The following is a 123,045-nucleotide window of genomic DNA, read 5'->3' on the forward strand; positions in this document are numbered from 1 at the left end:
CCCTCCCTGTAACTCCTGGAAACCACTGATGTTTTCTTACTGTCTCCATAGTTTTGGCTTTTCCACAACTATGGAATCACACAGTCTGTAGCCTTCTCAAATTGGCTTCTTTCACTTAGTCATATGCACTTAAGGTTCCTCCAGGTCTTTTCATGGCTGACAGCTCATTCCTTTTTAGCACTGAATTATATTCCATTTTCTGGATGGACCATAGTTTATTCATTCACCCACTGAAGGACATGTTATTTGCTACCCAGTTTTGGCAATTATGAATAAAACTTTTATAAACATCCAGGTGCAGATTTTTGTGTGGACATACTTTTTGACTCACTGGGGTAAGTACTAAGGAGTGCAGTTGCTAGATTTTATGGTGGGAGTGTGTTTAGTTTTGTAAGAAACTGCCAAACTATCTTCCACAGTGGCTGTTCCATTCTGCACTCCCACCAGCGATGAATGAGAGTTCCTGTTGCTCCACATCCTTGCCAGCTTTTTGTGTTGTCAGGGTTTGGGATTTTGGCCATTCTAATAGGTGTGTAGTGTGGGTCGTTTTAATTTGCTTGCACTCCCCTGATGATACGTGATGCTGAATGTGTTTCTGTGTGCTTTCTTGCTATCTGCACCCCTTCTTTGGTGAGGTTTCTGTTGCGATCTTTTGCCTATTTTTTGACCAGGTTGTTTGTTTTCTTACTGCTGAATTTTAAGAGTTCTTTGTATATTCTGAATAACAGTACTTTATCAGATGTGTCTTTTGCAAATATTTTCTCCCAGTTTGTGGTTTATCATCTCATTCTCTTGACAGTGTCTTTCACAGAGAAGTTTTTAATTTTAATGAAGCTCAGATAATCAGTTTTTCCTTTCATGGATTGTGCCTTTGGTGTTGTATCTAAAATGTCATCGTTGGTACTTCCCTGTCGGTCCACAGGTTAAGGCTGTGCTTCCAATGCAGGGGGCGCGGGTTTGATCCCTGGTTGGGGAACTAAGATCCCACATGCCGTGTGGCTCAGCCAAAAAAAAAAAAAAGGTCATTGTCATACCCGAGATCATCTAGGTTTTCTCCTGTGTTATACTCCAGGAGCTTTATAGTTTTCTGTTTTACATTGAGGACCATGATTTTTGGTGAAAATAATTTTTGTGAAGGGTGTAAGGTATGTGTGTCTAGATTCACTTTTTTGCATGAGGATGTCCAAGTGTTTAGGGACCATTTGTTGAAAAGACAATCTTTGCCTTTTCTCCTTTGTCAAAGATCAGTTGACTATATTTATGTTTGTTTATTTGAATGTTGATCCAGCCTTTCTTACCTGGGATAAATCACACTTGGTTGTGGTGTATAATTCTTTTTATACAGTATTGGATTTGATTTGCTAATATTTGTTGAGGATTTTGCATCTATGTTCATGAGAGATATTGGTCTGTGCTTTTCTTGTAACATCTTTGTCTGGTTTGGGTGTTAGGGTAATGCTGGCCTCACAGAATAAGTTATATTCCCTTGGCTTCTATCTTCTGGAAGAGATTATAGAGAATTGGTATGATTTCTTCTTTAGTGTTTGGTAGAATTCACCAGTGAACCCATGTGGGCCTGGTGCTTTCTGTTTTGGAAGGTTATTCATTATTGATTTAATTTCCTTAGTAGATACAGGCCTATTCAGATTATCTGTTACTTCTTTTTCTTCTTTTTGTTTGTTTTTTTTTTTTTTTAATCTGTTTCTTCTTGTGTGAGTTTTGGCAGCGATTGTGTTTCAAAGAACTGGTCCATTTTATCTAGGTCGTCAGATTTATCCTTTTAATGCTCATGTGCTGGTGATAATTCCCTCCTGCATTTCTGATATTAGCAATTTGTGTTTTCTCTCTTTTTTTGTTAATAAGTCTGGCTAGAAGCTTATTGATTTTATTGATCTTTTCAGTGAACTGGCTTTTGGTTTTATTAATTTTTCTCTTCTGATTTCCTATTTTCAATTTCAGTGGTTTCTGCTCTCTCAAGTCTTTATCATTTATTTTCTTCTGCTTCCTTTGTATTTAATTGCTCTTTTTCTAGTTTCCTAAGGTGAAAGTTTAGTTTATTGATGTTATATTCTTCTTCTTTTCTAATATACGCATTCAATGCTATAAATTTCCCTCTTGTCACTGCTTCTGCCACATTCCACAAATTTTGATAAGCTGTATTTTCGTTTTCTTTTAGTTTAAAATATTTTAAAATTTTCTTGAGATTTCTTCTTTGACCCATGTGTTATTTAGAAGCGTGCTGCTTAATCTCCCAGTATTCTGGCATTTTCCAGACATCTTTCTGTTATTGATTTCTGGTTTAATTCCATTGAGGTCTGAGAGCTATGATTTCTATTTTTTGAATGTATAAAAGTGTGTTTTGTGGCTCAGAATGCAGTCTATCTTGAATGTTCTTACTAAAATAAAGAGGATTGGTTGAAAGTCTGTTTTAGAAGTTACCCAGATCATCTCCACAACTCTAGCCGGACAAGTGGCTGCCCTTCCCCCAACTGGAAAAAGACGGGAAAGTTTTCTCTGAGGATGGTAAGCTGGAGGGTTGCTATGGTTACAAGGCACAGTTTGGGACAGAGCTATGAAGTGAATATGTGCATACTGAATCCTTCAGCCCTCTTCTCCCACTCAGCTCTCGGAATACTGGCAACAAGGTTGTCATCCTCTGGGCAGGAGATTGGTGGTCTCCTCTGGGGCCTCTGAACAGCCCAGGAGGAAAAGACTGGAAGATGCTGATATCAAGGTTCTCCAAGTAGAGGGCCCGGCCGGATTACCTTGCATGGCAGCTTCACGTGCACACGCAGAGCTTCCTATCAGCATTTCCACGGCCAGCCCTCGGATAGGAACCTCTGAAGAGTAATGTGAGCCTGACATGGACGACATGGACAAAAATGAGCCCAAACAAGATTGCACAAGAAGAGCTTCAACAGACTGTCACTGATATTTTCAAGATAAGAGAAGATGTTGCAACCTTGAAACAAGAAGAGAATATATTTAAAAGGAACATTCAGAGAGCAAGAGGGAGGTCTTTGAAAAATTAACAATGATAGCAAAAATTAAAGTCCTTGGAAAGTTTGGACAGTAAAGTCAAGGAACTCTCCCAGAAAAAAAGAGCCAAAAAATGAAGAAATGGAAAATAAAAGGGAAATGTAAGGAAATTAGAAGATATGTCCATGTCTATATCTGAACTGTGGCAGTTTAGAAAAAGAAAAATATGTTAATGGAGTTGAGGAAATCTTCAATTCAGTAGTAATTCAGGAAAGTGACCTAGAGCTAAAGGATATGTTTTTAGATTGAAAGGAGCTGAAATGCCCAGAACAATGGGTAAAAATTGACCCATACAAATGTACATCATCAGATATTCCAGAATGTCTGGAACAAAGAGAGAATGCTACAAGCTTCGGAGAGGTAAAACAGTTCATATACAAAGGATCAAGAATCAGAAGGGCTTTGAAGGTAACACCAGCTCTAGACATTAGAGGGTAATGGAACAAGGCCTTCAAATTTTGTGAAAATAATTGTTTTCAACCTTAAACTCTATCCCCAGACAAGCTATTAATCAAGTGTGAGGGTAGAATAAAGACGTTTCAGACATTCAAGAATTCAGAATGTTTTCTTCCCATATCCTCTTTCTCAGGAAGCTGGAAGCAGACATGGGGTCCAAGAAATGGGTCTGACAAAGGGGAGGAAGAAGGGGCTCAGTGGGAGCTGCTGAAGGGGTCCCAAGTGACAGCTGTGCCCCAGGTGCGGGGGGCAGGCTGCTCGCTCGGGACCAGCGGAGGGTCTAGGGTGGCTTTCGCTGGGAAGAGGTCCTTCGCCTGCCTTAGAGGAGATTCGGTACTTGGAGAACAGTTTGGGATTGGGTTTGGGTTGAGGATATAAAAAACTAAGCAAATGGAAAACACGAGCCAATTATTAATTCTAGGGAAAACTAAAGGTTGTATGGAAAAGTGAAAGTGATTATAGGAATAGTATGGTTCATTTGGGGATAGCGTTTACATAGTCGTAGTAATATGTTAATTATTGACTTCACCAAACGTCCAAAAGTCTGACAATGTGTATTAGGAAGACAAGGGAATGGGAAGGGCATGCCTGGGTATCAGAGGAAGAGGGTTTAAAAGGAGCTAAATTCTCATCTTCCATAACGGGAAGTAATTACATCCTGCCGAGACGAAAACTCAAGACACTGCTTTACAAGGATGCAATCTGGATACAAGTCCTTTGCCAGATATACGTATTGAGAATATTTTATCCCGTTTCCTTAATGGTGTCTTTTAAAGAGCAGGTTTTAATTTTGATGAAGCCAAATGTGTGATTTTTCTCTTATTGTTAGTGCTTTTGCTGTTCTATTTAAGAAATCGTTTCCTTCCTCAAGATCGTGAAGAAATTCCCCTGTGTTTTCTTCTAGAAGCTTTCCAGCTTTAGCGTTTCTATTCGATCTGTGATCCATGTCAAAGTATTTTTGTGTTTAGTGATTTTGGCCAAAGTGAACATGTCTTGCTCTTCCATTGACTTCCTGTGCCGTTTTGCAGGTAGCAGGCACTCGTATTTTTGTTGTATTTTATCTATATGTTTACCTATATGCTCCTTCTGAGCAGGACCTATGAGACAGTCATTTGTGTTCTCCCTGACGCGTCCCCATCACACACGGCTCCACACGGTAACAACCCTCCGAAAAAGGAGCCCAGAGGAGCCAGGGCGCCAGCCACGGCTGTTTGTCCCTGTGCCGCGGAGCCAGGCAACGCTGTGTTCCTCACATCCAGAGGGTGCATCTCGCAGGCACGGGTAGAGCCCGCCTGGGAAGGCCGCACACGCTGGGCACTGGGCATGGGCAGTGGCTGGCCCTGCGGTCCGTCTTCTGGAATGTTCTTCCTGGGATTTCACATACCCAGCTGCTGGTGTTCGGTTTCCGTGCTCTGAATTCTAAGCCAGCCTGCAAGCCAAGGCCACTTCTTTTCTCCCTGGGAACTCTTTGATCTTAAGCTTTATCTCCTAGTAGCATGGAGTCTCATTTCAAAATAAACCCCACCTGGGGGTGCACACAAAGTCAATGTTAGTAAATCGTTAGTGCTTAGACACAAACATTTTTTTACTTTCATCTACCCAAATACAAAGTAAAAAATCAACCACAATCATGGAATGCAGCCACCAGCTTCCTGCTGAGAAAAACCAAATCTGCAGGGACTTCCCTGGTGGCTCAGTGGTTAAGAATCCGCCTGCCAATGCAGGGGACATGGGTTTGAGCCCTGGTCCAGGAAGATCCCACATGCCGCGGAGCAACTAAGCCCGTGCGCCACAACTACTGAGCCTGCGCTCTAGAGCCCGTGAGAAGCCACCGCAATGAGAAGACCGCGCACTGCAACAAAGAGTAGCCCCCGCTCGCTGTAGCTAGAGAAAGACCACACACAGCAACGAAGACCCAAGGCAGCCAAAAATAAATTAAAAAACCCCAAAAAACAAAAAACAACCAAGTCTGCACTGGTTCCGTCACCATCGAACAAGGACAGGAGCAGGAGGGACACTGAGGGCAGAGCTGGGGCGAGGTCCTGCCCCATCTCCCAGGACACTCGCCAGCTCTGGGCTCGGGCACAGCTTCCAGCCCAGAGCATGTCCTTGTCCTCATTTTTCTGCGAGAAAGAATGACGTGAGGAGGCTGTGGAGGACCAGCCCTCCCCCACCCCCTTGGGGCCCTCGAGACCACTGCCCAGACGTCAGCTGCTGGTGCCCGCCTCCCGGAAACCGCCCCAGTCTGAGCGAATCATCTCCCTGATGAAGCACCTTCCATGATTTCCATTGCCCGAAGACAAGGTGGGCCAGCGCTGGAGAACCCGGCCAGCCCAGCCCAGGCCCCTCGCCTGCGGGGGATGCAATCGTGGGAAGCTTTGGCTTCGGATGGACTTGACTTTCAGTTCCTGGTGGGTCTGAAGCTGTGTGACCTTGGGTGTTTTTCCTAACCTGGAAGAGCTGCTAAACACCTCAGAGGCTCAGGGCCCTTAATTCCTGAACACAAAATGATAACGGTGCCAGTGGGAGAATTAAATGAAAAGCATCTGCAAAGTGATGCAGATACTCTAGATGCTCCTGCCGGGCCGGTTCCCCTCTCGGTTCCCCTCTTGCCTCCCGCCTGGCAGCCACCCGAAGCCACTCCCGCGTGAATCCCTGTGCACCCGGCCCTCCTTTGCCTCTTTCCTTTACCTGAAATGTGGTTGCCTTCAGGCCTTCACCCGAAATCTACCACGTGCCCTGAACACCAGGTCACCCGCCGGCATCACCGCGAAGGCCCGCCCGCCCAAGGCACCCGTGGTCTAGCCCAGCCAGCGCGCGGGCCTCTGGCCCAGGAGCCACACCTGTGTTGTCAGGGCTGAGGCTCCTCCGAGGCTCCCTGGAGGCATCGCTAGGACCCAGCACCGCGGGGCACACAAGGAAGCACTTGAAGTGTCTGCCGAGTAAATGAGTGAAAATTAGTACCTGTTGATCCCCGCCCATCCTGGCGTCTGAGGGAGGGCTCTCGCCCTTGTTAAATATGACCGTAATCTCTCTGAGCCTCAGTCTTGTTCTCTGTAAAATGGAGCTAATACTAGTGTCTATTTCAGAGATTTTATTGGTAAAGATTAAGGGATACACTGCAGGTAAGGGATGCACTGCTGATCTTTTAAAGCATTAGATCGCCGTCCTCAAACCGTGCTGCCCTGGGTCAGCCACACAACCGCCCCCTCCTCAGCCTGTGCGTCTGTGAAAGGACAGCGCAGAACCAAGTCATTTCTAAAGCTATTCGAGCCTTCAAGGACTTCCGTAAAGTCAGTGTTTAACAAGCTCATATGATTCTGAAAGGGCGTTTATAGAATAAGCTCTCTTTTGTAGTACGAAATTTGCAATTCAGGGGCGTGGGAGCACGGGATGGAGTCTAAAGCAGCTTTAGTGAATGAGTACAGCTGAGAAGTGATTCACTGAGAAGTGATTTTTATGGAATATTTTTTAAAAGTTTCTTAAATATCTACAGAAAATAGAAACACTAGTTTTCAGCTATTAACCTAACTGCTGGTCCCTTTTTGTGTCAGGAAACTTCTCCAAATCTGCCTTCGCCGTGAACTGTCCATCACAAGAGCGTACTTTTTGTTGGTCACTCACAAAAAGAACAGTTTACACTGGATGATGTTTTTCAGCTTACAAATATTTTCATGCCTATGATCTCATTTAAAATTTGTCACAGGGAGGGACTTCCCTGGTGGTCCAGTGGTTAAGACTTTGCCTTCCAATGCAGGGGGTGTGGGTTTGATCCCTGGTTGGGGAACTAAGATCCCGCAGGCCGCAGCCAAAAAGTAAAAAAAAATAAGTAAATAAAGAGAAGACAATTTAATAAATAAATAAATAAACAAAGAAATAAAATTTGTCACAAACCTGAAAGATGGCAAATACTGGCAATTCACTGTTCAGCTGAGGAAACCGAGGACGGGGAGACCTGCCTCGGAGAGCGAACACCTGTCACCTCTGTGCTCCCAGCCAAGGCTTCAGACTTCGTGTCCTTCTCAAAGATTCTGTTCAAAAGAGACATGCATTCTTCAAAATAAACAGCCCCGTGGTGGTTAGTTTTATGTGTCAGCTCGACCGGCCACGGCCTGCGCAGATGAAACATTATCTGGGTGTGTGCGTGTGAGGGTGTTTCTGGATGAGACGAGCATTGAATCGATGGACTCATATTTTCTGTATATTTCTAAATTTTCTACAATGAAAGCGTGATCCTTACACCCTAATTGTAAGAAGGTAGAAATGGGGGCTGGGCTCTAGGGCCTAAGTGCACTTTTCGCTCTAAAATTCCGTACAGTTCACAGTTCACAGTACACACAGCATGTAGTACAGGTTTGCTAATAGCAGTGCTGTCTGGCATTTCGCTTCTAAATCTCGGGCAAGACTGCATTGTGATCTATAGAACTTAAGTGCTGGATCGTGTTCGTCTGCGAAGTTTGTCCACGCTGCCTGAGGACCAGACTGAGCTACGACAGTAACGCATGGAGAAGATAATAACATTTTACTTGTAAAGGTGACGTCACAAGTGGCAGGGCAGTTGGCGCAGCACTTACTCATCCCAGGGGCGTGTTCCTTCCCCCAAGCTGTGGTAATGCTTCTGACAGTTTCTTTAAGGCAAGGCGATAAGGCCAGCCTGCTTAGAAAGGCAGACCCAGGGGTGAACTCGGCGTCTGTGCGTGCGGCCATGTGCCTTCAGTCCCGATTTCCTGTCTTTGTTCCCACCTGGGGAGGTGGTGTGCAGAGGGAGAGGCGGTCTTAACAGCCTGCCCCCGGGGCGGGGGTAGGAGGCCCCTGGCTGGCCAGGCCTGTCTTTGGGGCAGTCCGTTGCAAGGGAGGGCACTGCCTGCCTCGGGTCGCTGTGGGGGGCTGGCTGAGGCCCCGGTAGTCTCCTCTGGTGGCTCGTGCGAGGTCAAAGCGGGGCCTCCAGCCCGGATGGGCCCCGGCCTGAAGCCCCTCAGCTTCTTGACTCTGCCCCACGGTCAAGGCGGTGGTGCCCCTTCTGGACAAGTATCCTGGACCAGGTCCCAGGCCTTGGGTGATGACACACGGATTCCCGTTGGTCCCTCCCCTCCCCCATCTGTCCCACGTTGAGTCCCCTCCCTGCAAAAGCCCGTTTCTCTACTTTCACAGCAGACCTTTACACGCCCCCTTAAGGCCAGAACCCAAATCTTCAGCACTCCCCCACCCGCCCCCAAATGTGTTCCTCTCTCCTCCTGAGCCAGGACGGCTCCGTGTGGTGGGTGCATCTCTTCCATCAGCCCCCGGGTGGGTGCTTTGCGCTAGTGCCCCGGAGGCGCAGTCTGGCCTGGAGGGGCAGGTGCTTTGTGTGCCTGCTCACGGCGCCCCGCTGGGGACCGCACGCAGCTCCCCTGCTCAGGCCACCCCGCAGGAGGAGCAGCCACTGAGCGGTCTCAAGCTGTTCTTCCACGAAAATCGAAATAAGGTTGATAGAAAATAAACAGTTTCTTTTTAAAAAATGCATGTCTTTGTACACAAGTCTTTTCTGCGTCTCTCATCGTACCCTTTAGACATTTCCGAGTGGATTTTCTGGAAGGGGTGTGCCAACTTACACCCCACGGGAGCGTTAGCTCCTAATACCGTTTGTGAAGGTTCTCTTAGTCTTTAAGTTAAAAACATTTATTTATGTTATTTATTTGGCTGTTCCAGGTCTTAGTTGCGGCATGCAGTATCTTTGGTTGCGACGTGCGGGATCTAGTTCGCTGACCAGGGATCAAACCCAGGCCCCCTGCATTGGGAGCGCAGAGTCTTACCCACTGGACCACCAGGGAAGTCCCTCATTTCCGTATTTTGAATAAATATACGACGTGATGTTTCCTGTGGGCTTTTCCTTCATTCCAGGCTCAAAGGCTTGGCCGGAGGATGTTAAGATCTCCACGTTCCATTCAGGGAGCCTGGGGACACCCGGGCTTCCTGAGGCGTGCAGGGCGGGGGCCCACTTGCCACCAGCCAGCCCTCCAGACCCTCTCACTCCTGGCAGCAGAGACTTCTTCACTGGACGGACATGGGCTCAGCCAGAGCTGTTGCCCGTCGGGAACCCTGTGTCGCTCCAGTGGGAGGAGGAAAGCTGGGGAGAGGTGAAGGTTCAGGGTGGGCAGGGGAGCAGCTCCCAGCTGGCCTTGGGGCCAACCCCTCCCTTGGGTGGAGTGGAGGCCGTGGGTGACCCCCGGCAGCCAGCTCGAGAAGGTACGTGGGAGATCGGGTCCCAGGGCAAGCAGCAGCCTGGACACGGGGCCTCACTCCTCCGGCCCCTCCAGCGGCCGGCCCGGGACCCGTGCAGCCCCTGCGCGGGGAGGGCCACCCACAGGGCTCGGGTCCCTCAGCGTCAGCCCGAGGGAAGGGGGTTGCCGGCGGGAGCGGGGGACGTACCGTGAGGAGTCAAGTTCCAGCTCCAGGCCCCTCACCTGTGTGGGCCATTTCTGTGTTACTGCCTGAGGGTCCCCAACCTTTTGTACAGTTTTATGAGCTTCAGATCTCGATCTGCACCTGACGGGGGTCACAGAAGGAACCCTTGGTCTCCCACACACTTTTCTTTCTCCATCAGAGATGCCAGGAAGGAGGAAAAAGGGGGCTGATGCACACCGCGACTCCCACTTCAGGCACCAAAGCACTTATGCAGAATGCATCAAAAGTCAAAGCATCTGCCCAAAATGTCTCTAAGGGACTGGCTACCCAGTGGGAAACGGTAGTTTGATTTTGGAAAAAGTTCTTGGAGGTGAGGGTGGAGATAAATATGTGCTGTTCCAATGGATTGAGTCAAATAGGTTGGAAAGTTATAAAAGGATGTGTCGCCGTGGTTCTCAAACTGTGTGCCAAGGTGCCCGTGTGCCGCCCACCCACAGGGGCAACGAGAGGGGGTTCAGATTCTCGGGGAGACAGTGATGTTGGTTGGATAGACTCTACCTACAAGCCAAGGTGGCTCACAGTTTCCACAGCACCTACACTACATTCCTCGCAATGACATACATCTTTGCAAAGCTGGGGTTTTATGGGTGCCTTGATAAAAAGCAAGCTCCTGGTGAAAGTCACTGTGGAATGGGAGACAAAGGTGGCAGCAGCGTCGGATCTTGTGCCAGGATTTGAGGAGTTGTGCAGTGCCCGACAGGCACATACGTCCCACTCGCAGTTGTGGTTACTTAAGAATGAAATTAAAATAGCATTTTTCTTTCAGTTTACTGTATTTTTTCCCCCAGATGGCTACTAGGTTTTTAGGACACAGACACTTCTTAAATTGTTTGGAATGAACTACCTAATAAATGAACTACTAGGTAGTCCTTTTGTCGTAGAAGCCCTGAGAGAGATGCTAAGAACCCACGAAGTGAGAAAGTTTGGGAACCTGCCGTGTGCATCCCACCCACGGAGACAACCGCAGATGCTGGGTTTTGGTCCGTCCTAGAGATATTTAATGCACATGATAGCAGCTAACATTTATTTAACTTTTACTTTGTGTCAAGCGCTGTTGTAAGCTTTGTGTTTCTTAACGAACTTAATCCTAGAGATGAGGCCACAAAAGCGCCCGAATCCACATCCCCCCTACCCCGCCCCCAGTAAGGGCTTCAGGGCCTGAGCTGACACAGACCTGCTCTGCGTTACCTCTGTGCAAAGTCGGGGCATTACCTTTAAATACGTGTCAATTTGATAGGAAAAAATAGCAGTTGTTAGAATATTAGTTTTGTTAAACGCTTTTTTGCATCTTTTTTGGTCCTTTATATTTATTCTTTCCATGACTGTCCTTTGTGAACATCTTTAAACTTTTAAAATGTCACCACTTTCTAGGTGTCTCTACAACATTAATGTGTTAATTGTTTTGAAACATCCAATCAGGGGAAAGGTTGTCCTGCTAACCGGAACCTTCTCCTCCTCTAAGCTTCACTAGGTCAGATCCATTTTTTAAAATTAGAAGTTTACCTGCTAGACTCAGAAAACTAATCCTGAGGTTTTCCCTCATAGCTTCTAGGTTAAAATGGTTATTTGAGAAAAAATAAAAAGAGAAGACTCTCCCTACCTCATAAAAGAAACCTTAAAACGTTTGTCTCTGACAATCCGTGACTGTGAGCACTGCAGAAGTCACTTCTGCTGCTTGATTTCCTGGTAACAGGGGATTGTTTTTTTCCAAGTCTGAGGAGGAAATCGATGCTGTGTGACATTTTCTTATCCAGGTTTTCTGCTGTTCACAATTGACCTTTGCTGACTGTCCTTCACTTCTCCACGTGGGACCTTGTTCCGCATCCTGGTTGGTCTGGAAGGGCTTTGGTCTCGCACCGCTGAGGCCTCCATTTACTGGCTGGCAGCCCCTGAGTTCATGTGAGGAGTGGAGTTCTGAAGAGTCATGTAGATTTCCTTTTATTATATTACTAGTTAGTCCAGACAGCTAACCTGCAGCACAGGTGTTACCAAAACAAACTTGGGTCTGCTTGCCCCAGCGCGGTAAAGCCAATCTACTGCCCCCAGGTTGTGGTGAGGAAAGGGCAGTGTTTATTGTGTTTAATTGCAGGCACCAAGCAAGGAGAACAGGCAGCTCAACGCTCAAAAGACCCAAACTCCCCGATGGCTTTCAGGGAAGGCCTTTTAAAGACGGGGGAGGGAGGGGGCTTGTGGAGGGCGTGATCAGCTCGTGGACGTTCTTCTGATTGGTTGGTGGTGAGGTAATTGGGAGTCAACATCATCAACCTTCTGGTTCCAATTGGTCTGGGGTCTCCGTGCTTGTGGGCAGCATGCAGTTAACTTCTCCCACCCAGAGGGGGTTTCAGTATCTGTGAAAGAGCTCAAAGAACATGGCTCAGAATATGATCTACAGCCCTGGAGGAGGAACTAAAGGTCCTTGACTTTGTTTAATGGCTAAACTATTATCGTTTTGTCTTGCTTGACTGTTTTCCTTTCTTTCTGCATTTTCTCACTTCTCTGATTAATTTATTCTTTGGAACTCGGGGAAGACCTATGAAGCAAAGGTTTCTCTACAGACAAGAGGCAGGTGGAGGGCATAGCGGGGATGGGGGTGTGGGTGTGGGTGGGGTGTGTGTGTGGTGTGTGTGTGTGTGTGTGTGTGTGTGTGTATGTGTGTGTGTGTGTGTCTGTCCTGGGAAGGCCCCACAGGGTCCCAAACAGTCACACATCAGCTATGATCTGGACTTCTAGAAAAGGTTGTTCCCATAGAGCGTGCTTTTTCTTGGATCACTTCACTTTTTTTACCCAAAGAGTGATTGTTGTATAAAAATATAAAGGATTCCTTTTTCCAAATAAACCTGTCTTTTCCAATTAATCTGGGGTCCTTAGGAACTAGTAAAATAATGTAGGTGAAATACACTAGGTATATAGATATTAACAGAGGAACAATATAGAAACTAAGATAATGCACTTTATAAGTGGATCTATGAGTATTTTAAAAATTATTATTTACTTTAATTAAGGAGAAATAACTAGAATCCACCTTGGCGATTTCAAGAAGGCTTTAGTACTTGGAATGAAAAATAATTTAAAGCTAGGGAAAGAAAATAAAATTGTTGCCCTAAATACAGCTGCAGGCTTTCTTCCTAATTAAATTAGTTGTTTTTCCCCCAGAATTGTGACCTTAAGGAGCTGATGAACTGGAGATGAAGCCTTCAATTCAAGGCAGAGGTGGCCCCAGGGCATCATCTTGGCAGCTTGGGGATTTTCTATTGAAGTGGCTAGTTGTTTGGATAAGTGGGGATTCACACCTAGAGGCTTTAGAGCTCTGTAGGTGGGGTTTGGCTACTCTGCCCTGATCTTCCACAAATAACTTCCAGAGATCATCTGAATTTTGTTGAGCAGATTTTTTTTTTTCTTGTTTCTCTTCTGGCCCATGTAATGTGTACTAAATAGATATAAATAAATGTTGCAAGTCATTTCTTCGCAATAAGAGGTTATATGATCACAGCTGAAACAGAAACAGAGATACTATTGAATATAATAGTAAGAACATATATAGAAATGCTCTTGTGCAAATGTGTTTGGTGGTTTGATTTCCTTTACTCTGGAGTATACATACAGAATGGACTCGCCTGTGCCTACTCCAGTAATCATTTATCCTGAATTCTATACAGAGTTTTAGTCCGGAAGGTACCATAGATTCTCTGAGTTCCAAGTTCAACCAACAGACAGCAGAGGGAGCTGGATGCTTTTGCAGCTGAGATTTGCGCTCACTTTGAGGGCTCACAAGATGTCTTGGCGTGTCCTTTCCACGGAGAGGAAAGTAGGGATTCTTATTAAACCACCCGCAAATTGCAGTGTTTTCTTTTCACATTTAAAAAAAATTGAAGTATAGTTGATTACAGTGTTGTGCTAATTTCTGCTGTATAACAAAGTGACTCAGTTATACATATATATACATTTTTTTTTAATATTCTTTTCCAATATGGTTTATCTCAGGAGACTGGATATAGTTCCCTGTGCTATATAGTAGGACCTTGTGGTTTATCCATGCAATGTTTTCTTTATTTCTTTTTATATCTATACATGCTAGGAAGGTGCTGTTGAACCTACACAATCACTTAGAAGTGATAAATACTGTGCGGATTTCTATGCTAAGGCAAATCTGCATTATGTGTCCTTCCCCTTCCCTCCTCCCCACAATTTAAAAACTAGACAATTGTCAAGGGACCCTGGAATGGCATGGCTTCCTCTGTTCTTGGATCATTGTGGGCACCTACTATTCGTTCATTACTCATTGAGTCAACAGAAATATATCAGGCAGCACTGTGTTCAGTGTGTATGTTGAGTGCCACCTGGCACACGTCGAACCCTTCAAATGGAAGCTTGAATGTTTTAAAAGCCATGGGAGTCTCTACGTAAATTTGTCACAAGTTTTTTGTAGGACGAACAGTATGAAGCAGATGGGATTAGCTGATTCAATGAATAAGTTCTCTAGTCATCACTTCCCTCAGACTTGGAGAGAAGATTATTTTAAGGCTACGGAAAGAACAGAGTTTTACCTGAAACATGACTCTTCCTTTTACGTAAACAGTGTGGGGACACAGTCGGGCGAGCCGGCGGGGGCCGTCTTTGAGAAGGGGTGGGCTTGCGCTTTGTTGGAGGGTACACGGGACTGCAGTCATCACAGGAGGCAGGGGTGCGGTTCCAGCTGAGGGTGGCAGTCGTGGGGACCACGGGACCAGACTGGCCGAGGTTGTTAGAAAAGCAAGCAAGCCAGCACTTGCCAAATGCCGTGTTCCTTCCTACCAGACAAATCTGAGGACGCTCTTCCAGCTGGCTGCATTCACCAGTGCAGCGGTTCTCAAAGTTTTGTTTTGGATCCTTCACGGTCTTTTTTTCATATATAAATTTATTTATTTTATTTATTTATTTTTGGCTGTGTTGGGTCTTCATTGCTGGCTCAGTAGTTGTGGCTCATGGGCTTAGTTGCTCCGCGGCATGTGGGATCTTCCCAGACCAGGGCTCGAACCCGTGTCCCCTGCATTGGCAGGCAGATTCTCAACCACTGCGTCACCAGGGAAGCCCTCCTTCACACTCCTAACATGTACTGACGGCCCCACTGAGCAGGCTGCTGGCTGAGCTGTCAGGTCAGGAGAGGAGTTAACCGCTCTCCTTCTGGGCCTCTGTGAGGCAGGCCGCTCGCCCCCCGTGGCTGCTGGATTTACCTGTTTTGCTGGCATCAGGTCCACACTGATGACACAGGGCTTTGTCCAGCAGGTAGAGGGATGGATCCAGAAGACCCTGCAGGGAGAGCCCATACTCCCAGGAAGAACTGAGGAGGAGAAAAATGAGACCGGAGGCTTTAAAAGGACCAGAATATTTTGGAATGTTTGGCAAAATATTGAAAGTTGCCATCAATAATGACACATAATACTCAGGTCAGAGGGTCCAAGTGCCAGTGTTAATGGCACCTGTGTCTGGTTGGAGGATGCTCTCAGGGCTCAAAGTGAGAAGACAGCTGGGTGGAGATGGCAGGACACCTCTGCCCCCAGGCCCAGAGCTCCTACGGGTCGGAGGACAAGACCAAACACATCAAGAACATGAACAGAAGCTGCTTCAAGACATTTATAAATTAAATCCCCACTTTCTCAACTTACCCGTTGGCTTAAAATGTGAAGAACAAAACAGAGCTCTGCTGACAAACCCCCAGATCCTCTCTTGGGGGCATAGTGATTATTCCCAGGGACATACAGCAGGAATAGCCTCCACCAGCCCTTGTTCTGTCAAAACCCAGCCCAGGTGTCACTGTCAGTTCCTGGGTCGCAGGGCTCGAGCCCCTGTGGCAGGGGCAGGGACAGAGTCGCAGTTGCTGTTCAGACAAACCAACCCCGTCCCTGGAGGGCCTCCTCCTGGCCCAGTTCCTGGGGACTCACAGCAGAAGCCGGGCCGTGTTGTCCTTGGATGCCAGCCCTCTGAAGTCATTTAAGAGCCCCATCAGGCCTGCTTGAGGGGAACTTGGCCCCAGGCCGAGCCTCCCCTCCGATCCCCTTGCTGCCTCCACCCTCAGCTCTGCCGGGGCCCCGGGCTCTGACCCTGATGTCCAGCGGCACCCCAGCTGCCGCCTCTCCGTGACACCTTCTCAGTCTTGCCCCGAGGCGCCCGCAGTTTCCATCTTCCGGGCCCGGAAGCCCCTGCTCTTGGGTGGCCTTTCCATGCGATGACATCATGCACTCCTGAACGGTACAGCAGCCTTTCAGATGGTCACTCGTTAGACGGATCCTCTGGCCGGGGCGTCAGGAGGACTCCCAGCATCAGGAGGCCCGGTTAAAGCCTTTGGGAATCTGTGAACAGCTCATGCCTTTAGGTTGTTGGGTTGCAGGGACAATTCCAGAGGTTTGTCTGGAAAAACAGAGGTCTTTATCACCATCTCAAAACATTTTAATGGGATGGATGTCTTATAATGTTGAGCTTTATAAGGAAGGTGGCATATTGTACTTGGTTATTGATTAGAAGCATTTTACTTAATAGGAGAGTTGCTAAGTTTTTACATATCATATAAATTTAAAAAAGAAAGAAAAAGAGAAATAGACTCTATAATTATGGTGCCACCCTGCTGAATAGGCTTCAACAGCATGAGAAAGTCTTGATTTCATGTTGTAAAATTAAAGTGGTTCAGAAATAAATTTCAAGATGGTAGGTTGTGAGAGCAGGAGGAATAAAGCCACTGACTACTTTTTGCAATTACTTTGATATACACACATCAAAACTGTGCTATATTAATCAAGTATTTAGTATTTAAGAACTCCAAATAGTAACATTTCACAGACATCTCATATGTGCAGAAATACACTTTCTGTACAAGAGAACTATTTTAAAGACATATTTCCCTTTTGGTCTCATGTTTCTGTTTCTGGGGAAATATATTACGTTTCTATAAATTTGATACCATAATACTTTCGGTTCTATATTGCTACCTTGAAAGGTCTCAGAACTTTGGGTTATAACATCCCTTAACACTTTCTAGATCAGGTGTCTTCTATATCAAAGGGAATTATTAAGTGTTCCCATCTAATTTGGGCTTTAGAGATGCCTTCTAAAAGAGAGATTTTGTTCTCTTATGGAGTCTCTCAAGTAAAATAGAATAATCTCTCACTCTGTTGCATAATTCATCTATATTCGTGTAAGGGCCTCACTGTAGTTTTGATTTGCGTGAAATTATTTTCTTAATTTCCTTTTCTGATGGTTCGTTGTTGGTATATAAAAATGCAACTGATTTTTTAAAATTGATTTTGTATCTTGCAACTTTGCTGAATTCATTTATTAGTTCTAACAGATTTTTGTGGAATCTTTAGGATTTTCTATATATACGATCACATCATCTGTGCACAGAGATAATTTTACTTCTTCCTTTCCAATTTGGTTGCCTTTTATTTCTCTATCATGCCTAATTGCTCTGGCTAGCACATCCATTAGTATGTTGAATAGAAGTGGTAAGAGGGAGCATATAGTTCGATCCTGTTTTTTATCCATTTAGCCAATCTATGTCTATTTTTAAACTTTTTTAAAAAATAAATTTATTTATTTTATCTATTTATTTTTGGCTGCGTCGGGTCTTCGTTGCTGCGCGTGGGCTTTCTCTGGTTGTGGCAAGCGGGGGCTACTCTTCGTTGCGGTGCACGGGCTTCTCATTGCAGTGGCCTCTCCTGTTGTGGAGCACGGGCTCTAGCCGCGCAGGCCTCAGCAGTGTGGCACGCGGGCTCAGTAGCTGTGGCTCTAGAGCGCAGGCTCAGTAGTTGGGGTGCACGGGCTTAGTTGCTCTGCAGAATGTGGGATCTTCCTGGACCAGGGCTTGAACCCATGTCCCCTGCACTGGCAGGCAGATTCTTAACCACTGCGCCACCAGGGAAGCCCCCAGTCTATGTCTTTTGATTGGGGAGTTTAATCAATTTAAAGTAATTACTGATAGGATGATAGCCATATGAAAATTCTTTTGACCCAAGACCCTCTGATAGGATCTTAGGGACCTACTAGGTATTCTGGGACTTAACAAGTATCCCCAGGCCACACTTTGAGAACTGCTGCTCTAAGGTATTTCATCAGTATGTTTATGTTGACAAGATGTTTATGACTTGACAAAAACAAACAAACCCAAACCAAACCTATGTTTCCAAGGAAAAATATATAATATACTCAACTAATCACTTTTGGTTAAGAATAAGTAGGAATAATTTTGCAGCCCATGGCATCATAGGTGTTAAAGGCATACCCTAAAAGTACAGGGGATGTAATATTTGTGAAACGTTTTTGATTCCAGGAACATTTCGAGCAGATTCTATGGCCATAAATATTTCTCTTTTGTGTCTAGTGAGAAATTTTTGGAATTTGCACAACTTTCTTCCCTTCTATTTCAGGATACGAAGAGCCTGTGGCTAGGCTGGACTACTGCTCCTTACCCCGTCCCGCACCCCCAGGAGAGCGCTACTGTTGCATAGTAAACCAAGAAATAACAAGAGTCAGGCATTGGAGGGGAGGTTAAACTAGTGGGTAAATTCTAGAATCTTCCAACAGTGAAATTCTACAACCCTGCCCTAAAATTCATGGCTCCATTATGGGAGATGTAACTTCAAAATGCTAATTTGAAAGGATGCCTACTCATCCTCACATTTAATACTTTTCCTTCTTCCTCTTTCTTAAAGAGTGTCTAGATGTAAAGTTCTTATGTAATTGCACAAAACAAATGCTTTGGAACACAGGGCCCAATCTGAAGCATTATAAGCCTCAAACATTTAATGTCACAAAATATTCATTTGTCTACACTTCTGCAGATATATCATGGAACTGCTGTAATTACTATTCGTAGTGGGTAGAGACATTTTGTAATCTTTTTGTAGGTCGCTTTATAAAGATCTTCCTTGACTTAGGATGGGATTATGTCCCAATAAACCCATCGTAAGTTGAAAACATCCTAAGGTGAAAATGCTTTTAATACATCGAACCTACCAAACATCACAGCTTAGCCTCCCCTGCCTTAAATATGGTTAGAACACTTAATATTAGCCTACAGTTGGGCAAAATCATCTAACACAGAGCCTGTTTTAGAATAAAGTGTTGACTGTCTCATGTAGTTTGTTGGACACCGTACTGAAGTAAAACCAGAGTGGTTTTTTGGTAAGGGTACCAGTGGTTCACCCTCGTGATTGTGCGCCTGACTGAGCGCTGCGCACCACGAGGGTATCGGACACCGCATCGGGACCGCACATCGCAGCCCCGGAAGAGATCAAAAATCGAAGCACGGCTTCCAATGTATATGTAACGCTTTCACACCATCGAGAAGTCGAAAAATCGTTAAGTCCAGACGTCTGTACTTAGTGAAGTATTTATTGAACGCCTACTACATGTTAACCACCTAGTTTCACACAATTCTTAAAAGTAAAAAAGGCCATTCACTGCACTCTTCGCCCTTTTGTAACGAAATAAAAGGTACTTAATTTCTCAAGCAATAAAAGCCTTGTTAATTCACTTCCTCAACTTCAAGTTGTAGAGATGCCCAATATAAGAAACCCGTTTTCAATGGAGCTAATAATGCAATTCTGTTGCAGGGACATAAAAAAGGGAAAACCCCAAAGTATGGCTTATTTACCACTGGAAGAAGAGATAAAGGAAGACGTCAACAGAGAAAACTTAACGAACACTGAAATGAACGTGACTTTCTGTGCAGCCCCAAGAAGCAGAACAGCACCAAGAGCTAGAAACCTATGCGTAAGTAGGTGTAAGCTCAGAACAGAACAAGGTTTCCAGCAGTTGGAGCTGGTGTGAGCGCTGAAACAGTGGGGGGAGGAAGGGTGGGTTCCGAGGTCCCCTAACGGACCTTCCTTCCAGGCTCCACACCGAACATCGCTGCTGCGAGGTCCCCACACGGCACAGAGGGGGCGGCGCGCTCCACCGACTCCGGATGCTAGGCTGCCCGCCGAGGGGGCTCCGGCCTCGTCCCCGTCCGGTGCCCGCAGCTCGGGGCTGTGTGAGGCGGGGACGCGAGCGGGGAGGACGCGCGCTCCGCGGGGTCGCAGACACTTCTAGTCCCGCAGGCCGCCCTGCCCCGGAAGGGACGCGGCCGCAGAGGACACGTTCGGGCCGGAGGCGCCCCCGGGGCGGGCGGCGGGCGGGCGAGGGGGTCGGGGGACCGAGGGCGGGCGGGGACCGGCCCAGGGCAGGGGAGCGCCCCGCCGCCCGCCGCCCGCCCGCCGCCCTAGCGCCGCGACCCCGCGTCGACGTCGGCGGCGGCGACGGCTCCGGCGGGAGCGCGCGAGCCCGGGGCGCCGCGCGATTGGCCGGCCGGGCGCCCGCTCCCAGAATGCAGCGCATGGCGCGTCATTGAAGAGAGACCATGATGGCGGCGGCGCTGGGGCCCCCAGAAGTGATCGCTCAGCTGGAGAACGCGGCCAAAGTTCTGATGGTGAGTGGCCGCGCCCCCGCGCCCCGCGTCCGCTGCCTCCGGCGGCCTTGCTGCGCTCGGCCTTGGCGCCCGCCGGGCTGGCGGCCGGCCGCGGCCTCCCGGGAGCCCGGGGCTGGAGGGGGCGGCTGGCGTGGCGCAGGACTCTCCCTCCGGCTGTGCGCCTGCCTCCGTGCCCCTGGCCGGACTGTCACTTCCCTGGGTGTCCGGCGCCCCCGCCGCGCCGCGGAGTGGGGAGCCGAAGGAAAGGGGCTTCTTGCGCCCCGGCCCTCCAGCGCGGGGTCGGGGAGAGGCGGGCGCGCCGCTGGGGAGTGGGTGCTGGCCGAGGGCTGGTCCGGCCCGGGTGCTGTTAGCAGCGCTCGTTCCCCTCGTGCCTTCGGGTCCCCGACTGCTTTCTCCGGCCTGCAGCCACGGCTGGGCAGCCGCAGTCGGCCGCACGTGGAAGGACCGGCGGGCTGGCGGGAGGGAGGGGAATCTTAGGGACCAAGGTCATGGGGGCAAAACTTTGTCTAGTACTGAGCTCCGTGCGGGTCGCGCGTTGGGAAGAGTTGGGTCTACGGTCCTCGTTGACTTCTTTCTTCCCTTACAGTACAAAGAACAGAGCAATTTAGTGAGTAGGTTATTTACCTACTCAAGGAGGAGGTGAGGCCGAGTCAGAGGGTAAAGCCTTCCACGCAGGGAGTAGAAGTAAGGATAAACCATATTTAGTTACTCAGTAAACTGTATTTGCTGGCTCAGTTTTGTTTTTTGTAAATCATGACTTCTGTGCTTGTAGATCTCTTTGGAAGTTAGAGGCTTATTTGATTCCTTGAATTGACACAGCCTTTCTAAGAATTGAATGTAGCCAGCTTCGTTACATTTTTGCACCTTTTTTCCCCTTTTGGTTCGGTGTTTGGGTTATGTGTTCAAGCATCACATTTTAAAATATTTGAACTAATTCTAGCATAGTTTGTAGTTCCTTTTCTCAAGTTTTGTTTTCACACACAACACCAGGTAGCTCATGAAATTTAGCTCATGAAACTGAGAAGCCTAATTAAAAGCAGGATTTACTTGCTGCATTATGAGCGAAGTTAGGTGAACCGTTTTGTCACAAAAACTGACTTAAAGAATGTTTTCAGACTCTTGCAAGTTAAGTCCAGAAAAAACTAGCTAATATTCCCCCTTAATACAAAGTTCTTAAAATCTCTGACTTACAGCGTTTCCTGCAATATCTGAACAATTTCTAGGAGCTAGAGGCCCCATTTTCATTAGACTTTGGAAGGAGTATGTGACCCCCAAAACACTGCTTTAGTTCTTAGGTCGATAAGGTAAAAATGTGCCCTTCATCATTGGCCTGAGTATTAATTAGTATTTGTGCTTGCTAGGACCTTCTCTCTTCCCCGGCAAAGCTAGTTTTATCACCTATAAGGGAGTAGCTGAGAAGAATCGGAATAAATACTGTTAATTGAGTGCACATTACCTGCCAGATGCTGTGCTTGATGCTTTACATACTTTGTTAATCCTTGTAGCTGCTTTACAAGGTTGAGAGAGAGCTTAAGGTGGCCCAGGTTACGTAATTACTAAGTGGCTGAATTAGGTCTACAACTCGCATCTGTCTGGCTCTAATACTGGCTCTCTTTCTACTCTACCTTACCACCTCTCATATGTGTTGTATAGGTATCCATTTACGTACTTTTAAATCTTTCCAGAAGAGAAGAGTATTGAAAAAAATGTTATTAAAAATAGGAAATTCCTGGGAATTCCCTGGCGGTCCAGTGGGTAGGACTCCATGCTTCCACTGCAGGGGGCCCGAGTTTCATCCCTGGTCAGGGAACTAGGATCCCACAAGCCTCGAAGCACGGCTGGAAAAAAAAAAAAAGGAAATTCCTTTTTGGAAGTGTCCACTTACTATTTAAAAATACGGAAGAGTAGCGCTTACTGCATGATTTCTCAGTATGAAAGCTGCATTCCATTTTATTATAATTAATAATAATAGCTCACATTTTATTGAGTGCTTACCATGTGTGAGGCACTATGCAAGCACTTTGCATATATTATCGTATTTAATTATCAGTAACTATGGAAGTTATTACTTTCATTTCCATTTTATGGACTAAGGGACTGAAACATGTAGATGCTAAGTAATTTACCCAGATTTTCAAGGCAAGTAGTAGAGTGGGGACTCCAGCTCAGGTTTGTCTGTTATCAGCCTGGGGTTCTTGGCCTGTGGGTTAGTGGGACTAGAAAGCAGGTAGATGAATTAATTTGGGGATAGTCAAGATTGTCAAATCTCCTTCAATTACTTAGCATTAGAAGATTAAAAAAAAAAAAAAGAACGGGTGATCGTAGCATTTATCGGTCTGTGGGTTGGATGGATATCCATCTGAGGAAATTTTTTTTTTTTTGGCCACGCCACGCGGCTTGTGAGATCCTAGTTGCCCAGCCAGGGATCAAACCCGTGCCCCCTGCAGTGGAAGCGTGGAATCCTAACCACTGGACCGCCAGGGAAGTCCTTGAGGAAATCTTGTTTGTAGAAAACTGCTGTGTATTTTAGCTGTTAATATGTTTTGGGATTCAAAGCAGTGATATCTTTCACAATTATTTTTGCTTAATTTTTCCATTTGGTAGTCCATATATTTCTTTCATGAAAATCAGCTTGGAGTTTTAGTGTGTAAAACAGTCTCAGGAGATCTTTTAGTGCAGAGGTCTTAGGGAGTTCAGATGGGTATTAGAAGGAAATTGTAAGTAAATTTTTGGGTGCAGACATACATTTTTGGTAATAGGGTTTATAGCTTTTATCAGCCTCTCTCAGGAAATAGAGACCCTGAAAAAAAAATCTAGTTTAAGTGTTTTCCCTTCCATTCTACGGATGGGGAAACTGAGGTTCAAAGAGGTAGAAGTGACTTGCCAAAGGTAGGTCACAGAACAAATTTGTGGTAAGAGCAATCCAGAACCCAGATCACCAGACTTCCATTTCAGAACTCTTTTAAAATTTACTTACTCAACCATGTTACTTCTCAAAGTCAACATATTATAATGCTATAAATGTTAAATTTTATTGCTTGATGGGAAATTTCAAAATGTGTTTTTGGTTATTGCAGTTGCTTCACTGTGAACACCTATATTCTTTCCTCTTTAGGTTATTGGATAAGCTGCCAATAAAGTAGTATATTAGACCTTTAGAGTAAAAAAGATGTTTATGGGATTTATAGATGTAGGTCTCAACATAAAGCCTGATTCCCACCCCCTGCCCCGAAGTAGTAATAGGGAGTATTTTCTGTACATGTTTGTGAATACTGCTTAGTCTTCTGATTCAAGACAGTGAGGTTACTTGCTGGAAAATAAATTTGAAGGTGAACAAACTAGAATGAGGAAGGGCTTTTGTAAATTAGTAACAGTATGCACGTGACGCCATCTATTCTGAAAACAATGTGCAAATGGAGCGTTGTTTAAATAGGTCTTGAAATTTTCTTTTCCAAAGAGATTCCAGTTGTTGGCTTCTGCTTAAGATACCTAACCATGTGTTTTTGAGAGGATATTAAATACATACAGAGTAAGTAAAGTGGACCACACTTCCTGTGCTGACATTCTCAGCAGTGAGAGAGTATCTCTGACTGTAAGAACTTATAGCAGGTTACAGTTACAGACCTGAGAATTTGGTGTGGCTGATACATTTTATGTCATTTACAAATTATGACAGTAATATTGGAACATGTTATTTTAAAGTACACCAGCAACACACAATGTACAGAATAAAAAGTGTTCCCTCCTTTCCCCACTCTCAGTCCCCTTTCCTAAGCAATCTGTATTAAGTTTGAATATACTTTGACCTTATTTCCTATGCTTTTACAATGTACATTATGTAGTGCTTTTTGTATAAATGATACACTGTAAATATTATCCTTGATTTAAAAAAATCTTATCAATGCCTTTCTGAATAGTAAGAAATTCAAGCTGTGCAGAAAGGTGCATGGGGAAAGTAAAGGCTCCCTAAGCTCCCATCTCCTGTCTTCAGAGGTCACTGTTCCTTGGGTATCCATCTTGAAGATCTCTGAGCACATAAGAGCACACATACGTCGGTTTTTAAAAAAATTAATTAATTAATTTTTGGCTGCATTGGGTCCTCATTGCTGTGCGCGGGCTTTTCTCTAGTTGCGGCGAGCGGGGGCTACTCTTCCTTGCGGTGTGCGAGCTTTTCATTGCGGTGGCTTCCCTTGTTGCGGAGCACGGGCTGTAGGCGCGTGGGCTTCAGTAGTTGTGGCACATGGGCTCAATAGTTGTGGCTCGCGGGCTCTAGAGCGCAGGCTCAGTAGTTGTGGCGCACGGGCTTAGTTGCTCTGTGGCATGTGGGATCTTCCCGGACCAGGGCTCGAACCGGTGTCCCCTGCAGTGGCAGGCGGATTCTTAACCACTGCATCACCAAGGAAGTCCCTAATGTATTTTTTACATAAATGAGATGGTGTGATCCATATCCTCCTGCACTTTTCTTTGTTCACTTCATTGTGGATGAATTTTAAAGAAGTTTATTTCCATTTTCTCCTTTATGTGAGTAGATATAAAATAAAGGATGTGTTAGGATTTTAGAGACGCCATAATGGAGAAACCTAGTATTCTTTTGTTATTAATATTGCATTTGTTTGAACCATAAGTCCAAAGAGTGATTTATTTATTGTCTTAAATTTCCTTGGTTTTGCTCCCCTGGCTCCCTTGGATAAGGGATTGTCCATAACGAGTGTGTGCAGTGATAATATAAAATAATGGAGAGCACATATGTTAATTGATACTTTATAGGAAAGTAATTTCATATATATGTTAATTGATACTTTATAGGAAAGTAATTTCATATATTTGTTTTAAAGCTGGAGTTGATTTTAATAAATCTAAATGCAACTTTAATGAGAGGGATTCATGATTGGTTTTCATGGCTTTTATTTTGGAATTTGGTTAACATTTTAAAAGCATCTGCAAAAATGTAGTGCTGTAGAAAAATTCTTACCATCTTGTTTGATTCACTTATTCTGCAGCATTTCTTCAGTACATGTGTGCTGGGCACGATGCTTTGTATGCTGAGGAGACAGGAGAAGCAGGCCTTGTTTTCACAGAGAACAAAAGTCTAATGGGGAAGAAAGGCAAAACTATTAGTAAGTGGTAGGTGATGTTATAATAGGAGAATATGTTGCTGCTCTGTGAGAGTGCAGAGGAGGGACGTCTATCTGAGGCTGAGATGGGACCTAGAGAGGGCTTCTCAAAACCTAGGTGATCCTTAAGCTGAGACATGAAGGACAAATTGGAGTTCTCCAGTTGGATAGGGGTGTCCCAGGTAGAGGGATATATTTGTGTGAAGGCCTGAGAGAACCAAGTGCAGTGTGTTTGGGGAATAGTTGAGCATTTATTTAGTGTTTCCTGAGCCCCTTCTATGTGTAAGGTATAATGCTTTTTGTGTGTGTGTGTGCATGCGATCAATAGTGCACGTCATAAAATTAATAATTTTGCTTATAGCATTTACTTTTCGTATTGAAAAGATTCATTGTATCGTGTAAGCATTTTTATTTATTTCAACCTTGTCTTTTCATCTCTGCTGTGGCGCTAGATATTAGACTGGCACCAACAGTTCTTTTTCTCAAAAAACTAGGTAACGGGAAATTTTTATTTAAAATTCAGTTTAATTAAATTTGTATTTTGCAGTTGGATTTGTGTCAAACTCAGCTAACTGGAACATAGCCAGTGATCCAAAGAAGAAATGTGAAAGACATTTGAAATCATCCATAGATACCTAAAAGGCAGTTGATAAAATTTAACAGCATTTTATGATTAAAAATTCAATAAACTAGGAAATGATAAATATATGATAAAAAATAATTATTTGAAACCACCAGTAAATGGAGATAGTCTTAAGACTAAAATAGGGAGTTCTAATAAAACTATTATTCAACACTTTCTGAAGGGGAGGGCCTAGCTGGTACAGAAAGATAAGAAAAAGGAATAAGGAACTTCCCTGGTGGTCCAGTGGCTAAGACTCCGTGCTCCCAATGCAGGGGCCCGGGGTTCGATACCTCGTCAGGGAACTAGATCCCACATTCTGCAACTAAGAGTTCACACGCTGTAACTAAAGATCCTGCACGCTGCAACTACAAAAAAAAAAAAAAAAAGATTCCGCATGCCGCAACTAAAGATCCTGCATGCCGCGACGAAGACCCAGTGCATCCAAATAAGTAAATATTGGAAAGAAAAGTAAAAAGATCGTAATTTGCAGGTGATATTCAGAAAGAAGAAATCCAAGGAAATTAACTAAAAAACTATTACTAGAACCAATAGTTGTTTGGTAAGGTGGCCAGATATAAGGCAAATAAACCAATTGTAAGATTTCCTTTATACCAACAATGGTCAGCCTAAAAATGGAAAAAAATCTCATTCTGTTAAGAATAAAAACTGGAGGAATAAACTACAGGACATTATTTAATAAGAAATATACAACATTTTTGTGACAAAAACTAGACAGCTTATTTGAAGAATGTAAAAGAAGATCTGAATTAAATGAAGGTTGTGTTCCTCAATCCAAAGAGCTAATCTGGTTAAGGTGGCAGTTCCTTCCTCATTAGTCTATATACTGAATGTAATATCAGTCAAAATCCCTCTTCCCTCCTCACCCTTTTTTGAGGTGGGAGAAAAGCTTGACTGGTTAATTAGAAAATACATATTATCTGGAAGAATATTGCATGACAGTAACAAAAGACGTTAAGAAAAAGAAGAAAGGAGGGTTTGGGGGAGTTTGTACCAGTTATTGAAATGTATTCAGAAGCTGCAGTAATTGCAGGGTTATGGTGCTGGAGAGGAAAAAGAATGGGAAGTTGGAATAGAATAGTGCAGAAACAGACCTGTGATTGAGACGGTATTTCAGGCTGTGAATGTATGGAGATGGACAGCGTTCGTGGACGCGTAGCAGGCTGCAAGTTTGGGAGATGGTCTGGAGGTGTGTTACTGGAGCCTTGAAAGTCTGCATGCCCTTTGACCCAGCTGTTCCACTTCTGCCCATTCATTCAGCCTCCCGAAATACTTGCACGTATGGGAAAAGCACTTACTGTAGTGTCTATATACCTTGCTTTAGCAAAGAACTGAAACAGTGTGAATGTCTAGTTGGAAGAAATTGTAAATAAACCGTGGTATTCTGTATAGTGGAATATTATGGAACTTTCAAGAAATGTGGGTCTAATATGTGATAGTTTTTTTGTTTGTTTTTTAATTTTTTGGCTGTGCCGCATGGCGTGCGGGGTCTTAGTTCCCTGACCAGGGATCAGACCCGTGCCCCCTGCAGTGGAAGTGTGGAGTCTTAACCACTGGACCTCCAGGGAAGTCCCAAATTCAAGTTTTGCTTTTTGGAATTTTCTGGAATTTTTTCCCCAAATATTTTCCATCTGTAGTTGGTTGAATCTGCAGATGTGGAACCTGTGGATTCAGAGGGAAGATGATAATTATTTACAAGTGTAAATTGTAGTACATTTACAGCTCATGATTCTTGCAGAACATTTTTTCTAAAAAGATTTAACTCTTCATATAAATCAGTTTCATGTGAGTTTGAATTTAATTTTAGGTGTAAATTTATCAATATTTTAATGTTCCTGTGACACTCCTTGTTACTTGCAGAGGTTATGCAAGAAACCACAAGTAGCTTAATGATTTGTATGTAATTAAAAACGCCCATTTATGTATCCTGCGGTTGTATCTTCAATTGTAGGAAAAAAGTAAAATTGTCTTCCTCATTAATAAATGGTTCATCCAGAGTTTTATGTTAAAATAGCATTCTTTTCCATTGAATGTGACAATCTCTGAATTTAATTTCTATTTCTAAACCTGCAGATGTTTGCTTTGCTGTAGCAGTTTGAAAATCAGAGATTCTTTTTTAAAAATATTTGTTTATTATTTGGTTGCACTGGGTCTTAGTTGCGGCAGGCGGGCTCCTTAGTTGCATCTCGCCAGCTCCTTAGTTGTGGCATGTGAACTCTTAGTTGCGGCATGTGGGATCTAGTTCCCTGACTAGGGATCGAACCCGGGCCCCCTGCATTGGGAGCACAGAGTCTTAACCACTGCGCCACCAGGGAAGTCTCCAGAGAGAAGAATCAAACTTTTTGAAAAATTCTAATAACTCCCTGAAACGCTTTATTGTGGTGTCCACGTGTACATTTTTGTTTTGCAGTTTACTGAGAAGGTTTACCGAGTTCCTGTCACAGTGCTCAGGCTGGAGAGTTAATGTTTGTGCAGGTGCTTCAGGCACGGGCTCTGGGGATGGACAGGCAAGCTGGCCTCGCCATGGGTCCAGGTGCTGCTGCCTGTTTGGGCCCAGCTCCCACCCTAGCCACCTTGACCCGGTGCCCCAGGCTGCCTCGAGGCACGTGCACGTGTGCCTGGCCACCAGCCTGTCCTCACCACTCCCATGCACGCTCCATTGTCCCATTGGGCTTCGCTTACAAAACACAGGTTCAGAGATAAAATGATTAAGAATTTCAGGATGGTGAGCGCAGAGTATCGCATTAAGCATGGGGCCCTGCGGAGAGCTGGGCCCCATGCTACTGCCCCGGTCACACATTGAGGAAGCTGGCCTTGGGCTGCGCAGACTGGGCATCAGTCCACACGTTGGATCTGCTCCCTCCTTCCTGAACCTTACACGCATGGATTCCCTTGGCTTAGAACACCCTTCTCCCTCTTTTGCCTAGTTGACATTTAATTTTTCAGATCTTAGTGTAGGTGTTTACTTTGACAGAAAAAGCCTGACCACTCTGAACTAGATTAAATTCTCTTCCCATGGCACCATTTGCTTTAGTAACGTTGATGGCATCCACAGTTTTATGCTGCTTATTTGATTATATGATTGACTTCTCTGCTGGATTGTAAGCTCCTTGGGAACATGGATTCTGTTTGTTTTTGTTTATCAGTGACTCACTGTTGTGTCTGAAGCATCTAGCACATTGCCTGGCACATAGTGGACATTTGATTGTAATTTGTGGATGGAAATATGCTGTAAGGGAAGGGTTCCAGAGACAGATTACCCAGGTTTGAACTGAAGTTTTATTACTGCTTTCTCTTTGTGAGGCTTTGGATAAGTTTTTATCTTTCCAGCTTCTTCCTTTTTTTTTTTTTTTAATTTATTTTATTTATTTATTTTTGGCTGCATTGGGTCTTTGCTGCTGTGCGCGGGCTTTCTCTAGTTGCGGCGAGCGGGGGCTACTCTTCGTTGCGGTGCGCGGACTTCTCATTGCGGTGGCTTCTCTTGTTGCGGAGCACGGGCTCTAGGCGCGTGGGCTCAGTGGTTGTGGCTCGCGGGCTCTAGAGCACAGGCTCAGTAGTTGTGGTGCACGGGCTTAGTTGCTCTGCAGCATGTGGGATCTTCCCGGAGCAGGGATGGAACCTGTGACCCCTGCATTGGCAGGTGGATTCTCAACCACTGCGCCACCAGGAAAGCCCATATTTCCAGCTTCTGAGGACCCTTCTCCCATCTCTTTTTTTCTGCATCAGCCACACCAGTTCTTTCTCCACCCTTCCCTCTCCTGTCCTTGGTCCTGTCACAGAACCTTTCATACACTGTTCCCTCTGCCTAAAACGCTCTTCCTCACTCTCACCTGATCCTTCAGGTCTCCCCATAGTCGCTTTCTCAGGAAAGCCTGCCTTAGCTTCTCAGAAAGGTGAGACTCACCTGTCCTATACTTAGATAACACCTGCCCCACTGGAATTTTACATTTATTTGTGTGGTTAATTAATGAATGTTGGTCTCCCTAGCTAGATGCTAATGTGTTAGTTTAGGGACCTTGTTTGCACATAATAGTTGCTTGGTAATATTTGTTGAATGAAAGAAATGAATAAAGGGGGAAGGGAGATGAGCCTAGGGAAATAGGCAGGGTCTGGGCTACCTAAGGTCTTATTTGCACGATAATTAGCTTGGACTCACCCTGTAGTGTGTCAGTTCTGTGGTTTCACTCTGACAGCAGTGTGAAAATCTGATCTGAGGGAAGCAAGATGTGAGGTGGAAGACGAGTTAGGAGGCTGTTAAGTTGTTCTGCAAAGAGATGATGAGACTCTGAACAAAGCCAGGGTGGAAGGGAATGTATTAATATTCTTAAAATTTTTTTTACTGCTAAGGTGACTCTTATGGTAAAAGAGAGTGAATATATATTTAGGGGGACCTAGGGAGTACCCCAAAACAGCTTGTATAAGCTAAAATTTCTCAATTTTTGTCTTAAAAAGTTAATAGAGGGACTTCCCTGGTGGTCCAGCGGTTAAGACACCACGCTCCCAACGCAGGGGGCCTGAGTTCAATCCATAGTCAGAGAACTAGATCCCACGTGCTGCAACTAAAGATCCCGCGTGCTGCAACTAAGACCTGGCACAGCCAAATAAATAAATATTTAAAAAAAGGTTAATAGAAATTTTATTCTAGTCCATAATATATCCATGTTTTAATATAAAATTATTTGACCCCAATCTTGCTGGTCTATCTATATTTTGTGGATTTGTGGCAGGGATTAGAGAACTAATTAGAAAACAACAGTAGCATGATAGTGACCTAATCAGATAAGATGTTAGAAAAATCACCCTATTGCTAGACTAGGCAGCACACATGGAGCAGTGTTAGAACATAGAGGGTCTGGAGCCAGACTGTTTGGATTCCTCTTGACTCCACCCCGTGACTAGCTGTGTGACATTTGGCAAGTCACTTAACCTCTATGCGTCTGTTTCTTCATCTCTAAACTAGGAAAATAATTATTTCCAGAGAGTTAATGTGTAGATTAAATGATTCCCTTTACATTTAAAGGAAAGTGTTTAGAATAGTGCCTCATACATAGTAAGTGCTCTATAAGTGATAGCAGTTATTTTGTACATTAATCTATCACATAACATCGCATCAAATCACATGAATCTAGGTAACCTTGTAGTAAGCACTCTGTAAATATTTGTTGAATTAATTAAATTTCTTCAAGAGTAGTGTCTTCTATATCTGCACTCTCCAGTGTGGTGGCCAGTAGCCACATGTGGGTGTTGAGCTCTTGAAACGTGCCTTGTGCAGAGGAGGAACTGAATTTTTTACTTTAATTAATTTACATAGTCAGTGGGGGTAGGGGCTGCCATATTGGGCGGTGCGAGTCTGGAGTGTGACTGTATCTCTTTGCGTTCATCTTCAGCTCTGTAAATACTGAGTCCAGGTTTCAAATACTCCTCATGGGTCCTGTCTCTACTCCTGGTTGTTACATTCTCACCCTCAAAATGTAGTACTGATTCTAGACCTCAGATGAATCTTTAATACATTTTCGCTTATTATTCTGATTATTTTTCCTGCTTTAGAATCATCAAAACAATACTTTTGAAAACATTGATGGCATTTAATATTTTATTTATTTATGTATGTATGTACGTATGTATGTCTGCGTTGGGTCTTCGTTGCTGCGCGCGGGCTTTCTCTAGTTGCAGCGAGCGGGGGCTACTCTTTGTTGCGGTGCCCAGGCTTCTCATTGCAGTGCCTTCTCTTGTTGGGGAGCACGGGCTCTAGGTGCATGGGCTTCAGTAGTTGTGGCACGTGGGCTCAGTAGTTGTGGCTCGCGGGCTCTAGAGCGCAGGTTCAGTAGTTGTGTATGGGCTCAGTTGCTCCGCAGCATGTGGGATCTTCCCGGACGAGGGCTCGAACCCGTGTCCCCTGCATTGGTAGGCGGATTCTTAACCACTGCGCCACCAGGGAAGTCCCAATGGCATATAATATTGATGAACAGAAGATGACCATATTTTTTGCTTCTTAATTGTGAGTCATTTTTATTTTTAGATTTATAGACACCAGTTAGAATGAGCGAGACAATTACTTTTTTTATTATCTTTGTATACACACCTGCGTTTAGCATTTATCCTTTAATGAACTGTATCAAGCCAACTTTTTTTTTTTTTTTTTTTTTTTTAAGCCAACTTTTTACACAGATATCGTAAGAGAGTAAAAAATACTGTCATATCGTTTTAGCAAAACAAGTTGGTTCCAGTTCTTGTCACAGAATACTGGGTAATAAAGTAATTCTAGCGTAATGACTGACTGGATGAGAATACCATGTTTCCTTTTTTTCCTTGGAAGTATATTGTTCATTCACTGATTCTTGAGTTTGAGACAGTTCACCTAGGGCAGGGTTTCTCAACTTGGTCACCGTTGGTGTTTTGGGCTCGGTTGTGCGTTGTAGGATGTTTAGCAACATCCCTGCCCTTTATACACTAGTTGTCAATAGCACTCCCCAGTGTGGCAACCAAAAATGTCTCCAGATATTGCTAGATGTCCCTTGTGGGACAAAGTTGCCTCAGTTGAGAACTACTGATCTAGAATATCATCATCTCAAGACTCAAGTTCTGAGGTTACACTTACATGATTAGTTTTATCATCATTAATGGAGTTTGTCTGTTAAAACTTTCTGCAGTGATAGGAATGTTCTGAATCTGTGTTGTCCAGTGTGGTAGCCACCAGCCACGAGTGCTATTAAGCACTTGAAATGTGGCTAGTGCAGCCCAGGAACTGAATTTTTTTTTTGTTTAATTTAATTTTAACAAATGTGGCTAGTGGCTGCTGTTTTGGACAGTGCAGGTTTAGTGTGCTGCTGTATGTCTTTTTGCATTCAGCTTCTGACTTATCTCTTAATTGTGAAATGCCTTTCCTTATCAATTTTTTTCTCTTTGTCATTATGGGTAGAAAATGAAAAATTCTCAATTCTCAACACTCTTCAGTGAAACCTTAAAAAAAAAAAAAAAAAGACTACAAATATGGTGTTCCCAGATTTCATTTATACCTTGTTGAAAGATCATGTTATACTCTGAGCAATGTAGTAAAAAGAGTTGAGGATAATGTAATAGTGCTGATTTATTTTTATTTTGTTATTGTATTACTTTTCTAGGTGATTTTATCATTTCTTATTTATCTTTTTAATAAATTTATTTATTTTATTTATTTTTGGCTGCATTGGGTCTTCGTTGCTGCGCGCAGGCTTTCTCTAGTTGCGGCGAGCAGGGGCTACTCTTTGTTGTAGTGCCCGGGCTTCTCATTGCGGTGACTTCTCTTGTTGCGGAGCACGGGCTCTAGGCATGCGGGCTTCAGTAGTTGTGACACATGGGCTTAGTTGCTCCGCGGCATGTGGGATCTTTCCGGACCAGGGATCGAACCCGTGTCCCCTGCATTGGCAGGCGGACACTTAACCACTGCACCACCAGGGAAGCCCCCATACTCAGTATTTTTGTAGATTATATTCCATTATAGGTTATTACAAGATAATGGCCGTAATTCCCTGTGCTGTACAGTGTATCCTTGTTATCTATTTAATGTAGTTCTTTAACGGAAATATTTTCATTTTTATCTAGAGAGCTGTAGAGGGTGCTATATCATTAGGAATAGTAGTCTGAACTGGCTTTAGCTAATTATAAGAATTCCTTTAGGCAAGAGAGTCAAAGTTAATTTTTCTTGGATTTACTTCTTTTTTTTCTTTTTTACCATTTTAACTGAAAGTAGAGTAACTAATGTTGCGTAATTGATATAGTTTATAATGAATATTAATCTAATGTACCTGGTTATGTTTTTCATCTTCCAGAGTCTTTGAATACAGTTGAAATGATGATTTCCCCACTTTATATTGGTTACAATAACAAAGGTTTATTTTCCTGCCACCTACCCTCACCCTTCCCTCCCCTCCCAAATTGAGAAATCTGATATTTTGATCTGTATGCTGTATAAGCAATCTCTTCTCCTTCTCTTCAGATGGGTCTCAGTAAGGTCAAAGATAACCTTTGAATGTATATTTTAGGAATGTATATTTTAGGTAGAGCTGGTTCAGAAGAGTATTATCTTTGGAAGAAAGACTGTTAGAACAAAATGGAATTTAAAAACCTGAGCAGACTTTCAGAAGCTGTTTTTGTTGAGAGAGAAGTCTGGCTTTTCTGGCTGATTAATTTATTATTCAGAAAGGAGTTTTGTAAACTCCAAACTTTGCTGTTCCTAATTTTTCTGGTTTAATAGTGATTTTAGAAAACTTGAGGTAGAATTATCTGATAATATTTCTATCTTAAAGGATTGTTTTTAGAAATCAATTTTTAGTAACTTTGGATTCAATTTCACCAGGGCTGAAGAATAGAAATTATTTGAACTTGGTCAGTTTAGATGGAGTGGTATATTTCGGAATAAAAGGCAATGAGTAGGCTATGTTTTTTTTTAAAAAATTAAAAAAAAATGTTAAATAAATAAATATCTATCTTTCTTAAGTGTAGGCAACTTGAAAGGATTCTGATCCAAACCTTGCCAGGAATTTCTTTCTTTTCCCTGAAACTGTATTTTAAATATTTATTATGACGTTTAATACTGTAGTTCCTTAAGAAAAATTAAGCAAGAATTTGTACTCCCGTTGTCCCCTGAAAGTGAAAATGTTTCTCTTGTTGTGGGTAAAAGGATTGCTGTTGTTCAAGCTTCCTAATTAAACAAGTGTGCTCTGTGTTTGTGTTTGTTTTTAAATCTCAAGGCACCACCTTCCATGGTTAACACTGAACAGCGCCAGCATGCTGAGCATATATTCTTATCATTTAGGAAATCAAAATCACCATTTGCAGTTTGCAAGCATATTTTGGGTAAGTGTTTACTTTAAAAATACCTAGTTTTTCTATCTTGAACTTCAGATATTTTAAATTCCTTTAAAAACAAGCAGGTTTGTACAGTTATAATTTTCCATTAATAATCATTCCACTGAAGTGGCTTTAAAGATATTCCATAAAGCCAGAGAGAAAACTCTGATTTTGCTTTGGATTTTTCTTCCCTAAATAAAACATTCAGTAAGTTGTTTTATTATTGACTCTAATATCAAGGCTGTTAATGGTGGGAGGAAAATCTAATGTTTTTTTCTGTTGTTTTCAAGTATGGTATCACTTATAGGAAATGTACTATAACGTATCCCAGTGTTTTAAAATTAAGATTATTTTTTGGGGTTTCTACAGTTTCTTTTAGTTGTTTTTTCATCGTTTTTAAAAAACCATATAGTTTGTACTCAGCTCGCTTAGCGAATATTGGTCAGTTCTGTGTAGGATCTTCATTGTATGTCCTAAAATGAAGCATTGATTTTTACTCTTGTAAAAAATGTTTTGTGAGTACCTTATATCTGACATATGTATGGAAGTGATCTCTTTCCTTTAAAAATTATCACAGAAGTCATAACTTATTCAGAGATGGCATTTTCTCTGCCTCTTAGGTATTTTTCAATAATAGTTAAGAGAGATTTCATTGGTTATTGTTATTTTATAATCTGATAATTGTTGGCTGTTTTTCTTAATTGGAGCCACTTTTTTTGTAACCCACGTTGAAGGCTCTGAAAGGAAGGCTATTTGAGTTGTCCGTGACCACAGAATTGGTTAGTTGAGTGTTAGGAACTAAACTATCTGACCTTGTATTCTTGTGCTTTTAGGAAGACTAATCCGTAGCCACCAGCACTCTGGTTTCTGGATGGAAACAGCCTGCCATTCCAGCTCTGTGTGCAGAGTGCTCTCCAGCTCAGGGCTGGGGCGAGGGCTGTGGGGCTCAGTGGGCAGGGCCGGGCGCCAGGGTGCCTGCGGCCTGGAAGCAGCTTGAGGAAGTCACTTCACCTCTCAGGCCCTTTTTTCATCTGTGAAATGGGCATAATGATGTCGTTTGCCTTAAACGGACTTGACTGTCTTAAGTCGTAGTGAGGTGCAGATGTAGTAACATATGAAAGCACTGTGTGAACAGCCATGTAGATGTCATTGCCCCGTTACTTCATTTCAGATGGCCTTTGAAAAATGCTCTGTCCTCTGTCTGCACGGAGCTAGCATCAGAGGTCAAGGCGGCCTTATCTCCTTCAGGAGTTAGATCTTACATTAGAGAAGCAGTTTAATAACCACGTTTAATTCTAAATGAGGCGGGCTTTTTTGTTTTTTGAGTAGTCTGTTTTTATACTTGGTTGAATTTGCTTCTGGCACTAAGAAAATTTGTTATCTTGTGGAGAATAACTCAGTGTTAAATTAAAAGAAGCAAAACTAAACATCATTAAGAATTTAAGGGAGCCTTACTTCATCCTTACTGCCTTGAAATTGTTCAGCATTAATAGATGTAGAAAACCTCAGATGATCTGAGTCTGGCTTTTGTGGCTGTGCCTTCACTGCATAAACAGGGTCCCAGCGGTGTTTCATCTGACTTCCGACTGACTGTGACTCAGTTGTCCTTCTGTGCTAGCTGGAAATACCCGATCTAAGTGATAAGTATGTTATTAGAGTGTATTTGTTTATACCACTCTTTCCTTTTTAGAGTATGTATATTTTATGAAGAACTATTGCTTTGTTATTGATGTGAGCTTGTTTTAGAATACTTCTGTTTTCCTGATAAAAATTTCTAAAGAATAGTATTGCTAGTTCCAGCCGCACTATTGGAAGCAGTTTGGGTTTTGAGACATTAACTGTTTAAAAGGTTGGGTGCATGGGTTATAAGCATAATCATTAATGTACTGCAAAGCCTTGTGTTACATTAATGTTTACATCTAAACTTCACAGAAAATCTTAACTCCTTACTCAGTTGCCACCAGCCCAGAAAGGTTAATTCCTCTAAGAAGACTTCTCATGCACGTGGCAGTCGATCGCAATCCAGAATTTTCACATTCTTATTTCGGGATTATAAGTCATTTTTATAGAATGTCTGGGTGATAGATTCTAATGAAGGGGAGACTTTCTCTTGGATGCTTCCCTTTTTTGGCCTCTTAAAATTCTTCCTTCCCACTTCTAACTTAAGTTTTATTATGTTTCTCATTTTATCTCATTTCATTCTCGTCTTATTCTTTTGTTTTCACTGTAGTTTTAATTTCTTTGCTCTTTTCTGTGTGTGCACGTGTGTGTGTGTTTGTGCGCGTGCGTGCGTGTGCATGTTGCATGGTTGTGTGTTTTGTTAGAGCACTTTCAGACTTCTTGGCCTCAGAAGTCTTTGGCACTTAGGAATTTACTAGTTTTGTAGGGTCAGATGTTCCTTCAAAAAACCTGTGAGTCCTGCTCTTGTTAAAGAAATACCCCCAGACTTTGAGGGGTCGGTCCAGCACTTCTGGAGCTAACTTGGCAGCTTTCTTTTGCCCTTTTCTCAGGGAGAAAAGGATTTCCTTCGTTTCTTATCTCAGAGGTAGCCGAGACAAAACAGAACGAGCCTGAGACGTATTACTGTTGGTGTGCGTGTGTGTCGCTGTGCAGCTTACGTTGCCTCTGCTTTGGACAGGAACCCCGAGGCCAGAGAGGGGAGTGTAGTCGCTGGACGCCAGAACGCAGCGCTTTTCCTCTCGGCCCTTAACTTCACTCTCGCTTTAGTCTTCCTGGCTCTAGTTTCAGATGGCCGACAAGATACATGTGAATTTTATTTACGTAATTATTATTAAAGAGTTACTGTGGTAGGAAGTGAAAGCTTCCTGCTAAAGTGGCTTAAACTAATTTGTCATCTAAACAGTGTCCTAGTCAGTGGGAAATCATCCCTAAGGGTATTAGAAATTCTAGTTGAACTGTGAGTTCTGCACACGGACCTGGCAATTTTGAGCATCTTTCCAGCAGAGAGCAAGAAGAAGGCTCCTCTGTGTGTCACGTCCTCATCTTCTGCTGGCAGGCCTCCAGAGCTCCGGCGAGCATCTTCTGCACATTTCTGTTATGTTCAAGTGCAGTTTATGAAGGCCAGTGGCAGTTTCTATGAGAAAGTATAATTTATTAGGTTAGGAAAACTTTTAAATTTGGAATCTGGCTTTCTTTTTTTCAGATTCCTCCATTCTTAGAGACAGTTTCTTATAGGAATAGTAATTTAGAGATCTTCATTTGATAAAAAACAGAGAAATCTAAGGAAAAGAGTTATCTTGAAAACTTCTGAATGTGATTTACTTTCTGTAATTGTCCCCCTACTGACCCTTGCAGAAAAGGGGAGGGGGCAGAAAAAAGCTAGGCTGTAAGCGCACGGAGTTAGACAGGAGCATGTTTCATTGCTCACGAGAAGCAGGAGTGTGTGCCGGGCCTTGTCTTGTTGGCACCTGCATTTAGGGCAAGGCGCGTGTCACCAGAGGACATCAGCCAGCCACGCGGGCTGCAGTTTCCTCTCACAGTCTCTTGGTGCATCAGTTTCTTCAACAGTCAAATGCAGGGATCGGATTAGATGATCTTCGGAGTTCTATTTCTAAAATTCTGTGAGTCCCTACAATTTTGCTTCCTTGTTAAAATCCATGGTTAAGAATTTCAGGTCCTTAGAATGTTTACTATTTCAGTAGAAAGTGCAGATAGGCAAACAACCATCATTTTCTTTCAAGAAGAGGTTTATAATAAGAGATGATTTGAATTACCTTTATTAGGCAGTACCATATTTCTCCTTAGTGAGCAAAATAGATAGAACTGGTTTCTGTTTCAAGTCCTCTTTGAATAAAACACTTTTTTTTTTCTCCTGGAACTTTAAACACATCTTTTTATAATAGGTTTACATTTTTGGAAGCTGTTGCTTTATTTATTCATTATATTTTAAGGTTTCTAAATTTTTGTGAGTTCTGATTACCATCTCAATTAGAATTCATGTTAAGATGGCATGGACTAATCAAACTTAAAAAAAAATACAGGTCCAGATTGGTTCCTCTTACTAGTTTTAATATGTTCAAAACTCCTGTGCTGTAGTCCACTGTGATAGGAATTGATGTAGGCATACCTTTCCTTGCACATTTTTATAGAAAATTGTGTCAAGATCACTTGTAATATTTTTAAATGATCTGTGCTTGAAATGGAGAGAAAACGATGTGCCTGCCTGTATCTTCACGCTCTTCTGAGAAGTTCTTGAAGGTGCTATTCTGTGCCTAGAGGTATTTCTCGGGCTTCCAGGCACTCCTGTCTAGTGATCTTGGCAAATACCCAGGAGTTGAATCAGACTCTGCATGGGTTTCGCATGATGGTTATTTTGTAGAGCTTCAAAAAATTTCTGCTTTTTCTTGACTTCATTTTGACTGTTTCTCCCTTTTGATAATGCTATTTGGAAACTGATTGTAGTGGTATTGCTGAATAAAAGAAAAAATAGAAAATTAATGTAAAATATTTCTTCAGTATGTTAATTTTCTATTTTTTTCCCCTCCTGATTCAGTTCTTAGTTCGGATACTGTAACTTGCTAGTTAAAGCTGGATCTTTCTGAGTGTAGCTTTGGGATTTTACTCAGTTTGATCAGTATTGCAATCAGAAAATACACAAGAACTTCTCACCTTGTGTAAATGTGACCCCCGCCCCTTTTTTTTTTTTAACATTTTGAGAAAAAGAACATGAACATGATTGTGTTTATTTCTGAACTTGCTATTGGAGATGGGCCATCCTGCTGAAAGCTTAATTAATTACTGAATTAATTACTGAACAAACTGAGATATTTTGACAGCATGGCTCATCGCAGATAGTAATGTTCAAAGACTAGTTTATTAGATGCTTTTCTGATACAAAGTTCTGTTTTGCACAGGGTGAGAATCTCTTAGGAAATTTTCTGATTGCTTTATATTTTTATTTTATTTTTTTTAAAGCTGTGTTATTTTTTAGTTCTTCATGCTTTGGAAGTAACAGTTGAAGAGAGGTGAGGAAAGTTTGTGAAAATTGTGATCGGTGATTAGCTGCCACCTGCCTGAGGTGTCTTCTGAGAGGAACTAACCTCTTTGTGGTGCTAGAGCAAAGGTCACTGGATAAAAAAGGAACAGGTAACCATCTCATTCCTTGTCTGAAAGTTCTCTTTAAAATTAACAAATGCAGAATGTTCAGGGGAAGGTGAGCTGCTGTTTGAAGAAGGTGTCTGTTTCCTCCTTAGAAACGAGTAAGGTAGACTACGTCCTCTTTCAAGCTGCCACAGCCGTCATGGAGGCCGTTGTCCGCGAGTGGATCCTCCTGGAGAGAGGGAGCGTCGAGTCACTGCGCACATTCCTCTTAACCTACGTCTTACAGAGGCCTCAGTAAGTGCGCAGGGGAGGCGCCGCCAGACGCTTCCCTGAGCCATCCTTTGGGATGCTTTTTCCTTTGCTTTTTAATGATTGACATTTATGGTTAAGCTCTGTGTGGGCTTGTATTTTAAAAACCCACACACGATTGTAGGTTGTTTTGGGACTTAATGAAAGAATACTTTTTAATTTAAGCTTGTGACACTGGGTTTCGTTTCTTTGAAGAGATTGTGCTTCGATGTTAGGGTTTTTTTGTTGTTGTTTAGTTCCGGGATTTTGGTTATAAATAAAAGTTGATCTTTGACTCTGTCGAAAATCCTTTATACTTAACTTGATCTTCTTTTGGTTCTTGGTATGTATTATAAGACGTAAGGGAGTAGCCAGGAGGGTGAGGGGAAATCAGGCACCATTATCAAACCAAATGTTACACGTATATATATGTGTCAACACATAGAAACGTGCATTGAAAAGGTTGTAGAAGAAAAAGCACCAAATTCTTTAACGGTTTTTTTTGGATAGGGGATCAGATTTGAGGAATGGGATGAAAGTGAATTTTCTTTTTATATTATACATGTATTGTTTAAAAAATTTACAAGATTGTGTGTATTCATTGCTTGTATGATTTAAAAACAAATGAGGAAAACTATTAGCCGTACAACTTTGGGAGAAATTCATTTACTCTGTATCTTTTTTTTAAAGTCCCCTTAATTCCAAGTTGTCTTCTAAGACGAGGCAGCATACATTGTATATATGCAGTTTGTGCCGTTGAATACTTTTTTCGTAGATACTTATTTTCACACTCAGTGAAGAAAATGTTACATAATCAGAAATGCTGGTAATTCGGAATGTTGATTGATGGCGATAAAGATGCATAAAACTTTACAAGTAAGTCCAGCGTGCTGTCATACCTTTGTTCCTGCTGACTTCACTGGCAGCCTCTGAGTTCATAATATTTAATAATACTTACTGGCATGACTTTTGCACTCAGTAAAGTGCTATTAAGTGCTTCACATATCGAAAAATGTATGAGAGAAAAAAACCAAGTGTTACTTAGCCGATTAGCATGACAGGTTTAGTGGACAGCGTGTTCCAGGGAGGAGCAAGTGTACATATCGCTGAGTGAGGGTGTGGCTTATTTTTTCTGATTTTAACAGAATAAGGAAAACTTGCCCCTGTTTCAAAGCTTTCTCTTCTCCTTCATGCTGGTTTTCTTCCTTTATTTAAATTTTAATCGGTTGTTTAATGAGCCCTTTTGGGTGGATGCTAACTTGCCCTGGAGCTGCTGATTTATCACAGCCCCACCTCCACCCCCACTGAGCTCGCGGTTTCAGCTGTGTGTATGCATGTCATCTCTCGTGTTATCCAGAATCATCTCACCGTAATAATTTTGATTCAGGAGCTATTTTAGAGTTGACTGTAGGGTTCCACATTGAAATAGTTCACTTATGTATTGTCTCCCAAACTCTTTCTTTTTTTGCTGCGCAGCTTGTGGGAGGGGTCTCAGTTCCCCCACCAGGGATTGAACCTGGGCCATGGTACTGAAAGCCCAGAATCCTAACTACTAGGCCACAGGGAACTCCCCCAAACTCTTATTTTGGAAAAAAGAAAAAAAGAAGTTTTCAACCAAGTTGAAAGAGTAGTGCTGGGAACACTCACGTGCCGTCTCCCTAGTAGGGGCTCAGCCAGCATTTAGTGATACTACCTCCCTGAAGACTGCAGCATGTCTCTCCTAAGAGGTCATCTCAGTACTCTTGATATAATTACTATATTTATATTGTTTAATATAATTCTGACCTCATATTTTGACATTTCCAATTTTCTGAAAAATGCTATTTATATCCTTTCCCTCCTTTATAGGTTACTTTTTTGATCCAGGATTTAGCCTCAGATTACGTGTTGTATTTAGTTGTTGTGTCTCTTTTAATCTAGAATAATTCTGCCCTTTTTTGGTCTTTCATGGCACAGACATTTTAATCTTGTAGAGTGTCCGATGAATGGATTATAGTCAAGTTAAAACTTTTGGTGCTCTGCATAGGTAGAACGCTACAGGTTATATACTGTAGAATACTAAGTACGTAATGTTGTGTACTTCCCATTGCAGGCATGGAAGTTTTCCTTTTCTATTTTTTTCCTCCTAATTGTGATTAAAATTTGCACAGAGTGAAATGCAGGGTACACTTTTTAATTTTTGTTCATTTTTTAAATTTTTTGGCCACACCGCATGACATGTGGGATCTAGTTCCCTGACCAGGGATCGAGCCCGCACCCCCTGCATTGGAAGTGCGGAGTCTTAACCACTGGACCGCCAGGGTACACTTTTTTAAAGGCGGTATGGCATAGTGGTCGAGAAAGGGGCTGTGAGTCCCCCTTCTGCCGCGTAACTCCATGACCGTGGGCAAATTATTTAACCTCTCTGTGCATTAATTTTCTGATTATTAAATAGAGTGAATAACAGTACTGATAGTACTTTACTAAAAAGATTGTGAGGATTAAGTGTATTAATTTTTGTGAAGTTAGTTTATATCAAGACAGGTCATAGGCGCTCAATAAATGTTGGGTATTATTATTTATTTTCCTAGTTTATAATTTTTGCCAGTAACAATGTTTAAAGCTAGCTTTATGTACATTTCTAGTAGCAGTCAGTGTGTTTGAAACTATTGTGTCCCCTCAAAAGTACGAATATTCACTTTGGTTAATTCACATTCTTGCACACGGTAGGATCTTTGCTTTTATTCGCCTAATGAATGCTTCAAGTCTGTTTTGAAGGAATACTTTTCGTTCTTGAGAGAGCGAGACACGTTCGTTCGTTTGTATGAATGTCTGGTGAGTGCGTGTTATGCGGCAGGCGGCCTGCTTTTCTGTGGGACTGCAGCAGCATGCTCGGCGCGGCGCGCTTCGTGTTGTGTGAAGTGTGAGGGAGCCCTTCTGTGTACTGACCAGCCACGTGCAAAGAGTGGCATTTACAGGCCAGGAACTGAAAGAGGTTCGGTGTAGCTGTGGTCGTGAGAGTGCGTGGAGGGGCTGCGATGAGAGGGGAGCAGATCCCTGGCCATGAAGGGCCTTAGAAGTGGGTGGCCATATTGTTTATGTCCAAATGGGGACATCTTTCAGAGTAAAAGAAAGCACTATTCATCATTGTTCTGGAGAGCAGGTAAATTGGGAGTACCCCAGGAGGGCTGGGATGGGACCCACTGCTTATAAGCCGTGTTAGGGAATTTGGGTTTTATCCCAAGGGCATGTGGTGCTTGTATCTGTACGGCATTCTAGAGGCTGGATTATAAAGTTCAGGGTTATGTTTTCTGAGGCTTCTTTTTAAGAACCGTTGTGAAAAGGCAGTTACATCCGTGTGCCCTTGTGGCCCAGCGGCCCTTTTAGGAGGCTTCCACCTGAGATGGGTGCTTCTGCCACCACACTGAGGGACAGATATGAACATTAGGTATGAACACTTACAAAGGTTTGGAAGAACGTGTATGTTTCCATAATGTTGTATCTTGGGTAGCTAGCATGTTGCCTTTCCGTGTTAAAGGGAATGGATCTAAGATGATACTGCTGGTTGGAGATGGAGGTTAGGTCCGGATGTGTCTCTTAACTGGTAGAATGTTCACCTGGCTCTTAGTGAGCTGATAACACCACCGGAGCTGCTGACACTCACGTAGCGCTTAGTGTGCACGGGGTGCGGTGTTAGGAATATGTAATTCTTGTGACAACCCTGTTACTGTTATCCCCATTTCACACGTGAGAAAACTGAGGCTCTGAGTGTGAACGGTCTTGCCCAGGGTCACATAGCCAGTGATAACTGGAGTGTGGATTCGAACCCAGGTCTCTGGCTGTGGAGTCAGCGCGTAACCAGGAGCACGCTACCTTAGATGTGAGCCGTGCTGTTAGCAGCTGCAGGCACAGTGAGAAATTTGGGAGTATTTTTATATTGGATTTGTGTAAAAGTTTTCACAATGATTTTTATGTTTTACAGCCTCCAAAAGTATGTTCGGGAACAGATTCTATTAGCAGTAGCAGTAATTGTAAAACGAGGATCATTAGATAAATCAATTGACTGCAAAAGCATTTTTCATGAAGTCAGCCAGTTGATAAGTAGTGGCAACCCCACTGTGGTAAGTGTGCTAACTATTCGTAAATACTTAAAAGTTTTATTTTGTATTACGCAAATACCATTATAGCAACAGTAATGGATATCTACATAAAAGAAAAAAGACACAGTCTAAGAAATCAAGCAATTTCCATTTGTTCATGTTTTCCTCTAGTCCGTTTTTTACATGTGCACGTACTGTAGATACGGTATACTTTGCTTTTTCATTTGATTCTGTTTTTTATGTTGCCAGTGTTCATAATCATCATAAGTTCATAAACCTCGTATAGTTTTCATAATCCTGTTTAATGGTGTCAAATATTACAAGCTGATGTACCATAATATTCTTAAGCATTTCCCTTCTGTTGAACATTTCCCCCTATTTTTAATAAACCTTTGACAAGTACTAGTGATAATGGAAATGTAAATAAAATATAAAATGATACTGACATAAAAATTCCTAAATGTTGCAATACTAATAGGCCAAGGTATGCCATGACTACCAGGTGTGACTGTCAGCTTCCTGAGTTTTCTGGGGAGCCTGGTTGGTTTTTCCCCTCTCCACCTCCTGTCTGCCTGGGAGAACCGGTCATCCAGGAGCGTGACGGGTTGTGGCGGCCCTGTCAGAGGCCAGACGAGCTGGAGCTGGTGTTACTCATCAGCTGTGGTTGTTGGCTGGAACCGTTGACTTTTATCAGCTGGGTGAGATTTAACTCATGTTGAATTGGGGTTGGCAATACCTAGCTCTTCTTTTTTTTTTTCTTTTTTCATTGCATTACAGTTGATTTACAATGTTGTGCCAGTCTTGGCTCTTCTGATTCTCAGGTATTAAATCTTTAAATATTTTGGGTAGTCTTTTCACTTTCCCAGTTTCTTTTCTTTAATCATTTGAAAGATATCTGTGAGGCTGTACCCCTTACGATTCTGTATGGATGGTGTCTTCAGGGGGCCCTCAGCGCGTGGTGTGATTTTAGGTTGTTTGTGGTGTGAGTTAGGGTGCCGTGGTCATTTTAGGAGGACCGTGCGCACTGTCCCTTCCCTTTCACAGTGTCTGGGTCTCTCCTCGCCACACAGAGACGTGCGCTCACCTTTCCGCTCCTGCCGTCTGCCCTCCACTCTGCTGGGAGTGACCCAGCAGGGTCTCCACCGAAGGAGTAAATGAGCAAGTTGTCAGGATTTCCTGTATCTACCCTAGGTGTTTTTTGTTTTTCCTTTGGAATTTTCCTTATCAACTTTATTGAGGAATAATTTACATGCATTACTGCATCCATTGAAAATGCACACTTCAGTGAGTTGTGACAGTTCTGTGTACCAGTGAACAGTCACACAATCAAGATACAGAATGTTTCTATCTGTGTTTTGATTATTGATTGTGTAGATATTGTGTTCTATGTCATTTTTGTGACAGGTTTCTTCCAAGAGTAATGCTGTCCAGTAGAACCTTCTGTGTTGATGCAGTGTTCAGTATCTTTCCTCTCCAGTGTGTGGGCACCGCACTAGCCACATGCTGCTTTTGAGTGTTTAAAATGTGACTTGTGTGACCAAGGAACTGAATTTTTTAATACATTTTTTAAAAAATTAATTAATTATTTTTGGCTGTGCTGGGTCTTTGTTTCTGTGCGAGGGCTTTCTCTAGTTGCGGCAAGCGGGGGCCACTCTTCATCGTGGTGCACGGGCCTCTCACTATCGCGGCCTCTCTTGTTGCGGAGCACAGGCTCCAGACGCGCAGGCTCAGTAGTTGTGGTGCACGGGCTTAGTTGCTCCGCGGCATGTAGGATCTTCCCAGACCAGGGCTCGAACCCGTGTCCCCTGCATTGGCAGGCAGATTCTCAACCACCGCGCCACCAGGGAAGCCCCTGAATTTTTAATTTTATATAATTTTAATTAAATTTATTTGAATTCAAATAGCCACATGTCGCTAATGGCAACCATATTGGACCATGTAGTCTAGAGACTTTAATATCTAAAGGTCTAATTTTATGTTCCTAACACTTAATCTTAGTATTCTAAAATTTAATTGTTTATCTAAAACTAACAACTTCGAAGATGTGCATGTTTGAATCGTTACGTTTTATGAGTTATTTTGGCTTTGTTTTATGTAGTGAGGAGCTCTGTTGAAAATAGTCCCCAGATAAGATTCCATTTACAATTTTTTGAGGTGAAAATGATTGGGAAGCTACTTTTTACTGATAATAATCTATATGCTCTCAAAATTCTCTCTATTGGTAGACGTAGTCTCCCATTTCTGATGAAGAGCTTTGCTCTCGAAATACTGATGCTTCAGGGCTGCCCGCATTCATTGTATCAATATATCAGTAGTCTTACATTTCCCTGGATTTTTGTTAGCATTTCCTGCCTAACTAATGGCCGTGTGCGCAGTCCAACGGGGACATCACTGTTGGTCAGGGGAAAATCAAGTGGTGGGCTGACTAGTCAGAACTCGTAGGGAAAAGGCTTGGAACTAAGGCTGCTACTTGGAAATGTTATCCCAGCCCCTACTGCTCTAAATCAAGTTACTCTTCATAGTTTTGCTTCTCTTCGTAAGGTGTCAGGTGACACATTGTTTCACTTGACAGTCTGCAGTGAAGGAGTCCAGCTCATTGCGATTGACCAGGATTTAAACTTTAGGAACTTAAGCAGCAACTCTGGGATCTCTGCTTTTATGATTGTAGCTGGGTGATCATGTTGACTGGGGTTTCAGTATTAAGGTAGGATTTCTACAGTCTGTTCTCACCCCCACGAGTAGCTTCTTGGCAGCCGGATGCCGAAGGATCTGGAGCCCTTGCCCCTCAGGAATGAGCACACACTCGGGAATTGTGTTCTCCGCTTCCTCTCCCCTGGGTAATTTGACCCACCACAAAAAGTAGGCCCACTGCAACCTGGCAATTGGTTTTTTTGAGCCACTGAAATAACTGATGTTCTGAGAATGATTGGAACAGATGTAGCTGTCTAGTTAGAGAGGATTTTGCTCTGTTCACAGTACATACACTTTGAGGGGAGTGGATAAATTTAATATCCTCGTGAAATATTCCAAAGCAGGAGGAGTTTTTTAAAGTTGAATTTCTGCTAACAGGGTTGAGAACTTCTGTAGCAGTAAGAAGTCAGTAAGCGGGCGGTAGAATTTAATTTCAAGATTGCTGGATGAATTTATTTTGGTGACCACGCTGAAAACACTGAACTCAGAAAGCATTCCTGCATTTATATGGCAAGTTTAGAATTCCTGCCTGGAGCCATTCCTGCTCATTCAGCAGGTCTAAAAAATGAGGTTACAGACCAGTAACACATTTTACTCTATCTTCCTCTCTGTCTTCTTCTCAGACTGTTAAGAATTTGTGGGAGTGCTTCAAGAATTTACTTAAGATTTTCTTAGTCTCAGAGACATGAATAGCAGTGGGAGAGAGGTTTAAAACTTTGATAAGAAAGTAAAATGGTAAAATCAGAACATTGATATAATGTTGGCTAGAAACTTTCTTTATAAAGGTGATTTTAAGAGATATTTGAAAGGAAGAGATAACTGACTCTGGTTTTCTTTGGATGAAAGAAAGGGTTGACCTCATGAGTTATTAAGTTAGGTGACTAACTTTACCTTTGCACATCTTCTAGAATGATGCTTCCAATCAACCCTAATTGACTGGAAACTGTATGTAGTCTGGCTTTCCTGCTTGCTTTCTAAGAGTGTATTTTTCGGTCCAGCATCATGCTAGCCAAGTATGCATGTTTAAATGAGTTTAGGGGCAGGATAACATGATACAACACAGATTTTGATTTTGGATTCACACTTAGGTTCAAATCCTAGCTCTGCCATTTACTACCTACTTAACTTGAAAAATTGTTTAACTTCTCTAGGTGGTGATTTACTAATACGTGGAATAAATGTGGTAATATCCAGGCCCAGAAGAGGAAAGACAGTATTAAGTGCATTTAGTAAGCATTCAGCGAATGTTTGTTTTATGTCCCTAGTGGTTTCACAACTCTTTGTTTATAGAATCTTAGGACATGAACTATCATCTCTTTCTATCAAATAATATTTTAAGTGTTGAAAATCAGAAGAAAGTATTTATACTATTATCCATTAACGGAAACTAATTGAGTATTTAAAAAATATATAACCAACGAATTAGCTTTCCTTTAAACGCTCTGAGAAGTACCTTATGGTCTTTGTTCTCTGTAGATATTTATGAGTTAAACGACTTCCTATGGAGATTGTATTTTGTAGCCCCGTTCAGTTTTCTGTGCATCGTGATGTCCTCTCAGAGGGACGGTGCTCGTGCGGCTCTTACGTCCTGTGCCGTCTCCTCCAGTCTGTGCACAGGCTGCCCTCCCTCTGTGGCCGCGTCACCTTGCTTTGCAGTGGCGTCAGACCTGGGAGGGATACGTACAGAGGCCTCACTTCCCAAAGAAAGTGGTCAAATTTTTTATTTTAATTAACATTTAAGCTAAATTTTTAACCTATTTCATGTTTGTTTTATTTCCTTTGAAAGCAGTAGGCCTATTTAAATCACTTTTAAAGCTGTTGAACGTATCATTTAAGCCTCCTTTCTTCCTCTTTGCCGTGCTAGAGAGAAGAGGGTGAGAAATTCCCCGTCTGCTGCAGTGCTGCCCCGGACGTGATAGCAACTTAATCTCTCTTATCACAAGTCTCATTGATGTTTGCTTAGAGGAGCAGCTGGAAGTCTGCTTTATGTATGGCAACCTTTCATAAAGTTTATTCTTGGTAATAAAGCTCCTGGGGTAAGAGCCAGGCTATTATAAGAGACAATCCTCTCTCTGAACAAGAGTATTTTATTTTGTCAGCTGGAGTTAGTGTTTGAGTATCTTGTTCTTGTGACAGTAAGCTGGAGAGTAAGGCAAACTATCTCTGAAGGGTGTTTTTCCACTGTCATGAAATTAATGTCTTTTACTGGAAATGAGAATTCTGCTGAAAGATTTTTAATGCGAAGGCAGCAGTTACTTCAGTTGTTAGCCAGTGAATTAACTTGTGATTTTTTAGTACTTCAGTGAAAGAAAACATATTAGACTCTTTCATAACCTCGAGACCTCATTGAATTTCTTCTACTTGTTTTACATATTTAACTTTTCTCTTTGAAATTCATCAATAGGGAAAAAAAATAGGGAGCACATCATTTATTCATTTTCCACCTTCCCTTGTGTTAATGTCGTGTCAGACACAGAGGCAAACATTGGTTTATTAATCCAGGTGATGTTTAGTGAGTACGCGCTGTTGCTCTAGTGATGCTTTAGTTTTGGTTTTTTTTTTTTTTAATCGATAACTTATTTTGTGATTTTAATTTGGTGGATTGCAGATAACAGTCAAGAAGGACTAAGAGCCAAAATAGGTTATTTTTTATGATAAGGATGAGAATACTGTTGCCGCTTCACCTTATCTCATCAGAACCTGCTACATTTACATAGTACTTTTTGTTGCGTTATCTGATTTGAAAGTTAGGACAATCATGTGAATTCTGCAGTGCACAGGGTAGTAGCCCTTTTCATAGATGAGAAAACCGAGGCTCAGGTAGATGAAGTGGTTTGCTCTCAGTTACTTGAAGTGATAAATCTTGGACTCTCAGAGCCCGGATTTTCTGACTTCTTTTTCTGCACTATTGAAAGAGACCCGCAGAGTGTTGTTATTCAGAATTTATTTGGGAGGTAGTTGTGATAACGATTATTGTTTGGTTTCTGACGTACTGAAAATGAAAGTTGTCACTTTGGGACTGCTTGTTAGTGCTGGTCAAATGGCCAGCAGCAGCGAGTGACAGGCACAGATAGGGTGATTGGGCAGAGCTGTGGGCAGACGTGCATCGGGGCTTGGGGCTCTGCCCCCAGGTGGCGTAGGCTGGGAGCCCCGCCCCCGAGTGGCGTAGGCTGGGAGCCCCGCCCTGTGCGTTTCAGCAGAGAGTCCAGGTGCTCTCCTTGTCACCACGTCATGTAATCATTGCCTTAGAAATGATTCTCTTGGAAAATTTTACATGAAGTAAGTTTCATTAAAAGTGTTTGCTTGCTGCATTTGGAAAATTAACAGATACTACCTGAATTCTTTATGATCTTGGATAAATGAAGCATTGCCATGTGAACCTCTTAGTCTAAGATTTGTACTAATGGTACTTTATACTGGCTTCATCCCTGTGCGCTTCAGCGTTACAACCTCGTATATACTGCTTACCAGTCAGCCCGTCACCTCTCAGCTGGTTTCATTGAGACTCACCTCTCTGCAGTACCCACCACAGGTTTTGTCTCCGACCCTCTGAAGTATTGGAGTCACCATCTCTAGTACAGAAATAAGCTCCAGCCCTGCCTGAGGCAGAGGCAGCCCTGGAGGCACTGGTCCGTCGGGGGAGGGAGGGGAGTCAAGAGGTAACACACTCGGGGTGAGCCCTGACACCTAGAGTGTGAGGCAGGCAGATGGGAACCTCCACAAGGGTAAGGACGACAAGAACTTGTGGGTGCCTTTCCCCCGCTTCCTTCCTCCGTTTCTCTGTCCGGAGAAGGAGCGCCCTCTTTTCGTTAGTGAGATTTAATTGATAGATGGTTGTGGAATCAGGTAATGCGTCTTAGACACACGGTGTGTGCTGGATTCCTCTGTGAATAGGGAGAAGTGCTTTGCTCTTTTAATGTACAATCAGTGCTTCATATTCGTCATTCTCCAGGAATTTCTTAATTAGCACCTCTGAGCCACAGTAGTATAATCTGTTTTTTTTTTTTTTTTTTTTTGGCCACACCATGCGGCATGTGGGATCCTAGTTCCCCCACCGGGGATCGAACCTGGGCCCTGACAGTGAAAGTGCCAAGTCCTAACCACTGGACCACCAGGGATTTCCCTATAATTAATGTTTATGATGCTAATCTCAAATCCTTTCAGGGCTTCCAGGTTAAGGAGCAATTAAACTGTTTGGTTATCTTTTAATGATGAAAATATCTTACTGAATTTTAGTTCTTAAAAAGCTGGTAATTTTAGGTGGGTCAAGGCCAGGACATTTGACTTCTGGCATTACCACTAACCATGCTGCATAACTTATTTTTATGTATTTCTTAAGTCTTTGAGTGGTAAATTTGGTAAGGAGACACTTGTTTATGAAAATTTGTCCTTTTATTTCATAAGTGGAAAGTGGAAAAAGTAGAATACAAAACAGTACATTGGGTTAATAGTAATGGTATTGTAATAAATAATGTATAACTGCATTTCAAAATTGGAAAGCTGTAAACAAATGTTACAGTAGTAACCTATGGATGGTTATTTTTGTAGGAAGAAAAAGTTATTTAAAAACAAAATATTCTTATGTTCAACCAGCTAAGTCCACAATAAGAATGTGTTTTGTTCATACTTACGCACTAAGAACACACTTTCTTTTATGGGTGAATTTGTACTTCATTGTCGTGAAGTTTGTAGTTATGGGACGTCTTTATTGCTACATCTCAAAAGCAGTCCCGTCCCACCGAGGTCTCCTTGTTTGTCTGCTGAGGCTTCTACTTTTACAAACTCTTCCTTTTCCTAAGTAGTAGCCTCAGAAAGGTCGTCCCCTTTCACTGCTCCTACCCTTTCCTGACCACAGACATGTGCTTGTAATCCTAGGAAGTGTTTATTTCACAGAAAAATAAAGCTTTATTGTGAGTACATGTTGCTTCAATCATTAATTAGGGTCGTGTTACTAAAAATGTAAATACGGTCGTAGTCTAAAAATATGCCGTTTTGTGGTGAATATAGTTTGGCACTAAAAAACAATTTGTGGCAAGTTATAAATTACTTGTACAAAACTACTATAGATAATTTATTTGTAAGAACGATAAGTTTGCGTTTGATAGTGCTTCTGGGTTCTTTTCAGCTTGCATGTTTTTGTATAAGTTGTGTATGAATTCTGTTTTCAGTAGATTGATTATCTCACCTGAGATTCCAAAATTAGTTTCCTTTTTTTAGTAAGACACATTTTCTTAAACATTTAGGTATCTGTTCATGGTGTCCTGTTCACTGAAGTCTTATTTAGAAAGGGTAGGAGAAAAGCAAAAAATATGGGGAAAGATTGTTTTCAGAATCATATGGTCTTGTAATCCATCATGGTAGATCCTTGAATTTCATTAATTTGAATTTAATACTACCCACTTTCCCCACCAAAGCCTAGCTATATTTAAAAACTGTGTTCATGGTTGATCCCAATGGTATTTAAATGTATCTGAACTTTTGATTGCTGGCACTTTGATCATTAATCACCATTTTAAAAGAAAGCCATTTTTTAAAATACAGTTTTGTTAACTAAAAAAATGAACGATTGTACTTGATGCGTTTCTAAGGTCTCTTTCAACTGTAAGATGAAGTGAGTATGTGATAAACTGTTTCTCTGTAAGAGGCTCTTTAATGCTTGGTTTCTTCCTCCTTGTGCCTGGGTCCATGCAAAGGCAGTTGAACTTACCCACTTTTCTTGAAGATTGGGTAAAAGGGGACATTTTAATGTTAAAACAGATGTATCAATATATTTTGAAATACAATTACAGAGAGAGCGAGAGAGAGAGAGAGAGAGTGTGTGTGTGTGTGTGTGTTTAAGCTAATGGAGCTATAGTCAGAGGACTTACTGTTTGTTGAACACAGCCGTGTCTCTATACCCCCGGATTCCCAAGGGTATTTGCACGTATTCTGTGTTGTTAGGGCTTCTTGGTGTGGAAAAGTCTGAGAAACTGCTTGAGTCTCTGGGCTAGTGTGCCATCATAATTGTTAATTATACTTAGGGTATCATACTTACCCTAGTTAAGATTGAGGCAAATAGGAATTTAATTATTTTTTACATTTTTTACATTTTCTTAGAGAAAAATTTTAGACATATACAACAATATACAGATATACTACAAATAGTCTACTGGTCACCTATGTAACCATCATTCATCTTCAACAAATATCAACTCATGCTAATATTTAGGAATTTAATTTTATGTATATTTGCTAAGATTTGCCAAGATAAGCATCTGTAAGGTCAAGGTACTGACATCAGAAGCATTTCTGAGCAAAGATGTTGCAGTTGGTGGGCGGGTAGGACCGTGCTCAGCTGTTGTATAAGCTGCATAAATAGTATCATCTTGACTTTAATCTTTCGGTTGTTCAGAGGTAGTGTGCATATTTCTGTGTAACCCTTGGAAACTTGCCAGAATAATTTGTATCGTCCCCATCATGGCACCTTGCGTCTGAATAGTCTATGAATAAAAGCAGCAAGTTGAGAGTAGGCGCTTGTTGGATACAGCCATTGAGAAGGAAAATCGTCATTTTCAATTTTAAAAACTTGGGAGTACTCCGTGGTTAATGTTTTGGAGACTATAAAATCCGTTTCACTTTTCATCTGTTTGGAAATACATTTTACAGACATCAGAACGTAGAGTCAGATAGACCTGGGTTCAAATCTCAGCTGGCCTGAATTACTTGCCCTTTGAATCTCACTTCTTTCAAATGTAAAATGGGGATAGGGATTGTTGTGTGAATTCAACGAAATGATATGTTAAATATTGATCATCTTAAAATATCATTTACACTCTGTAGTTGAGTACGAGTAGGAATACTCAGGAGTGTGTCCTGAGTTCAGGTCTCAGATAGGTTTGTATAAGTGGAGTGAGGAGGAATGTTAAACAGTCTCAAGGCCACTGGGAAAGGAGAGCTAACCTTCATCTTGTCTTATCTGACCTTCAGGCAGGTAGGTATAAGATCTAAAGATACGATGGAAGATCTAAAGATAAAAATGTTTCATTATGTTTGAACCAATATTGTATTGAGACAAAGCATCGGCAAAATCATGCCTCACAATTATTTGTTATCAAATAATTACAGCAAACTCTGGCCTGTTCTATTCTAACTGCACTATTGAGTGAATTCTCAAGTTCAAGTAAAACTAGCAACATTGGACTGAGTATGGAGTTCCACGGCAACTGCAAAAGAGTTTTTCAGGTACCGGTATTTTTGTTCTTGTGTTTTAATTATTAGATCACTCACTTTTCACTCAATTTGTTGCTAATGGAGTGAGGACATTGCTTTTATCTAGTTGAACAAGAGCCTATACTTGAAGGTTTGCGTTGTGATTTCATAGGATATAGTAAAGCGATAGGTTTGGTGAACGTAGTTGACGGTTTAAGATTATTTGTTTAATTCTAGTCTTAAAACAAAAAGGAAATGCTACTATTAAGACCCTTAGCTTATTAATTTTGTTCTTATTGTGTTTAGATAGAACTAATTCAATTGGTGAGACTGCGCTGGCCTTAAAAATAGGCCTGGCAATATGCCAGAGAGGGCTGTGTATTTCAGTGTTATTGCAGATGGTGTGGGCTCTTTGTTTCGTGTGTATTGTTTGGCTCTGAAGTAAAGTTGTGTGAAGGCACTGGTTTCAATCCGAGGGCTCCGCACTGAAGCCGCTGAGCCCTCAGCTCTGTCGTGGTCGTCAAGACCTGCTTCTCGAGGGAGTGGCGTTTATGTGACGGTAAAGGTATTCAGGCCGGCTTCACTGTAAATTATAAGCAGGCCTAAAAATGGAAGATGTCCTTAAAGAAGTGATGTTTTCCTTTGGAAGTTTTAAGGTTTTTGTTTGTTTTGTTTTGTTTTATGGTTCTAAAAGGGACCATATCTTGAATAAGCTTTTGATACAGAAACACGTGTGGTTAATGTACTGCAGGAAGAAGACCTCCGTCAGATCTTCCTGCTCACGGTGGAAGTCCTGCAGGAATTCAGCAGGCGGGAGCACCTCAGCGCCCAGATGTCATCCGTGTTCCAGCGCTACCTGGCCCTCGCCAACCAAGTCCTGAGCTGGAACTTCCTTCCTCCAAACTATATCCTTTCAACAGCCGAACGGTTTATGTGTGGTCATTTTCATAGATTGACTTAATTATGGCTAAAAGTACTTTCTCTCTGCAGGTTTATGAAACATGTTTTTGAAAGAAAATAAGAATCTTTTAGAAATGGAATTTTACTTTATTTTATAATACCACAGTGCAGTAGAGTACTTAGAAAATTTTCAATTTCATTCATAACTTTGTAGAAGAGGGTTGAATAAACGGAAACATTTGGTGGATCATTGGGCTGTTGCTAACCAAGGGATAGGAGTACGCCTTAGGAAGGGAAGGGGAAAAGGTGGGAAGTGCATTTTACCAAGAAACCGAATCATTTTCTCCTGTAACATGTAAATTCCATTCAGATTTTGACTGACTTTCCTTATGGCGGGTTTGGAGTTCTCTGTTTGATCTTTGTGGATTACAGTTGCTCAAGTGTAGGTAATAAGGTAGTAACGTGTTTACCCTTCGGAGAGTGTTCCCAGTATAAAAATAGGAAAATTCCATTTCTAGCAAGTTATTTATTATGAATACAAATTAAGTTTAAATAGGTTATATTATAGATACAAAGTGTCTGCTTTTTTATCATTTACTAAAGTGGAGAAATTTGTGTTAGAAAGCAATTCCTTAGTTCAGAGTTTATGATTTGCTTTTCTAGAACATTGCTACCTTGTTAGATTAAAAGCAGTAATGTATGGTGGGCTGCCCGTATGTATCATAGTTGTTGAGTCACACAGATCCAGGCTCAAGGTTCAGCCGATCTCAGGCAGATTACTTAACCTCTCTGAGTCTCAGTTTCTCCACATGTAAATTGAGGATATGGATTGTTGAGCGAATTGAATGAAACAATACATTTAAAATACACTCAGGAGTTAGCTACTGTTTATTGAGCTCTTGGTAGCCTCCTTGAATGAAGAAGTTCCTCAGCTTGCTGTCTGTGCTGTGCTCTTTCTTCTTAATCTGGTATACTCCTTATGGTATAGGAAATGACAGGAAGTTTACTTTAACCTGTTCTAGGTATTGTTAATAGGAGGTTGGGGGGGGTCTACTTAGGAGAAAAGGGCAGATGATAAGCAAATAGGACATAGATATCCAGCCATTTCAGAGATTAGGATGAGCCGGGAGCTCTGCACTCACCTACACAGATCTGAGCTAATTACCTGGGCTGTAAACTGTGAGGTTTTTAAGGGGGCAGGGGCAAGGTGTAACTCTTTCTTCTGTTTTCAAGCTAATACATTCATGTAATAGAAAATGAGTTGTAAGATGCCATGTAGGATGATAGGTCTCTGACGGGAACCCCGAGTTCTCCAGTTCTTTCTCAGAGGCGGTCGTGGTGAGTGGCTGCCTTGCAGGGCACAGCTCACAGGGAGGTTAGTCATGCCCCCTTCTACCCTAGGCTCTAATCCTCCTCCTCCTGGTAGTCAATTTTATATCTTCAGTATATTCCTTTTGGTTGTTAAGAGGCACATATTTTCTTAGGTTTGCTTTTAAAAAATTTTCCCCTTTGTGTTTTGCAATCTTAATTTTTGCTCTGGTTTTTGTTAGGGAAAAAAAAAGAAAGATGTTGAAAAACTTTGAGACAGATTTAAGAAGTAACAGGCCATATGGAGCTATCAAAACATTAATTATATATGGGAAAATCAAGGAAAGTTACACTGCATATATTGTAGCCAATTTTAAAGTCTCTGTTTTAGGGGAAAATTCAGTTGGCTGAAAAGTGACTGTTTTGTAAAGGGAAACAGTGCTCTGGGAGTTTGGAAACAGTTTGTCTAAAGATCCATACACACATAAAATATTTTTATAAAGCATGTAGATAAAGCTTTGGGAAACTTGTCATCTAAAAATGATAGGCAGGACTACAGTGTTGCTGACGGGAAGAATTCATGGTTTAAAGAAAAGTAGATCTTGCTCTTGACGTACAATGTTCTGTCTCATGGCTTACAGGTGAGTTTCTTTGTGCCTATATATGTTCCTACAGCAGCCATTTGTTGGCTAACAGCTACAGTTAAGCATTCCTTCCTTTAAGTGGGTTAGCTTAAGTGTGGGAGAAAGAGTATGGCAATGGAATTAAACGAAGCTGCATTGTCAGTGCTAATTAAGAAAACTAGTTTCAAGGAACCCAGTTCTGCCATAATTTCTAATTTTGGTGATTACTTGCAGATCTGCTGTTCAATAAGCTGGGAAGGAGTTGAATAATTATTTAGTTTTTAAAATTAATTAATTAATTTTGGGCTCCGTTGGGTCTTCGTTGCTGTGCGCGGCTTTCTCTAGTTGTGGCGAGTGGGGGCTACTCTCCGTTGTGGTGCACGGGCTTCTCATTGTCGTGGCTTCTCTTATTGCGGAGCACGGGCTCTAGGCGCACGCGGGCTTCAGTAGTTGTGGCATGCGGGCTCAGTAGCTGTGGCTCGCGGGCTCTAGAGTGCAGGCTCAGTAGTTGTGGCGCACGGGCTTAGTTGCTCCGCGGCATGTGGGTTCTTCCCGGACCAGGGATCGAACCCTTGTCCCCTGCAGTGGCAGGCGGATTCTTAACCACTGCACCACCAGGGAAGTCCCAATTATTTAGTTTTATACCTTGAAAAAGGTCTAATGATCATATTTAACTTAATTAATATATTGAGTTGATGTCTTTTTAAAATACAATTTGTCTTTTAGGATAGACAGAATAGCAAGTAGACCTTGTAAAAAATACATTGTGTGTTTTGTATCAAATCTATTTGATCATTTAGAATGGTATGTTAAATGAGTCTGTGTTAAATTACCAGTATCAATTCTTATTCATAATTTTTGTAATCTGCTATCTTTTTTGTATTTTTTTATTTTGAAGTAATTTTCAGCATGCAGGAAATACTACAAGGGTAGTTGAAAGAATTGCCATATGCCCTTTACCAGGATTCACCAGCTACTACCATTTTGTCCCATTTCTTATTCTTCCTGTCTCTGTCTCTCATTACACACACACACACGCGCACGTGTACGTGTGTTTGTATGACAGTATGTGTATATTTAAACACATTTCTTCTGAATCATTTGAGAGCACTTGCAGACATTATACCCATATACCTCTGAGTACTTCACTGTTTGTTTTCTTGTGATCAAGAATTTTCAAATTGCACTGCAGTTCTTATAGGAGAATGTCTTACAAAACTCTAGTATGATTTTCAAAACCAAGAATTTAATGTTGACACATTGTTATTATCTAATCTGCAGTCCATATTCAAATTTTGTCAGTTGTCTCACTAATACCTTTTGTAACTATTTTCCGTACTTTGTATTTAGTTGTCTTAAGTCATCTTTGATCTGGAAAGCTCCTCAGCTTTTCTTTGTCTTTCATGAATTTGACATATTTGATGTGTATAGATCAATTACTTTAAAAAAATACCCCTCAGTTTGGGTCTGTTGGATGTTCCCTCCTGATAGTTTCGGGTTATTCATTTTCGTAGGACTACTGAGTAGTGGTTCCTTTATGTCAGGAGAAGTGTGATCCAGTTTGTCCCATTTGGGGGGGGTTCTCTTTGATCTCTTGGTTAAGGTGGTGTGTGCCAGGTTTTTCCAGTGTAAAGTTGCTGTTTCTTTTTGTAATTAATGAATGATTTGTGGTGTTATACTTCATATAAATATCCTGTTCCTCCTAAAATTTCAGCCATTAGTTCTAGCATCCCTTGGTACTCCTGGCCTGAAACAGTTAGTATGGTCGTTGCACATTGGTGATTTTTCTGATCCCATCATCTCCTTTTGTGCTTATTTGCAGCTTTCTGCCGTAAAGAAGAGGTTTCCTTTCTTCGTTGATTTATTCATTTATATCAGTATTGACTCAGGGATTCTTCTTCTTCAGAATGGATTGTAATCTGTTGCTGTCATTGTGTATTTTGCTGCCCAAATTGTTCCAGGTCTGGCCCTTGTCAGCTGACTTCTGTGTCCTTTTGGTTTGCCCCACTGTTCTAAGTTTTAACTGAAACAGCCTGGGTTTAAATTTTTAGGAATGAATGACTTATTTTAGATGTTCTATGAAGAGTTCACTCTAATTATTTAAAAGTTTTCTTTTAAATGTTAAGAAATTTAAACACTGAGCTCCCTTAAAGAAAATATCTGCACGGACCCGCTTTGTCTGTGCCTGTGCTCAGGTAGTGTCCATTGCAGTGATAATTGGCTATTTTCTAGAACAGCTTCATTGAGATGTATTTCACATACCAAACCATCTGGCCATTTAAAGGATACAATTCAGTCGTTCTTTGTGCGATCATAGACTTGTACAGCACGACTGTCATTAATATTAGAACATTTTCATCACCCCAGAAAAGAAGCCCTTGTATCTGTTAGTGGTCATTCCCTGTTTCCCCCAAATTCACCAGCCCGTGGCACTCACTCATCTCCTTGCTGTCTCTGTGCTGGACATTTCATGTAAATCGAGTCATATAATATTTGGTCTTTTGTGACTGGCTTTCATTTAGCCTGATGTTTTCAAGATTCATTCATATTGTAGCATGCATCAGCACTTCATTCCTTTTTAGTGCCACATAATATTCTGTTGTAAGGATATACCATATTTTTATTTATTCATTGATTAGTTGATTGACAGTTGGATTGTTTCAACTTTTTGGCTATTATGAATAATGGTGCTATGAACATTCGTGTGTAGTACAAGTTTCTGTGTGGACTTCTGTTTTCATTCCTCTTGGGTATACCTAGGAGTAGAATTGCTGGATCATAAGGAAACTCATTGTTAACCTTTTGAGGAACTGCCAAGCTGCTTTCCAAGGTGGCTGTACCATTTTACAGTCCCAGTAGCATTATATGCGGGTTCCAATTTCCCCACATCCTGGTCAACACTTGTTATCTGTTTTTTCTTTACAACTGTCTTATTTCGTATGGAGTGGTATCTCATTGTGATTTTGATTTGCATTACCCTCATGGTTAATGTATCAAACATCTTTTTTTGTGGTTATGGGCCGTTTGTGTATCTTCTTTGAAGAAATGTTTATTCATATCCTTTGTCCATTTTTAAATTGGGTTATTTGTCTCTTTAAAATTGAGTTGTAACAATTTTTTATATCTTCGGATAAAAGTCCCTTAGCAGATAAATGATTTTCAAATATGTCCTCCCTTTCTGTGAGTTGTATTTTTACCTTTTTTTTTTTTTTAACATTTATTTATTTATTCATTCATTCATTCATTATTTATGGATGGCTGCATTGGGTCTTCGTTGCGATGTGCGGGCTTCTCATTGCAGTGGCTTCTCTTGTTGCGGAGCACGGGCTCCAGGTGCCGGGCTTCAGTAGTTGCGGCACGCAGGCTCAGTAGTTGTGGCTCACGGGCTCTAGAGTGCAGGCTCAGCAGCTGTGGCGCACTGACTTAGTAGTTGCTCCATGGCATGTGGGATCTTCCCAGACCAGGGCTCGAACTCGTGTCCACTTCACTGGCAGGCAGATTCTTAACCACTGCGCCACCAGGGAAGTCCCTATTTTTACTTTTTTATGGTGAACTTCGAAGCACAGAAAGTTTTAATTTTTATGATATTTAATTTGTCTTTTTTCCTCTTGTTGTCCTGTCTCAGAAACCATTGCCTGATCCAAGGCCATGAAGACTAATGCCAGTGTTTTTTTCTAGGACTGACTTCTTACATATGGGCTCTTATATTGAGGTCTTTGATCCATTTTGAGTTAATTTCTGTATATCATGAGAAATAATGATGCAACTTGATTCTGTTGCATGTGGATATCCAGTTATCCCAGCAGATCACTGACTGTTGATGAGAAGGAGGAAGAGTCTGGTGGAGTAGGAAGCACTGGAGAGAGTGCGGTGGGAGGGGGGTGACTGACTGCAGCTTCGTTGCCCTAACGTCATTTGTGGGTTATTCGTCTTTTTAAGATTTATGAGTTGTGGGACTTCCCTGGTGGTTTAGTGGTTAAGACTTTGCCTTCCAGTGCAGGGGATATGGGTTTGATCCCCAGTCGGGGAGCCAAGATCCCACGTGCATTGCAGCCAAAAAAACCAAAACATAAAACAGAAGCAATGTTGTAACAAATTCAATAAAGACTTTAAAAATGGTCCACATCAGGGGCTTCCCTGGTGGCGCAGTGGTTAAGAATCCACCTGCCAGTGCAGGGGACACGGGTTCGAGCCCTGGTCCGAGAAGATCCCACATGCTGCAAAGCTACTAAGCCTGTGGGCCACAACTACTGAAGCCTGTGCTCTAGAGCCCGCGAGCCACAACTACTGAGCCCGCGTGCCTAGAGCCCGCGCTCTGCAACAAGAAAAGCCACCGAAACGAGAAGTCCGCACACCGCAACGAAGAGTAGCCCCCCGCTCGCCGCAACTAGAGAAAGCCCGTGCGCAGCAACGAGGACCCAATGCAGCCAAAAATAAATAAATAAAATAAAATTTTTAAAAATAAATAAAAATGGTCCACATCAAAAAAAAATCTTTTAAAGAAAAAGATTTATGAGTTGTAAGAGTTCTTTGTGAACTCTGAATATATAACACAAATTCTTTAGCGGATGTATGATTTTCACATATTGTCTCCCATTCGGTGGGTCGTCTTTTTACTTTCTTGATGATGTCCTTTGAAACATAGAAATTTTTAATTTTTTTGATGTCCGATTTATCTGTTTTTTCTTTTGTTGCTTTTGATATATTTAAGATGGCTTTGCATAAACCAAGGTCACAAAGATTTTTTAAAGTAGACTTTTATTTTTTAGAGCGGTTTTCGGTTCATAGCACTCTTGAGCAGGAGGTACAGAAAGTTCCCATGTGCCCTCTCCCCCACACGTGCATGGTCTTCCCGTCATCAGCACCCTACCAGAGGGGGGCTTTTTTTTATAATGGAAGAATCTGTATTGACACATCATTGTCCCCAAAGTCTGTAGTTTACATTAGGGATCACTCTTGGTGTTCTGTAGGTTTGGACAAATGTACAATGACATGTATCCGCATTACTGTCTCACATAGAGTAGTTTCACTGCCCTGCAAGTCCTTTGTGACCCACGTGTTCACCCCTTCCTCTCCCCATACGCTAGGGACCCGCTGATCTGTTCACTGTCTCCACAGTTGTGCCTTTTCCAGAACGCCATATGGTTGGGATCATACAGTGTGTAGCCTTTTCAGATGGGCTTTCCCTGAGTCACATGCAATTTAGGTTCCTCCATGCTCCTCCATGGCTGATAGCTGATTTCTTTATGTCACTGATTAATATTCCACTGTCTGGATGACAGTGGACTTAGCCATTCCACCAGTGAAGGACAGCTTGGTTGCTTCCAAGTTTTGGCAGTTATGAATAAACATGTGTGTGCAGGTTTTTGTGTGGATATAAAATTTCAGCTCCTTTTGGTAAATTCCAAGGAGTGCAATTGCTGGACTGTTTGGTGGGGGGTATGTTTAGTAAGAAACTGCTAAACTGTCTTCCGAAGTGGCTGCACCATTTTGCGTTCCCACCGACAGTGAATGAGCGTTCCTGCTCCTCACCCTCAGCAGCGTTTGGTGTTGTCAGTGTTCCGGATTTGGACCCTTCTCATAGGGGTGGAGTGGTATCTCATTGTTTTACTTTGCATTTCCCTAAAGACATGTGATGTTGAACATCTTTTCATGTGCTTATTTGACACCTGTATGTCTTCTTTGGTGAGGTGTCTGTTAAGGACCTGGGTCCATTTTTAACCAGATGGTTTGTTTTCTTATTGTTAAATTTTAAGAGTTCTTTTTATATGTTGGATAATAGTCTTTTATCAGAGATGTCTTTTGTAAATATTTCCTCCCAGTTTGTGGCTTATTGTCTTATTCTCTTGACAGTGTCTTTCACAGAGCAGAGGTGTTTAATTTTAGTAAAGTCCAGCTTATCAATTCTTTCTTTCATGGATCATGCCTTGTTATTTTGCTAAAAAGTCATTGTCAAACCCAAGGTCATCTAGATTTTCTCCTATATTATCTTTTAGGAATTTTACAGGTTTTTAGTTTTGTTTTTGTTTTTTTGACCACACTGTGTGTCATGTGGGATCTTAGTTCCCCGACCAGGGGTCAAACCCGCACCCCCTGCATTGGAAGCATGGAGTCGTAACCACTGGACTGCCAGGGAATTCCCTTACAGTTATGCATTTTACATTTAGGTCTATGATCCAGTTTGAGTTGATTTTTGTGAAAGGCGTAAGGTCTATCTATATCTTGATTCTTTTTTTTTTTTTTTTTTTTTTATGTGGATGTCCAGTAGTTAAGTACCATTTGTTGAAGACTTTTTTTTGCTCCAATGCAGTTTACTCCTTTGTTAAAGATCATTTGACTTCATGTATGTAGGTCTATTTCTGGTTTCTGTATTCCGTGCCGTTGATCTATTTATTCTTTCTCCAATACCATACTGTCTTGGTTATTGTAGATTTATAGTAAGTTGAGTTTTGTCAGTTCTCTGACTTTGTTCTTGTCCTTAAGGTCACAAAGATTTAGTCCTATATTTTCTTCTAAGAGTTTTATGTAGGTCTGTCATATGGTAGGTCTATGATCCGTTTTATGTTTTGTGGAGATATAAGGTATAACAGGATCCTGTTGTTCCTGCATCATTTGTTGAAAAAGGTATTTTTTTTTCCAGTTGAATTGTTTTGGCCCCCTTGTATAAAATCACCTGGCTGTAAATGTAACAGTATTTCAAGATTATTTAGTCTTCTCTCTGTCTCTTTCATATCCATTTGAAGTTTAGGATCAGTTTATCAATTTCTGCAAAAAAGGCAGCTGGGATTTTGATAGGGATTATGTTGAATCTGTAGATCAGTTTGAGGAGAACTGCCATGTTAACAAATGGCAAAATATTAAAGTTTTCCAATGTATGAATATGGGATGTCTTTCCATTTTTTTAGATCTTTAGTTTCTTTCAACACTGTTTATAGTTTTCAGAGTAGAAGTTTGAACTTCTTCTGTTAAATTTATTGAGTATTTTATTTTTTAATTCAATTATAAATGGAGTTGATTTTAACAATTATTTTTGTGTTCATAGTGGTGTATAGAAAAACAAATTTTTGTATATTGATCTTGTACCATGTAACTTTGCTGAACCTGTTTATTAGTTCAAATAGTATTTTTTTGGATCTTCTGTGTATGTGTCTTCTGCAGACCTTTTTTTGGGGGGGGGGCAGTGCCATGCAGCATGCGGGATCCTAGTTCCCCCACCAGGGATGGAACCCGTGCTCCATGCATTGGGAGCGTGGGGTCTTAACCACTGGACCGCCAGGGAAGTCCCTGCAAACCATTATTTTTTTTAAAGGATTATTACTTGTAGGTTTTATACGTGTAGAAGGTGATTTAGGAAAGCATCCTCCACTCCAGGCCTGGTGCAAAGTCCATAGCTCCTGGGATTTGGCAGGTGTTAAAATCATCTCCTGGCCCAGTGAGCTAATTGCTCTGGACATTCTGCCCTGGTCTTACTGTCTTGAAAGGTCTGAGATGAAATCCACCTGCTTTTCATTTTGTTTTAGATTATTATTGTCTAAAGAAAGTACCCTAGTCCTAGGATCCTCTGTTATACCACCACCCCATTTACAAATGGGCGCTAGGGTTCTGGATGGTCTCGTCTCTGCCCTTCTCTCCGGACTCTCTTTGTCCTCTTTCCGTTGGTGCTGCACCCACAGGCCAAATTTCCTTCTGCCCTGGCACCTTTGCAGGTGGACTTTTCTCTTGCCTCCTAGTTGTGCCTCCGTCATTCACTCCAGACCAGGTCAGGTTTCTTTTGATGTGGCTTTTTTTTTTTTTTTTTTTTTAGTTTACATTTTTGGCTGCGTTGGGTCTGCGTTGCTGCACGCGGGCTTTCTCTAGTTGCAGCGAGTGGGGGCTGCTCTTCGTTGCAGTGTGCGGGCTTCTCATTGCAGTGGCTTCTCTTGTTGTGGAGCACGGGCTCTAGGCGCGCGGGCTTCAGTAGTTGTGGCACGCGGGCTCTAGAGTGCAGGCTCAGTAGTTGTGGCTCGTGGGCTCAGTAGTTGTAACTCGCAGACTCTAGAGCGCAGGCTCAGTAGTTGTGGCGCACGGACCCAGTTGCTCCGTGGCATGTGGGATCTTCCTGGACCAGGGCTTGAACCCGTGTCCCCTGCATTGGCAGGCGGATTCTTAACCACTGCGCCACCAGGGAAGCCCCTGCTGCGGCTCCTGATATGCATGTTATACACACTTCTCTCCCATTTGGCCCACTTCTCTCCCATTTGGCCCACTTCTCAATTGTAATTTTCCTTTTGTTAGCTTGCTGGAGCAGTACCTGTTTACTGCTTGTCTGGAAGCTCAGGAAAGCACAGGCTGTGTTTTGTCCACTGTGTTGTCCGCACCGTGCAGTATCTAGCATGTAGTAACAGATGCCTAACAAATATATATGTTTTAGTTATTGAGGCAAGGTGGTTCAGAAGTAGTGTCTCAGTTCTTGGATGTTTGTTTATGCTGCTCATGTTGTGTAGCCATTAGCTCACCTAGCGTCCATAAATGCTTAGGGGTTTTGGCAATGCTAATCATAAATGACAATATCGTTTTGTAATAAGAATGCTTGGCAGGTATGTTTGGTATGTTGGCTTCAGTAATAATTCTTTTTTTAGTTTGGTTACACTGCCTTTTATTGGTATTCTATTTTTGTGGATCTGATTTGGTTTTGGTAAAAATTTTTTCAACTCAAGCTCTTGGGGAAAGCTAACTAGATCATAAAATAGTAACGGGACACAGAAGCTTTCACCTAAATTAGGATTTCCAGTAAAGCCGACGTTACTATTTGGAGGCAAGGCTTTGGAAAACATTCAGGTGAGGTCAGTTCTCCTTTATTTCAAAGGACTTTGGTTACTTGGACTAAGTGCCGTGTGAGACCGGGCTCAGTGGTTCCGTGCTGTGCCAGAAATAGCAGTTTTTGTTGTTAGAAAAATTAGTAGTGACAGAGATTAAATATATAAGAAGAAAAGCTGGGCTTCCCCTTGCTTCTGAAATTTTGTTTTACTAATGAGGTGGGATAAAAAGAATATGGGAAGATGGGGAAATTAAAGTATTCCTTTTGTAAAATGTCCATTGTTGCTACAAGATCTTCCTGTATTGTGAAGTTCTTATAAGAATAGGCAGTGGAGATGTTCAGACGTTCCATGTTTGCCTGAGGGTAATTTGTAGCTGTTGTGTGCCTTGTTTGTTGCTTTACTCTCGGTCCCACCACAAGATGATCCCCACCCAGAAGGTGTTCATAGATGGACTAGACCTCATTTGCATGCGAAGGCCCGGTGTGTTTCCGAGGTGACCTCCCCCCTTCTGTTAAGAGCACGCACTTACAGGTCACACTGTGTGGTCGAGACAGAAGACTTTGTGGGTTTATCCAGTGGCAGTCGTGGCCGCTGCGGCTGAGCTCTGTCCTCCTGGCTCCTCGGGCGTGTGTGGCGCTGGCCGGCGTGTCCAGGGCAGGGCAGGTGCTGCGTGTCTGTGCCTCTGGTTTCTCAGGAGCGGGTGAGCTTCCCCAGCAGAGAGCTTTAGAGCTCGGTAGGATGGCCGTGGGAGAAGGGCCAGGAGACGGAGAGTTAATTCTTCAGTGTGTGTGTGCTCGCGGTTGAGTTGACTTCCAGCTGTGACTGATTTCCAGGGGACTGAGAGCGCAGAGCTCAGAAGACAGGCTGGGTTTTCGGACTTCAGAATTGCAGCCTTGCTCACAGACGGGCTTGTACGGTGTCCAGTGACAGGAGAGTCCTTGTATGGTAGCTCCTGGTTCTCGAAGTTGGTGAAAACATGGGAAGGTGAAGTGACGTTGATGCGATGACAGATTTTTAAAAAGACATAGGATTATTAAAGGCTGAAAGCAGCTCTCTGTGGCTGTCGTGTGGGTTGAATTTTATTCGATCACAAATGAATGATTCTGATACAAAATATAAATTACCTGAGTTTAGTATTTATTTTAGAAAAATATGTAAAGCCATAGCCCCAGAAAATTCTTGGTTTAAAATCTGATTTGAATTTTGGTAAATGATTGCTATTTAATGGTATCAATCTGGTGTGACTCATATGTCTCCTAAAATCTGACAAGCGTATAATAAACGATCAATTAGTAAATAATCACTTCATTGTCAGACTTCTCTTTTATTGGTAATATATTTGGATAAAAAATAAAGCAATATAATGTTGATATTATGACATTATGGCTGTTAAAGTAGTTCTGTAAACTGAAACTTTTGCAACTTTTAAATAGGAACCTGCTGTTTTATTAAAACTGTTAAGAGACTATTGCTTTGTATAACAATTTTTTGGGAAAAGTTATTTTTGGATATCAGGAAAAGAGAAACATGATTAACATTTGTATATCATAGTCTAGGCTTGGAGAGAATTATAGGTTATTAAACAAGAACTTGAAAAAAGTAAAGATTTTTGAGAAGAGGAGGAATAAAGGAAGATGCAAAACTAGGAAAGAAGGAGGAAATACTGCTTTATTTAAATTTTAAATCATTTAAAAAAATATTGTCTTAAGAGGAGAAGTGCTAGAATTTTAGTGATGGTCTTCTCCTTGTTGTTTTTAAAGTATTCTACATTAAGAATTACCTGGGGAGAAGTGGTATTTTTGGGTCACTTATACATAGATACAGAAATAATTGGTAATACCAAATTAAAAGTTGAATTGAATGTGCAGAAACGGTCCAGATCTGCATGTGACAGTCTGTTCACACTGTGATAAGCTTCTAACTAGCTTTTTAATTGAAAAGTAGTGCATGCGCCTTAATAACAGTATTTCAGGCCACACAGAAGAGCCCTTATTCCCTCCTCTTTCCAGGCAGCACCTTCAGCAGATTGACAGTTCAGTGTGCTGACTACAACGCGTATTTCTTGTTCGAATAGCACTGTTCTTAAAAATTTGCTCCATTCATTCCTGTACTGTTCTTTTTGCTGTTTTCATGTTAAGTTTGTATTAAAATGCTTTTGAAGATAATTACATGTTCTTTTCGTAGAGAGAGAGAGATTATTTATAACTGAGTCATACAGTTGTGTCTCACTGTACACACTGGAGCATGTGTTCATTCTTATTATGAACAGCTGGTACAGGGTGGCAGTGCTAGGCTGGCTGGTAAAAGGGAAGGTGGGTTAGTCTGCAGTGCTGTAGGGTAGCTCTTCAGAGAACAGTTAGTGTGGCCACTTCGCCAGGAGCGCTACCAGTGAGCTTTCTTAATAGGAGGCAAATGTCATGCCAGAGGTAAAGATCCTTTCCAGGTTTGGAGTTAAAAACAAAACTCACATGGAACTTTAAAATAATTATTGGAGAAAAGTATTTTATGATTGTGTCAAATATTAAAGTCTCAGATCTCCTTGTGCTGTGGGCAACATGTAAGGAATGACAATTCTAAAACCATGCTGGTCGTCGGCTTTTTAAGAACATTTGGCCATACAGACTGGGCACTGGGAACAGTGTGTTTAAAACCGACCAAGATCAAGAGAAGCTAACGTCAGGATTAAAAAAAATAAATAAAAGATTTGAGGATTATTTTGCACCTGATGTTTAGGTGAGCAATTGCATTTAATTCCATCTCATAGCTGGAAAAAAGGCTTCTCTCAAACTTACATCCTTCTGTTTCCTCTTAATATAAGTAACTGATATCTACAGGTATTTATGGAGTGTCCACATTTTGTAATTGAATGAGAGATAGGAAAGAGATCTTGGTCTAGGTCTCATTTCCTTTTGTAATATTTATTAATCTTTGACATTAATCAACTCTCACTTGCTAAAGGACCTGGACGACCCCCTCGCTGTTTTGTAACTGGCAGGCTTGGTCAGACGCCGGACTCTTCACTCACTTGAAATGAGCTTTTCCACATTTCCAAGACTAGCAAAGTCCATAAACACCACTCTTTGCTTCCGCCCCCAGCACCCCTCCTCTGTGTTGGGCCTCTGAGGGGCCTCCGCTGCTCCTTACCTGAGGGCTGCGTGCATTTGCTCTGCGCAGGTGGCTGTGTCAACGAGACCCAGGACAGGTGGCCTGACCGTTTTATTACGGTTCAGTGACTCTGTCTCACATCCCACCTAAGGTAAAAGTAAAATCATGACGCCGTTAGTGAGCAGATAAAGTATTAAGACATTCTGTTATTTTCTTCATGGAAAGTGTTTAGTGATTATACACATATTTTGTTTGTTAGATTTGGGTGTCTGACAGATAAACAGTTTATTACCATTTTAATGTCAGATTGCGACTCCTTAAAAAATGTAACTAGATTGTCATAATTTGTGCATCTTTGTTCAACGTAGTATTCAATATAAGTATTTAATAAGTACTTTTCATTACTGAACAATTTATATACCAAAAAATTGCCTTTTAATTGATAAAATAGGACATTGAAAGTTAAGGGAATTAACCTGGAAAAGAAGTGGAATATTTTTTATGAAGTACAAAAACTTTATTGCCTTACTCTCAGGTGCTTTATTTCATGTGCTTGAGCCTCCTTGTTTTATGCCCCAACTCTTACTGTGGAAAATTCCAAAGGTGCACAGAAATAGAATACCCAGCTTCACCAGCTGTAAGTTTTATTTCCTCTCTGCTCTTCCACCCCCAGATTGTTGTGAAGCACATCCCAGACATCAGATAATTTCACCCACCAACATTTCAGTTTGTTTCTCTAAAGGATAATCAAGCCCCCGTTTTTAGACAACACATGGAAAGACCTAGTGTTTCGCTGTTGTGTTGTCTTCTGGGTGAGAGCCCAGTACTAACAGCCTCACACCAGCTAGGTGCCTCGCGAGAAGATGAAGTCGTTCTAGAAGCTACGGACACACCAGTGGCTCCGGGTCAGGAGGCCCCGCGCTGATGCTGTTGCAGAGTCCGGCAGCTCCTTCCTTTTGGCCCCAATTCTCCCTGCCCTCCACAAGGGGGCAGACAGAGGAAGAGAAAAGTGAGATTTAAAGGAACCTGGTTTGAGTTTCACTTTTATTCAGCAGTTAAGTGGAGTCAGAGAACATTTCTGGAGTGATTCTTCAGAAACAGGCAATGGCTTCTTTTCTGAAAGAACTCTTGATGCCCCTTTTGCTCTTCAGACACAAAATAATATTAGATATTTTAAAAGGGGGTTAAAAATCTTTTTTAAAAACTTCCATAATGTTGCCTTTAATTTTCTCTGTTAATGATTTGGGCTTTAATGGACATGTAGAATTTGAACTTATATCTCATTTTTGCAAACCATAGTTTGGATAACTTGTTGAAATTTCTCATTGGGTGATGAGAATGGTCTAGCTCAGGGGTCCCCAGCCTTTTTGGCACCGGGGACCGGTTTTGTGGAAGACAGTTTTTCCACGGGTGGGCTGGGGGGCATGTTTCAGGTGGTGATGCGAGCGACGGAGGGAGGGGGGTGGTGGTGGTGGTGATGGGGGACGGCAGATGAAGCTTCACGTGCTCGCCCGCCGCTCACCTCCTGCCGTGCGGCCCGGTCCTAACAGGCCGCGGGGCCGATGCCGGTCCTCGGCCCGGGGGTTGGGGACCCCTGGTCTAGCTGATGTATTTCTGTTGGGCATTTGATGAGCGTGGAAGGGGCGTAACGCCGTCTGTGCCCAGACAGCTTTCTCCTTTCCTGAAACCTCAGTCACCGTGTCCGTGTCCCTGAATGAGTTATGTTCACAAACACCTGCAGGTGTATTTTATGGTTACTCTCTGTGTGGTAAAGACAGTGTTCTGTTTGAAGCAGCTTGACAGTGAACACCTGAACATCATAAGCGTTGCTTTTTAGCCTGGGATAGAGTTTTATGTAAAGTGATAATTGTCTTTGTGTGGAGTCGGATACTCTGATGTTTGGAAGTTCTTCTTCTTTGGTAGGATGTATATTTGCTCTTCCTGTTCTCTTTTTTGTTTCCCAGTAAATGTATTTCTTTTGGGAAGATGCTATTTTTCCAAGCAGACTGTATGAGACTCACATTTTGTATAAGTGGTTTTAGCTGCTGTAAGATATTGAGGGACATGATGGGATCAACATGTAGAAATTGGTTCTTTTCTTGCACGTGTTTTGGCATCTGTTTTGCGTTAGTGTTTCTCCTCCTGTTGCCACCACTCAGATCACCTGCGCTCAGACTTTATGTACCCCTGCAGCATGACATATAATTATGATGAAACTGTTATCTACATTCCTCTAGCATTCTTTTTTTCAGCACTTAATGCCTTTTATTCCTTAGCTTCAGGCGTGAATTATGTAGCATATGTGAAGAGGCTTAAACTGTTTCCATTACATTCTTTCTGGATGGCTCTGTTATATTTAGGATATACTTACATTTTAGACAAAGTCGGAATGTTATTGTGGTTGACCTTGACCCCAGCTAACTGGGCAGACATTATATAGCCATGTTTGAGTCTTCGCAAAATGTGCTCCTGAAGCCCACGGAGTCCTGGCGGGAGGCCCTTCTGGACAGCAGGGTCATGGAGCTTTTCTTTACCGTAAGTCCTGCTCTCCCTCGCCACAGGGAAGCCACAGAAAAGTGCCGCGGGAAGAATGCGTGCTTTTGTATTTTTTTTAAGTAAATCAAGACAGATTGCTTTTCTCCTCCATAGCCTTCTCTCCTGATCAGTATATTTGCTTAAACAAAGATTATATAGAAATGTTTTTGCTGATTTATTAAAATGTTATATAACTATGAAGGGTTTAACGTCGTAGAGCTCAAGCTTTTTGGTCTCAGGACCTCTTTACGATCTTAAAAATCATCGAGGACCCCGAAGGGCTTTTGTTTATGTGGGTTATAGCTATTAGTGTTTACCATGTTAAAAATTCAAACTGAGAACTTTAAAAAATAATTTATTAATTCACTTAGAAATAGCAATACCAAACCACCGCATATTAACATAAATAACATTTCAGTGAACAAATAGCTCTGTCTTTTAAAACAAGCAGACAAGAAGTTTCGTGAGAAGAGTGGCACTGTTGACAGTTTTTCAGACCTCTCCAATGTCTGGCGTCACAGAAGACAGCCAGGCCCTCTCCTCTGCTGCTGCGTCCGCCCCGTTGCAGTGTTACAGTCACGTAGAACGTGGGTGTGTGACGGAAGGAATGGAAAAGGCAAACACTGCCTTAGTGGTATTATGAGAGTAGTTTTGACCTTACAGACAACCTGACAGGGTCTCAGGAACCTTTGGGGATCCCTGGGCCACACTTTGAGAAGTGCTATTGTAGAGCAGTACACTTTTAGTGTACTGATTAGCAGCCATGGGTTAAGTTAGTGTTACTGAATAACAGTTTATTTCAGCTGTAACTTTCAGTAGTCCTGTTTATTGTTTACTAAATATCAAGAAGTTAGAAATGTGCTCCCATGTTTGCCCAAGAGGGCCCCCCAATGTAATAGTCAAAAGCTGGGGAAAATATGGAAAATACGTGTGTGTGTTTGTGTGTGTGTAGTATGTGTGTGTTTTGGATACAGGTTTGCAGATGTAGGGCAAGCATACAAGTTAGTTAGGTATAATGACTGGGGCAAAAGTCCAAATAAAGACCAATTAAAAAAAAAGAAAGCTATTTTGCTAAATCCCAACCATTAATTATAGTTTACCTTTTCATGTGTTTTAAAGGTACTATTCACTAGCCTTACAAATTTCACCCCTAGGTGTACATAAAAATATTTTTCTATAGAAATGTTCAGACTGAGTATTACCTTGCATTTTCTTCTTTAAATCTGAGAAATGATGGCTAAAAACGTTATCAGTATCAAAGATAATTGTAACTACATTTTAACATTCTGTTGCCTGCCTCTGGCAGAAATTGTTTTGATGTGTATCCAAGTTCAGTTCTCTGTGTTGTTCATTTGGCTGAAATTGGATCCTGTTCCAGCAGTTTTTGAAAAGGTGAAAAACTTGCTGGCAGTGCTGGCAACAGCTCCCCTGTCTGAACAGCTGTCTGGACGCAGCAGACAGCTGCTCCTGTCAGCTGTGAGCCCCACATGCAAATAACTTCTGCATCTGAAAGTTAACCCCTTTCACCTTGTTATTTTAACAGTTTTGTGTTTGTGGCCTGTTACTTTCATGTATGCACTTTATGAACAATTTTAATTTTGTTATTTGTTAGAAAAATGTCAGTGACTAATCTCTTTATTTCAGTTTTGTTTTTTTAAGTTTATTTTCAATTATGTGAATTCATTGCCTTTTTGAAGCAGTTTTCCACTGCATGTCACTTTTTCTCTAGATTTGAATCGCTGCACTTACGTGTACTATGTCGTGGCCTCGAGACCCAGATGTGACCCGTCTGGGTTCAGGAGACCTTAGATGGCCTTCTGCCCCCTGCAAGTTGACAGACTTCTCCAGTTTTCTTTTTGCCATTAGGTGTTGGAGAAACCACTCTCCTTAGTCTTTCCTTTTTGACATATTCTTCCTGATCTCATTTATGGTCTCTTCTTACTCCGCTCGTTGGATAAATACTGGTGTTCCTATCTCAGTTCTCAGCTTTGCTGACTGTGTACGTGTTCCTTGGGCTTCTTTTTCCACTCGTAGCTCACCGAGCGCCACTTCTGCACCAAGGACTCCTCGTCTGTATTCAGCATGGGCTGCTCCTGTGTCCCAGAGCCTTGTAATCCCCGCGCTGGGCCCTTTAACTTGGATGCCCGAAGACGTCTCGGGTTCAGTGTGTTCCCATAGAACGCAGCGTCTTACTAACGTACTTTTCTTTGTTCCTGGTCCGTATTTCTTGTCTTGCTCCTCCAGTCACCTCCCTGGGTCTTCAGCTAGACGTTGCTTTTCTTTATCCCTCTGCTTTTCCCTATTCAGGTGGTGAATTCAGGTTTTAATTTGTGTAACATAGTTCAGATATGGTAGAATTCTTTTGTAATGGAAGAAGAGCAAGAATCTACCATGTTACATAAGAATCAACCATTGATTTATCATGTGTTTTATGGGGTTCATATTTTAGGAAACATAAGTATGCCCAGTAAAGTCAGGCTCTGAGGACAGTTTCTTATTTTTATTTTATTTAATTACATAATCCATGTGGGCTATTTCTTTTGCTTCCTCATGTCTGGACCAGGATCGAGCAACCATTTGGCTGTGTGGGTGGAGAAGCAGCCCTCTCTGGTCCCAGGTTGCGTTGTCTCTGTCATGTTTAAATGTTGATAAGGTTAAAAAAACATGGTGACAGAAATGTAGTTACAGTTTTCAGATAAGGAACTTCAGAATAAGTTGTGTTCAGAAGTTCTTGAATAGAATGGATATATGGATTTGTGATTGTACTTTAAATTTACTATATATAAAACTTAGAATGTATTTTGAAAAACCCTTGTGTTGTTCTAGACCAGGGATTGGCCGGGTAGAACATTAGGCTTTGCAGGTCATTAGTTCTCTGAGGCAGCTTCAGCTCTGCCCTCCCAGTACAAGCAGTTACAGCAAAACTTCACTGACGGCTGTTAAAACGTGAATTTTGTATAATTTTCACATGTCTTGAAATATTTTTCTTTGGTTTTGTTTTTCCCAACCACATAAAAAGGTAAAAACCATTCTTATCTCACAGGCCACACAAAAGCAGGCAGGAGGCCAGGTCTGGCCTGTGGGCTGTGGTTTGACAACCCCTTTTCTAAACCCCTTTCAGCATGTCAGTAGATAAAATTAACTTTGTAACTTAACAGCAAGTTTTTAATATTTTAAGTTTCTTAGAACCTTAAGAAGTTCAGGAATTAAAGATTAATGGAATCAACCAGTGAATTAAGGGTTTATGAGTGTTCACTGTGTCCCCGCACTGTACCAGTGAATAGTTGGGAAACATCCTAACTTCAAGTAATTTATAAATGATTTGCAGAGTCAGAGTGAAATTACCTGACACAGATAGAGAATAAATGTTTAAATTGTGTGACACTCAGAAAGCACAGAGATTTGTGTAGGGAAAGAGGGGCTGGAAAAGTCAAATCCTTGTGGAAAGTAGAAAGTGGCCACAGTAAATGTGGTGGATTAAGATAAACAATTACCTGTGATTTCTCTGCTAAAAATATTTTCCTTGGCTGTTTTAATTATGTAAGTCTGAGAATATTAATGACACTGTAAAATTAGGGAGCAATATTTTGGGAGTGTTTCCTTCATCAGAACACTGTATGCCAGGTGTTTCACCTCAGTATTGCAGCATTGAAATAAATTCTACATGAGGTTTAAAGTGAATTTAAATAATTTAAGTAAAATTTAAACATTTAAAAAATTTATTAATAGCAGTGATATAGGATAAAATGAGATTCAAATAAATTGTAGGCAGTATCAGAGTTGATGAAAGACCATGTTAATACATTGTTTGAATGAGTGAATTTCTAGGGATTGAGGGGCATGTTGGTTTTGCGAGTAACTGTCTGCTTCCAGCAAAGCAGCATCTATATGCTCTTGCCCGAACTTTGCTAACTTTAGCAAGAAGCTGCAGCGAGGCATAGTTAGCATAATACAGATGACTGTCGTTGCTGCTGTTTTTAGAAGAAGCAGTATGTCTGACTGGCCGGCATCTGTTTCTCTCTTTGTCATAACACGCCGGAGACAGTTCAGTTTTCAAAATGTAGGTAGCTCTGCACTGACAATAATTGGTATGTTTAAAATCATGGCCTATAACATAAAATGGACTGCGGGACAATTTCCAAATTTAGTTTAACTCGGGAATTAGTTTTCTAGAAATGCTCAGCTACAGTGACTTTTTCTCTCACCTCGTTTGGCACGATAGACGCGTGACCCTCACAAAAGAAGAATTTATGTTTATGGATTAGCGATTCTTTCTAACAGGTCCATCGAAAAATCAGAGAAGATTCCGACATGGCCCAGGACTCCCTGCAGTGCCTCGCCCAGTTAGCTTCTCTGCACGGACCCGTCTTCCCCGACGAGGGGTCCCAAGTGGATTATCTCGCACACTTCATTGAGGGCTTACTGAATACCATCAATGGGTAGGTATCCTGGCCCTTAGAGCCAAAAAGGAGCTTCAGTTCTTCTTCATGATTCACAGTGGAGGAAAAAATAAACTAGCGATTCCCCCGCTTTTACATTTTAGAGTAGAGCTATACGTGTCAGTTGAAATGAGTACACAGAGACGTGCCTTTGAAAATGAATGGGTGCATGTTTGGAAACGAGGTACCCCTGCTCTGCTTAACGCTGACGCTCATGCCTTGGGTTGTAGAATTGAGATAGAAGATTCTGAAGCCGTGGGGATCTCCAGCATCGTCAGCAACCTGATAACCGTGTTCCCTCGCAACGTCCTCACCGCCATTCCACGCGAGCTCTTCTCGTCCTTTGTGAGCTGCCTGACGCACCTCACGTGCTCTTTCGGGCGCAGTGCTGCACTGGAGGAGGTGGTGAGTGGCTCCGACAGAACCGCGCGGTCTCACAGGGGGACCTGCTCTGCCTCTGAAACGTCTCTCATGGCCACTAATTGTTTTAAAGGAGTGCATGTTTGTTTATATGTGCAAATCATTTGGCCATCTGTGCTCGGGAACATGACTTCTTAAAAATTTGTGTAAAATCACTTTAGTAGACTAAATTTTATTTGTCTCAAGATTTTATTTTATTTTATTTTATTTTATTTTTTTATTTTTGGCTGCGTTGGGTCTTCGTTGCTGTGCACGGGCTTTCTCTAGTTGTGGCGAGCGGGGGCTGCTCTTTGTTGCGGTGCGCGGGCTTCCCATTGCGGTGGCTTCTCTTGTTGTGGAGCACAGGCTCTAGGCGTGAGGGCTCAGTAGTTGTGGCTTGAGGGCTCTAGAGCGCAGACTCAGTAGTTGTGGTGCACGGGCTTATTTGCTCTGTAGCATGTGGGATCCTCTTGGACCAGGGCTCGAACCCGAGTCCCCTGCATTGGCAGGCGGATCCTTAACCACTGTGCCACCAGGGAAGTCCCTGGTCTCAAGATTTTAAGTTGAGATAATTTAGTACCTAAAAGCAGGAAATGGAATGAAATGTTTTTATTAAAAACTATGTTGAAAGCCATTTTAATAATAAACTCTTTAAGTTCAAGGGGTGCTAGGAACTTTATGGTATGGTTGTGATTGTGTATAATTTTAAGTGTTTTTTGAGAATTTAAAAATCTTGGGCCTATCTGGAAATTATGTAAATATAATTTGGTTCAAATAATTGTAACCCTGCTTATTTTGCTTAATTTTTTTTTTTTTTGGTGCTATGGTTTTAATAATATATCTTGGTAAATTTTAATTTGCATTAAAATTAAGACCAATTACTGTAGTAAAGATGTTTTTTGGTACAGATTTTTAAATGCTTATCTTCCACATTTTATATTTAATTTGGAAAACTCGTACTAAACTCCTTGACAACACAGCTGTGTTTGTTAACAGTTACTGGGAATAACTATGTTTATCTTGGGAAGTAATTGATTTTTTCCCTACCAAGTAGTTATTAAATTGTTGAAACTAATTTTTTTTTTTAATGAAATGTAGATCCTTTTCAAAGATTGTAAGGGTAAAAAGAATATTTGTAGACCTCTGATAGAATTTCACGTTAAGTCCTAACGGTTGTTTTGTTGGGGGTTTGGCAACACGTGTGGGAGTGATTTGTGCCCCTTCAGAGGTGTCAGAGCACGAAGAACTAGGGAATGACTGTGTTCACAACAGTGGGCGCCCCAGTGGTTTGACGGGAAAGGAACCAGGCCAGGAAGTTATTTATGTGTTGGAAAATGTAGGTCATGGAGGAATAGAAGTTTACGGGCCTCATATTGTGAGGTCTGAATTTCTAGGGAGAAAAATTATGTACTAAGCATGGAAATAGAGGGAAATTTTAAGTATTTAAGCTGTACTCACACTCTTTTCAAATGATCACAAATTCTGAATCACTCGGGTTTCACGTAACATCCCCCTTTCCCCCACCCCCTCCCCCTTGGTTAAACAGCACGTTGATCACATGTTTAGAAACACAGCTGCCTTTTATTATAGTTTGTTTGTGGGTTAAGGATCCTTCTAGAGGAATTGCTGGAAGATTTGTAACATTCTTGGCTTGCAGATTTGAGGTTTAGAATTTATTTTGCCTAGGGGACTAACAACTTGGAAAACAATTTTTCTGCTGAGGTTTGACCTACAAGTATTGGGACACAGGGAGCCTAGATGCGCTTTCAGAGAGTAGATGTTTAATTGTGCTTCACAGGGAGGCATGCACTGTACCTAATGGGCTTGATTCAGGAAAAGAGCTATTTCTTTTCCTTTCTTTTAATCGGTCGATTTCTTTTAATCTGTCCATGACGTTTAAAAAATGGTGTTAGAAACAATTGGTTACCCATTGAAAAAGGCAGAGGGAATAGATTTGTCTGATGCTTTTGCATGACTCATAGCAGCCAGATTGGCGAGGGTTGGTGAAGTTGAGGGCTAACGGGGCTCCCTGCACGATGAGTTACCAGAAGACTAAGCGAATCCTAAATGTATCTCAGCCACGTGGGGTTTTCATTTTGTCTGTGTGAGCTGGGGGCGGGGCCTGGGGAGTGGGCGGCAAGGTGCACGGACAGACCCAGCCCAGACCCAGCCCGGCTGCGGTGGAGCTTCTGGGACGCAGGCCAGGGCACCTCGTGCACAATACATAGTTGTTGACCTGAGATGGCAAAAGGTATAAAGAAATGAGCTTATACGTAAAAATCGAAAAGTTGAGGCATATTAAAAAAAACGGCTTTGGGGAGTCAGCGTGGTGAGAAAGATCGTGAACTTTTGAGGGATGAGCCGGAAATAGTGAACACTGCGTCATGAGCCGGAAATAGTCCTCAGCTGCAGGGCCTTGGGCAGGTTGCTTCACCTTCTGTGAGCATGTTTCCTTGGGGTGTAGTTAGGATACTGGTCTCTTCTGATGTTTCATGGGGTGGATTAACAATGTGAAAGTGCCCCTACGGTGTGCACAATAAAATGTGGAATTATAATGATACAAATGAACCTTTATAATGGGCTTTACTAACAGCCTGTATTATGTGTACTGTCCTATGAGTAAGACCAGTTCTTGAGTTTTGTTTTTTCATGCAAATCAGTAATTTTATTTATTTGTTTATTTTAAAAAATGTTGTCTTTTGTGATTTGCTCTCAAATTATATCTCGTTTTTAAAATACAGATCTATTTATGTATTTATTTTTGGCTGTGTTGGGTCTTCGTTGCTGTGCGTGGGCTTCTCATTGCAGTGGCTTCTCTTGTGGCGGAGCATGGGCTTCAGTAGTTGCAGCACGCAGGCTTAGTAGTTGTGGCACATGGGGTTAGTTGCTCCGTGGCATGTGGGATCTTCCCGGACCAGGGCTCGAACCTGTGTCCCCTGCATTGGCAGGCAGATTCTTAACCACTGTGCCATCAGGAAAGCCCCAAATCAATAATTTTAATATTAGGTTTTTAAAAACAATTTTAATCTTGTGAAATGTTTTGTTTGTCTTTAATATTGAAAGAGTTTCTTTTCCCAATAGGAAAACAGATTCAGCAATACACTTTTTTTTTTTCAGTTGTGCTCAGGAAAGAAGGTTTTATTTTTATTGTTTAAAATGTATTTATTTATTAACATCTTTATTCAAGTATAATTGCTTTACAATGGTGTGTTAACTTCTGCTTTATAACAAAGTGAATCAGCTATACATATACATACATCCCCATATCTCCTCCCTCTTGCGTCTCCCTCCCACCCTCCCTATCCCACCCCTCTAGGTGGTCACAGAGCACCAAGCTGATCTCCCTGTGCTATGTGGCTGCTTCCCACTAGCTATCGATTTTACATTTGGTAGTGTATATATGTCCATGCCACTCTCTCACTTCGTCCCAGCTTACCCTTCCCCCTCCCCATGTCCTCAAGTCCAACCTCTACGTCTGCGTCTTTATTCCTGTCCTGCCCCTAGGTTCATCAGAACCATTTTTTTTTAAAGATTCCATATATATGCGTTAACATACAGTATTTGTTTTTCTCTTTCTGACTTACTTCACTCTGTATGACAGACTCTAGGTCCACCCACCTCACTACAAATAACTCAATTTCGTTTCTTTTTATGGCTGAGTAATATTCCATTGTATATATGTGCCACATCTTCTTTATCCATTCATCTGTCGATGGCCACTTAGGTTGCTTCCATGTCCTGCCTATTGTAAATAGTGCTGCAGTGAACATCGTGGTACCCAGCAATACACTTTTGTTTTACTGTGGTATTTTTTCAGAACTATATTTATTTAGGAATACATATAGATTGTCTCTTGTTTTAGGAACTCATGTCTTAGATGGTGATTATGTTGCTGTAGCAAGAAGAAAAAAAAAGCAACTTCATGGGAAGAAAAATTCTTGATACTAACATGTATTCTTGAACTATGTCCTTGTTTGGTGGCTGTAGCGTGTGTATGAAGAGAGGTTGTTATTTATGACTGTCCTCAACTTGCAGTGAACTAAAAGTCTCTGCTCAGAAAGAGCAACTCCAGTCTTCAGCCACTTTATTCTGTTGGCTGTTAAAATTTCTTGGTGTTACTTGAGGCTTCCTGAAGCCAAGAATTTTTTCATTGCACCTGAGAAATCAAATTTTTGTCTATTGCTAGACTGGAGAGGTGAGATGGATTATAAGATGAAATTATTGCCTTAAAAATTAAAATCCTAACAAAATAATTGTTCATATTATTATGTCAACTATTTTATAAAATGTTTATAATACTAGTATATGCATTTGAATTGATTCAGTGAAATTTGAAGAGAATATGGCTTGAACTCTAGACTCTCATTTGTTTCTTGGTTTCTTTTGTCGGTTAAGTTCAGCCCCCCAGTAGGTTCATTAGCCAGAAGCCACATAACATGTTAACTGAACAGAGCAACCATCACGGTCCTTAAACTTTGAAGTGTGTGTGTGTGTGTGTGTGTGTGTGTGTGTACGTGCACATGGGGGCTGTGGGTTGGATATGTAAGGGAGGTGGGAGGTGATGGTAGTAAACTTTACAAAGGAAGAACTTCACATTTAATTTTAGTACATTTGTTCCCTAACCTCAAGACCAGCAGGACAAGGTAGAAGAAGAAGAATCTTGATAAAGTTGTTGGGAAGTCCATTACAGAATGTAATGCAGTAAAATAATTTTGCAGTTCCTTAGGTGAGTGAGTGCATTTAAAGTTTAGCATTCTTAACTCAAAATCTAGTTTCTCCAGCTCGATGGATAATTACTCTGTGGAGAGGAGGTGTGGTGAAAGAAATGCATTGAAGCCAAGTTACAAATGGAGAGGTGGGAAGCAGGAATTTGGGGGTGTTTCAGGGATAAGAGGGAATAACTTACTGTCTGGAATGGTGATGTCAGTACAACACAAATGTGTGGTCGACCCTGCACCTTAACTCCTGGGGGAAGGGATGGTTTGAGAAGCCGTGCCAACCTCCCTACCCAGCATTCTGCTGGCCGGGGAGGAATGAATGGATGACAGTCCAGAGGGCGAGACAGCTGTCCAGCTGCGCTGTGTGCACTCATTTCCTCTGCTTGTTGATCAGAGAAGAATTAAATGAGATGCATGAGTAGCCTCGCACATTTAAAGTGTGCTGCTTTTTAATCCTAACCATGGCTTTACTTCTGTTCAGGATATTTGAAAGAAAATTGGTTACTATTACAACTTAAATACAGATTCTTATTAAAAGAAATCCTTAAAATAATTTCCATGTTTCATTTAATTCTGGTTGGATCGTAACTTTGCCGTGCAGTGTTTCCTAACTTGTATGTGAGTCAGCCCTGGTTTTTCAGTCTGCTTCCAGTCCTAGCACAGAACCAGTGTTTGTTTTACAGAATTCTTGCGCTTGAGATAGAATGTAGTGGATTTAGATTAAAGCTTATTTATTGTCATAACTGTGGTTCCATATAGTAACCTTTGTATTGCTTACAAGACTAGCATTAGAAACATAACCGGATCTAATGGGCCAGGGTTTTGAAAATGGATGCTAGAATGAGGTGGAAGAAGAGATGGCCCTCCTACCTCAGGGAAGGCAGGTGAGGCCCAGCAGTGCCGGCCCCTTGGGAGTACTGCTGGGTCAGTTCAGTTCCGTGAATATTTACCCATCACCTACCATGTGCCAGGGACTGTGTTTGATGAATATAGGTTCTTTGGCATTAAGAATTTGGAAATACATATATGTTTCCAAAAGGAAAAAGTTATGTTAATCTAGGAGTGTAACATTTAAAAACTCTCTGAAAATTACACCTCGGACTCTTGGTGTTTTTGTGGGGAGTCGATTTTTTTTTAAGTGATCTATTTATAGGATTCTTCTAACAGCTGCCGTGCTTGTCCACTAAATCAGTTTCTCTTGGGGGATTTCAGAAGCCAGGAATACTGTCAGCTGCATAGGTAGTCTGGAGTCAAATTAATTCTGTGCTGTAAGGACCGGCTAGGGGAAAAAAAATGAGAGAATGCATTAATTTCTTTTGTATTTGACATTGGAAGACGTCTAAATTCTTTTTAAAATGGAGAGCTCATGATGCTCTGTTTGTGACATCTCTGCGATTTTTCCTTGTATTGCCATTGTTGCTTTATGTGATGCTACACTAGGAAAGAATATTGATAGCAGATGAATAGCAGCATAAACTATTTTAATTCAGACTTTAATCTTTTATATGCCCTTCTTATTGTTTTACACCGTGCAGTACATGTATTATTTGACCTGTCATTGGACTTGGGGGTTATGGCAATGTCTGTAAATTTTAAACTTACTGTGAAATATTCTGTTCACGTAAAGTAAAAGCTTTATATATATATAAACATTTGTAAAGAATAATTAAATGAACAACTGTGTGCCAGCCATGCAGATTAAGAAACAGTATATTGATAGGACCTTTTCCCCCTTCATTTACTTGGAGTTTCCCCCTCTGTTGTTATAAGCACGGTTTATGTTGTGCAGACTTATTTCTGCTAGTTGATTTTGTATCATGTTTGCAAATGAGCGCTGCCAGGGAACCCCTGGCTGGTGCTGTTGGCTCCTTTCCCACCCTCTGCGACCTCTGACTGTTCAGTTTGCTTTCGTCCCCAAGTCCTTATGAGAGCAGTAGAGCAGCCCCAGGCTCTAAACAGGGAACACAGAGTTAAACAGGGTTATTCCTCAGAAATGAAACATTCCATGTGAGAGCTAATGGCCCACACCCACCTTACTGCAATTTTTATGTCTATGAATCATAATGCTTTTCTTTTTTGTTAATAAATAAATTAATTTATTATTATTATTTTTTGGCTGTGTTGAGTCCTCGTTGCTGCACGCGGGCTTTCTCTAGTTGCGGCGAGCGGGGGCTACTCTGTTGCGGTGCGCGGGCTTCTCATTGAGGTGGCTTCTCTTGTTGCGGAGTACGGGCTCTAGGCGCACGGGCTTCAGTAGTTGTGGCTCGTGGGCTCAGTAGTTGTGGCTTGCGGGCTCTAGAGCGCAGGCTCCGTAGTTGTGGCACACGGACTTAGTTGCTCCACAGCATGTGGGATTTTCCCGGACCAGGGCTCGAACCCGTGTCCCCTGCATTGGCAGGCGGACTCTTAACCACTGCACCACCAGGGAAGTCCCTATGAATCATAATGCTTTTCTTAACTGACTCATGTAACTTATGTTTACATATGAAGATAGCACTCATGGTCAAAGAAAGAGCTTTCCAATTTCATGGAAATGATTTGGAGTTGTCACGTTGGTTATTTGCTGTTTGTAGAAAAAAAGCTAACAGCAGCATAACAGATACTAGAACTACTCTAGCACAGGATTTATCATGTATACTTTTACAGTATCTAACGTTAGGGACACATGCACACACTTAATTTTTTTAGAGCAGTTTTAGAGTCACAGCAAAATTGAGTGAAAATACAGAGTTCCCGCCCCTGCCCCAGTACACCCAGCCCCCCACCATCAGCATCCCTACCAGAGAGTGCATGTGTTACAGCGGATGAACCTGCACCGATGCCGTCATCATCCCGAGCCTGTGGTCTGCATCAGAGTTCACTCTTGGTGTTGTACACTCTGTGGGTTTGGACAAATGTGCAGGGATGTGTAGCCACCGTTACAGTCTCATGCAGGCTAGTGTCACTGCCCTGAAAATCCCCCGAGCTCTGCTCTTCACGCCCCCACCCAGCCCCTGGCAACCACGGATCCTTTTATTGTCTCCATAGTTTGACCTTTTCCAAAATGTCGTATAGTTGGAATCGTACAGTAATGTTAGATTTTAATCTGAAGTTCACGTCATTGTTAAAAGGCGGAGCAGATCCACATACTGAAAGTTGTCTTTCCTAAGCTTCATTTGCCAGCATGTCCAGAGACAAAATGAACTGCTGCTTCTTTATGTCCAAATAGTCACCAGACACAAAAGCAGATTTCTTTCTGCGGCTGAAGAGCTGCAGGTTCATCCCCAGTACACTCGCAGGTTAATTATGGGCGTTGACAAGTCAGTGCTGATAGCATGTTGGTTACCTTCTCCACCCTCTGTTCCCAAATGGGGGAAAGTGGAGGCAAGTAGCCTCCTAAGCTCTGCGCCCCTCTCCAAAGCCCTCCTGGCAGCAGGCCCGAGACACCCCAGGCACGAGCAGAGTGTCTGGCTTGGGCCCTCGTCATCTTGGGGCACGTGCTCCGGCTTGGCGGCTGGGTCTTGGCCAGAGGGGCTGTGGAGCAGGGCCAAGGTATTAGGAAAAACCACTCAGCTGGGTTTCAGTTCTCTGTGATTAGACTGAAAGATTTAGCTGCCAATTGTCATCAGCCACATTTCTCACACTTTGCCTGATGAGTTACTTGTATTGGTTTCCAAGTGGAACAGAGGCCCTGTACAACTTTGCAGTTCTTATTTTAAATCACCATCCAGTGAGTAGGGGCTCTGATGGTCCGCTGTGATCTTCTGTTTTGTCTAATATCAGGGCTGTATGGGAGGAATTATGGAATGCTCTTCCAATAGTAAAAAGCTTATAAGGCTTTTCCATTTTATTTGTACTTTTCTGTATCTGAATGATTAAACCATGATAAGCATGCATTGTATGTGTGCTAAGGAACAACGGAGAGAGTTCTTAGAAATGCCCTGCTGCTTCCTCTGAGCGGTGGGGTCAGAGGATGCTGTTCCTCTTAAGATATGTTACCAGTCTGTTTATTTTGGCAACATAAACTGTTAAGACTTAACAAATGATTTCTGCAAAGCACATGCTTTAAGTATGCAGAAACAGTCTTATTCATCTCCTGCTCCAGTACTTAGCTGGCATTAGTGATTTCTGCTGCAGGCACACACCAGCTGCTGCTGCGACCAGATGGGCACTTACCTGGCCTTTTGTTTAAAAATTTTTTAACATCTTTATTGGAGTATAATTGCTTTACAATGGTGTGTTAACTTCTGCTTTATAACAAAGTGAATCAGCTATACATATACATACATCCCCATATCTCCTCGCTCTTTCGTCTCCCTCCCACCCTCCCTATCCCACCCCTCTAGGGGGTCACAAAGCACCAAGCTGATCTCCCTGTGCTATGTGGCTGCTTCCCACTAGCTATCTATTTTACATTTGGTAGTGTATATATGTCCATGCCACTCTCTCACTTCGTCCCAGCTTCCCCTTCCCCCTCCCCGTGTCCTCAAGTCCAACCTCTACGTCTGCGTCTTTATTCCTGTCCTGCCCCTAGGTTCATCAGAACCATTTTTTTTTTAAGACTCCATATATATGCGTTAGCATACGGTATTTGTTTTCCTCTTTCTGACTTACTTCACTCTGTATGACAGACTCTGGGTCCATCCACCTCACTACAAATAACTCAATTTCGTTTCTTTTTATGGCTGAGTAATATTCCATTGTATATATGTGCCACATCTTCTTTATCCATTCATCGGTTGATGGACACTTAGGTTGCTTCCATATCGTGGCTATTGTAAATACTGCTGCAATGAATATTGTGATACATGTCTCTTTTTGAATTATGGTTTTCTCAGGGTATATGCCCAGTAGTGGGATTGCTGGGTCATATGGTAGTTCTATTTTTAGTTTTTTAAGGAACCTCCATACTGTTCTCCATAGTGGCTGTATCAATTTACATTCCCGCCAACAGTGCAAGAGGGTTCCCTTTTCTCCACACCCTCTCCAGCATTTATTGTTTGTAGATTTTTTGATGGTGGCCATTCTGACAAGTGTGAGGTGATACCTCATTGTAGTTTTGATTTGCATTTCTCTAATGATTAGTGATGTTGAGCATCCTTTCATGTGTTTGCTGGGAATATGTATATCTTCTTTGGAGAAATGTCTATTTAGGTCTTCTGCCCATTTTTGGATTGGGTTGTTTGTTTTTTTGATATTGAGCTGCATGAACTGCTTGTATGTTTTGGAGATTAATCCTTTGTCAGTTGCTTCATTTACGAATATTTTGTCCCTTCATCTTGTTTATGGTTTCCTTTGCTGTGCAAAAGCTTTTAAGTTTCATTAGGTTCCATTTGTTTATTTTTGTTTTTATTTCCATTTCTCTAGGAGGTGGGTCAAAAAGGATCTTGCTGTGATTTATGTCATAGAGCGTTCTGCCTATGTTTTCCTCTAAGAGTTTTATAGTGTCTGGCCTAACATTTATTTTTTTTAAGTAAATTGATTGATAGATTGATTGATTGGCTGAGTTGGGTCTTTGTTGCTGTGCACGGGCTTTCTCTAGTTGCGGCGAGCGGGGGCTGCTCTTCGTTGCGGTGCATGGGCTTCTCACTGTGGTGGCTTCTCTTGTTGCGGAGCACAGGCTCTAGGCGCACGGGCTTCAGTAGTTGTGCCATGCGGGCTCTAGAGCACAGGCCCAGTAGTTGTGGTGCACGGGCTTAGTTGCTCTGTTCCATGTGGGATCTTCCCGGACCAGGGCTTGAACCCGTGTCCCCTGCATTGGCAGGCGTATTCTTAACCACTGCACCACCAGGGAAGCCCTGGCCTTACATTTAGGTCTTCAATCCATTTTGAGTTTATTTTTGTGTACAGTGTTAGGGAGTGTGCTAATTTCATTCTTGTACCTGTAGCTGTCCAGTTTTCCCAGCACCACTTATTGAAGAGGCTGTCTTTTCTCCATTGTATATTCTTGCCTTCTTTATCAAAGATAAGGTGACAATATGTGCGTGGGTTTATCTCTGGGCTTTCTATCCTGTTACATTGATCTATATTTCTCTTTTTGTGCCAGTACCATACTGTCTTGATTACTGTAGCTTTGTAGTGTAGTTGAAGTCAGGGAGCCTGATTCCTCCAGCTCCGTTTTTCTTTCTCAAGATTGCTTTGGCTGTTTGGGGTCTTTTGTGTTTCCATGCAAATTGTGAAGTTTTTTGTTCTAGTTCTGTGAGAAATGCCATTGGTAGTTTGATAGGGATTGCATTGAATCTGTAGATTGCTTTGGGTAGTATAGTCATTTTCACAATGTTGATTCTTCCAATCCAAGAACATGGTATATCTCTCCATCTCTTTGTATTGTCTTTAATTTCTTTCATCAGTGTCTTATAGTTTTCTGCATACAGGTCTTTTGTCTCCTCAGGTAAGTTTATTCCTAAGTATTTTACTCTTTTTGTTGCAGTGGTAAATGGGAGTGTTTCCTTAATTTCTCTTTCAGATTTTTCATCATCAGTGTATAGGAATACAAGAGATTTCTGTGCATTAATTTTGTATCCTGCTACTTTACCAAATTCATTGATTAGCTCTAGTAGTTTTCTGGTAGCTTCTTTAGGATTCTCTGTGTATAGTATCATGTCATCTGCAAACAGTGACAGTTTTATTTCTTTTCCGATTTGGGTTCCTTTTATTTCTTTTTCTTCTCTGATTGCTATGGCTAAAGCTTCCAAAACTATGTTGAATAATAGTGGTGAGAGTGGGCAACCTTGTCTTGTTCCTGATCTTAGAGGAAGTGGTTTTAATTTTTCACCATTGAGACTGATGTTGGCTGTGGGTTTGTCATATATGGCCTTTATTATGTTGAGGTAGGTTCCCTCTATGCCTACTTTCTGGAGAGTTTTTATCAAAAATTGGTGTTGAATTTTGTCGAAAGCTTTTTCTGCATCTGTTGAGATTATCATATTGTTTTTATCCTTCAATTTGTTAATATGGTGTATCACATTAATTGATTTGTGTATATTGAAGAATCCTTGCTTTCCTGGGATAAACCCCACTTGATCATGGTGTATGGTCCTTTTAATGTGCTGTTGGATTCTGTTTGCTAGTATTTTCTTGAGAATTTTTGCATCTATATTCATCAGTGATATTGGCCTGTAGTTTTCTTTCTTTGTGACATCTTTGTCTGGTTTTGGTACCAGGGTGATGGTGGACTCGTAGAATGAGTTTGGGAGTGTTCTTCCCTCTGCTATATTTTGGAAGAGTTTGAGAAGGATAGGTGTTAATAGAATTCGCCTGTGAAGCCATCTGGTCCTGGGCTTTTGTTTGAATTTCAGTGCTTGTGATTGGTCAGTTTATATTTTCTATTTCTTCCTGGTTCAGTCTCAGAAGGTTGTGCTTTTCTAAGAATTTGTCCATTTCTTCTAGGTTGTCCATTTTATTGGCATATAGTTGCTTGTCGTAATCTCTCATGTTCCTTTGTATTTCTGCAGTGTCAGTTGTTACTTCGCCTTTTTCATTTCTAATTCTGTTGATTTGAGTCTTCTCCCTTTTTTTCTTGATGAGTCTGGCTAATGGTTTATCAATTTTTTTTATCTTCTCAAAGAAAAAGCTTTTAGTTTTATTGATCTTTGCTGTTGTTTCCTTCATTTCTTTTTCATTTATTTCTGATCTGATCGTTACGATTTCTTTCCTTCTGCTAACTTTGGGGTTTTTTTGTTCTTCTTTCTCTATTGTTTCTTGAGGTAGGATTGTATTGCTATAAACTTCCCTCTTAGAACTGCTTTTGCTGCATCCCATAGGTTTTGGGTCGTCGTGTTTTCATTGTCATTTGTTTCTTGGTATTGTTTGATTTTCTCTTTGATTTTTTTCAGTAATCTCTTGGTTATTTAGTAGTGTACTGTTTAGCCTCCACGTTTGTATTTTTTACAGTTTTTTTTCTGTAATTGATATCTAGTCTCATAGTGTTGTGGTCAGAAAAGATACTTGATACGCTTTCAACTTTCTTAAATTTACCAAGGCTTGATTTGTGACCCAAGATATGACCTATCCTAGAGAATGTTCCATGAGCACTTGAGAAGAAAGTGTATTCTGTTGTTTTTGGATGGAATGTCCTGTAAATATCAGTTAAGTCCATCTTGTTTAATGTGTCATTTAAAGCTTGTGTTTCCTTATTTATTTTCATTTTGGATGATCTGTCCATTGGTGAAAGTGGGGTGTTAAAGTCCCCTACTATGATTGTGTTACTGTCGATTTCCCCTTTGATGGCTGTTAGCATTTGCCTTATGTATTGAGGTGCTCCTATGTTGGATGCCGAAATATTTACAATTATTATATCTTCTTCCTGGATTGATCCCTTGATCATTATGTAGTGTCCTTCTTTGTCTCTTGTATTAGTCTTTATTTTAAAGTCTATTTTGTCTGATACGAGACTTGCTGCTCCAGCTTTCTTTTGATTTCTATTTGCATGGAATATCTTTTTCCATCCCCTCACTTTCAGTCTGTATGTGTCCCTAGGTCTGAAGTGGGTGTCTTGTAGACAGCATATATATGGGTCTTGTTTTTGTGTCTGTTCAGCCAGTCTGTGTCTTTTGGTTGGAGCATTTAATCCATTTAGGTCTGAAGTGGGTGTCTTGTAGACAGCATATATACGGGTCTTGTTTTTGTGTCTATTCAGCCAGTCTGTGTCTTTTGGTTGGAGCATTTAATCCATTTCCATTTAAGGTAATTATCAATATGTATGTTCCTATTACCATTTTCTTAATTGTTTTGGGTTTGTTTTTGTAGGTCTTTTCCTTCTCCCGTGTCTCCTGTCTAGAGAAGTTCCTTTAGTATTTGTTGTAAAGGTGGTTTGGTGGTACTGAATTCTCATAACTTTTGCTTGTCTGTAAAGGTTTCAATTTCTCTGTCGAATCTGAATGAGATCCTTGCTGGGTAGAGTAATCTTGGTTGTAGATTTTCCCCTTTCATCACTTTAAATATGTCCTGCCACTCCCTTCTGGCTTGCAGAGTTTCTGCTGAAATATCAACCATTAACCTTATGGGGATTCCCTTGTATGTTATTTGTTGCTTTTCCCTTGCTGCTTTTAATATTTTTTCTTTGTATTTAATTTTTGATAGTTTGATTAGTGTGTGTCTTGGCGTGTTTCTCCTTGGATTTATCCTTTATGGGACTGTCTGTGCTTCCTGGACTTGATTGACTGTTTCCTTTCTCATGTTAGGGAAGTTTTCAACTATAATCTTTTCAGAAATTTTCTCAGATCCTTTCTCTTTCTCTTCTTCTTCTGGGACCCCTGTAATTCAACTGTTGGTGCATTTAATGTTGTCCCAGAGGTCTCTAAGACTGTCCTCAATTCTTTTCATTCTTTTTTCTTTATTCTGCTCTGCAGTAGTTATTTCCACTACTTTATCTTCCAGGTCACTTATCCATTCTTCTGCCTCAGTTATTCTGCTATTCATTCCTTCTAGAGAATTTTTAATTAATTTATTGTGTTGTTCATCATTGTTTATTTGCTCTTTAGTTCTTCTAGGTCCTTGTTAAACCTTTCTTTTATTTTCTCCATTCTATTTCCAAGATTTTGGATCATCTTTGGTATCATTACTCTGAATTCTTTTTCAAGTAGGCTGCCTATCTCCTCTTCATTTGTTCGGTCTGGTGGGTTTTACCTTTCTCCTTCATCTGCTGCATATTTCTCTGTCTTCTCATTTTGTTTAACTTACTGTGTTTGGGGTCTCCTTTTCGCAGGCTGCAGGTTCGTAGTTCCTGTTGTTTTTGGTGTCTGCCCCCAGTGGATGAGGTTGGTTCAGTGGGTTGCGTAGGCTTCCTGGTGGAGGGGACCGGTGCCTGTGTTCTGGTGGGTGTGTCTGGATCTTGTCTTTCTGGTGGACAGGTCCGCATCCGGTGGTGTGTTTTGGGGTGTCTGTGAACTTATTATGATTTTAGGCAGCCTCTCTCTTAATGGGTGGGGTTGCGTTCCTGTCTTGCTAGTTGATTGGCATGGGGCGTCCACCACTGGAGCTTGCTGGCCGTTGGGTGGAGCTGGGTCTTAGCGTTGAGACAGAGATCTCTGGGAGAGCTTTTGCCGATCGATATTATGTGGGACCACGAGGTCCCTGGTGGACCAATGTCCTGAACTCGGCCCTCCCACCTCAGATGCTCAGGCCTGACATCAGGCCGGAGCACCAAGACCCTGTCAGCCACACAGCAACTCGTGCAGATGTCGCAGTGCCAACCTGGTTCCACCTGACACTGTGAGGAAGGAAGGAATGCCGAACCGCCCTCACCAGCAGAGCGGGAAAGGCGAGCACCTCCCCCATCCCCCGTCACACCCACTGTTCCTGCGCTCTACCGTCTGACGCCTCTACCTGGCCATTTTATATGCCTTTTCTTCTGTCCTCAGAACCAGCATCGATGACTTTATTATATCATATATGATGAAGAGAAAAAATAAAACAGATAATGAAGTGACTGTGGGAGAGCCCGCAGCCCAACTCGAGAACTTTCCTGGTCCCGAGGTTGCTGTAACTGGAGTGCTCATCCACTCTTGTTGCTAGCTGGCCCCCCCTGCCACCCCCACAGGAGAGGTGGCTGCTGATCTACATTTTATCATTCCCTTGCCTTAAATTCTCTGATCATTTATATGATAAGCTGTGTCGTTGTGTGAATATTATACCACACCTTGTTTTCCCATTCTGCCGTAAAGGAAATTTTGGGTTTCCCTTTTCTGCTGTTACAGTGTTAAAGTAAACGTGCTTCCACGTGTTTCCTAGCACACACTTTTGTGAGACTTTCCTAAGGTCTAAACCTTGGAATGGAAGTTTTGGATCATAGGCTATGTAACGTTCAGTTTTCAAAGATAGTTTCCCGGGACTTCCCTGGTGGTCCAGTGATAAGACTCCGCGCTCCCAATGCAGGGGCCTGGGTTCGATCCCTGCTCAGGGAACTAGATCCCGTATGCTGCAACTAAGAGTCCGCATGCCACAACTAAAGGTCCCATGTGCTGCAACTAAGACCTGGCGCAGCCAAATAAATAAAATAAATGAATAATAATAGTAATAAAAAGATAGTTTCCCATTGTTTGCTCAAGTGACTGGACTCCATGCTCACGGTGGTGTCTGCATTCCCGTTGACCCACATCTTCACCAGCACAGCTTCTGCCAGACTCACAATATGAAATATCTTAATTTGCTTTCCCAGGTACTAATAACGTTGAGCATCCTTTCATAGATATCAATACATAATTCCCATGATTATTCTTATGAAATGCTTGTTTACTCTGTTGCTTGTTTTCCTATCAGATTGTCTTTTCCTTACTGATTTAAAGAAATTCTTTATATATTCTGCACACTAATTTCTTATTGGTTTATTTGTATTGCAGATCTCCTAGTTTTGTGGCTCCTCTTTTCACTTTATGGTATCTTTTTTTTTTTTAATTTGGAATACTTTTAGATTTACAGAAAAGTTGCAAAGCTAGTACAGTATTCCCATATACCTAGTTTCCCCTAATATTACCATCTTGTATAGCCATGGTACATTTATTAAAACTAAGAGATTAACATCGGTGCATTTTTAAAAATAAATTTCTTTCTTTCTTTATTTATCTATTTATTTTTGGCTGCGTTGGGTCTTTGTTGCTGTGTGCGGGCTTTCTCTAGTTGTGGCGAGCGGGGGCTACTCTATGTTGCAGTGCATGGGCTTCTCATTGCGGTGGCTTCTCTTGTTGTAGAGCATGGGCTCTAGGCGCGCGGGCTTCAGTAGTTGTGGCACACATGCTCAGTAGTTGTGGCTCGTGGGATTTAGAGTGCAGGCTCAGTAGTTGTGGCACACAGGCTTAGTTGCTCCATGGCACGTGGGATCTTCCCGGACCAGGGCTCTAACCTGTGTCCCCTGCATTGGCAGGTGGATTCTTAACCACTGCGCCACCAGGGAAGTCCCAACATGGGTGCATTTTTATTAGCTAATATGTAGGCTTTATTTGGGTTTAACCATTTTTCCAACCGTGTTCTTTTTCTGTTCGAGGATCCAGTTATATCATACCATATTGCATTTAGACTTAATGGTATTTTTTTTTCTTTTTAAATATTTATTTATTTTGGCTGCGCTGTGTCTTAGTTGCGGGATCTTTTAGTTGTGGCATGTGGACTCCTTAGTTGTGGCATGCATGTGGGAACTAGTTCCCCAACCAGGTATTGAACCTGGGCCCCCTGCATTAGGAGCGTGGGGTCTTACCCACTGGACCACCAGGGAAGTCCCTAGACTTGATGGTATCTTTTGATGAACAAATGTTCTTCATCTTAGTGTAGTTGTCATTGTCAAATGAACTTATTGACATTTCTTTTATAATTTGTTTTATTAGTTTCCTGTTTCAGACACCTACCCTTCTGGTGTTTTCTTCTAAATGCTTTAAAAGTTTTCCTTTCATGACATTACCATCTTAGAATTTACTTTCGAATATGGTATCAAGTAGGGATCCCATTTCACTTCTTCCCCATATGGATAACAGGTTTTTTCAGCAGTATACATACATATTCATTCATTCATTTATATTTCTGTTTCCTTTTCCTTTTTTGCCGCCAGTTTTATTAAGAAATGATTCACATACATCACCATATAATTTTAAGGTGTACAGAGTAATTTTGATTTACACATATATAGTTTGGTTTACATGTATTGTGAAATGATTATCACAATAGGTTTAATTAACATTCATTATCTCATAGACACAATGAAAAGAAAAGAATAAAATTTTTTCCTTGTGATGAGAACTGTTAAGATCTTCTCTCTGAACAGCTTTCCTGTACACCACACAGCAGTGTTAGCTGTAGTCACCATGTGTGCGTTACATCCCCAGAACTTAATTATCACATGACTGGAAGTTTGTAACTTTTGACCACATTCCTCCAATTTCCCTCCCCTGATACCCCACCTCTGGTAACCACAAATCTGATCTGTTAAGATTCCATACAGCATTTGTCTCTCTGTCTGATTCCTTCACTTAGCGTATTGCCCTCAAGGTCCATCCATGTTGTCACAAAACATGGTGGGATTTCCTCTTTTTTTTTATGGCTGAATAATATTCCATTGTTACGTGTACCACAATTTCTTTATTCATTCATCCATCCATTGACACTTAGGTTGTTTCCATGTCTTGGCTATTGTAAATAATGATGCTGTGAACATGGGAGTGCATATATCTTTTGGAGTTAGTGTTTTTGTCTCCTTTGGAAAATACTCCGAAGTGGAATTGCTGGATCATATGGCAGTTCTGTTTTTAATTTTTTGAAGAACCTCCATATTGTTTTCCACAGTGGCTGCACCAATTTCAGTCCCACCAACAATGCACAATGGTTCTCTTTTCTCCATATTGTCACTGATGCTTGTTATCTCTTATCTTTTTGATTGTGGCCATTCTAACAGGTGTGAGGTGATAATCTCCTTGTGGTTTTAATTTGCATTTTCCTGATGATTAGTAATGTTAAGCATCTTTCATGTACCTGTTGGCCATTTGTACATCTTTTTTGGAAAAATGTCTGTTTGGGGGCTCTGCCCAGGTTTTAATCAGATTCTTTTTTTTTTTTTTTTTTTAATTGAACTATAGTTGATTTACAGTGTTGTGTTAGTTTCTGGGGTACACCAAAGTGATTCAGATATATATCTGAATATATATATGTTCTTTTCCTTTATGGTTTATTACAAGATATTGAATATAGTTCTTTGTGCTATACAATAGGACCTTGTTGTTTATCTATTTTATTTATAGTAGTTTGTATCTGCTAATCCCAGACTCCTAATTTAACCCTCCCTCCCTCTCCCCTTTGGTAACCGTAAATTTGTTTTCTGTGTCATAGAAATTTTCCTATGGATTATAGGATTATAGGGATTCTTTAGTGAAGAATGGACATCTCTGTTGTATTAACTCTATACATAAATGTGGTACGTATACTAATTTAGGTCTAAAATTTTCTTTAGTACCTTTTATATTTGTTGCTGTTATAAATAGTATCTTTTGTAAGCCTCATTTTTGAGATTGCTGCTGGCATAGAGAAGTGAAGTTGGCGTTTGTATGTTGATCTGATATTTACTACTTTTTCAAAATTCGTATTGATTCTAACAACTTGTCTTTAGAAGCTTTTTAGTCTTTTCAGTCGTCACAATTTGTATTTCTGATGCTTATCATATGATACGTTTCTTTTTCTTACGGTGCAGTGTTGAATACAAGTGGTAATAGAAATCTTTTCTGGTTCATCATTAGGAGTAACGTTTGCTAAAGGTTTTTGAGCTCTCCTTTATCAGAATCGCAACATGATTGAGTATTGAATATTATTAACTGTATTTCTACTTAATCCGTTGGTGTGATAAATTGGTTTCATAACGTTTCTAATCTTAAAATTGCCCCTGCATTTCTGGGGTCAACCCAGCTTGAGCATGTGTCATGGCCGTTGTGAACGGCTGGATTTGTTTGGTATCAGGGTTACAGCACTTACTGGATCACCATCCAACTCATTCTCTTTTCCTCTCTCTGTGGATCAGTTTGTCTAAGATTGGTTGTTTTTGTTTTGTTTTTTGCTAGTTCAGTAGATCTCACGTGTAAATTTACTAAGCCTGGTATTTTCTTTGGGGGAAAAATTTAAACTAAAAAGTTTAAACAGTTAGTTATGGGAGTATTCAGGTTTTCTTTTTTCTTTTTTTGCTTGATCCAAATACAAAGATACATTTTTCTAGTAATGCATTTATTAGAGTGGAATATATCTATTTCTTTTAATTTTGTTCCTAGTATTATTTCAGAATACAGTTTTAATGTGAAAATGGTGTATGCTCATTGGTGAAAATAATTCAAACAGTGCATGAAGTTAAAATTCTCCAGTAGTCCATCATTTATCACTTTCTTGGCATCTGTTTATTCACACGTAGACCTATATAATACCTTTATATTATGATAATTTTATGTCATTAATTGGTGTTAGAAGTTATGTTTTTAATGTAAAAAATTAGGGGAATCGTTCAATGAATGGTTCAGTAAAGTTATTTGTACTGTTTTCAGTAATGCTGGAGCAAATACTCTCATACACAAATCACCGAGTGACTCTCCTGTTAAGTAGACATTCTTAAATCAGTTCCATTTTCAGTTAACCCCTCAGATGGTGTCTTGGTCTAGGTAAGGCTACCTTTCACAGCTGCTCTTCCATGAATCGGGCAGCCTTTAAAAGAGTGCATGTGTCCTAGAGAGATAGAACAAAGGTAATAAGCATAGTCGTTAAAACTATAATAGAGATTATTGAATTTTTTTATAATTTTTTGTTTCATGCAAAATTTCTGATGGCTTATAAAAAGAACATTTAGAATGAAATCATCTTTCAGAACTTGCCAAAGACAATTAGAGTAGAAAGTCAAGCCTAGAGAAAAAGAGCAGTCTTGATATTCAGGCTGTAATATCTGTACATACAAGTTTGACTTTTTAGAAGGGGCTGAAGATACGGTTCCTTAGGAGGGTCTCATGCAAAAAGAGGAAGCACACCTGCTTCTCAGAGGAATGCTTCCTAATAATAAGCAAAAAGAAAAAATCTCTTGCAAAGCTTCATATAGTGAATGATATGGAATCCTCAATCCCATGACAACAGATGATGCTTGAACAGGTTTTTATTTGGCGCTTTCTTACAACATTCTTTAACCCTCAGTATACCACCAGGGTCTAGTTTTTGAGTTTCGTTTTTGAACAGTTCTAACTATTTTAAATGTCAGTTTTTCATGACTTTTATTCTTTCTTAGAGACTTTAGAATGAAAAGAACATTTATTACCATGTAATTATCTTAGTATAAATCTAAAACACATTATGGATTTTTAGTGATCTGATTTCTCCCATATCTTGAAGCATTTTGCTATTTCATGATCTTAGGAAGTATTTCACCATTACTCATCAACTCCCATCCGTAATAAAAAAGAGGCTAAAAGAATAAGAAAATGGAAGAATGATAGAGTCACCTACAAGGATGGTACAGTAGTGAAATGAATCACCACAAATAGAATAAATGGCTACTCTTCATTATTTTTCAGTTTTCTAATTGCATTTTCCAAAATATAGCACAGTCTTTCAAGACGTCTTGAGATAACCATCTTTTACGTTTTGTTGTTAATTGTTGTTTTTAACATTTCATTGGATACTATTTGAACTTCAGAGTTTTTCATTTTCTGCCCGTAGTAACAAAGAAAAGGAAATTGTCAGAATAAGATGTTTCAGTGATAAAACAAATCAGAAGGTGAATGTAAAGAGACAGCAGCACTCTGAGCTGTAATAATGTCGGTAAAATTGATAGTATAAGTGAAATCTGAGACTAAGTTTTAGGTGATCAGTTTTCTCAAACTCAATAATTTATGAGCAAACAGTATATTTCCAAGGACAAAACGAAAATATGGCATTCCCATCCAGTCAGTTATACCATGGAAAACCTTCACCCAATATTTTGTGAGTTTAGAGTTTACTAAAGGATATTGACAGTATTTCTGTATCTTTTTTAATGTTCATGCAACAGCATTTACTTAATACGGTTTGTAATTGTATTGATGGTGAAAGCAGTATTTACAAAAGGGGTTGGAAGGAAATAAATGATGTAATGAAAAATATTGGTTGAACTGATAATTTTCATTGGTATTTATAAACCTAAATGAATATGTTACTGCATTTATGGAACCAGGAATATGGCTGTCCTTCAACAAAATTATGAGCTGTCAAGGTTTTAAAAAGTATAAAGCATTTTGATGGTACATGAGCGAGCAGAACCAGCTTTAGTGGTAAGTTAGAACCTCCTAGAGTTAGATTTTGCAAGTACAGTTGGTCCTCATCATTTGTGGATTCCATATTTACAAAGTCACTTCCTTGCTAAAAATCCTTTGCAACCCCAAAGTCAGCACTTGTGGAACTTTTCATGATTATTCGTGGACATGTGTGTGCAAAGAGTGACGAAAAGTATGACCCGCCGGCTTGCTTGTTCCCAGCAGGGGTCAAGCCGGGCAGACGCGCTCTGCCTTCTTGTTTTCACCCTCACACGATAAACAGGTGTCCTTCTCACCATCTCCAGTGCTTCATTTTTCGCATTTTTGTGTGAAACGGGGTTTTCCAAAATTCTGTCACAAAATATTGAAGTTCTTGCAGTGCAATGACTGATGGGATGATTTTGCTGTTTCCGATGGCCTCCAGGTGTTGTGCCCAAGTGCACGGAGGGTGGGGTGACCCTTAGGGAGAAAATGTGGATGTTAGATGAGCTTTGCTGGACAGGCTGCTAGCCATGAATCAGCAGTGCATGTGAAATAAGGTGTCTGTACACATAAACAAGGTGGTTATTGACCTCTCCACCTGCACATGGTGAAAGCTGCAGTGACCAGAGTATTCACTAATTCAGTGTTTGCGGGGACTTTGTAGGACACAAACACCACAGGTAATAGTAAGAGTCCAGTATTCACAACGTGAACATGTCCTAGTTAGTTACATTCAAAGAATGTTGCCTGTTTTCAGTATAAACACTTTCAAGGCCAGAAAAATAGGAATAAAATTTGGGTTTGCTATTTTAAAATTCTTAATAAAATTATCTAGTGAAGTTTTTTTCACTTTCCCTTTAGTCTTATGTAAAGTTTTCACAAAATTACTTTTTAAAAAAAAAATGTATTTATTTATTTATGTTTGGCTGTGTTGGGTCTTCTTTGCAGTGCACGGGCTTCTCATTGCGGTGGCTTCTCTTGTTGCGGAGCACGGCTCTAGGCGCACGGGCTTCAGTAGTTGCAACACGCGGGCTCAGTAGTTGTGGTGCATGGGCTTAGCTGCTCCGCAGCATGTGGGATCTTCCCGGACCAGGGATCGAACCCGTGTCCCCTGCATTGGCAGGCTTATTCTCAACCACTGCGCCACCAGGAAAGTCCCCACAAAATTACTTTTAAATATTTTTTAAAAATTTAAAGGTTCATTTGATCCAGAATATGACAGTTTTTCTTTGTATTCCGTGGGTTAATAAAAGCAAAAGACATAAAACACCATTCACTGGAAGCAGTTCCTTAGGTGCTTGTGTATTCTAATCTGGAGGTGGTATTCTGATCGTCCGGCTCACTCTGGAATACTAGAAATAGATCTCCCATTACTTTCTTTTTTGAGTCATTGACAAATTGCTGAAATAACAGTTTGGGGTGGCGTTCTCTGATGGAGGTTCTAGAGTTGGTGTATTTGTAGGATGAGGCCTGTCTGCTTTGGAAACCAGGAGAGCAAGTTGTAGACCAGACCTGTAGACCTTTCGTGTTCCTGGTTCCTGGTTCGCTACCTATTAACAGAACATCAGAAACCATGGATTGTGCCAAACAAAACCTTTTAAGGTCGAATACATAGCTCGAAGGCTCTGTTCCCTTTATTTTTAACAAATTACTTATGAGAGATGCCATTATTAAAAACTGACCCCGGAATGTATGGTTATCTCTTGTGGCCTGTAGTGTATTTTCTGCAAGTGTTTTGTTTGCTTCTCACTTTTTTCCATTGGGTTGAGCTTGAAAGTCAATGAATGCTATGTTATTTATGTATTTGCACCAAACATAGTGTTGACACCTAAGTATTCTGAGTTTCACTGAATAGTGATCTAGTGAATTTGTGGACGAAGAAATCGATGCAAAGATTGAATTAGGTACCACATTACTAACTAATGGCAGAATTCGGACGTGGATTCTTACTGGCATGTGAGAAGACGCGCAGAGCCGCCTGGCGTCCTCCGTGTGGCCCCTCCTCCTCAAATGGCGGAGTCCTTTACTCTGAAGTTGGTCTAGGGCCCCGCCTGTGCGTGGCGGCCGTGTCCAGCCTGGCTCTTTTCAGTCCCTCTGCTTGCCGTCCGTGAGGCGTCCCCGCGGGTCCTCACGCGTGCTTTGGGTTTCCCGAGTGTCCTCCTGCCTCGACGCCCTCCTCCGGCTTCTTTGAGGCCCATCCTTGCCTTCTTGGTTTCTAATAAAATGTCAAGGAGCATCTATGAAGCTCTCCCCATGTGTTGTTTTTTTTTTGATTTATTTTATTTATTTATTTATTTATTTATTTATTTTTGGCTGTGTTGGGTTTTCGTTTCTGTGCGAGGGCTTCCTCTAGTTGCGGCAAGCGGGGGCCACTCTTCATCGCGGTGCGCGGGCCTCTCACTGTCGCGGCCTCTCCTGTTGCGGGGCACAGGCTCCAGATGCGCAGGCTCAGTAGTTGTGGCTCACGGGCCTAGTTGCTCCGCGGCATGTGGGATCTTCCCAGACCAGGCCCCTGCATTGGCAGGCAGATTCCCAACCACTGCGCCACCAGGGAAGCCCCCCATGTGTTTTTAAATATGCTAATTAGGCCAGTCTGTTCTCATCATTCTTCAGTTTTTCTAAAATCATTTATTCTTACTTTAATCTAACAGTTCTCATCTTGACTACAGAAAAACGTTAACATTATTTTTGTTTGAAAAACACAGGATCTGCAAAGCACTGAATGGCTAGTCTTTTACAGAAATAAACATTAATTCCTGTTTGCCTAAGAATTTAGATTAAGTTAGAAAGATTTTAGAAAGTTTAATAAAAAGCCTACACATATTTACTGCAATGTTTGAATTAATCAGTTAATTTTAAGATGAGCTCAGTTTAGCTTGATCATTGATTAATAATTAGGAACCTTTGTTAAAGGGAAACCTGTAAACCTGTCTGTCTGTATGGCTGTGGGATGCTTGCTGTGATGTCCGTCTTACTCTCTGGCCATCTGTCTTGTGAATGTCCTTTGCTCTTAGCTGGATAAAGACGACATGGTGTACATGGAAGCGTATGACAGACTGCTGGAGTCCTGGCTGACGCTGGTCCAAGACGACAAGCATTTCCATAAAGGCTTTTTCACCCAACACGCAGTTCAAGTGTTCAATTCCTATATTCAGTGCCACCTAGCAGCTCCCGATGGCACAAGGAATTTGGTAAGTTTTAAGCCGGATTGTAATTAAAAATCTATTTCATCATATAATAAATACTAGAAACATAGGTGAGCTCCTTCAGAGGACTTGCTGAGAGCATCACATGGAGAGCGAAAGTCTAAACAGGTTCGTGTTTTATGGGATGTGGCTTGCAGTTACCTTCATCTCCTTAGTTTTCAGTTACCCATCTGTGTCTTGCTAGTTGTCAGGTGATATTCAAAGGACTGTGGATCTTAAAGGTGTCAGATCTTCTCAGTGACAGAAGTTGAAGTCTCTGGTGTGGGAGGTGGGTGGTGGGTGTGCACTGGCTGTGTTTACGTGCGATGGTGGGGGGGCCATACCCCGACTCCTTCTCTTCGAGTTTCCCCCCTTTTTGGTACCTGCCTGGGCGGCCGGCATGGCTCTGCTCGGCCTTCCTTTTCATGTGTGGTGTTGAGGTTACGTTACAGCTCGGTCTTTATTTCTTTCATCGATAACAGACTGCCAACGGAGTGGCCTCTCGTGAGGAAGAAGAGATAAGTGAACTTCAGGAGGATGATCGAGACCAGTTTTCAGATCAACTAGCCAGTGTAGGAATGCTAGGACGCATTGCTGCAGAGCACTGTATACCTCTCCTGACAAGGTACACACAGTCCAAAGACACCCCATGGACAAATACTGTCTATTCACAATCCCCCGGCGAGCACTTAAAGTGTTTAAAGACTTTAAACACCCCCTCCCCGTGCCCCAGCACGCGGAACAAATGGACAGAAACACACTCATGATTGCGTTCCTTGGCTTGTACATTTGGAGCCCAGGCACTACAGCATAGATGGCAGAGAGATTGTGGAAAACATGGTATGAGCAATGATGGGACCCGTATCAGTAACAGCTTGGAATAACCGGTTTTCAAATGCCTGTTGTAATAAACCTTGATTGTTTGTAAAGCGATGTTTTAATTCTATGTCATAAACAATAAATCACAATTCTTATAGCGCCATGAGAACACTGTGTATATAATAAATATGTTTGTATATGTGTTTTGTGCTAACATCTTAATTTCTGCTGTCTAATAAGTGGAAGTAAGTCGTTCTGGGTCGTTGCTGACTGAGCTTCACGAAGCCGTTGATGTTTTCCTTCTTGTAGTTTATTAGAGGAAAGAGTAACGCGGCTCCACGGGCAGTTACAGCGGCGGCAGCAGCATCTCCTCGCTTCACCTGCGTCAGGCTCTGTTGACAGCAAGGTGCTGGATGATCTCTATGAAGATATCCACTGGCTTATTTTAGTTACAGGTCGGTTGGTCGTTTCTTTGTAAAATGTAATTGCCGGCTGAGCAGTCTCAGCCTTAAGAGAAGCTTCATGAGTTAATAACAGTAGTTCATACGCAGAGTTGTTGACCTTGAGATCTGGATACAGCTGTTGTATGTCACAGAGCTGCGGATGCTTTTCTTTACAGTATTGGCTGGCATGTGTTCAGTGCCTGTTCTGTACCACATGTTTTATGTGGAATTCATTGTAGCCCCTGCATTAGTACTATTATTAGGTATTATGGTTGTCCTTGTTGCTGTTATTATTATTACTATCATTATTAATTATCACCCTGTCTTAGACGCGAAGAATCTGAGACTTGGAGACCAGCCCTGGTCACACTGGTGTTAATGTTTGGAGCCAGAGTTCAAATCCCAGCAGTCTGACTTTTCTTCAGGGTCTTCTTCTGTAACCATGTTGTCAGTGTTTCTGTATTTTAAATAATCAGGAGGAAAAAAAAAAACAACCTTAATGTTTGGAAAGGCATTCCCAAATATTGACTTTTGATAAAGATAATAGTAGAATTCCTCTTAACTTTACAGAATATAGTACTGAAAATTATTAAAGGGTCACAGAGTAAAAAGCCTACATGTCAGTATGAATTATAAAATTGGTGAATAAAACTTTTGTCCTTTGTCCTTTCCTGTGTTTTTGAGGGTTAATTATCTTAGAAACAGAAAATTTCTTCTCATCAAACTTGAATTAACATATTAACATTTATAATTTACTTTTACATCAATTTATATGGTGTATGTAAATCAAATAAAACTGAAAACATTTATAGAGCAATTTGTTAAATGTAGATTGTTAAGTGTTCATTTTTAATTTTTTTTAAACTGAAGGCTACCTCTTAGCTGATGATACTCAGGGAGAGACTCCGCTAATACCTCCAGAAATAATGGAATATTCCATTAAGCATTCATCTGAAGTTGACATTAATACAACACTTCAAATTTTGGGATCTCCAGGAGAAAAGGCTTCTTCCATCCCAGGGTACAACAGAACAGATTCTGTGATTAGGTAATATGACCTCTATAGCTGTGCTCTTGTAATTTATTCTGTTTTATAAGTTCTGAGTTGACGGGTAGATGACTCGAGTGACAGGCGGGTTGTAAAGCTGACACATGAAAGAAGATAAAACTCGGAGAAGCCTTGAAACAAACAAGGATGGCAAGTACTCAGCACATTTAAGCAGTGCCACTCTGGTGGGAATTGACAGCTGTGTCCAGTACCAAGGAAGACAAGTATAAGATTATTCTGGATGCAGTGAGGCCTTGAAGGGACATTTGGTCTAATTCCTGCAAACACATCCCTTGACCATCAGAAAGCAGTGCTAATGCGGGTTCAGGCACCTGAATGAAAGCACCAAGAATGGGAAATTCTTAGAAACCAGGTGAACATGAACATGTATTTATTGTTCAGGAAGCTGGAATGACTTTCCAGTGGCTTTCCTGGCCTCTCATAAAATAGAAATATTTGTCCTGAGTGTGTGTGAACCTTGAGAGCCCTGTTATAAGATGGCAGTGTGCCTCAAATGAAGGAATTCACTGTGATCTTCCTGAGAGGAATGGCAAAACTTCCATTAATTCTTGATGGTGAAGTTGAGGAGGGATGAACATGAACTAAATATCCTCCTAAAAGTGGATTTGAAAACAGCAATTTAAGTTTCAGCATCTTAAACTTTAAATTTAGGTTGCAGACAGAATAATGAAATAATATTGGTTTTTGTCTGTTGCAAAATCAGTAACTCAAACAAGGTACTGTCCCCTCATTCTTTTTATTTTAATGCAAAATAACATAGATACCATTTAAACCTGTGCAATAGAAAATATGTTTTGTTTTGTTTTTTTTTTTAATTAAACTGTTAAGTGGATATCAAGGAAATGTTTGGGAATTTATTTCCTTTATTGTTGCATTCTCTGATTTGAAATAAAATGTCAGTGTCAATGCTCTATTGGAAAAGTTTTATTTCTTCCTTTTGGGATTGCTTTCGGCATTAGATGGAGTAATTGCTTTGGTTTGGTTCATGGTGAATGTTAACTGCAGAGTCAGTTCATTTCAGGGTGCTGTCCTGTTGTGCTCTGTGCCACCGTTCTTGCCTGGGCAGTACCCTCAGGAATGCTTTCCTTGCATTTTCAGTGCTTTTTCAATTTTTGCCAGTCTTGGGTATCAGTGAGGGAGCAAAACATTTCGGTGTCTGAGAGCAAAGCCTGTGAAGGGTTGAGGTGGGGACCGGAGCAACAGGAATGACCGTTGTTCTTCAGTCCAAAGAGCGAGTGTGACATTGAACGGCAGGAGGGAGACAGGCCTTGTTTACTAAGAAAGTGGTTCGCATTTCTTGAAGAAATCATCATTTGACAAGTAACTCTCGAGTGCTTACTACGTACCAGGCACTGTTCTAGAGCAGACAGATCGCTCCCCCTTTCAAGCTCCTCGTGTGGGAGAGGGAAGAAGTAAGGGAATGGCGCGGTTGTTAGCAGACTGTCAGTGCCGTGGCAAGGAGGCCGGCTGCCCGAGGGCCAGGTGTGCAGACCTCAGGGCTGTGTCGGTGTTACAGGGTGCCGTCAGCGTGAGCTTTACTTCACGTACCTGAGGGACCCCACTGTTCTAAAGACGCCTCCCACTAATTTATGTGAACGCGTTTTCTCAGTGCTCATATCTATTGAAATGAAAAACAGGAATCAAATTACACATGGACGAATTTGGAAAAATCAAACCCTGCCACATTAATCTTATTAAGATACATCCATTTTATTTATTTATTTATTTTAATTTTTTTTAATTGCAGTATAGCTGGCCTACAATATTGTGTAAGTTACTGGTGTAGAATATAGTAATTCACAATTTTTAAAGTTTATACTCCATTTATAGTTATTATAAAATATTGGCTATATTCCCTGTGTTGTACATAAAGTTTTATTTTTAATAAATGTGTTTAATAATTTATTTAAATTTGTGTGATATTTTGCTCAATTGTGTACTACTAAGTTTTGTAACGATAACTCAATCCAGAAGACATTTTTAACACAGTCTTATCATTGGAAATTTTTAAAAATTATATTTTAATATCTATACATACTTGTTTCAGAGAAGTATATGGTGTGATCGATAAAGCGAGTATAAGAAGTTTATTATATTAGGATAATAGTCTGTGGGGAAATTAAATAGGAATAAAAGTTTAAGGAGAAAAAGAAACAGCGTAAAGCTTCCAACTGTGAAAGAAAAACTTGTTTCTCTTTTACATGGATGGTGATGGGTATCAGAATTCTAGGATAATTAAAGCCCAGTGCGTACATTTGCACAGTTACTGTGATTGCTTAATGCACGTTCTGTGAGGCTGCAGATTACATCATTTAAGCTGTTTATTCTTATGGGGAAAATTTGATACTTCAACTTAAAATGGATTGTGAGATGGTTGGGTTATTTTTGTTCACATCCACTCTAAAATCATTTTTAAAACTTTGAGTACTGTTGGCATAGCGAGTGTATGTAGTGAAACAAGAAGACCTTAAACCCACCTGTGTAAAGAAGAAGGTCAGAGAAGGGGTTGTCGCCAGCTGGGAAGGAGGTAGCAGTGGGTCAGGGGCTGAAACTGCCCGTGAGGTTTCACAGCAGGGAGATGGCTTCGCTCACCCTGAGAGCAGCGGGGAAAGCAGCGTTCCTGCCTTAGCGCCGATATTCCTAGAATGGTGTCATGATGGGCTCTTTTGCTTAAGTCCTTTGCTTCTTTGCCTTTTAGCTAAAGTCAGGTTAAATATAGATCCCTCGTGCCCCCCTTCCAAACCCAGAACAAAGCCTTTTTTGTTGTTTTTACTGGTCTGCGTATCGTGCTGTGTTAACGCTGTTCAGCGTATGAATTCCGTAGTGTAGAAAGGACAATACATGCACTTATGTAGGTAATTCTAGCAACATTTTTATTTAAAAATACCGTTAAAAGTCAAGTTTGTTAGGAAATAAATAGGACTGTCAGATTTAGAGACAAGACTGAATATTCAGAACATTCTGGATAAGTCACTGACCCGTCCCCACACCATAAAATGACCAGTGTCCGTGGGTTTTAAGTAGCTTTTAACTGTGTGCATTTCTCTGTTTTGAACCTGAAAAATCTCTTTAGACAGTAGTGCTGAGACTCGCACGTGTGATCACAGGCCAACAGAGGGTGTCTCTAGCCATGACTCTCTTCCTTTTCTTTTCTCCTGCTTCCTGAAAGGTCAGCAATAAAATGGGGCATTTGTCTCCAACCCTCTTGAAGAAAATTTCAGAGAGTTGAGAAACAGAAAAGGGCTTTTTAGGAGAAAAATATGGTTAGACAGCCAATAAACTGATAAAGGAATAAATGACTTCCTTTTTGTACCTACAGGCTGTTGTCTGCTGTTCTCAGAGTTTCAGAAGTTGAGTCTCGGGCAATAAGGGCAGATCTCACGCACCTGCTAAGCCCTCAGATGGGCAAAGATATTGTTTGGTTTCTAAAACGCTGGGCAAAGACTTATCTCCTGGTGGATGAGAAACTGTACGATCAGGTCAGAATGTAAAACCGTTTGACTTCGTTTGGATTTATGAGGATGGGAATTATAGAAATGAGAACATTTTTCTTGGTGATTTTCTCATCAGAATGTGAGTAAGAGCTGAGCATCTTCCACACTGGAGAAAACTGTGTGGACAGCATGCTGTTTTGTTAACTTTTCCTAGAGCATATCATGTGATTTCTGCTTATTTTAACCTATGTTAAGTGCAGAGTACTGTTTGGGAATGGACTAATTTATGTTCTTTGCATTTGGTGTGACTATGTGACTGTGTTTGTAATATGAGAATAATTAAAGCTAATAGGAAAACCACACTGGGAAGCGTCAGTGGATTGACGATGTCCTTTTTTGGACTTTCGGAAATGAATACATTTAGAAAATTGGTGTGAAGTAAGCAGTACTTCAGATTTAGTGCTCATTTTCAGTTTGATTTCTCTACGGGGTTTTTTGTTTTTGTTTTTTTTCCTTTTTCCGGCAGATCTTTCTTTCTGACCTTAAAAAATTTCTTTTCTCTGAAGATAAGCGTGCCATTCAGTACAGCATTTGGAGCAGACACAGAGGGCTCTCAGTGGATCGTTGGCTACCTCTTGCAGAAGGTCCTCAGCAACCTCTCGGTGTGCAGCAGTGAGCAGGACCTCGCAAATGACACAGTGCAGCTGCTCGTCACCTTGGTGGAGAGAAGGGAGAGGTGAGCTGATGCGTGTGACTTCACTGGAGTGTTTTCAAGTGGTGAACAGTTAACACGGTCCTAAGGTCTAGGTGGACCCTGCGTTTTTGGAGCAATGTGTTTTAAAAAATACATCATAGTCTTGTTACAAATGCAAACAGAGCTTTTCCATGTTACGACTGAAGATTGCATAGGTGTTCAAGGATTTGGCATCAAAGAATCTTTATAAGTAACATATATATTTAATTTAGTAATTTACAGTTTTAATATAGAATAGTCATTGGAATTTTCAGCTATCCCATTAGTATTATCCCATTTTAATGATGAGAAAAACTGATAATTTAACAATTAATAATTTAATTTTGCAAAGTAAAATTTTTAGTGCTTTCTATAACAAATTCTGGAGATGTTTTCAGTTTTCTTACTACATAGGAAAATGATTGTCATTACTACTGTCATTGGCTACTATTTATTGAATTCTTGTAATTTATTAGGTACTGTTGCAAACACTTCATATGTAGTATCTGATTTAATCATTTCATCAGTCTCAGCCATGAAATTTAGGGCTGTTATTACTGTTGTTATCTTTATTTTACAGATCAGGAAACTGATAATTAAGAGAGATTAAATAAACTTTACATTGACAAACGGCTACTTGGGTCCGAATACAAGACTCCAAAGTCTATATACCAAGTTGTCTGTGCTGGACTTGCACCAGAAGTTGACGCCCGTAGCCCTGCGCTCTGTTTGCGGTGTAAGCAGGCGGTGCGGCTTGTCTCTCCCTGCAGGGCAAACCTGGTGATCCAGTGTGAAAGCTGGTGGAACCTGGCCAAGCAGTTCGCCAGCCGACGCCCGCCTCTGAACTTCCTATCCAGCCCCGTGCAGAGGACGCTGATGAAGGCGCTTGTCTTGGGGGGCTTCGCTCACATGGACGCAGAGACCAAGCAGCAGTACTGGACAGAGGTAACCGTTCCCCTGCCTGTGGTGGCTTCTCCGCGTCACCCTGCCGGGGTTTCATCTATGTGTTGCTGCAGACGGTCTGTGGAAACATAGCTTTTCTGGTGTTTTCCCTCCTAACGAGTGGGTTGGCGCTTAGGGTTCGTCCGACCTGCTGACCTGCTTGCGTGAGGACGTTGAACGCTGTCGAGTGCCCGGCAGTTTAGACACCTTTCCCCCAACGCGAATGAGAGCCTGAGCTGGTGTGTTGCTTCTCCATGAAGAACCCGTGATGTGTTCCTTTGTCTCGGACAAGGACGTGCAAATTAACCACTGTGTTGGCTTGCTAGGGCTGCTGTGACAGAATACCACAAACTTAGTGGATTAAACAATGGAAATTTACTGTCTCACGGTTCTGGAGGCCAGAAATCCGAGATCAAGGTGTGGGCAGGGCTGGTTCCTTCTGAGGCTGTGACGAAGGGCCTGGGGTTCCCGGCCTTTCCCGGAGCTCCTGGTGCTTTGCTGGCAGTCTGCAGCATTCCTCGGCTTGTGGGTGCATCACCCTGATTCCCCTGCATCTCCGTGTGCCCATGTCTGTTCCAAATTTCCCCTTCTTATAGGAACACCAGTCATACTGGGTTAGAGGCCCGCCCAAAGGACCTCATCTTAATAACTAATTACATCTGAAACAGCCCTATTTCCAAATAAGGTCATGTTCTGAGGTACCAGGGGTTCGGACTTCAACACATCAATTTTGGCGGGATGTAATTCAACCCACAGCAACGACCCTGGACACGTCGTCTTATATAATAAGGTTTAAATTGGGAACCAAGAGTTACCAGTGCATGTAGGTTGCCAGCCTGTAATCCCTGTGACTGGATGCCCTTAGTGTTGACAAAGGGCACAGTAACAGAAATAGGCAGTAGTCTGTGACTTCAGAGCCAGAATGAAAATCAGCCTGACCATGTGTTTCCAGTTTAAATAATTTATTTTCATACGTGCAGCTTTAAATAGAATTAAGAGATCCTCTTCATGGATATGTCTGTTTACTCTTACACCCAGGGGAGTTGGAAGGGGAAAAACAGGCTGGAGCTTTGTGTTGGTCTTCACCCAGTAGGACAGAGGTTGGAGACTGCAGGCCACAGACCAAATCTGGCCTGCTGTTTTTATAAATAAAGTTTTTAAAAAATATTTATTTATATATTTGGCTGCGACGGGTCTTTGTTGCGGCATGCGAACTTCTAGTTGCGGCACGTGGGATCTAGTTTCCTGACCAGGGATCGAACCCGGGCCCCCTGCATTGGGAACGTGGAGTCTTAAGCCCCTGGACCACCAGGGAAGTCCCTATAAATAAAGTTTTATTGAAACACAGTCATGCTTAACCGATTACATCTTTTCCATGGCTACTTCTGCACTACAGTGAAATCGTAATTGAATAGTTGGGCCAGAGATAGTATGTCCTGTAAAGTGTAAAAGATTTACCCTATGGCCCTTTATGAAATATCTTTTTTTTTTTTTTTGCTAATGGGAAAGAGATGAAGATAGTGGCAGAATCCTGTGAATGGCGTCAAGGAAGTCTTTTTTTTTCTTCTTTTGAACTTAAATTACTTAAGGAAGTATGATGATAGCATGCACTTATATTCTTTTCCATAAGTAATAATTTCTTTTTTTCAGTTTTATTGAGATGTAATTGACATACATCATTGTATAACTTTAAGGTGTACAACATAATGGTTTGACTTACATGTATTGTGACACGGACGGCATCCATCATCTCATGGATACCACAAAAAGAAAAAGAAAAAAAAAATTAAGGAGCATTTTTTCCCTTGAGATGAGAACTCTCCGGATCTCCCCTCTTCACTTTCCTACATCTCATATAGTCATCATGATGTACGTTACATCCCCAGGACTTATTAATCCTGTAACTGAAAGTTTGTATCTTTGTCTTCCTCCCTCCTCGATTCCATGTATAAGTGAGATCGTACAGTATTTGTCTTTCTCTGTCTGACTTATTTTACTTAGCATAATGCCCTCAAGACCCATCCATGTTGTCATGAGTGGCACGATTTCCTTGCTTTTTATGGCTGAGTAATATTCCATTGTATATATGTACCACATCTCCTTTATCCATTCATCTGTCGATGGACACTTGGGTTGCTTCCGTGTCCTGGCTATTGTAAATAGTGCTGCTATGAACATAAGGGTGCATGTATCTTTTCGAATTAGTGTTTTCACTTTTTCAGATAAATATGCGAGGTGGAATTGCTGGATCCTGTGGTAATTCTATTTTTAATTTTTTGAGGAACATCCGTACTGTTTCCAAAGTGGCCGTACCAATTTGAGTTCCCACCAACAGTGTACGAGGGTTCCCTTTTCTCCACACCCTCGCCAGCACTTGTTGTTTCTTGTCTTTTTGATGGCCATTCTGATAGATGTGAGGTAATATCTCATTGTGGTTTTGATTTCCGTTTTCCTGTTGACTGGTGATGTGAGCACCTTTGCATGTGCTGTGTTATTTATTTGTTTGCCAGAAGTTAGGATCACCTTCAGAATGGGGCTTGTAACATGTGGTTCAGGTATTTTTTGTTTTCTGTGCTTTTTTTGCCTCCAACAATTAGAAATGTTTTGGAAAGTGAATATTTACCCAAGTTGAAGAAATTAAGCATGTGAATCAGACTTTTAAAAAATTCACGCTTTATTTTTGTAGGTTCTTCAGCCTCTTCAGCAGCGATTCTTAAGAGTGATAAACCAGGAAAACTTTCCGCAGATGTGCCAGCAGGAGGAGGTGAAGCAGGAGATCACTGCCACACTGGAGGCCCTGTGTGGCATTGCTGAGGCTACCCAGGTTGACAATGTAGCCATCCTTTTTAACTTTTTAATGGACTTCCTTACCAATTGCATTGGATTGATGGAAGTTTACAAAAACACCCCTGAGACTGTCAATCTCATTATAGAAGTTTTTGTTGAAGTTGCACATAAGCAGATATGCTATCTTGGAGAGGTGAGCACGGTCTACTTTGATCCCTTCCAGGTCAAAACTCCTGATAGCTATAACAAAATGATAGATACTTTGCTTCAGATTGAATGAACGTTATTTGAAATAATATTTTTATGCCTCCAAAAGATTTTTCAAAAGAACTCAGAGTTCAGAGGAAGGCATGTTGAATGAATGTAAATTCTTGCCCTAAAAATGTGAATAATCAGGCATTTCTTTGGGCTAATATGTTACTCAGTCAAACTCATTCACATGAGGAATATTTGATAAAACAAATGGATTATGGTAGAAAATTTTAACAAATTTCTCTGTGGTGGAACCCTAGGACTTACCATTTTAAGTGGCAGTTTGCATCTTTGTTTTGTAAATCAGATGAATGTTCAGATACACTAAGTTCTTTTATATTCAGTCAGCAAAGATGTTCCTGATTTGTGTTTGTTGTTGTTGTAGATCAAAGGAACCTGCTTAAAAGTGAGGTTACGTTTGATCAATGTTACAAAGGTCGTCACAGGTGCACTGTTCAGAGGTTAGGCCAGTGCCGTTTATTCTAATGCTTGGTGCTCTGTGCTTCTGCACGTTAAACCATTTTAAATCTTAAAATAATACACGTCATACAAGAAGTTGAACAGGAGTAAAGCAGTTCTGTTGCCAAAATTATATTGTCTTTCTAGTATGCACAATCAAATGCACACAAAAAGAGTGTCAAATTTTGTTGTTAGAAAACTGATATTTTAAATATAACTGTAATCTTTATGCTTTTTCATTTTTGTTCACGCTTTAATATAGTTTAAGACAAGCGTTAGAGCTGCTGTTGGAATTCAGAGTAAATTTATTAGGTTACATCTTAAACTTCTTTAATATTTATGTTTGTTTCCCAGCCCGGCTCCCCCTAGTAGCCTAATTTCTGCCTGCTCTTTCCCAGTCCAAAGCTATGAACTTGTACGAGGCCTGCCTCACCCTGCTGCGCGTGTACTCCAAGAACAACGTAGGGCGGCAGAGGGTCGACGTTGCCGTGGAGGAGGAGGAGCAGTACCAAGACCTGCTTCTCATCATGGAGCTCCTTACCAACCTGCTGTCCAAGGAGTTCATAGATTTCAGCGACACAGGTAAAGCGTGCGTGAGGGCTTTTCAACTTTGTTGTCGTTATTGTTTTTATTAAAGCAAAGGAGCATTGTCATTATGTGACATGCCACGAGGAGGTCCCATTTACCGAACAGGTGGAAGTCCGTCTCCGTGGCTGCGGGGAGGGCGGGACCAGCAGCCCTGTGTGCTTGGCCTTCCTCTGGTAGAGATGCAAGTGCTGGTGTTTTCCCTGTCCTAGGCTCCTAGCCGGTGCCGGACACTGTCCCTGTCACAGCAGCATGAGTCTGGTGCCGCTGTTGCACTCATTTTAGAGGTGAGGAAACAGGCCCGCCTAGAAGTTTACACCACTTGCCTGCAGATGTGCAGCTAGCGCGCCCCAGCGTCTGACTTCAGAGGCCAGTGTCTAGAGCTCGCTTTACTGTCGAGTTCCTCCTCCGTGTCCTCTGAGGAAACCCCAGCCCTGTGCCCACTGCAGCTTGGGAGCCACTGGACTTGGGGGCTGATAGGCGACTCTCTGAAGCCCTAACCTGGGGCTCCCCAGCAGCATGACCTTGCAGAGTCTGTTGCCTCCCTGGGCCTCCCTTGCTGTTACAGGGGCTGTGAAAATCAGTGCCTGCCAAACTGTGTTCACGATGAGCTGGCAGGTGCCTGCCGTTGTCGTTCTCGTCACCGCTGTTGTCACAGGCGGGCGCGTCCGGGTGCCCGGAGCCTCCAGTGTCCACAGCTCTCCTTCACCGCCTCTTGCCCGCTGCCTGCCTTGCCGCAGGACACAAGGACCTCGTGCTCCACGAGGAAGACGTGCCGTCCACGTCTCCTCCCCGGGCAGTGGGTGCTGCTGCCCCTTCTTCTCCGATCCCTTCTCGCCCCCTGGGCTCAGCACACCTGACACTGGACGCCGTTCTTCTCTGTTCCCTCCACCGGTTCACTTCCCTTGTTCGCCCAGCAGAGGTTTCTGGCAGAGCTGCCCTGTGCCAGGCACCGTCAGCTTCAGCCCAGGAGCTTTACTGCCCTGGGCAGGTGACAGGGCGCCAAGGTGAAGGACTGCCGCTGCCGCTGTTTCCAGGCCCAGCCACTCATGCGGGTGGTCGGTCCCAGGTTTTCTGATTCCTTCAGGCCGGGGTTGCTTCACCTTTTCTAGATCAGATGTGCCTCTAAGGCCTCAAGTTGTTCTGAGCCTTTCCCTTGAAGGGTGTATGTTACACGACCCGCTGAGGTTCACATGCCGTGTTAGTTGATTTGTAGACTTTCCAGGGGTGTAAGGACCAGGATAAGAGTCCTGTACCCTGAGGAACTGACTCTCAGTTAAGCACTGATATTGAGAGGGATGGGAGAGCTTTGTATGAAAGGCATTTGGAGGGGACAGAAGCCCTCTCAGGCTCCCCTAGGAGCGAGCTGTGGAGTAAACAGTATGGGTAAGTGTGGATGGGCAGGTTTTCAAAATAAAAAAGCAGAAGGATTGAAATCGTAATACAATGTTAGAAAAGAAATTGAGGCCAAAATGCTCAGGATTGAAAGTACAAAATAAGGGTAAAAAGAATAGAATAAGGTAGATAGGGTTGAGGTCTAGAAAAAAGAAAATGAAGACAATTAAAATAGGAAATGATAAAGCAACAGATAAAATAGATGGTAAAAAGGGAGAGAATATTTTTAAGTAATTATTTAAAAAATAAAATAAAGATAATAGGTGAGATAAGAGAAAATATTTTAAATATTACGAAATAAAATTAACATACCAGGTGAGATATAAAAGCATAACTGAAAATGAGCCTCTGCACGACATTCTTGAGCCCCTGGCAGAGCCCGTGGCTGCAGAGCTGAGTCCCACAGTCCAGGCCAGGAGCCGTCTCTCGAGCAGACCCAGCAGCGGTGGCCAGCCTGCCGTGGCCCCGGCCCAGCAGGCCCAGGCTTCCTGCTGGATGGATCCAGGCTCGCCAGTGCCCGGCTTTGGAAAATGGGATTCTTCCACCTAGAACTGAGGCTCTTGGAGAAGAGTACAGAATTAGGCTGAAAAAGTGGTTTTTAAGTAGAAGTGCTTTTTTACCACATTTTGTCCTTTTTTCCCCCTTGTTGTGAAAGTAAATATGCTCATAATAGAAAAAATTTGAAGTACAGGGACAGAAAAATCACCCATACTTTGACGTAATCCAGAGTAATTGCATTTTGTTAATTTCCCTTTTGGTTATTTTGTATAATTTTTTTGTGATTATGCTCCAAATATAATTTTATATTCTGCCTTTTTCATTAATGTATTATTAGCCTCTTCCTTGTCATTAAAATTTTTCATGACTTTTTGATGGCTGCGTGGCAATCCACATTTTGGAACCTAACCCTGTTTTTGTAATATAGGACATCTGGAGTATTTACAATTTTGCTGTTACAGTGATAAACTGATTGCTTCTGTGGATGAATCACTGTCTAAATTTATGTTTATATCCTTACTATATACAGTGCTCAAAAGTCTCTTATTATATTGCTTTTGAGGGTAACTATCACACTGTATCCTCACCAGCATTTAAATGTTATCATTCAGAAGTCATTTGTAATCTAATGAATCAGAAGTAGTATCTTCAAAAACTTCGTATTGCTTGCTTAATGATTGGATCGAACTTGTTTTTCATTGGGCTTATGGTTTTGTTAGATGTTTGTTTGTGGATTTTGGTCCTTTATCTGTTTAGGTTTTAAGATTCTGAGTAATTTATATGCCTCCTTTATGGATTAAGGGTGATAATCCTTTGTCATATTAGTAGCTTTTTTAAAAAAAAACTTTCTTTTTTTATGCAATATTTAATTCCTATATTTCCCCCCATTCCTTTCCAACTTAGAAAAATCCCACACACCTAGGAGAAAAGTGAATAGTACTGTGGAAATTATTTAACTCACAGTATGACCAGTGTGTCAGTGGGGTCAATTTTACTTTTCAAAAAACATTGATTAAGTGTTAGTTTTACTTTCATCGTCGTAGAATGATAATGTAAACACAGAATATCTGCATCCAGTGTTCAGACCCTAAACAGTACAACACGAAAGGATGTATTATCCTCTTGCAGATTTATTTTGTCTTGGGGGCTTGACTCCGCTTTCACTTTCATGCAGGAGAACATACCCACCTTCGTAGGTTTATTGATGTTACAGCTGTAAGACTGCGTTGTTCTCATTTTATAGATGAAGTGTTTAGGGGTCAGGAGCCTGGGCCAGCAGCAAACAGATCTGTGTCGGCAGCTGATGTTGTGTTATATGGAGTGAACCTGATTCTGCCCTTGATGTCACAGGACCTCTTGAAGGTAAGTGAAGAAAGGAATGTGAACATTAAAACCGCATATGCTTGAACTCGAAGGTTCAAGATATTTCAGACACGAATACACGTCCGATTTAATTCAGGGGGCCAGTACCTACTCATCTGTTAAGTGTGTGTGGAAATAAAGTGTTTGTGTTGCTGTTCTGTGTCCTTCACACCCGTGCCTTACCTGGAGCCCTGCACTCACTGATCCCTCAGTGTCAGGGAAAGACTGGTTCTTCTAGAACCTGAGTGCTGATGTTCGCGGTTTTGATTCCCTCATCATTTGTCGTTCAGCAAATACAGTAAGTTACATGTGTAGTGAATTTCTCTGGTGCTTTCCCAACATCATTCTCACGCTGAGGGTTTGGGCAACAGAAGGCATTTCCCAGCCACTCCGTGGAGAAATGGGATGGTAAGAAACCGGGGCTCATACAGCTGGTCAAGTTCCGTACGTTCTGACTGCACTGGGCCTTGGTTTCTCGCACTGGTCGATGTCAGGGGTGTGGTGGTGGTGAGGCTGCCCTTTCTCCCCCTCTGAGTACCATCGAGGGAGGCTCTCTTCTCCCGCGTTGTCAGGAGGTGGGAGGTTGGAGAGGAGGAGGGAAGTGCACAAAATAGAGGGGCAGAGGGAGGGCGATGGGGAGGAAGCAGGGCTGGGAGGGGCCTGTGCAGTTGAGGGTCAGAGTGAGAGCTGTTAGGTTCCCAGCGCAGCGGCTGTGACTGTAGGCTTGTCCCTCCTGGAGAAGTGTCTCTGCGGAGAGCAGCCAGCAGGGTGGGAAGTTCAGGAAGCTTTGTGTATTGATTTGCTTTCAGGGTTTTTTTGTTTTTTTGTGTTTATTCATCAAATAAACCATTAGACATTTAGATGTGTATTTTCTTAAATGAGGTTAGCTGTAGATTACCTACTTTTTACCTCAGTTCTCCAGGACTGTGTAACCAGGAAATAGATGTTGGAAGTGTGCAAGACTGAATACTCCGTTCTAATCATAATTTTAACAGTTTGTATTACGTTCTTGTATTTTTCCAACATGCTTGAATGCAAATAAATACATTTGCAAAATGGTTTTATTCACAGGTCATTTAATAATTTGAGATTTGGCTGCTTTGTTCACTTTTTCAAGGTAAACATAGAATATCTGGAATTGGCTATGGCTTTTGTAACTATCCAGAAGATGACTGTTTCTACCATGTATTACTTTCGTATTAGTTACTAAAGTGTTCCCGTTCTTGTAACTCATTTTTACATTTAATTAGGTCTTTATGTTTTCTATACCCTGTATATGTTTTAAACAAATCATTATACTTAGAAGCTTGATGGTTATTACTTTATTCCATTAATGAAAACAAGTTAGATATCATTAAACATCTAAATATTTAATATTTCTTTTTCAGTTTCCAACCCTTTGTAATCAATACTACAAATTAATCACATTTATCTGTGAGATTTTTCCTGAAAAAATACCACAGCTTCCTGAAGATCTTTTTAAAAGTCTGATGTACTCGTTGGAACTAGGAATGACGTCATATCCTTTGAGTGAACATCGTGATCACTTGTCACTAGGGGAAAAGAGGTTGCTAGAAGAAAAGTTTTCAGAATTTGTATTTTTTCTTTTGTGGTTCAGTCTTATTTCTTTAAAAAGCAGTCATGCCTATAGCTGCCCTACTTCTGTGTTTCTTTCATTAACCTGCCCCCTTGTCCTCCTTTCACAGACCCAGAGGCGTTCGGCCCCTGGCCCCAAAGTCACTGTCTCACGGAGCCCAGGTAGTAGTGCCACGTCCTGTTGCCGCGTCTCTGATCCTTGCCACGTGGTTGTGTGCATCACAGTCAGGACACACACACACCTCCAGTCCTGGGCCCCAGACACACACGGATAATCTCGGAAACACTGGGAAATCTCCTGTCCTCAGCTAACTCAGTAAAGACACACCGCTGTACCCACCTTCTAGAGATAGCCGTCCATTGGACAATAGCTTTAATTTTTTACCTTTTGTAAGTCAAGTGTCTCTGGTTTGTTCTTTGACCTCCGTGATCAGAATGAGTCCGGAGGTCTGCCAGCTGTGCCTGGAAGCTTTGACCCCGTTGGCTGAACAGTGTGCAAAAGCGCAGGAGACAGACTCGCCGCTTTTCCTGGCAACACGGCACTTTCTCAAGGTGAGACGTTTGGGTGCAGTCACTGCCCGGGGGTCTTCCCTCCAGCGGGCAGTGCCGACACCTTCATCCACGAGGAGACCATGCCTTTCCGTTCACTGCAGGGTTTGGAGATCAGCGTCTCTGGATACGTTATCCTCCACGGTTATTTTGTGTTCTTGAAATTTTATGTGGTGAATATAGCATGGAATTTGATAATTTGATTATTTCGTACACCACAGCAAGCAATAACATCTTCACGTTATCCTTGGATTTTTAAAAACCTGTTTTCTTTACTTTTCAGATTTATTTAATAAAGAAGAATAACCTCTTTTTCCCTCTTTTTCCCTTTCGGAATGGGGAGGGGCTGGAGGGTTATATGGCCATCGTGTGTCTTTATTGAGAGGTGTTACTGTGTACTTTCAGCTGGTGTTTGATATGCTGGTTTTGCAAAAGCACAACACGGAGATGACCACCGCGGCTGGCGAGGCGTTCTACACGCTGGTGTGCCTGCATCAGGTACTGGACGCGCCTCCCCGGGCCCCTCGCTCTGTGTAGTGAGGGGGTTTTCAGACAGATGGGCCGTTTGCGCCTCAGTCCTCAGAGGGTCTGTGCCTCGGTGCTTCCACACCATTCAGCGAGGCTGTATTTCTTTTCTTTTTTATTTATTTTTGGCTGCATTGGGGCTTCATTGCTGCACGCGGGCTTTCTCTAGTTGCGGCGAGCGGGGGCTACTCTTCGTTGTGGTGCACGGGCTTCCCATTGCGGTGGCTTCTCTTGTTGTGGAGCACGGGCTCTAGGCGTGCGGGCTTCAGTAGTTGTGGCTCGTGGGCTCAGTAGCTGTGGCTCGCAGGCTCTAGAGCGCAGGCTCAGTAGTTGTGGCGCACGGGCTTAGTTGCTCCGCGGCATTTGGGATCTTCCTGGACCAGGGCTCGAACCCGTGTCCCCTGCATTGGCAGGCGGATTCTTAACCACTGCGCCACCAGGGAAGTCCAAGGCTGTATTTCTTCACACTCTCAATAGCTCTAACTTTTTATTCTGTGTTTATCTGGCAAGCTGTTAATAAGCAACTACTTTCCCTTCTCCACTGTTACGAACCGTCCTTTATGTCGATCGCTGCCCTAAAGGTGTCCTTACACAGCTGTGCTGGGAACCAGGACTCAGGACAAAGTAATGGAGACACAGTCTCTGTCCTTGAGGAACTCACAGCTTTGCAAGGAAACAAGGTGGATAAACCTGGGGACCCCGACGAGTCCGCCTTCAGAAAGCATGGAGAGCCGCAGTGTGTTGTTTCATAGCGCAGTCTGGAAGACCGTGGTTGGTCGGAGCCTGTGAAGCCTCTGCAGCACTGCGTGACGGGGGCTATAGCAGAAGGAGAGTTAGGCTGGCTTGCCTGTCCCTCCCTGTCCCTGTGGAGGGTGCCCGTCAGGTGTGCGAGAAGAGCCGTGTCGGGTCCTCAGCTGCCTCGGTTTCCAGTCTGTACCCCCACCCCTACTCCCCACGCACAGGCACACATCCCAGTGTGACCAAGTCATTGGCCAGAGCAGCTTTTTTTTTTTTTTCCTTCAGTATAGAGGCTGTAGCATTTGCTGTGACTGGTACGTAGGGTTTGATTTTATTTCCCTTCTTTTAAAAAGGGAGGATTTTGAGGAGTCTTGCATGCTACTTAAAGACCCCCTTCCTGCAGCACCTGCGCCCCAGGCGCACCTGCGCCCCCTGGGCTCATCTCTTGCCTCTGCCCTGGATACTGCCTCCTGCGGATGGTGCCCTTCTTGGGGGTGGACCTCCTTGCCCCGCATACATAAGCCGTTGCATTCTGATGTCCTTTTAAAAACCTCGGTGCATGTTGTAGACAAGGGAGCAGGGACCGGGGCTGGGCTGGCCCTGGAGGCACTGCCATTTCTCGGGCGGGGGGCGCGGGGGGGACTTGAGTTTATACTTACCCCCGTGCACAGGCCTGCCTCTGGGAAGGGCAGCTAGCGAGGCCCCTTGGCCCCGTGTGGGGGGTGGGGTGGGGGCGTGCCTTACTGCTCTTTTCCAAATGGAATTAACATTTGGTTTCCCCATTTGGGTCTATCATGACATCCCAAGAAGCTAATGAGGAAGAGTGACAGGCCTGCTTTTCTCATGAGAGCTTAGCTTGGAGAGCTGCCCTGGTTCCCTTCCCCTTAACCCCACACCCTCTCCTCTGTGTAAGGCTTTACGTGCAGGGCAGTAAAACCAGGAAAACTCCACCCACACCCTACCGTTCTATGTTGCTGAGCCCCTTCCTCAGGGAGCCCCTCCGCACAGCGCTCCCTTCCGCCCCTCGCCCTGCGCCACCTCCCACGCAGCCCCCGTCTGCACGTGTGCGCGTCTGCTGTGTCGTGGCTGCCGCCGTGTGGGCAAGACGTCTGCGTAAACCTCCAGGAAATGGAGAGTCAGCTTGCAGACTTAGGGCCTGAGAATCTACCATAAATCTGTCGTACTAAGAATCTATCATAAAATGCAAAAAAAAAAATGCTTTGAAAACACAGAAGGAAGAGGCAACGTGACAAGGTAGCTGCTCGAATGGGTTCTGGAGCCGCACGGCTGGTTCTTGCTCAGAGGCCTGTGCTCCGGGGTAGGTTATGTATCCCACTGTGTGGAAGAACTTTGGTGTGTGAAACAGGGATATAAACTATATCTTCCTCACACAGTTGTTACAAGACAGTGAGTTACTAATGGAAAAGCTTGGAACAGTACCTAGATGACAGTAAACTTTTAGTAAATGTTAAATATTAAAAAGAGCTGTCAGACCCTGCCTTGCGGACCCCCATAGCCCACTAATTTGTATATCGTGTGGTATTTGAGGAAGGTGCGTGTTCTTATGTGTCCTTATCTCTTCAACAGGCGGAATATTCTGAACTGGTTGAAACATTACTGTCAAGTCAGCAAGACCCAGTTATCTACCAGAGATTAGCAGACGCCTTCAACAAGCTCACCGCCAGCAGCACGCCCCCTGTGCTGGACCGGAAGCAGAAGATGGCCTTCCTGAAGAGTTTAGAGGAGTTCATGGCGAATGTTGGCGGCCTCCTTTGTGTGAAATAAACAACAGAGCTTTCTGCCTAACCAGATCCTTCCTGCAAAGTGCACTGAATTGCTAACAGTTGACTTGAGTCTTGTCCTTTTTGTCAGTTCGTTGGCCGTTTGGATTTTGCGAGCCTGGCAGGGCAGTGTGTGGTGCAGGGAAGCATTAGCCTCAGTCCGTCGTAGGTCTTGTAGCTTTTGGATGGTGATTTCAGATTCTCAAAATGAAATTCCACATATGTGCAAAGAGATGTGGGCATCATGAAATACGTATTCAGTGCCTTTTCTCTCTTTATCAAAGCATTAGATGGCTACCCGAAGTTTAGCGTTTTCATTATCAGATATCAGCTGGATATCTGCTCATCTGCATCACTGCGGAGCTGGTTGAAAAGACAGATTCTTGGGCCCACCTGTAGACCCTCAGAGTCTGCATTTGTTTGTTGGACCTTGGGTTCTTGGTTTTAATTAGCTCCTCTCCTCTGCCACCCCTGCAGTTTTCAGTCAGTGCAGAAGACCCTGAAAGCTTTTGAGAGGTGTGTGCTTTCCCAGCCCTCCCTTTGGTGAGGAGGAGGCGATCCGGCAGGGGGAAAGGCACCACCAGGTGTTTGTGGCTTCTTGTTACTACGCTCTCCCTGTCTGTCTTGTGTCACAGCAGCCTGGTAATTGCAGGTTTTGTGAATCTACTCTGATGCCTGAACTTGAGGAGGAAAATACATATATATTTTTGTTCCATAAGAAGAACTTTAGGAACTGTAGCCATTTCATTGCCTTAATTTTAAGAAGAAATTACAAAAAGCAGATTTGTTTTAGTAAGAAATCAAGTCTTGATGCTTCAGAGTCGGTTTAGGGTGTTAGCTGCTGTGAACCTGGGGCCCTTTTGATTGTGTGTATTTATGTGGTTTTATGGGTGAAATGAAAGGCTCATTCAGATGTAGTCTAACTTTCTGAGTATGTTTCTGTCCAGCCACGTAGCCCATGGCTAATAATCTGCTCTGAATGGCTTGCTTAAGCAATAACTATTTTAAAGGATGTGAATTACTGATTCATACAGACTCTTACACGTTGGGACATTAGGGCAGTAATTATTCTAGAGTGGGTATTATACTCATTTCACAGGAGCCACGTAAATTTAATTTAAGAGATTAAAAAATTCACTTTAGATCGTCTAGTTTGATTTTTCTAATCAGGATTTTTGTACTGCTGCCATGCCCCCCTTAACTCTGTGTGCCAGCTTAAATTATGGAAACGAAAGCTAACTTACAAACACCAGGCACGTGACACTGTGCCCACTGCAGTGTCAGAATCACGCAGCACAGGGACAGAGGACCCTGGTGCAGGTGCGTTCTGAAACTGCGCCTCCGAGGGGCGGGCTTTCTCATCCCGTCCTTGGCATCCTGTGCGCGGCTGACCTCCGAATGTGGTGTTAACACCTGGGCCGCACAGGGTGGATGAGCCTTCCCATGCACTGCTGCACGACGGTGAGGGTAGCGCTGTGCTCTTGGCACTGACGGTTAACCACACAGAGCATCTGAATTCCATCCAGCCTGGGCCGGTGCCGCTGGGCGCGGACGAAAGCAAAGCCTAGAGCCACAGCTTTTTGAGGAACATTTCTCTTAATTCGATCACCATTGAGTAACAACTGAGGTGGAGCAAAAAGTCTTAAAAGACATCTAGGGCAAAACTAGTATCACTCTTTCTGAAGTGTACATATTATTGTGTTCTTAAACATACTCTGGACAGTGCATTTATTTTTAGATTTCTTCTTCTTTCCCTTTTAAAGAACTTGAAGTCAGAGGCAGCGGTAGTCACTTTGTTTGCATTGTTTCTGGTGTTCCATGTTTCCCAGCTCCCTCGCGCCCAGCAGTTGTGAGCTAAATCTGTCCCTGTCCCTTTGCCTAAGGGCACCGAGACACGCAGCCGACTGGATTGGTCCACTGACTGCGACAAAACTGTAATCAAGTTGTTACTGAAAATAAAGATGAGTAGGAAAGGAATGCCGTGGTAAACAAAAAGGGCATCCGTATTTAATATCTTTTATCTAGACAGATATATTTGCTGTTTGCCCAGATTTTATTACAGTCCTGCATTTTCATTAGACCACTTTTAATTGAAACAAGATTTTCT

General features: G+C 41.9%; 1 protein-coding gene across 1 annotated transcript; it reads left to right on the forward strand.

Moving 5' to 3' along the window:
- The first annotated feature begins 20,302 nt into the window (after nt 1–20,302).
- Nucleotides 20,303–121,242, forward strand: XPO4 (exportin 4). Its single transcript, XM_061170849.1, has 23 exons — nt 20,303–20,377; nt 34,864–34,969; nt 40,177–40,318; nt 44,274–44,412; nt 54,187–54,303; nt 55,022–55,175; nt 71,427–71,539; nt 75,821–75,978; nt 76,209–76,383; nt 100,801–100,977; nt 101,454–101,596; nt 102,100–102,245; nt 103,104–103,281; nt 106,622–106,781; nt 107,303–107,472; nt 108,240–108,414; nt 111,098–111,391; nt 112,308–112,491; nt 115,631–115,749; nt 117,138–117,265; nt 117,780–117,897; nt 118,300–118,392; nt 120,745–121,242. Exons 1-23 carry the CDS (start codon nt 20,309–20,311, stop codon nt 120,940–120,942), a joined length of 3,456 nt encoding a protein of 1,151 aa, XP_061026832.1. The 5' UTR covers nt 20,303–20,308; the 3' UTR covers nt 120,943–121,242.
- The last annotated feature ends 1,803 nt before the right edge of the window (nt 121,243–123,045 follow it).

The sequence above is a fragment of the Eubalaena glacialis genome, chromosome 16, assembly GCF_028564815.1.
Source record: "Eubalaena glacialis isolate mEubGla1 chromosome 16, mEubGla1.1.hap2.+ XY, whole genome shotgun sequence".
NCBI classification, from domain to species: Eukaryota; Metazoa; Chordata; class Mammalia; order Artiodactyla; family Balaenidae; genus Eubalaena; species Eubalaena glacialis.

What these genes read in the sequence shown, in the direction of transcription:
- XPO4 (XM_061170849.1), top strand. Translation starts at nt 20,309, where the DNA reads ATGATGGCGGCGGCGCTGGGGCCCCCAGAAGTGATCGCTCAGCTGGAG. An exon ending in TACGTCTTACAGAGGCCTCA is followed by an intron (nt 40,319 to 44,273) that starts GTAAGTGCGCAG and finishes TATGTTTTACAG; the next exon opens with CCTCCAAAAGTATGTTCGGG. An exon ending in CAACACGGCACTTTCTCAAG is followed by an intron (nt 117,898 to 118,299) that starts GTGAGACGTTTG and finishes GTGTACTTTCAG; the next exon opens with CTGGTGTTTGATATGCTGGT.